This window comes from Acartia tonsa, chromosome 5 (genome assembly GCF_053477335.1).
Source record: "Acartia tonsa isolate MP-2025a chromosome 5, ASM5347733v1, whole genome shotgun sequence".
NCBI lineage: Eukaryota > Metazoa > Arthropoda > Copepoda > Calanoida > Acartiidae > Acartia > Acartia tonsa.
Window position 1 is genome coordinate 39,921,271 of NC_137264.1, and position 144,179 is coordinate 40,065,449.

Genomic DNA, 144,179 nt, shown 5'->3' on the forward strand with positions numbered 1-144,179 from the left:
AACACAGAGTGTTTAAACGTTTCAACCATTATTTAGATTCTACAGAAGGGGTAAATTTGTGTATTATTATTAGGGATATAAATCAATTTATCAGCCATTGTTTTATCACTTAGATCCCTGGGTTGAAGCTATTAAGGTAATTTATTTCAAAATATTGATAAAAATGGCGACCGATGAAATTTTTTAGCAAAGCTGCCAATTCGCCAATCCATGCAAAAAAATGTAATCAAACAAAACAACAACAAAATTTATTAGATTTATTATTCTATTTATCATAATAATTTATGTTTTATCATATTAGTTAACAAAGTTTAATTACAAAATTAAACTTGTATACATACATTGGTTCTTTCATATTAAATCATTTAACTTTAACAATCATTTCCCTTTTGAAATTAAAGATCACATGAAAAAGACACATTTTCCTCCTCTTATTTTGGCTGACCACACAAGCTATCTTATTCACGCGTTAAAAAAGAAGGCTTACCAAAAAAATCTAAAAACATAAAGTTATTGCAACAAAGTATGTTTAATAATAGTAGGATACTGTGTCTTTTTTACGCGATTTAAATAGATAAATTAGTTTAGCATTTTGGAAAACATAAATAATCCACTCTGTTTTATGTTTCCTGAAACTGCAAATAAACTTTTTTTAGTATAAAATATAAAAATTTATTATTTTTTTTGTAATTCTAAAATTTTATTACTAGCTAGGTAGAGTTTTTTTCCTCCTAGGTTGTGTGATTTTTTTTTACTTTCTAAGGTTTCGTGATTTTTTAGACATTTTCTAGCATCAAAAAAAATTACAGAGATATTTTAAAAAGTCTTGCACTTATAAATTCTATCAAATTTAGAAAGATTGTAGCTTTTTTCAGAAAGTATTTAGAAAATAAAAAGCAAAGATTTTGAAATTTTTATCTTAAAAGCTATTTTATCTTTGTAAGCACATTGATATTATTATTATTGTATCAAAGCTGATTGATTATGAAAGCAGTATTTAAATTTGCTATAAAATTCATATATTTTAAATTTATACATTTATTAATTTATATGAAAACAACAATATTTACGTACATTTACATTTATTGATGATATAAAAATAAAACTGGATTATTTTTGAGGCGGACTTTTAAATAAATGAAATAAAAAAAAAACAATCAGGGATCTGAAGGGATAAGATAATGGACGCTAGATTTATGGACACCCCCTGATGAAATAAACAAATTTACCCTTTTTGTAAATTATTGGTGGAAAAGTTTAAACACTGCACCAACTCATTAATAACTCAATATTAATTAAGTTACATATATACCAAACTTTGGGTACCTATCTAATTTACAGTCCAAGTGTCCCATCCCTTCCTGACAACAACATAGTTGAGATCAATTTATCAGGCGCTTTGCCAAAATTTTTGTGCTTTTTTCTTCCATTTTAATTTTATTTTACAGTGTTATATATACTTAGTATACAATTCTAATAAAAAAATTTATTTTAATTTTAGCTATAAGCTCTGTAAAAAAAAAGAAATTCAAGTATTTGAATTTTATAAGTAGCGCAGCAATATGGAGGTAAAAGTATGAACAAATACTTGCAAATATGACTCGCAAATATTTATTTTTATTTATATATTCGGGTATTGGGAAATAAAGTCAATAAATCACTAAAAATGACATTACTTTGACTAAATTTTAAAGAATACAGATAGTACATGATGCCATAGTTATAAAGTTGCTTTACTACTGAAAATAAATATAAAAAAATAACCCATGGTTGAATTTTAAATAAAGGGATTAACAAGTTTTTTTTAAAATCATATTATTTTTCTTTTTAAATTTTTTTGACTATTAGAATTTTAAGCCATGGTTATCGGACGAAATTTACATTAATACAATATTGGTCGAATTAACTGTATGAAAAAGGTTTATTTCAAGTGTTAACTTATGATGTTTTCAGCTGAGTTTTTCCCTTCTCGTCGACAATACAGGAGTGAACTGTTGTGCCGGACTCTGTGGAATCTTGTCGAATACTTTCCCTGGTTTCTAAAAAAAAAATGTATTTTTGGTGTGCATTAGTTTAGTGTTCTTTTTTGTTAATACGTTTGTAACAACTTTTGGTTCAGTTAGTTTATTGTCCAAAAGGTTCAACCACTAATTGTAATCTACAGAAGGGTTAATTTTTTTGTATCATCTTTGGGGATATTCAATTTACATCAATTTATCAGCCATTGTTTTATCCCTTTAGATCCCTAATTAATAGTTTTGAGTACTGGTGGTACATGGTTCGATTTCAACCGTAGATTGATTCATTGATGAACCTCGTAAAAGTGTCGAACTATGACGTAAGAAAAAAATAACAATTAACCAATGAGAAGCCAGTATTCACTGTAATTGACCAATGGTAAAATATATAGCGGTCTCTCATTGGTTAATTGTTAATTTTTTCTGACGTCATAGTCAGACACTTTTACTGGGTTCTTCATTGATAAAATTGCATTACACCTTACTGTCATTTTTAAATTAAAAGTACAATTGATAGCTATATAAACAAATACCTGCTGATTTTCTAATATTTTTGAGAGAGCGTGCAACCGCCAGGGGTATTGTGACCTCCTCGATGGGCGAGCACTCCAACTCGACATCTGAGATAGGCTTTGGCAGGCAGGCCGCCTCATTCAGGACTCCTGTACTGCCGGCGGTTCCAGTTATGGAGTGCAGCGGTGTCGTCCGCTGTTCACCTGCAACAAAACAATGAGTAATCAGAAATAAGGTATAACCAACAAGCAAAATAAATCTAAAATAATATTTGGGGGGGGGAGGATAAAAAGGTCGTCAATTCTACTAAGTATTGCTCACCCCCAACGACAGCTGAAACACACATAATAGTTTTGATATTTTATCCGAATAAATTTCGTCATTGGTATAAGCTGAGTAATTTTAAAAAAATCGGTTTCATTTTAACGAAACAACAAATCTTCACTAATTCCACCAAACCCAAGGGGGACGAAGTGGACATGTGGACTGTAAATACCACTGGTACTCAAAGTTTTATAACCAAGTCATATTTGGGTTCTCCTATTCCCCCCTTCCCTTTGGAGTTTGCGTATCACTGCAAGAGATTTATCCGGCGGAACCAAAATAAATCTTAACACATCAAAAATCGAAACTTTCGTGGATTTTATGTAAAAATAACGTAATCAGTTTTAATTACCAAATTTTATGGGTCTTTTTTTACAGATTTGGCTGAATAGATTTTGATTTAAAGAGCTAAAAAAGAACAAAGATATGAATGTTTTTCTTGAAATTTAAAAAGAAATCTATTTTATATTTCTTTAGAATAGTTTTAAAAATGTTATTGATTTATCTTCTATTATAAAATCCACATACCCAGTCCATTAAGTACATTGCTTTTAAAACTTCGCTGGTTTCCCTTAAAGTGCTTATTAGAGCACAACCTCCCCCCCCCCCCCCTCCACACACACACACACACACACACACACACACATTTCTTCCATATAATGAAAATAATAAAAACTGCGAGGCGATGGGTAATTATTTTTGTTGTTAATTGGTAAGGCTAAGTTAGGTTAGGTTGAATTAGGTACATTCTTACAGGGTTTGGAAACCGTAGATATTTTATTTGTCTGCAAGGTTAAGGTTTGGTACAAAATAAAACAAAATTACCCCCTACACCCATAACTACAAATTATTTCAAAAGCAGGGGGCGGGTTTTTTTGAAGGAAAGCTCTAAATTTTATTTAAATTTAAAACCAAATAACAAAAAATGTAATTTGTTACCTAGCTCAGAATTATTGAGGATCTTGAATCTCTGGGCCCGAATCTTGTTTCGTATTATAATTCCTGAATTAAAAATACATATTTCTCTCTAATTATTGATGTTTCTGCTAAATAATGCTTATGAGACCAGGGAGCTAAAGGGATAAGACAAAGGCCGATAAATTGTTTTACATCACCAAGTATGCTAAACAAAATATTACCCCTTCTGTATTTTATAATTAGTGGTTGAAGCGTGTTGACACTCAACTTAATGAGTAAACTAATCAAAATTCAATAGAAGTCCCCAAAGTTGTTAGTTAACCAATGACTAAGAAAACGTTATGACAAAACTTAGGAGACTAGTGTAATAAACAGCCTAATGTCCCCTTCCTCCCTGACATGTATAACTTTTATTCTAAAAATGGCCACCAATTATTTGAAGATTTTTAAAAAAGACAAATCCTCTTATATAAATATATTTTTGTCCTTTGAAAGTATTTGAAACGTATAATTGTTACAAAGAAATAAAGATTTTACATATATTTTAAAATCAATATAAAAAGAAATAAACATTTATAAATAACAGAGAGAAATTTTTTATAATGATTAAAGTGAAAAAATTGCAGTGCCTCGCGAAAAAAAGAACCCCCCCTTTGTTAAAAAATTGAAAATAATAGGGGCTGACCTAAAGGAGAAAACTATCCCTCTTTATCTACCAAGATATTTTTTTGAAAAGGGTGAGGGTGTTTTGGGCTCGACTAGGCACATTGGGGAAACAGAAAAAGAATATTGAAATAAAACAAAAACATGGCTATCCTTGAAGTCTTAGGGCTTACCCAATGATTACCCAACAATAAAACCCTATTATTTAAAATAATGAGATCTTTTCTTCATGAAGTCCTCGAGTCACTAGCCACTGAACCAAAAATGTTTTCCATTTAAAGAAGTTTCACTTGAATTCAAGGATGGTTTTATGCTATTTTTCTTATCCTTTTAAATTACAGAGCCCCTAGATACTAGAACCACAGTTGCTAGTAAGCATTTAGAGTAGCAGCGCTTATTGTAAAACTACACATAATTACCTATTAAGATAAACAGCAGAGACCCTGTGAGAAGCGAGGTTAGTAGTAGGGTCAGCTTTAGAGGTCCTAGTCCGTCCTCTTTCTTTGTCCCCTGGATCATGTGGCGCAGCTCCTCGAAAGCCTCATCTCCAGGAGACCTAAATACAACAAGAATAAAAGCATTCATAATCCAGCAGGCTAATTAGAAATTTTTTATGCACTTTGCTTAGAAAAATGAATACAAATCACGAAACCTCTTTATCTCACCGAGGTTCCGTGATTTTTTTCTATTTTATTTGAAAACTACATATATTGAAAATCAGACAGAATAGTTTGATTTGATAAGGTGTCTTTGATTGGATAACACAAACTCAATTTGATCTGATGTATATTCATTATAAATGCATGTGGATCTTATGGTACCGAAGGATTTGGCCATGATGCTAGAATAAATAGTAAATATATTATTTCTAAATCAATATGAATGAAAGAAACTTAACAAAAATATTATTTGTGAAAAAAAATCCTTATGGACACCAAACACTTTAGTTAGGTCAATGTAATAAAGATAACATTTTTTTAAAAAGCTTATCAAATAATAAAGGATAAAAATATGCAAATGAATACAGATGCCAATCTAAGTCTCACTGTCTCCTAAAGAACTGGCTCAATTTTGAGTTTTTAACATTCATACCTCGTTGTAGGATCCATCTTGCTGTGAGCAATGCCAAATCCAGCTTCTTCCTCCTGTTCTTCTTCTCCTGTAGCGTCTGATTCATATTCCTCATATTCATATCCTTCAGGATCATCATATCCATAGTCACCATCTTCTATAGATAGATAGATAGATTTAGATATATAGATGCATAGCCAAATAGTTAAATAGATAGCAATTTACGTTAGTTTGACATTACCATGTATCAAAAAGATTTAGTGACAAAGATAGATAGTCAGATAGGTAGATAGATAGATAGCCTTGCAGGAAAATGGATAGCGTCTTAGAGGCATAGATAGATAGATAGTAATATAGTTAGTCAGAAAATAGCAAATTTTGTTAGTTTGACTTTACCATGGCGTTTGATTGTGTATAAAAGAGTCGTTGAGACATAGATAGATAAGTAGACAGGTAGATGGATAGAGTCTTAGAGGCATATATAGATAATATATAGCTATTTGTGTTTATTTGACTTTAACAGTCGTCTGATTGTAAATCAATAAAAAAATCTAGATGTAGGAGATGTGTCAAAAGGGTGTGAAAATTGAAAAGAAAGTGTCAAACCTTCCCAATTTATATTTTAGGGGGAGGTGTTGACATCCCCATGCTCCCTTCTCCTACACGCCCCTGGATAGATAGATACCTTTAGATGTCTGATCATGGATAACAAGTCCTCTAGCTGAGGGGGCTTCCATTTCTTCCACCCCATCTCTAGATTTGCAGTCATATCCTAAAATATAACCTGTTTCATCGTAGCTCTCTATAGTGCCCAAGCAAAGTGGGGATAGATGTGACTACTTTTGGCCTACCTATTATATTAGCATCAGGAAATACCCTATAACCCATCTCTTTTCTAGGTGGTTTATTTTCCCCTTCCCTTTCTCTTTCCCTCTTCTATAATGTCAGTTCCCTCAGCTAATTTGAATTAGCAATTTTTTTAAGCGAAGATTAAAAAGGTCGGTCCTTCCATAACGGATAAATCTGATTTATAATTGTTCTATCGATTTATTCCTGTAACAGTTGGGTACTATTCAGAAAAAGAAACCCCTCTATAATCACTACTAAAAAGTCCGTATGTCTATTTTAAACATGAAACTTCGGAAAACTAAAAACCAATAACATTGAACATTTTTTTTCAGAATTTATAAAAATCATATTGACGTTAAATTTGAAAAATGTTGTACCTGTTTTTTTGTTATATCTTGGGTTTTCTTTTCTGTCTTTATGATATTCATTCACCGGCCCCCAATTCTTTTCCTCTCTCTCATAATCCGTGGATCTTCCATTGCCTCCCGCCCAATTTCTATCATTGCTGTTTACCCTGTTCATATTCTTATCATAGGCTGTGTTCGTTACCACATTCTGTTTCTTGTTTCTATCCATGAGCGGGCCTTCGGTGGTTACGGGGGGTGAGGGCAGGGCAGGACTGTCGTTAGAGAAAGCGTTGTTACTTCCTGGGGTTAATACTTAAATTAGATTATACTCGTTGTTAAAAAGCATGATTCATAAAAAGGTTTTTTTAGTGTTTACATTAAGAAATAAGAGATGTAAATCCTAAAAAAAATACTTTTTATGGGTAATGCTGTATTTTTGTTACATTTTAGTAGTGCTTCTACTACATCAATAATACTAGTAGCTGCACCCCTAGCATAAATCAGTAAATAAATCTTTAAGTATTATGCCTGGGAAATAATATTGGGCTTGTGCAGATTGGTTAACATTATTGTAGCTGGATGGTGGTGGGGGGTAGTAGGGCTGCCCAGGAGAGGAGCTACTCGTATTTCTAATCAACATTTCCCTAAAAAAAAATGATTTAGTTGATTTTTAATAATTTCAAGTAACAATAGTTGGAATGCCATAAAATTGTATTATCAACTACGAGTAACGTTTAGCAAATGGTATTTTTAAAATGCAAAGCTTTTCTATAATTAGGGCCGCTCCGTCCAGTTAATCCTAAAAATGTAAGTATGTTCTTAATCAGTATCCTGTATTTAAGAAGTTTTGCACCAAGTTTATGTACACTTTTGTTTAGACTTATGCAATACTATTATGCTTATTCAGTTCTTACACTAGAAGTGTTAATGTTCGTTTGTCCCACCTTTTCAGGGCTTCACTTTTATGGATGTTGTAATTCTTGTTTATAGTAATACTTTTAGGCTTGTTAGTAATTTCAAAAGAACAAAATGTTTTTTTTTACAAATATTCTTTAAGAAGCTATTCATTTTATTTTCTTTAATGTCATTTAATGTATAAAAATGTCTTAAACCCAATGCAATTTTTTTTCTTTTATCTTCCTATTTTGTTTACTGTTTGTGCAGTTGAATGAACGGAGAAAAATTAGAATTTGCATAATGTTGATAGTATTTATGTTAAAATGTGCAAACATTAACAATTCAATAGGATAAGATAATTTAATTTTGGCTGGGCTGGCTATCTTACATGTTAAATAGGGATTGGTCACCTGGACATAAAAAATATTTTACTTTCTTTTATCCAATTTCTGTAAAACTTGGTTTTATGTCATTGTCTTTTTATACTTTGAAAAATTATATGAAACTTTGTTTTGGTCTATGGCCGGTTTAAGGCTATAAGTCACATATATAAGTATGATAAGTCAAATGACTACTCAAAAACAGACTAAAACCTGCCTAGGACTAATACCTCGCATGTATAATACATGCATATATATTCAGCTATTTTAGTATAAAGGATAAAATTTTATTTAAAAAAAATAATACTTTTAAAGATACAAAGTCCTATTATCCATGGAGTTTATACTTTTCTGGTTGTGCTTTGCCACAAATATTTTCCATAAAATTCAATTTCCAATGGGGTAAGAAACCACAAGGCCAACAAATATCCCAAAATTTCCCAGCTAATTTTGAATTGTGACATAATTTTGAACCATATGATTCAGTCCTATTATCCATGATTCTTTTGATCTGAATATCCCTTGAAAAGTTTTGACACTTCTAGTTGGTACCAACCAATAAAGATTTTATAAAGATTTTATAATAATTCCCAAAAGTTTTTAAGCCAACAAATGAGTGATCATGATTACAAAACTTTTGATTTCAATAAAATTTTAAGTTTAACGTCTGATATTACGTTTTTTTAGTGGTTTCTTGGAACTTTTAATACTACGTGGCGTAGTTTGGGGACAATTGAAGAGCAGGTACGCTACAAAACTTTTGTGCCCAATTGAAAGATATTTGTATGCACTGCAACGGGCACACAACACAGCCTTTGTTTTCTTCCCGGCATCACAATTGGCAAAACAGGACATTTTAAAAAGCGAAGCGTTTCTATAATTATGGTCGATCTGTTACAATGTTAGAATTGTCCTATAGATTTCAAACTTTGCATGATGATTCCTATACTATTTGGTTACGATTTCGAAAGCGTAGCAACTCTATAATCGTTACATGAATGTTTATACGTTCATTTTAAACATGTTGATTTTTTACATTTTTGACAACAATCTTTAATGCAAAGCATCTCTATGATCAAGTCCAAAAAATGTAAGTTTTCCCTTTAACAGTATCCACCTTTTAAGCAGTTTTAAAACAAATTTCTTACAGATTTGTTTAGATCTTATAAACTTGAATTTTGCTTATTCAGTTCTTATACTCTGCAAGTGTTAATGTTCGTTTGTCCTACCATTTCAGAGCTTCGCTTTTATGGATGTTGTCATTATTTTATGACATACGGTGGGATAAAACTAGAGATATTAAAAATTGAACCAAATTCAGGTAATTGATAGTAACAGTATGGAAAATTGATAGTAAGAGTATGGAAAATGTCTTTGCTTATAAAAGGATGCAACCTAGTAAGAATGAGAGAGGGAAACATGGACTGTAAATTAGGGTTGGGCCGGATACTTTTTTGGCCGGATACCTGATACCGGATATTTGGCTGATTTATAATGCCGGATATTCGGTTCCGGCCGGATATCTGGCCAATGTTCGATATCCGGCAATTTACCGGATATCCGGCCAGAAAACCGGATATCTGGCGTCGAAAATCAGCCGGATATCATGTAACCGGATAGTTTTAATATCCAAAATCCGGCCGGATATCAAAAATGGCCATATATCCGGCCGGATAACCAATAAGACCGGATATCCGCCCCAACCCTACTGTACATTACACTAGTCCCAAAAAATTTACAATAACGTTTTCTTATTCGTTGGCTTAACAAATGTGGTGACTTTTAGTGAATTTTGATTTATTTAGTGGAGTGTTCATACGTTTCAACCACTAATTTTAATCTACAATTTACGATGACGGGTAATTGTTTTTTTTTTGTGTGTCTTATTAAGAATGTATATAAATTTATCTGCCATTGTTTTATCCCTTTAGATCCTTGCAACCAAGTTCCATGCAAAGTTAGGACTCTCCGATTAAGATCGTGAAATTAAAGGGTTGGGTAGTAACTTGGTTACTTGGTAACTTGGTTACTTGGTAACTTGGTTACGTTATCATTTTTCTATCTTTCTCCTGGAGGGAGAGGACATTGTATTGTAAATTATCTAGTACCAAAAGGTTACATTAAGTTTTACTTCTTTAAACCATGATATATTGATCAAAACTTTGATCTAGTGATGAGGTTATGTTGTTTTTTTTATCATCATTGGGGATGTACATCAATATCTCGCCAATTTTCTTACCCCTTAAAATCTTTCCTAAAACATTGTAATCTATTCATGCATCTATTAGGGCTTTTGCATTTCTGCCTATTCAAAACAAAAATCAATCATATTTTATGAGATTTTAAATGGGAAATAAGAAAAATATCTGCGCTATTTCTGCATACAAACGGAATATGCTATAATATATAATCTCCAAAACAAGGATAGTTGAGTTTGTAGGTAGCAAAGCAAAAACAAGCTTAACCATTTTTTAGATGAAAAATCCCAGTTAAGTACTCCAGATAAAATTTAAAGGATAATGAAATCAAATAGATCGTATACGTAAACAAATATAAAGATTGAATAATAATATAAACGACTTTATTTAAATTCTAAATAATAAACCTGATTTATTAAGTTTATGCGCTACTTAAAATCTAATGCATGTACAAGATTTATGAAAAAAAATGTAAACTTTTCCAACTTTTATGATCATTATAAAACAAGGAAAGTTTGGGTATTGTCCCTTTCCTGGCTTCGTCGTATTTTCACATTAGCTTTTCCCCTATGTCTAGCCCCTTCGGGGGGCTTACCCTGCGGGGCAATTGCATAACCTAACTTAACCTAACCTTAAATAACCTATCAAAAATTACTGTAAAATTACGACGAATCGCCCCTTAAGAGGCGTTGCCACGAAAGGGACAATATCCGGAAATTTTATCCCTAAGAAGTTAAGAAGAAAAAAAAGTGTTATAAATAATAAGATAAATCGTGAGATTCTATGTTACTCACAGGAAAGGCCATTATACTTTACTTAATACTAGTAACCAAAGATTTAGAATAATACTTTAATTATTAAGCATAAAATTTACAGTCCATAAAATCATGATTAGTTTGCTTAAACTAAAAGTATTCAAATTCAAATGATTTTTTATACTAAAGTGGCAATTTAGTTTTTCCTTAGAGTAGACAATTTTAAAATCAAAGAATTATAAGAGAAACTTATAATTTTTTTAAAAATCTGTATCTTATTTGGTGTATTTTACATAAGATATAGCTATAAAATCAAACAAATTGAGTATTTGGAAATAATGAAATTAATTTCAATAAATTTCTTCAATTTCAAATATTTGCTGAAATTCTAAAAATATCTTAATGAATGATGAATCATTTAGCAGTGAAAGGAAAAGGCAAAAATTGAAATAGATCAAATTTTATTTGGTTCAGAAAATCTAAAAATATTTTATTTTTAGATCTAAATTTAAGTTCTTGAGGGGGCAAAGTGTTTCTACAATGTAATTAAATACAAAATATAAATTATATAAATTATACCTCGTAAAAATGATTTAAATTGATAAAAGATATATTTGTATATTAATTCAAAGACAAAGTTTTGAAAGGGGGTTTTTATTCTTGGAGGTGTGTAAAAATAAAAGCCCCAACCAAATTTTGATTTTTAGGTGGGCGTTGACACCACTTTACACCGCCTTTCACACGCCTAGCTTATTTTAGACTACCGGTTTTTTAAATGATTTAAATGAAAAGAATCTAGTAATTTTTCATAACACATAAAATTTTGGTAACAAATAAGAAACACTTTTATAAGTCGAGAAATTTTCCAAGACAAATTACTTTTTCTCACAAATTCGCGGATTTTTTTTCCTAAGTTGAAACAAATTGGGGAAGTTTGGTTAACCTCTTTATAACTATCTATCTATGTCCTTGTTCTTATCTGTCTACCTATTGAGGGGTACCGTGAATTTATTGAAACTTTTAAAAATTCTGATTATTGCAAAAATCAGTATTCTGTAGAAAATTAAGATGGGATAAGACAATGGATGATAAATTTAACACAATCTCAGAAAAAAGTGGAGTCTAGTATTCTAAACCAAGATTTAATAAAGTACCAAAAGTCTTTGAGCGAGTGAATTAGAGAACAACTTTTAATTTTTAAGTTTGGAGAATGGAAAAAATGAAATTTTTTGTTCCTAGATCGATCATGTAGCAGGAGTATCATCGCTTTAGTAAGTCAACCAATCAATGAATTTACCTTATTAAATCTACAACAGGTCTGTTATATGACTGAACACTGTTTTTCCTTTCTTTTGAATAAAAACTTGGCTTCCCAAAGTCTGCAGGAGAACCTAAAAATAAATTCACTATTTCAATTGATGAATACTTTTGAATCACGAAACTTTTTTCATAAAAAAAAATTTAATAGTTATTTATCGCAACGTATTATAGACAGCTTTCTGCAGATTTTAAAATTTAAACCCTCTGGGATAACATACAGATTTTGTTTTTATGATTTTTATTTTATAAATCATAGGTCTGTAAAACGTTGCTATACATAATGTTTTCTGTATGGCTGAACAAAGGTTCAAATCCATCGGATATTAATCGGTTTCGTAGTCATATTTTATTATCAACACAATGTCAGAGGATTCTGTGGCCGATAAAGAATAACAAAATAATGAAATTTTAGTAACTATACTACAAAGATTTAAAATGAAAATACAAAAAAATGTAAAGTTTTTGCATCAGGAAAAAAATTATGTTGATAGCAACTATTGAATATTTTTTCTCAATGATATATTTTTATATTTTGCAGCCTAGCTCCAGCCCATAAAAATCCTGTATTTTTTAAACAATTCATCCAAATGTTTGTATTTTGTGTCAATAGTTGTAAAAGATGTAAATTGGTAAATTAAATGTACAGGAAAAAATTAGAAAATAATAGAATGTGTTTATTTTATGGTTCATTTCGAATTTGACAAGTAAAATCAACTTTCTAACGGTTAAAAAAACATAGCCACAGTTTAAACCTTGATTTAGATATTACTATTGAATTTTAATTTTCATAAATGAATTGATTAAAATCATTTGAAATGGTAACCCATACTCATATATTCGAGAGGTGTTCTTAAATAAATAGGATCCTATTTATATTAGGGCGACCAATATTGACTAAAAAAGTCTTTAATACAATTAGCTTTAGCCATGTTAGAATATTTCTATCGATTTTTAACTTTAAATGATAATTAACTTTCATAGTGACACAAGATACAATTAAGATAACTTGGCAACTCTATAACCATTACTAGAAAATAATGTATAGCATCGAATTACAGACAATTTTCCACGAATATTGAAATAATTATCATATAATTAGCATATTTTGTTAGCCCGGGCCTTCGGACAGAACATCTTTATCTTATAATTTTCCATTTTAAAATCCGCAAAAAGCTGTCTACAATACGATGAAATAAATAACTAATAATCTATTGCTTAAGAACCGAACTCTGATCTCCTTGTCTCAAATTCAGCTGAATGTTTGAATTGTAAAGTTTTGTAAGCCGAGCCCCCTGCATTTACAATTTCAAACAATCCACAAACTTTTGCTATGGGTACCCTGTTAACAATCACTATTTATACTATTTAACCTATCCTAACTATGCTGTTGTAATTGGAAATTATATTTTAGAAACAAAAATATTTTTATTACTTTATGGGGTTGGGTAATACGCACATTACCCCCTTTATCCATAGCTTGGACTCCAGCCAAAAAACCAACTAATTATAATCTATTTGATTCTTTTTATAAGATCCTGCAATAACCAAACTGTCATGCTTCTGACATATCTCTTTACCTATGTGTTTAGGGTAAAGACTCGAAACTGTCAAATAATTGTGTGTCTCCTGTACAAAGAATATTTCCGTACAAAATAAAAGTTTCTAGTTTTTGAAAGCAAAGCATCTCTAAAATTAAGTCCTTAAAATGTAAGTATGTCAGTGTCCTTAAGCAGTATCCTCTATTTAAGCAGTTTTTAAACAATTTTGTTGAGATTTTATACATTTAGTTCTGACACTCTACAAGTGCTATCATTTATTCTACCGTTTCAGAGCTTCACTTTTTGGGATGTAGTCATCCTGGTTAAGTAAAACTTTCATGGAATAGAAACATTATTGCTAACAGGGTTGTTAGGTGTGGATATATGTATGTAGCTCCAAGTTTCCACGTTTACTTACACCATTTACAGGAATAGCACAATGACTGATAAATTGATGTACATCCCCAATTTACATTGTTATGAGCAACCAAATTGTAATTCACAGTCCAATGTCTCAACCCTACTTTGAGAAATTAGGTATCAGATAAATGTTTGGCTTTGCTGTTTAATTTAATTCTAAATTAAACAAACTGTTTACGACTCTTATTAGAAAACAGGGAATCTTCACCAGAAATTTCAGCCATTTATCTTCAATAGCAGCAGAGAAAATCACATTTCCTCCATTTGACTGACTGACGAACAGACAAAGTGAATAATAGAGTAGCTTTGTTATTAAAAATGAATATGTACCTTGTGCGTATTTTTCAGCAGCATTAACAGCTCCAACTCTGGCTAACCTTCGGCTGGCACTCTCTGTACCTGTCTCAACCTAGAATAGTCAATAGATAGTTAGATAATTAGATAGGCTGGCACTCTCTGTACCTGTCTCAACCTAGAATAGATAGTTAGATAATTAGATAGGCTGGCACTCTCTTTACCTGTCTCAACCTAGAATAGATAGTTAGATAATTAGATAGGCTGGCACTCTCTGTACCTGTCTCAACCTAGAATAGATAGTTAGATAATTAGATAGGCTGGCACTCTCTATACCTGTCTCAACCTAGAATAGATAGTTAGATAATTAGATAGGCTGGCACTCTCTGTACCTGTCTCAACCTAGAATAGATAGTTAGATAATTAGATAGGCTGGCACTCTCTGTACCTGTATCAACCTAGAATAGATAGTTAGATAATTAGATATAGAGTTTGTTTGACTTTAACATGGCGTTTGATTTTTTATTTATTTATTTATATAAATTATATTAAAACAGGATAGATATCCTTATAATAAAGTAACAGGGTCAGTCTCAATAATATCTCTTAACCCTAGACCGATAAGATTCTCCTATACAGTAAGGCTTAAAGTAGCTCTAAGGAAGATTTATGACTGATTTGGAGGAGAGTACTTATGTTCTTCAAAGAGAAATCGCCCCTAGAAAATAAACCTCCCTTTAAAGATTTTTCCCTTTTCTTTTTGAAACTATAATTAAAACTAAAGGGTTGACTTTCTCCACCCACTCCCCTTCTCACAATTGTCACTATATCTATAATACAAATTAGAAACAAATTGGGCTCTTATCTTCCGGGAATATGCCTACTGGTCTTGTGATGGTTTTAAGCTATTTTCTTAGCGAATCGGACACCCCTATACCCCCCCCCCAAAAAAAAAAATAATTATTTTTCTTTTTAATCTTAAAACACAAAAAATTGGGTTGTCGGAATCAACACCTCCCCACAAGTGCCCCTAGAGACCTCTAGTATTTAATAATTAGGTAGATAGACCTACGTCACATCCATATATAAATGTTATTGAAAGTTTAAAGTTAACACGATTTTACTCTCAGGCCAAATTAATTATTCACAAAGTATAACAAGGATAACTAAACCCATAACTAAATATTTTAGATAAAAAGGAACAGAAAAGTATTAAACAAAAAGGGAATAGTCCCTTTCGTGGCAACGCCCCTTAAGGGGCGGTTCGTCGTATTTTTAAAATGGCTTTTTTTATAGGTTGTTTTAGGTCAGGTTATATTGGGTTAGGGGATTGCCCCACGGTGTTAGAGCCCTCCGCAGGGGCTATAAATAGGAGAAAAGCTACTGTGAAAAATACGAAGAATCGCCCATTAAGGTGCGTTGCCACGAAGGGGACTATACCCAACAAATAATATAGATTTTGTCAGGGAATGAGGGGACACTGGACTGTAAATTGTATTATTATCTTAAGTTTTATAATATTTTCTCTTTTTTGTTTACATAAAAACTTTGGGGACTTTAATACGTTGGTACAAAATAGAATTGCATACACTTTTCTAATACTATTTTTTTTAATGTAGAAGGGGTTATTGTGTTTATTAAAATTGGGAATGTAAAACAATTTTTGTAATGATTATGATAAAAGAGAAATTTCAGTTTGATTGTAATTTGGTTTTCGAATTTTAAAAAATTCGTCATGAAACATAAAAGTTATTGAATCAGACGAATGTACGTATAGAAAAATACTCAAGTTAAAGAAGGACTGCGCTACTAAAAATATATTTTCAATGAATACCAAAACTTTTACACATAATCCCAAATTAAGGTAATTTTTCAAAAGTAAGGCTTTTCTATAGTCAGCTTAAGTTTGTTGTTCATTAGAATAAAAATTATCACACATTACTTTTAAGCTTTTTCATGTTCTAAAGCGTAGCAACTCCATACCAAAAAATCAAATATATGATACATCTATTATCAAAAAAAAAACTTAGGTTAAGCGGATTTGATCTTTTTTGTGAATGCATCAAATCTAATTTTTGTATTTTAAACTATGAATGGTAGAAAAACTTTTTTACAAGTACAATTTTTCAACAAAAGGCGACAAAAAAATATTAGCAATACAAGTTTTTTTTATCTATTTTTGTGAAGTTTAATGTTTTTGTAAAGGAAAAAGAAAGAAAAATTCTGAAGAAAAAAAGGTAAAATTATAAATGAAGCAGCTTTTAGTCCCTAATAAAAAACGACGCCATACAATACAAATGACCAATGATGGGCCAGTATACATTTTACAACTGGTCAATTACAATTCAAACTGGCCTATCATTGGTTATTTTTATTGTAGGACGTCATTTTTAATTAGGCAACTTAAGCCGCTTTTATAAATGTGTTAAAGGTACAAGACATCCAAATCTGTGAGTCCAAATAAACTTGTAATTTACAGACAAAGGTTACTTATACGTGTAGCTTCGCAACGAAAAAGTTTCATTTTTCCTTATTTCTGACCATTTAAGAATTCAGATCAGGACAATAAATTGGAATTACTGCAATAGAACAGAACAGTATAGATAGGTAGATAAATGGATATAAAAATTATAGATGTACAATCAAATAATAGGACCAGATGTAGTAACAATCAGAGTACGTTACTGATTTAAAATTTTGTTCAAAAAGGCAGTTTTTATTCATTTCATCCATATAATAAGTCAGATGTAAACAGTTCACTCGTATTATGGAACTTAAAACGTGACTAAGTTTAATCAAAATGTTCGTCTGCTAGTTTGATGGATTTTTGTATCGCATTGATCATCATATGTAATAATCCTAATGGAAGATAAAAAACTTGGCAATAGATAAATAAACAGAATTATATAGAAGTAATTGTATACAGGGATCTAAAAGGATAAGACTGGTGCCAATAAATTGATGTACATTCTCAATGATGATACACAAAATTACCCTTTCTATAGATAACAATTAGTGGTTGAAAAGTTTTAATACTCATATTAATAAACCAACCAATTAAAAGTCCTCAAAGTTCTTAAGCCAATAAATAAGAAAACCTTATTATAAAACTTTGGGGACTAGTGTAATAAACAGATTATTGTAGATCATCAGAAAAGTAGATAGAATGATAAAAAAACTATGTTAAATGAATAAAAATAATAAAGTGCATTTGTTAAAACGGCAAAGAAACCATTTAGAAATTGCAATGAATAATGTTTAGATACAAATCAAATGCTGAAAGTGTGAATCTAAAACTGCATTTCTTTATTTGTAAAAGCGAAGCTTTTCTATAAGTAGGGACGGTCCGTCCGTCCGTCTGTAACGGATAGATTTTTTCGTTAATTTAGACATTGTAATTGTCCTATCGATCTTAAACTTTGCATGTTGATTCCTTTAGTAAAAACAAATTTTATGTGATATAATTATCCGATTGATCTGATTTTTGTATTACTGATTCCCAGGACAACAAAGTTAATGTTTTAAGCGAAGCATCTCTATAATCAAGTACTAAACATGTAAGTATGCCAACAAATTTAATTACAATTTTGTTTCGACAGTTATACATTTGTATTCTGATTATTCAGTTCTGTCACTCTATAAGTGTTAATGCTCGTTTGTCCTATCGTTACACAGCTTCGCTTTTATGGATGTTTTCATCTTTGTTTAGTTGATTCTACATTTATTAAGTTTATAAATGAATTCAAATGTGACAAACCCGTTTATTAGAATTAAAAATCGAAACTTAAACATTTAATTTATTGAAAGACAGACATTCAGACGAAAGGGCTAACAGAAATATCCAAATTATAATTTATTAAGCAATATATATAAGTAGTATTGTGAAAACAACTGAAGGCAATGAATCAATAAAAATATTATCTTCCCCTTTTGCCAAATGGATAAAATCGACATTTGAATATAGGCAATAAAATATCATGCATTTTTACGTCAAGCATATAGCACATCTGTAAGTCAATCTTACACATTTGTAGATATTTTCCATTTTCTCTTTATAAAATTTAAATTAAAAAGTTGATCCTATTATATAGTTATACATAGTAAAAACTTTACTAATTTTAAGCATAAAAACTCTAATGTTAATTAATCTAAAATCCCAAAAGCAGAGAATTATTGTAAAACATACTTTTATGAAGCTCTTTATAGTATACTAGTGGCTACGCCCCTAGAGGCCTTTAGGGGCACTTGGGATGGGGAGAGGTCATTGAATTCTACAACAATATTTTTATTTTAGATTTAAAAAGAATTAATTTCATTAAGTTCATTCTATTTTTTCTTGTGTTGGGGGTCATTTTTAAGTGGCGATTTCTCTTTGGAGGGTGGTGGTACTCTCCCCCAAAATATTTATAAACCTTACCAGGTTCTATGAGAAGCTACCATGTAAAGGAGAACCATATCGGTTCAGTGGTTAGTGAGATCCCTTGGTACACAACACACAGACACATGTAGAAAGTATATCTTGTTACTTTATTAAAAGGATATGAAAAAAGAGGATAAATTTAAAAACTTTTGGTCAAAAAATCCCGAATGACGTTAATATTCTAAACTGTAAAAATTTAAAGATGATGAAATGATAGTTTTAAGGTTATTACTTATTAACTTTTTGAAAATTTAAAACTTTAATCTTTTCAAATCTAACTAAATATAGTAGTGTCATATTTAAGTGTTTTTATTTACAATATCATATTTAATATTATTACCAGGAGGGAAGGGGAAATGGGCTGTTTATTACACTAGTCCCCAAAGTTTTTAAATAACGTTTTCTTATTAGTTGGCCTAGGAAATTTAGGGGCTTTGATTTATTTTTGATTGGTTGTTTCAATAAGTTAAGTGTCCAAACGTTGCAACCACTAATATTAATCTGCAGAAGGCGTAATTGTATGTTCAATATTGGGGATGAACATCAATGTATCAGCCATTGTCTTAGATTCCTGGATTATTACATAGTTGGTAACGCATTATTTAGACTGGTATTTAAAGTTTATTTATAGCACTGGTTTAAGCAAAAGTTATATTTAGAAGATATTATAAGCTGCTTGTAAGTTAAATTTCAAAAAACTGTCCAATTATTTTCCTTTTTTAAACTAATCTTTATTTATTTGTAACTTTTTCAATATTTGATTGTACTTGAAATATTGTTAGGATCGTGAATATCTTACAAAAATTATAAGCAGAATTTTTTTTAATTCATGATTTGGACACATTACAATCTTACCCGATTTTGTATTACTTTTGCGGAACATGATTCCCGTTACGTCATATTTTTCTTTCCCGAAAAAGGGAAGGGGGGAAGAAAAAAAGAGATGGGAGAAAAGGGGGTTTTCCCCATCTCTTTTGAAGAGATTTTCTTCCCACCTTCCCTTTTTCGGGAAAGAAAAATATGACGTAATTGGAATCATGTTCCGCAAAAGTAATACAAAATCGGGAAAGATTGTAATGTGTCCATGATTTGTAACTGCATTTCTAATCATATTAATCCTATCATATCCTATTATATAAAGTATAAGCATTTTTGTCCATAGCCTAAGATTTCAATAACAACTAAGCCGAATGAGTTCTTTCTCATAGGTCCCGAGGTGGTTTTAAGCTATTTTATTTTTAGATTTAAATTTTAGAATGGTTTTATGCTATTTTTCTTTACTTCTCCACCTTTTCCAATACATTACATGGCTCCTTGATACTAGGGGCGCAGCCACTAGTTTGATAAATGCATCAACAAAAAAGTAGAATAATGAAGATACTCTACAACAAGTTTAGTCTGTTGGAACGTACCTGATGAAGTTTTGTAACACCCCAGACATTGTTGAACTGAACAGGTTGGGCTGTGTATCCCCCATATACCAGGCGACCACCATTTCCATTATCAACCTCCTAAAAATACATACTTTATAAATCCTACTAGGGGTTGTGCCTCTAGCATATAGGAGCCATGTATTTAAAAGTTAAAAGTTAAACGGAAGTTAGAAATAGCCTAAAACCATTTCCCTCCCTGTCCCTCCTACCGCTGGTAAAAACCCTGAGCACGCCTTTGTTTGTAACCTTGTACAATAATATAATATTTGAGCTTTTATTTGTTTTCTTATTTGAATTAACCCTTTACAGTCGGGCCCCTTGCCGCACCTTAATCGGTCGGGGGGAGGGCGTTCAAGGCCCCCCCCCCCCTTATTATCTCAGTTCCTATTAGAGCTAGAGGGCTAATTTTTTTTTACAAGTCTAAGTCAATTTTCGCTTCCTTCACCCTTTTATTTAACAACCTTTGTTTTTAGGTCTTTTTTTACTTTAAAATTCCAACTCTCAGTTATGTGTCATACCCATACTTAAAAAGTCACGCAGTTTGGGCTCTTTATCTTTCACACACAGAAAATGAGATAGAAAAAAAACCCCGACCGTTAAGGGTTAAATATATTAGTTTTTGATTTTATTTCAATAAAATTTTAACATTTATCAGTCAGTAAGAGCCAGGATAGAATTACGGTTCTTTTACAGATAACGTACTATCATATTTTTAAATGTATTCTTTATTGGATATCAAGCATTTTTTAGCAAAGTACCTTGTTAGTAATTCTACCTCTCCCCCCCCCCCCTTATTTTTAAATTGTTAATAATTGTGGGAAAATATTACCCTCAACCCATTATTTTTAATTCTTTTGAAATATGAACAGCGCCTCTTTTTTGGATCACTTTAATATACCATTTTAATGCACAATACTAAAATCTAAAAATGATTGATCTTTTTTGTCAATAAATGATTCTGAACCTGAGCTTTTAGAAAAACACTAGGATTTGGGAAAACATAATTCGTTCAAGGTTCTAACTATATGATTTAATAACTAGTTAAAAATAACGTTATTACTATTTTAAATGTAAATATTTTTTTCTCCGATTTGATTTTTGTCAAATACTGCAAATATTCAAATTAGCAGATCAAATAGCAAAATATGAATATTTAAGTTTTAAATGGTTCTACAGAATTTCGTCATTAAATTTCAAACAAGAACGTTAACCTATCTAGAAGCGAAACATAATTTGAATGAAAATATAGCCGGTATTGTGTGCTTTTTCGCATTTGATTTAGCTGGGCTTTTAGAGTAAAACACTAGAGGGAGAAGGGGTTAAATAAATATATCTCCCCATCGCAGTGTTCTTGTGCCGACTATCAATTGGGTCAATGAAAATCAACCAAATGGTGTCGGTTACATTAACAAGTAGCAGAAATAAATTTAGTTGTAGGCGAAAAAGGTCATTGAAAAGGAAAGAGAGGTAGTTATCTGAATATACATCTATACTATAAATCTCCTGCTGGGATATTATAAATGAACACGATAAATATATAAATAATTAAAGTTTGAACCAAAGTTATGGTTCTAATAAGCAACCTCAAATCATTTTGGGTTGGTATTATCCCCAAAAAGAATTATCAACTCTCCTACATAAATGTTACCTCAAGGGAGTATGCTTAAGAAGAAATATCGGTGGTTTTTATCCCCTCCCCCCCCCCCCCCCTTTAATTCAAAATAATTGTACCTGTTCATTTCCATTGTTTGCATTATGGTAGGACGGATACCCTGACTCCTCATAATTCTCGGGTATATCCTTGCAAATACTATCCCTAAAAAATAACAAGGATGATTATACAGGATAATGTTTATGGACATGCTTACATATTTAGGACTTGATTATAGAGTTGCTACGCTTATAACATTATACTTTGTTGTCCCAGGAATCAATATACCAAAATTCAGATCAATCGGATGATTGGATTACATAAAAATTTGTTGTTAAAAAGTAAAAAAATCAACATGTTTAAAATGGACGTACGGAAATTTTGGTAATGATTATAGAGTTGCTACGCTTTCTAAATCGTACCTAACTACTAAAGGAATCACCATGCAAAATTTGAAATCGATAGGACAATTCTAACATGCCTAAATTAACGAAAAAAGCTATCCGTTACGGACGGACGGACGGACGGACCGACCCTAATTATAGAAAAGCTTCACTTTTAAAAAGGAGAGACAATCGAATTAACGAGCATTATCACTTAAATTGTATTTAGAAGCTTAAACAAAAATCGATCCTAAAATTGTTTTTATACTGATTGCTTTAAAAATTGCTTGCATTTTAAGAAATGTTTTTTAAGAAGCCTCGCTAATTAAAGTAAATCTTTGCCTAATCTTCCTAGGAATCATTATTCGTTACGGGATCAACTGTATAAAGTAAAAGTTAAAAAACTATCCATCTATTTTTATTACATTTTGGACTTTATTTTATTATTGATTTAATGATGTTACTGATATTGGATTAGAAATCAAAAATATTTATTTAGCTACTGTCTGTCAGTCAACAGACCTATAGTATAGATGTATATACATACAACTACCTCCCTTCCTTTTTCAAAGACCTCTTTCGTCTGTTTCTAAATTATTTTCTGCTACTTGACTATGTTAATATAAGCGACACAATTGGTTGATTTTCAATGACCCAATTGAAAGGTTGCACAGGGTGGTTGCGATGGGAAGATACAGTTATTTAATTCTTTCTCCCTCTAGTGTTTTACTCTAATTGTCAGTCACTAAAAGATAATTAGAACTAGATTGTTTTCCTTTAGCTTGTTGTTTTACATATACCTACGAAATTTATTTCAAATCCTGATTTCTTTATCTTGAACTTTAGCATAAAATGTTTGGTTTAAAATTTTAGGAAACATTTTATAAATTAGAAACAATTTCAAAGTGTACAAACTGCAGAGACATAGAATATTTTAGTATTGAAATATTGATGGCTCATTTTTATCAAGAATGATCTAAAAGGGGTTCTGAGTATAATAGCAATTTTTATCAAATATAATCCTATGTTAATTTCCAAATTTCCTAAAACCAAAAAAGTTACCTAACGACTATACTATGTGATCGAAAATGTTATTCGTATTTTTTTGTGTTTATCCTTGAGAATATGTGGTATCCGCCTTGGTTAAATGGCAGATACCCGAGTTCCAATGACTACGGCAGTGCGAACAGACGTGGACACATATATTATAGAGAAGCTACGCTTCTCTAGCAATCACTAAATAATAAACAGAGTCTATTCAGATGTTACTTTATTCAGGGTCTAAGGTTTACTAAAGATGTACAACATAATATAAATACATATGGATTAGGAATAGAGATAGTTAAAGGTAAATCATACAAGTAAAACATAGATAGTTGCAATGGTTAGGTAGATGGCTATCCCTGTCCGGGGGAGGCAGGATAGCCCATGGAACAGCACAATAGGTAGATAAGAATAGAGGGGTTGAGTGGTAGGTCTGGGTACTAAAAGGGAAGGTTTGATGATTACTGTGACAACAACAGTCTGTGTGGGTGGTGAATCTATTGGGTGAAGGAAGGCTTAGAACCTTTATCCTCAGGGCTGAGGTGGTGCTGATAACTTGGTGGTTGAAGGGGAAGGTTCCGGTGCTTAAGAAGGGAGAGGGAGGGGTCACACCCCTCCCTCCACTTGCAGGACAACTGAGCGATGAAATCAATACCGTTATCTTACATATTTGCAGGTGGCTTTACAATTGTAGAATAACAGGATTAGCTGGGTGCGTAGCATCACTATAATGTCTGGGTTTCCGCATGGCCCAGAGTTGCCGAATACCACAAATACATGGTTCTCTTTCTTGTTATTTTGTTCCATGGAATGTATCAAATTTGTCCGCATTAGTCAAAGAGCAATGAACCTATTCACTGGGTAATATCAAGAAAGATAGCAAGATATGTAGAAAAATTGGTGCCAAAATTGATATCTAGATAGATAGATATGTATTATGATAGATAGATTAATAGACATAAAGATAGAGAGAAAGATATCAAGATAGAAAAAATATTTATCAAGATAGAAAGACCTCAAGATAGATAGATAGACATTAAGATAGATAGAGAGACATCTAGATATATATACAATATACGTACATATATAGATAGATAAACAGACATCAAGATAGATAGATATCAGCATAGATATCTTTAAGTTAAATATAGAAGCTGAGGCAGAAAATCAAGTTTGGTAGATGTGGTTGAAAGCTTGAAAATTTATTTGTTAGCTTTGATATTTCTGTACAGTTTTGGAATCTCTTTGTTTAGTTTGGTAATTTTAAAATATTATAATATGTATTACGAACAAAAGATAAATTTTAAATAACTTGCAATATATGCGAAGCTTGTAGAACATATTTGTTTGTTGTATGAAGTTTAAAATTTTGACAACTTTTGAACCCAATGAGTTCTCTTTTTTGGGAAGCTTGTAATAGGTCCAGTGATGGTTTAAGGCTATATTTATGAATGTACTGCCCCTAGAGGCGTTTTATCTAGGAAGGTTGGAGGTAACCTTCCAAAAAATAATTATAACATTTGCTAATCCCATAAAGAGCTTCATTGTAAAAAGATCCATTTCGGTTAGGCGGTTAGTGAGACAGAAAAAAATTACTACATTTTATAATAGAATATATTATTTAAAACATAGATTAGTACTAATTTAATTTTATTTTATTTTTTTTGTATTAAAAGTAAGCTTAGTTTTTACCTGAAGTATTGACAAGGACGAGAGGTTTTCTTTCCCTGGGATTCACAGCGGGTACATGGTAAACATTCCTAAATAAATTCAAGTTGTAACAAGGATAACAACATTCATAAGTATCGAGGAAGAAATATCATCCGGGGATCTAGAGGGATAAGACAATGGCTGATTATCCCCTTTGTAGATTAAAATCATTATGACTTTGCTGTATATTGTCAACTTTATAAAATTCTATTATATATTTATTATATATATTTTATCATATATTATATATTTATAATATTACCTACTAAAAATCAGGTATCTAAAGGGTAAAAACAATGGCCGATAATAGATGTACATCCCCCAAAACACAAAATCACCCTTTCTGTAGATTAAAATTAGTAGTTGAAACGTTTTAACACTCAACTTAATAAACCAACCAATCAAAATTCACTGAAGTGCCTAAAGTTGTTAACCAATAAGAAAACTTTATTATATAACTTTAGGGACTATTGTAATAAACAGCCCATTAACCCCCTCTCTCTCTCTCTCTTTGAAAATAATAATTGATCATGAATCATAAATAGTTATTCAAGAAAATCACGAAACCTTACACGTTTTTTATACATATGTATATGTTTTAATGTTCATCTTTTAGCAGCATTAATGACTGCTAAAAGAAATATTTTAAATAAAAGAGCAGATAGCTATTCAACTTTTAGATTTAGGGAGAAATAAAATTAGTATGTAATTTAAGTTTAATTTTAATTCTAATTGTATTTTTCATTTAAAAAAAAACAAAACAATGGTTTAAATCTAAAATAAAAGTTAATAAAGATTATTGAAATGAAATTATCTAAATTACAAAATTTCTAATAAACAAAAGAAAAAATAGAGCGTCATAAAAAACATTCTGAAATAAACATCTGATAAAGAAAAATTAAATTACAAAACAGTTCCGTGGTAAACAACATTCATCTTAAAAACAAGGATTCCTATGAAAATAGGAAGCGCAAACATAACACATAACATAATGATAATTGTTAAAAATATTAACAATAGTTCTGAAGACTAAATTTCTAGTTTTTGGGGAAAATTAGAGTTTTTTTTCGTTTTCTGTTGATTAAAATTATTAGTGGATAAGTTTGGCACATGTTAGTTTATTTCCACCAATCAAGATGAATAAGAGTGTCCAAAGTTTTTAAGCCAACGAATGAGAGACCATGTTTATAAAACTTTGGGTACCTGTAGAACTAACACTCCAATGTTCCCTCCCTCGCTGATTAGATTTACAAGAACTTTCATTGTTTAATTCAAAATTAAGAATTAACATTGTTTTTATCTTACATACATATAAAGCAAGTAATAGAGTAGCTTCGCTTCTAATGAAAAATAGGATTTCTGAAGTAATAAAAGATTTTATTTTTTGAGAAATGATGATGGTTAACATTCATCTTGGATTTAAATATAAAGTAAGAAATTTCATTAAAAAAATAAAATTAATCCTATACCTACTATACGTACGTTGTTTGTAATGGTTTATCCAATAAAATTTCGTAAACGGCTGTACGTTCGTTTAACTTTAACATTTGTCAGTATTCTATTGAGACTATGTGTATGTACATTTATTACCACCCAAAAAGGGAAAATTTAGTCTTAATTTTTTTTATAAATCAACTACAATCCAGAGGGGTATTTTATAAAACTTTTTTTGGCTTACTGGCTAACTAAGATCAGTGAGACTCGCAAAATTATCCCCACCTAACTTTTAGCGAATTCACCTCAGTACTGTTTTAGATTGTTATTACTGCTCTACTAATCGACCAAATTGTTGAGATTTTTTGCCCGTTCCTTTCTCTGCAGTTTTTGAGTGCAAAAATGAATGTTCATTGGTCTAAATTAAGATGAAGAATGAAGAGAGGGCGCTGTTCAAAGACAAGGATATGTTTAATCATAAAAAATAGTGTAGGACAAAAACTCCAGGGCGTTGAAGAGATAAGACAATGACCGATGAATTTATGTACTTCCAAATGATGATACACAAAATTACCCTTTTTGTAGATTGCAATTAGGGATTGAAACATTTGGACACCAATCAAAATTAACCAACCAATCAAAATTCAATGGAAGTTTTTAAAAAATGATAAAACGTTGTTTTAAAACTTTGGGACTAAAAAAACAGACAAATGCCCCCTCCCTCCCTGAAAAAAAACTAAGTAAAAGGTGAACCTATCTACTTTCACTAATCAGGGAAGCTTGTTATAGGTCCTCTGCAGGTTTTTTTTATCTAGTTTCAGAAATAATAAGCTCTCCAAAAAATATTTTTCTAATTGTTTTTATGACTACCTCTCCCTTTCTATACTCAGCTTGCAAGTATTGTAATAAATCTTTTTGTATAACAAGTTTTTATTTATTAAAGAAGTAGTTGTTATAATGATAAGTGTTTTCTTTTTATTTTGTATCCAACTTTTCCTTAAATAATTATATAATTTTTAGAATTATCTCTGTTGGTTTTAGGCTATTTTTGGTCTTTGTTACACAAAATCTTAGTTGATTTGGCATAGAAAGAAGAGACTTTGCCTAAAAATTATAGGAATAAAAAAACTAAAATCCATTTTAATTACTTATAATTCTTGATTCGTTGGTTCAAAATAGCAGTTTCCAATCTTTTCAACCAATAATTTGTACATAATGTACATCAATTTATTGTCCATTGTCTTATCCCTTGAGATTCATGCAGTATATAGAATGTATATGGAAAGCGCTGTAAAGTGTCATGTGAGCCGTAATAAAAAAAATACGTCTAAAAAGGAGGGATAAAAGGACAAGTGGGAAAGGAAACCCATAGAAAAGAGATGGATTTGAACGTATTTTTATGACGTCACACGTGACACTTTCCAGCGCTTCCATGTGGAAATTTAATGAAGAGAAATAATTATGTATTTACCTGATTAGTTGTATTCCAATAGTAGAAATAATTATGTATTTACCTGATTAGTTGTATTCCAATAGTAGAAATAATTATGTATTTACCTGATTAGTTGTATTCCAATAGTAGAAATAATTATGTATTTACCTGATTAGTTGTATTCCAATAGTAGAAATAATTATGTATTTACCTGATTAGTTGTATTCCAATAGTAGAAATAATTATGTATTTACCTGATTAGTTGTATTCCAATAGTAGAAATAATTATGTATTTACCTGATTAGTTGTATTCCAATAGTAGAAATAATTATGTATTTACCTGATTAGTTGTATTCCAATAGTAGAAATAATTATGTATTTACCTGATTAGTTGTATTCCAATAGTAGAAATAATTATGTATTTACCTGATTAGTTGTATTCCAATAGTAGAAATAATTATGTATTTACCTGATTAGTTGTATTCCAATAGTAGAAAACCTTGTGGCGCTTTCTCCATTTCCTTTGTCTGCGTTGAATATCATCAGCACTTTTGTTCATCCAAAATCTAAAAAAATATATTATGGTCAAGATTCGAACTAGTCACAATGGCATTTAAAATGTTTGAATATTTCGTGAAGAATTGTTCTAAAAATATAGGGAAAATTACATAACTATGAGCAGTAACAGCAAGATAACAAAGTTTTGGTTTGATACAAAAGTAGTTTTACCTAAGCAACAGCTTTGAAAGAGCAAAAGTGGTAGGTTAATCCAAGGTCAGATATTGTACATATTTCTCCGTTATTGTAGATATGTTTATAAAGGTCTTTTTTTTACAAAAAATGTAAAAAAAACAATGAGGTTCTTAAAACCCAAAAAATTATTTGACTTTAAATGCAGCATTTAAGTGTTTATTTGCCTTTGTACTTTTCAAAATTGCGTACATTCTGAATCTTCTGTGTGTCTAACATTGGTCATCTTTATACTAATATCATGTAACTAACATGAAATGTAGATCATATATTAGCTGCAGTACTAAAAATTATATTTTTAGCATCCTAACTTCATATATATACCTTGTCTGAGCAAGTTTTAAAAATAGTTTGACATTTAACTTTCAACTTTTTCATGTCACTCACTCACATTCCTTTAAACTCATTTATTATTCTATTTGCAAATTTCATAATAGATATTCATTTCTTAAGATAAGAATTCGATTATAAAAAAGAAAATTTTAAAACTACTAGTTGCTTCACTCTTAGCCAGAGGGGTGCCCCTATTAGTGAGTGGATTCAGGGATCTAAAGGGATAAGACAATGGTCGATAAATTGATGTACATCCAAAATGATGATAATCGGCTTACCCGTTCTGTAGCGTAAAATTAGTGGCTAGAACGTCAACTTAACAAACCAACCTATCAAAACAAACTTAAGTCCCCATGGTTGAAAGCCAACGAATATGAAAACATTTCATAAAACTTTAGAGACTAGTGTAACAAACAGCCCATTGCCCATCCCTTATCTTTTTTTGGTTGTAATTTTTTTGAGAATGGATAATTTTTTGGGCCCTACAACCCAATAGCAAAAAACCTTCCCTGGACTAACGGAAAACTTCGATAAAAAATGGAAAACAATCTTTAATCTTAAAATTTCTTTAATTGTTTTAAAAGGCTTGCTACCATTGGACGTAATTATCTGGAATGGAAAAAAAATAACAATTTATTTAAATAGATTATCCTCAACATTTAATCTAAAGTGGCTGAGGCCATTAAATATACTACATACAATGTATCAGGGTGGTTTAGGACAATGTCACATAAAATAATCTACATCCCTTTATATCTCCCTAATTATAAAATAGATATGTATTATTTTACACTAACTTTGAATTTCATTTTACTAGTACCTAATGTTTTATGACCAACCACGCTATTTTATTCGCTAGCTCGAAAATTGTTTGTTTGTTTCAAACCAACAGTTTTTCAACTAATAATCTTAATCCACAGAAGAGGTAATGTTGTTTATTATCATTGGATGTATATCAATTTATCATCCATTGTCTTATCCCTTGAGATGCCTGTAGTATATACTTACAAAACTTTCCTAATTGATAGTATTACAATAAATTACTTAATTCTGAGATGACAATTTTGTTGAGAACTCCAGTTACCCAAGGAATGCAATTATTTATAATTGTATTTACACACCAGACTAGTTATTTATCACATCGTATTACAGACAGCTTTCCGTGGATATCAAAATGAAAAATTGTATGATTAAAACTAGTTTTGTCAGATTGCCCAGGCTAACAAGATTGGTATTATTTTTATTATTCTTATTTTAATATTCTGGAGAAATTGTATGTAATATGATGCTATACATGATTTTTAAGTATGGCTGAGAACCGGTTCTAATCCTGCGGATTACAATCGGTTTCGAAAAAAGAGGAGAATATTTATTTTGATAGAATAAGTGAGCATGTATAATATTTCATTTATCTTGTTTTTAGTAGCGAAGCTACTTTATAATTTACTTTGTCAGTCCGTAACGCTATGAGAGAATGTAACTTTTTCAGCTGCTTTTCAAGATTGAGTTGTTTTGTAAAGATTTCCGAAATCTATATGAGCATCCACTATGTAATTTACTTTGTCCGTCGGTCTTTCAGTCATGAAAAAAAGTATAGATTTTTTAAAATTTTATTTTCTCCAATACGTTTATTTTATTATTTATTTTACAAAATCATTAAATGGTCTTTAAAACTCTATTCCCATCAATGATTTTTTGTGATTCGCTAGTTAACGATGTTGTCATACTTGTTTTCTTCTACAGACAACTATCATTAACAGTGCAGGTAGAACCTTTATGTCAACCTTACTTTTAATAGATTTGTAAATAACACAGAAATCTTGGTCATGTATATGGTTAGAGAATTGAATAGTGGTTATAATAGACATACCCTTTTACCCTATCACTGATACTCTAGAATTCGAAATGTCCGTCTGTATGTCTGTCTGAAAAAAAAATTTTCTACACCAATGAGCATATTTTTGTAATTTGCTTGGTCTGTTGGTCTGTCGGTCACGTTAAAGAAAACTTATATATATTTGTTAATAAAGGTTTTATGACTTTTCTTTCTTTTCCCATCTCTATTTGTTTTATAAACACTGAAGATCAGCACTAAAAAACTTGTCCATTTATACATTTATGATTTTTTTTGTGGTTCGCCACTTATGATGCCCCCTTTCTTGTTATATAGTATTGTAAGCAGTTGTATATATTATCATATTAATGATAATTAGGTCAATTTTGTCAGGTTTGATATGATTCATAAGGGAATGCCAATAATTTCCAATACCAAATATATTTCCATCAGTGGTGTGTAGATTATTTTTCCGGGGGGGGGGGGGGCTTATATCAAAATCGAGAGGGGCTTGAGCTTTAAAGGGGTGTATATTTTTAAAGTTAGGGGAGTTGATAAACCCCCTAGGTGCTCACCCACTATCTGAAAAGTCAAGAAAAGTGTACTACTTTGTATTATTAACTACTGGCTACGCCCCTACTGGCACTGGGGAGGGGGTTTGATTTTGACAACCCATTTTTTGTATTTTGGATTTAAAAAGAAAAAGTAAAAAATAAATTGGGGGTGTCCTATCCCCCAAGAAAATAGCTTAAACCCATCACAGGACCAGAGGGTATATTACCAAAAGAGTATAATCCAATCGGTTCAGTGGTTACTGATATCTTTAGCTTCAGAGAGACAGACAGACAGTCATCGTTCTACTTTGTATTATAGATAATAAATATTTGTGAACCTGCAATCAGAATTCATAGGAACAGGTCCTGTCGTAGAAGCAGCATGGAGAAGTCCAAGCAACACAATTACTAAATAAATACATTATGATGACAGTTAATCAACACATCGTATTATAGACAACGTTCCACGGTTATTAATTTAAATAATTACAAAACTGTTATTATTAACCTTTTTTCTATTATTCGTAGAAAATTGTCCATAATACGATAAGATACGTGATTTTTTAGTTAGTGAAGAAAGTCGCTCAAAAAAATTCTGATGTCATAAAAATGTGGGATGAGTAGAGGAGGAGTGGGAAAGAAAACTCCTAAAAAGGATATGGATAAACCCTCATTTTTATGACGTCACATGCTGATTTTTTGAGCGACTTTTTTCACACGCGATTTTTTTAGTATAGCTCATAACCGGTTATAATGCAGCGGATATCAATCGGTTTCAAAGTCATACTGGGAAAGTAAATATTTTACAACTTTTAAAACATTCTACTAGATTTTGTATCTTTTATAAAGCTATTTGTTTTGGCAGAACAACTCTACACAGAAAAAGATGGGTAAGTGGAGAAAAAGAGGTTTGCAGGTTCCATTACACACACGGATCTTAAGGGATAAGATAATGGATGATAAATTAACGTAATCCCAGCTAAAATGCCCATTTTGTTATTTTTTAAACGTTGGACACTGCTCGTTAGATTGAAACAACCAATAAAGATATGATAAAAGTACCCAAAGTAGGAGCCAATGAAAAAGAAAACATTCTTATTAAACATTGGGCATCCAATTTATTTACAGTTCAATGTCCCCTCCCTCCCTGAAAAGACAAGATCAATGATTCTACATTCAACTCCCCACTCATTAACACAAACATTTTCCATTGTCAGAGTGTACGGTGGGGCAATTAAACAAAAAATTGGATTTATCACTTACAAAGGGATCTAAAGGTAATAAGACAATAGTCGATGTACATCCACAATGATGATACACAAAATTACCCCTTTGTTGGATTAGAATAATTGGTGGAAATATTTGAACACTCATCTTAATGATCCAACCAATCAAAATTCACTAGAGCCCCCAAATTTGTTAAGCCAACGAATAAGAAAACGTTATTATAAACTTTGGGGACTAGTGTAATAAACAGTCAATTGTTCCCACTCTCTATTTAAGCCTTTTTTTAGCGATTAATATAGGGAAATTAGAATTAAGATCAAATGAAATTTTTCTGAATCTTTTGAAAAACAACATTAAACATTTATCAATTTTCTAATTATAAATTTATCTGTAAATTAGTCCCTAGCCAACGACGACCCGTTAAAAAATGTTTTAGTCATTTAGTCTTGTATTTGCCCCATAGTGTAGTGTACTGATAATTGCAGGGAGGGAGGGAACATTGAGCTGTATATTGTACTAGTCCCCAAAGTTTTATAACAAAATTTCGTATTTGTTTGCTTAACAACTTTGGGGACTTTTATTGATTTTTATTTGTTGGTTTATTAGGTTTGGTGTTTAAACGTTTTAACCACTGAATCTAATCAACAGAAAGGGACAAATTAGTATCATCATAGGAGATGTGCATCAATTTATCAGGGATATTGTCTTATCCCTTTATATCCCTGGATAGTTGAATGTGGGTAACTTTGTATGTGGAAAAGCGTGCTTTTCTTTCCATTTTTGCACAGATTGTGTGTTTGAGTAAAAAATTTGCACATAAGTTTTATCCTCTTTATCTTAATAAGAGCTTAAAAGGCCATTAGGTCAGAATTAAGAAATTGTCAACGCATACTAAACATTCATATCTTAACATTTTTAGTTCAAGATAGTTTAGAAACATATAAGCTATAATTAATCGGTGTGGGTAACTGATTAGATGTTTGGAAGCCAAGATAGATGTATAGATTCTAACTAAAGAGTAGCTTTTAAAAACCTTTAAATACCATCGAACATACTTGTCATTGTTTTTGTTTTTAGTTGTTGTTAAAAATTTGAAGCGTCATACAATACAAATCACCAAAAATAAGCCAATACACAGACTAAATTACTTATGGAAGGCCAATATACATTTCAATTGACCAATAGCAGGCCAGTATGGCCTCATTTCTATAGGCACTATAAAAATCTTTTGAAAATTTACCTTGGTGCAAAACAGTAGGCGCTGAATAGGCAACAAATCTGTCAACCTCCATAATGACTTCTCAGATTTGATATCCTTCTATGTTGGGTATCTCAATTGTTTTTCTACTTTGGGTAGTAGTTGTAACAGCAACCTCGACCTAAATGTTTATATATGTGTGATGATGGCTAGTAATAAAATGCCGTTTCTTGAAGCCGTACGCAGCCACACGCAATGTTGGATTGTGACGCAAATTTGAGATCTCAGTTTCCGCGATTTGAAAAAAATCATATTTATATCATAGCCAGGGTCTGCTATTCATTTCCAATGCCGCAATATTTAATATTTTGTTAAGTAAAGTTGGAGTAAAACTTGTTTTTGACGTAACTGAAAGGGAGTGGGTAAGAAGGGGAGAAAAAAGAGAGGGGGGTTGTGTGGAAATTTCCTTTAGAATTGTTTTTCAGTATCACTTTCCCTTTTCCATGATCATAGCAAATTAGATAATCTTGCAGGCATCGCTTTTTCCTTATAGAGAAAATAAGTAAATCAAATCTCGAAAGCTTATATCTGAAATTTGAGTCACCCCTCCAATATTGCGTATGACTGCGTATGACTTTGGGAAATGGCATTTTATTACTATATATCATGTGTGATATACATTACAATTACATACAGTACTAAACAGATTTATATATAGATATATTACATATACAGTCATAATCAGACAAAAGCTATGTTGGGGAGGCTGCCATTTCTACAACTAGCAAAAGTATAATTTCTGTATTTTTCACAAAAATTTTGTCAACTTCAATTGTTGGTGTTTAAATAGCAATATTTTTTTTCTCACTGGTAAAAATATTTGCAACTGGCATAAACACAGTTTCATTGCAGGGTTCTAAAGGGATAAGACAATGGCCGATAAATTGATGTACATCTCCAGTGATAATACACAAAATTACACCTTCTTTTGATTAAAATTAGTGGTTGAAACGTTTGAACATTCAACTTAATGATACAACCAATCAAAATTCACTAAAGTCCCCAAAGTTGTTAAGCAAATAAATTAAAAAAAAAAAATTGCCAAAACACAATGACTGTATTTTGCTGGTTGTAAAAGTGTCATGTACCCGTTATATGTCTTACAGTTACAACAATTAGAAACACAACAATAACAAATATATTATACATCCATACATCAGCGAGAGAGAGTGGACAATGGGCTGTTTATTACACTAGACCCCAAGGTTTTATAATAACGTTGTCTCATTCGTTGGCTTAACAACTTTGGGGACTTTAGTAAATTTTGATTGGTGGTTTAATTAAGTTGAGTGTTCAAACGTTTCAACCACTAATTTTAATCTATAGAAAGGGGTACTTTTGTGTATCATCATTTAGGATGTACATCAATTTATCGGCCATTGTCTTTTCACTTAAAATCCCTGCACATAAAGAATGTATAAAAGATAAATTAAAATAAGTCAGCAAAAATAGTTTATGTTTCATTTAAACACATTAGTAATTACTATACATAATTTTGATAAAATATTGCATAATTAGTTCATTCATAATAACTTTAAGAATTTTTTTTAGAGGATAAAGTTTAGTAAACAAATAACTTCAAATACAGTTCCATCAAATATTAATATAAGATGTATTTTTTAAAGTATTTTTGTTCTAAAAATAAAGTACTAATAGAAAAGAATAATTAGCAGAAAAGATTTATTGATTTGTAAAATATTATTTTATTTTGTTTGTTTGTATGTCTGTCTGTCTGTTTGTCTGTGTGTAGCAAGACTAAGATGTCAAGTTGGTGTGAGCCTGCCAATTTCTTTCACACATACAAACTAAAACACAAAGTACGCATGGATTTATTTTAAACAACAAATAAGAAAGTACATCTCAACACTAGCAAATCCTTATGGTAAAGTAACAGGATGTCTTTTATTTGTCTGTTTGTACCGATGGATCTTGCTAACCACTGAACAGCATTACAGTTTAGCTTCTCATTGGTCCTCTGAAGGTTAATAACTATTTTTTTTTTGGGGGTGGGTTACTACCACCCTCCCCATAGAAATCGCCCCTAGATAAGAATTAACCCTCCCTACAAAAAAAAATAGAAAGATATAAAAGCAGAGTTTCCCTTTATCCTTATCAGTGAGGAGAGTAAGACCATCATTTATTTTCGCAGCCATCTCAACTCAATCAATCAATCAAAAAACAAACATTAAATTTATCTTCAAAACAATCATTTTATTTCTATTGTTTAAGGGTTAAATATTATCAAGCTTATGTATGGGGAAAGCGTTGTTTTATGTAGGATAAATTTATAAATTAATTCATACTCCCTTTTTGAATTTAGTATTTAATATATCTTTTTTGGTAATTTTTTTTTCTCAATAAATTGGTTTAGAAATTCTATACTATTAATAATGGCAAGTTAGCCTGTCTTTATATCAGTCAGTGGGGGTCGACTCACCCCCACTCCTTTAAGTGCCCTTAGAGGCCTATGGATGAAATATAAGGAAGCATCCAAAATTATAATCCAAAGATTAGTACGTCCAATTATGAACAATAGTTGGGTCATATGAAGGAATAGTTATTTCTCGCATCGTATTATAAACGGCTTTCCGCGGATATAGAATGTACAATTGTAAGATTAAAACCAGTTTTTTTAGCCCGTGCCTTAATTTTATGATTGTAGATTTTTATATTCGTAGAAAGCTGGATATAATTCGGTGCTAGACATAGTTTTTTCGTATGGATGAGAACCGGTTCCTATCCACCGGATTCGAATGAATACGAGAAACTAATTTACGGGTTTCGTCATATTTTTAAAGTAGCTTTTCTCCTATCTCTAGCCTCAGCAGGGGCTCTAAACTTGCCTAACTTAACCTAACCTAATCTAAAGTACCTTTTCAAAAGCTACTGTGAAAATACGACAAAACCTGCAACTTCTTTTACTTTACATGACCCCAAAAGTTTGTTTTACACCTCATGTTGACATGAATGAGTTAATCATAATTATAAAGGCTATTTTTATTTGTTTTGTAATCCTTTAAATACAAGTAACTGGTTTGTAGGTATTAATTAATTGTCAGTGGACTGTACTGTACGACTAAACAGTATTTTCTTAATTAATCAGTACAGTACACTTTTAATGTAAGATTATATTGGCTTATTTTAATTGGATATTAGTTTTTTTCCGTAATATTAGTAAATAATGAATGTCCTACTTACAGAATACATTTATCGTATTGTTATTTTTTCCGTTGTCCGCGGAAGGATAAATAAAAATTCCTACTTGATTGGTACGGAGGGACAATTCTCTATGATACGATACGATGTAATTTTTATATCAGAATCTCAGAACTTCTTTTGAACCATTGAAATTATTAATTGGAGATTATTTTTGCATCAATAAGAATCAAAACATAACCAAAGTTCTTTTATTTTCTGTTTTTAATTCTTTTGATTTTTTTTTTTTTTTTATAATTTATTGTTTTTATTTAGCTAATGAACCTTATACAAATATTTGGATTTTATTAAAATGTAAAATATATCTTTTTTAAATTTGCAAATATTTTCTTTTTTAATTTTTAGAAGAATTACAAATATATTTAAAAGTGCTCTACCAAAAATTAAAGTTTATGTTTTTAATATCAGGACGTTGAGCTCAAACAAAAAAATAGCTTAAAACCATAGCAGGACTTACAGCTATAAATCATGAAGAGTAGAGCCCAATCGGTTAAGTGGTTATCAAGCTTCAGACGGAAAAACTTACAGACAAAGGGACTGACTTTGCATTATAAATAACAAGATAAATATTATACATATAATGTATATCAAATAAATATTCTATTAGCTTGTTAATGATAAATCTATACAACCATGAGAAAAGATTTTCTCTTCTTCACTTAACATGCCAATATTTATCTATGTTTCTATTATATATATGTCTATTTCTCTTTTATCTATTCACGTATCCATTGATATATATCCATTATTCTTAATATCAAACATCAATCTATCCATCAATATTTTTATCTAGATCAATTTTTCCATTCATTTGATTATCTTTCTATCTATCTATCAATCAATCTATTAATCTATCCATTCATCTATCCATACATCTATCCAATCATCTATAAATTTATATATTAATTCATATATCAATTCATCTATCAATTTATCTACTCATTCATCTATCCATTTATACATCGATTTTTCTATCCATTCATCTATCCTTTCATCTATTTATTCATCTATCCATTTATCTATCTATTCATCTATCCATTCATCTATCCACTCATATACCCATTCATCTATGCATTCATCTATCCATTCATCTACCCATGCATTAAGCCATTCATCTATCCATTCATCTATATATTCATCTATTCATTCATCTATCCATTCATCTATTTATTCAGCTATCAATTCATCTATCCATTCATCTAACCATTCATCTGTCCATTCATATATCCATTCATCTATCCATTCATCTATCTATTCATCTATCCATTCATCTATCTATTCACCTAACCATTCTTCTAACTATTCATCTATCCATTCATCAATATCTTCATCTATTCATTCATCTATCCGTTCATCTTTTCATTCAGCTTTCAATTCATCTATCCATTCATCAAACCATTCATCTGTCCATTCATATATCCATTCATCTATCCATTCATCTATCTATTCATCTATCCATTCATCTATCTATTCATCTATCCATTCATCTATCTATTCAACTAACCATTCATCTAACCATTTATCTATCCATTCATCTATATCTTCATCTATCAATTCATCTATCCATTCATCTATCCTTTCATCTATCCATTTATCTATCTATTCATCTATCCAATCATTTATCTATATATCTATCCATTCATCTATCTATTTATCTATCCATTCTAAATCTATTTATCTATCCATTCATCTGTACGTTTATCTTTATATTCATCTATACATTCATATATCCATTCATTTATCAATTTATCTATCCATTCATATATCTATTTATTTATCCATTCTCTATCTACTTATAATTTAGTCTAAGTAGATAGAACGATAGAAATGATAACTAAATAGATATCTAGATGATGTATAAGATTTACTGATGTTCAGTGAAGCTGCCAATTGTTAACAATATATCATTACTCATATTCATAAGATGTTACGAAAAAACTAAAAAAAATCTTATTTTAACTACCTAGTTGGATAATAGATGTGAACTTTCTCAGTGTATTTAGTAATATCTCATAAATGGTGTAAATTTGGTCTACAATTTTCTGGGTCCCTTTGTGTTAATTCTGATCAGGTAGGTTTTAGGCTATTAATTGAAAAAGATTTTTAGTTGACAAATATAATAATGACAGAATTTTTTTCTAGTCTATATTAATCTTAAGAAAATAATAAGATTATTTCGCTAAAAATTTTATTGTTGTAATGTTAGATAACTACACAGTAATATGTTGCTTAACACAATAGCTAATGATATATTTGTTAACAAAATTACTTTATAACCCAATTTTTCATAATATTTTATAAATAAAGGGTTTAATAATCAAGTTGAAAAGATAATAATTTCATTAAACGATAATTTTATTGATGCTATTTATGATACTAGCAGATACGCCCCCCCCCCCAACCTGGAGGCCTCTAGGGGCACTTAAAGAGGGAGAGTTAAATTCAATAACCCAATCAACTATATTATGTTTAAAAAGAAAGGAAAATATTTTTGTGGGGGTAATTTTTTCTAGTTGCGATTTCTTATCATCCCCAGAAAATAGTTATTAAACCTTCCCAGAACCTATGTGAAGCTACCCTGTAAAGGAGAACCATATCGATTGAATTAGCAAGATCCTCCGGTACAGACAAACAGACATACAAAAATTTTGTGACTTTATTATAAGGATAAACTACAGATTATATGTTGAGTGTTAGAAGTATAGGCAGTCTATAACTTCATATGCCCGTCTGTAAATATTTGAGTATATTTCCTATCTTGATTTTAATAAATATTAATATCTTATAATATGAGTCGCTATTTATTGATGTTGTTATTTCCCAATTAAATGCTACAGTTAAGTCAAAGTGATTTAAATTCGGTTTTTAAAGAGATTCGGATTTGATATCTTTCAGCATTTTATAATTATAGGAACATTGAACAAGGAACCCCTTTTTTTTAAAAAAACTAAACAATAGATTTATTAACCTAGATGGTAAGTCAGACACAATAATATCTAATAAGAAACTGAATAATAGATTTATTAACCTAGATGGTAAGTCAGACACAATAATATCTAATAAGAAACTGAACAATAGATTTATTAACCTAGATGGTAAGTCAGACACAATAATATCTAATAAGAAACTGAACAATAGATTTATTAACCTAGATGGTAAGTCAGACACAATAATATCTAATAAGAAACTGAACAATAGATTTATTAACCTAGATGGTAAGTCATCCATGAAACAGAAAAAGGAATTTCAAACAGAAAAAGAATTCTCATATTTAGTCACAAATGACTACGAAATTAAATTATTTGTAGTTGATTTATTATATGGATAAAATGAAAAAAAAATAACTGCCTTTGCTATGACTTAAGACTTATCCTAAGAAATTAAATATTTATAGTTCCACCCCCCCCCCCTCACCCCGCCACTGAACATATCTTTCCTTTCTCCTTTTAGAAACTAAACATTAGAAATATTCAGTGCCCCTAAAGATAGGTGAGTAGCCAATAGTGCTTATTGTATAGAAATACAAAATTTCATTGAGATATTGCTACAAAAAATATCAACAATGAATGGAAGGCAAAAGTTGAATTATAAAAGTAATCTGTATAAACTTAGTATAGAAGGGGGGGGGGGGGAGAGTTGAGAGGAGGCATTTACTTCATTTTATTATCAAAGTTTGTGTGTTTGAGGCAATGTTTCAGGGTTTATAGGTATTGTTTGGCAATTTGTTGGGGCTAGTTTTAAACATTACTGCACTTTAAACAGGATTTTTGGATGTTAATCATGTTTACGTCATTAGTGCATTTGTAACAAGTATAGAATAGAGAGCCTATTAAATTGTTCTATCTTTTTAAAACTTTTTCAATATAATAATTGAACTCCTAAAACAATCACATGACCTACGGGAAGCTTAACTAGAATGGAGAACTAGGGTTAGTGGTTAGCAAAATCATAAAGGATAAAAAAACCTTACTTCTTTACATTTTCGCAAATGACGTAAGCATATATTTTTTTTGTTTGTTTCGCATTAAATAAAATTTTAAGTTTTAAAAAGCAAAAAGTAATAAAATACTATATATTTATACAGTTAATTATTAAGTAAACATTTCGCAGGTATTGTCAATAGGTTAAAAAATTTAAAAAAAACGATGTCAATAAAAATTTTAAGCAAAGTATTGTTTGAAACAGCCTTTAAACTAAAAAGAATGTTGCTGCTTTAATAATAAGTACTCGAAAAACTCGAAAAACTCGAAAAGAATGAATATTTCCACACAAATATTACTGAAAAGGTTGAGATCCTCAATAATTGTATTCCATAGAAAAATAACTTTAGTTATGAAATATATCCTAAAAGATAGTGCTTGCAAAAGAAAAATAAATTAGAATTTTAAAAATATAAGATGGTTGGGATTTTTCTTTTTTGAATTAGAAGACTTTTGAAAATAGAAATGGTCTTAACCTTTAGCAGTATTTAAGTCATAATAATATTATCATTTTTGGTAGGGTAGCCAGAAAGTAATAGGCTACCTGTCCCTTTTTCTATATTTATCAAATCAATGAATACCATTCATTGTGGCAATAAAATAAAATCATTACAAGAGAATGAAAACAAGTATTTTTCTTTTACAAGTTAAGAAGAAGTTTATTTGAAGTGGGGTAAATTTATTACCCCCTCCTGAGTTCTTCACTTGTTAAAAGCGAATATTTTCATTACGTCCGTTTGTCTGTCCGTACGGTTAAATACTTTTAAACATGTTAGAATTTTCCATTGATTTAAACTATCGATTGCGTGATGATTCCTATAACATTTAGGTAAGATTTATGATGCTGATTTTTAACTTTTTGACAACAGCATTTTGTATGATATATATATATTAAGCTATAAAAATTGGAAAGAATTTTAATGAATATAATAGATTTGAAATCTGCATAAAATTTGAAGGAATTTTTATAAAATTCGTTATTTGTATAATTCTTTATCTATAAGCGCAAATACAAATTAAGTTAAATAATTTTGACATCTGTGATTTGTGGATTGAAAACTATCTGCGCTCTGATTGGAGAAGCTTAAGTGTCGTACATCATTCAACCAATTAGAGCGCAGGTAGTTTCTAATCCACCTATCCTATTGGTAAAGATTTATTAACTTAAATTGGATTTGCGCTTTTAAATAATTAATTATATAAAAAACGAATTTTATAAAAAATCCTTAAAATTTTATGCAGATTTCAAATCTATTATATTCATTAAAATTCTTTCCAATTTTTATAGCTTAATATATATCATGTTTATTGTTTATCTGATTTTTGGAATGACAATTTCTAGGGCAATAAGGTACAATATTATAAATGATGCATTGCATAAACAATTCTTATAAATAAAAGCATGTCCTTTTACTGTATCCTTTATTTATGCAATTTTGCAAAAATTTAATGTACAACTTTGTTTAGACTTACAAATTAATGTTTTGCTTGTTAAGTTCTGGCACTCTACAGGAGTTATTGTTCGTTTGTAGTTCCTTCTGATTTTAGAGCTTTGATTTTAGTGATGCTGTCATCCTTGTTTATATAGGTTTATGTTTTACATGTATTTACTCTCTTTAATTTCAGAAATTAAGGGTATATAACTTATAGAGGCATACAATTATATTAAATCAATAGATTTATTATTGAGTCTGTTGCTTAAGATATTAATAAATACTGAACCGATAGGGTTTTTCATTTTAGAGACAGATTCAGATAGTTCCTTGGATGGTTTTAGGCTACTTTTTGTTTAGTTTCTGTCTTTGTATGGTTTTAGGATATTTTTCTGCCCATCCTTCCCCTTTGAATATGGAGCCCCTAAATGCAACATGCGCAAATACTATTAAATACTAAAATTCAATGACTTAAGGGACTTAAATTGTTAAATTTGTTTGATTCTTCATCGAATTAGCTGTAGTAAGCTTTATTTTTTAAGAATTAATAGTCATTTTCGTATCCCTTAAAACTTGAATAAGATAGATTTTATACACATATATAATGTACTTAATTCTTTCTTTTTCCTTATTCTAATTTCTTATTCATTTTTTCTCTAATTTTAACTTATATGTTATATATAGAAAAGTCTTATACATTTTTAATGAAATCTCATTTAAATTGGACATTTTTATAAAAACGACAATTCATGATTTTATGAATAAAGTTTTAGCCGTACTATTTTTAAATATTTTGAATAAATTTTAAAAATAAATTATATAGAAGCAAAATATAAAAATAAGTAAATTAGATTTTAATTTAATGTTTTTTTTAAAGGAGGAAGTAAATTCATGAAAAAAACAAGTGAAATAATTTACAGAAATACTTTACTTTCATAATAAGATATATAACAACTAGCGGAAGCGCCCCGAGCATCTAGGGGCTCTATATTCAAAGAGCAGAATATAGCCTAAAACCATACCCAGACTTATTTTTAAAAAAATAAATAGCCTAAAACCATCTCAGAGTCTATAAGAGGCTTCACTGTAAAGTAGAACCATATCAGTTCAGCGGTTAGAAAGATCCTTCGCTACAGACAAATAAAGCTTATTACTTTATTTTATAGGAGTAGCGGTTTCGCCCCTAGCCTCTAGGGGCTTTGCCCCAAGAGGTTTAATCAAACCAATTTTTCATATTTAAGATTTAAAAGAAAAATAAAAAAAATTTGGTGGGGGAAATTTTTTTTTGGGGGGAGGGGGTAGTCGACCCCACTATTTTAATTTTAGTTTGAAAAAGAAAAAAAAAATTTTTGGGGGGTGGTATTTTCCATTTTTTGGTGGGGTTGGGGGTGTCCCACCCCCCAAGAAAATAGTTATAAACCTTCCCAGGACCTATGAGAAGCCACCCTGTAAAGGAGAACCCGATCGGTTCAGCGGTTAGCGAGATCCTTCACTACAGACAAACAAACAGACAGACATCGTTCTACTTTGGATTATAGATTAACAAGTGAAAAGTTAATTTGTTCTTTTTTTGTTTTCTTTAAAGAACGTATTCTAACTTTTGTGATTTGGGTTTAACCCATTCGTAACGAGCTCCCGAAGTTTAAAGTTTTGATTAAACGGGGTTCAATAAAATAGATTTTTTTGATATTTACTCAACAGAATTCAAAAAGTAAGGTGTCAAATTATAGATCTTTCTATTTTTGTTAATAATGGCAATTTTCTTCTTTTTTTGTTGCGTTTTAACACCCATTGACTGCGTGGGGCTATCATTTTATTCATATTCTACCTCTAACAAGGATGACAACATCCATAAAAGCGAAGCACTGAAACGGTAGGACAAACGGACATTAACGCTTGTATAGTGTCTGATCTGAATAATCAGAATATAAAAGTATAAGAGTCAAAGCAAAATTGTAAGTAAATTTGTTGAAAAACTGCTTGATATAGGATAATGTTTAAGGACATACTTACATTTTTAGGACTTGATTATAGAGTTGCTTCGCTTATAATATTGTTCTTTGTTGTCTCAGGAATTAATATACCAAAAATCAGATCAAACGGATAAATAGTTCACATAAAAATTTGTTGTTTAAAAAGTAGAAAATCAACATGTTTAAAATGGACGTACGGACATTCTGGTAATGATTATAGAGTTGCTACGCTTTCTAAATCGTACCTAACTACTACAGGAATCATCATGCAAAGTTTGAAATCGATAGGACAATTCTAACATGACTAAATTAACGAATAAAAGCTATCAATCTCGGACGGACGTACGGACTTACGGACGGATCGACCCTAATTATAGAAAAGCTTCGCTTTTAAAAATAGTCAAAGGATATAACAACAAACAAACGTACAAAACATATTTAGTAATAATATACCTTTGCTTCTAGTACATATATTTGACGTAGGTTTTCAAAATAAAACCCATAGAAATTAAGTAAATGTAAATTAAAGGATTAAAATACATAAATACTTTTACCAAAATGCGATTTTAATTGAATAGAAGCAAAATTCATGATTTCCACTGACGTGCTGATTCTAAATATATTTATGAAAGTTTTAGGCCTATTTAAACCGAAACTTTTCTATAATTAGGGATGGTTCGTACGTAATGAATAGCTTGTGTAATTGGAATTTTCATATCAATTTCAAATTTTGCATGATGATTCCTGTAACAGATAGATACTGTTTGAAAAGCGTAGCAACTTAATAATCTTTACCATAAAGAAAGAAATATTATCAAAATTAAAAGCAACCGTTTCTCAGTAGTAGCTATATTTGCGTTTGTCTGTCGAGTACGATCACTTAAACGGCTTGACTAGAATTAGGTCTATTCCCCTTGACTACGCTACGATATTTGTATTTCAGTGTCTCTAAACCGGTTTTAATCCAGGTGAAATGACTGGAATAGTAACAATATTGAGAGTTTAAAAACAGTCAGTTTAGATTGTTTTCAATGAAACTATATTATATAATCAATTCTTATAAAGTATTAAGTTTTGTATTAGTCCGTTAAGACCTTGCTATACACTGAACCGATTAAGTTCTTCATTTTAGGGAAGCTCACAATTGTTCCATGCAATTTTATTTTATACGCATGTTTAAATCTTTTGGATGGTTTTGGGTTATTTTACTGTCCTATTACTAGTATAGAGGCGCAACCACTAGTGTTAATAAATATATTATTATTATTAATAAATATAAACATTAAGAGATATAAGTTTTCCGGAATTGTAATGTAGGGAGTAGATTTGAAATCTGCATCAAATTTTAAGGATTTTTTATAAAATTCGTTTTTTGTATAATTCTTTATCTAAAAGCGGAAATACAAATTAAGTTAATTAATTTTGGCATCCGTGATTGGTGGATTTAAAAAATATGCGCTCTGATTGGATGTCGTACATCATTCAACCAATTAGAGTGCAGGTAGTTTAAAATCCACCTATCCTATTGGTCAAAATTAATTAACTTAAAATGTATTTCCGCTTTTAGATAAAGAATTTTACAAAAAACGAATTTTATAAAAAATCCTTAAAATTTGATGCAGATTTCAAATCTACTCCCTACATTAAAATTCCGGAAAACTTATATCTCTTACTAAACATACAGGATGCAAATAATTAATCTAAACTTTATTAAATAATTAATATATCTAATTTGATAACCCTTCATGATTTGTTATAACAAGATCTTAATGTCTGTGTGTGTGTGTGTGTGTGTGTGTGTAGCGAGGGATCTCGCTTGTTGCTAATTGGTATCTCCACCATCCATTTTTCTCTAACTCTAGTGCCTTTAGGGGCCTCTAGGGAAGTAGCCTCTCATTAGTAATGCAGTAAAAATAAAGACTTTATGGAGAGATAATGAAGATGGATACCTTGGAGATCGAATGTGTAGGTACTGTAGAGAAGAATTTATAGATATTTTATTTTTAGTAAGTTCGAACAGTAGAAAGTTTATTCATATCCTACATGTTGAGTAGAATCACTACCTTATCAAAATTAACCTTTTCAGCAAATAATTGGCAGATTATTTGAATAACTCAAGGATCTAATTATTTTACATTTATAGACTTGTTAGAAATCTCTTCTCTATAATAGCATCGACCTTTTGTGGATCAAAAAATTAGTTGAACTAGCACTTGCGAAGTAAGGAGGGGGACATCTTTGCTTTAATTAACAACAAAATGGAAGATTTTTTGATTGATTTGTTAGTAATTTTACTTTATTGACTAAAATGATGAATATTTATTTTTATGTTAAAAATAATTGTTTTTGTTTTTTTCTTTAAAACATTGTACGTATTTTATAATGATATATTTCGTTTTAAAAATTTGTGTAATTCATAGTTTAATTAATAATAAAGTAGAATTTATATTTTTTTCGTTGGCTGAACAATTTTTCGAACTTTCATTGAATTCTGATTGGTTTGTTCATTTAGTTAAGTGTCAAAACGTTTCAACCACTAATTGTAACCTATATAAGGTCATTTTGTGTATCATCATTGAGAATTGTCATCAAATTATCGGCCATTGTTTTATCCCTTTAGTTCCCTCTGATAAACAGTTTTTAGATGTATAGATATATGTAGATAGATAGTAGGAATAATATATTGAGCATATTTTGTTATTTACTTTTGAGATCCACCAAGCCATGAATTATAAACATCACCTTCAGTCAAGTGTTTATACAAAACAGTCTAGAATAGTTATTTATCGCATAAACAGCTTTCCGCGGATATAAATTATTAAATATGTACAAATAGAAGATTAAATCCTATTTTTGTAGCCCCGAGATGCCAAAGCATGGGCTAAAAAAACTGGTTTTAATCTTATGATTGTACATTTTCATATTCTTAGAAAACTGGATGAAATACGATGCTATACATATTTTTTTATTATGGCTGAGAACCGGTTAATCTGTTTCGAATCAATACTGGAAAGACTTATTATGGCGTTTATTAAAAAAGGTTTTAAACAAAGCATACACATAATTGTATTAAAGATTAAATCTAAAATTTGTAAAAGCAACACATATCTTTCAGTGGCGTGCGAACCGAAGGGGGCATTTGGGGCAATCGCCCCCCCCCCTAGCGACCAAAACGCCCCCCCTGCCCCCCCCCCTAGCAACCGCCCCCCTGCCCCCCCCCTAAATGTTAAAAAATGCCCCATTTTGCCCCCCCCTGGTCAACAAAAATGCCCCTTTTTGCCCCCTACCCTACAAAAAGCAAAACTATCCCAGTTTCCAAAAAAAAAGATCAAGAAATACTCCAAAAAAAAATTTTGGCGCTTCGCGCCAAACAGACAGTTACTATTCATTTAACCTTACCAAATTTTTTAATTAGTGTAGAAATTAGGTTATAATCTTTTTTCACTGAACATAACAAACCAGGTTATAGGAAGTATTTTATTTTGTATAATATAAACTTTTTACCAAAGAAATTTTGTACATCCCCAATGATGATACACAAAATTACCTTATATAGATTACAATTAGTGGATGAAATGTATGGAAACTCGACTTAATTAACCAACCAATCAAAATTCCATTAAAGTCCCCAAAGTTGTTGAGCCAACGAATAAGAAAATTTTATATGAAATATTGGGGACTAGTGTAATAAATAGCCCAAAAACCCCTCCCTCCCTGCATATTTGAAGAAAAAAATTTGCGCTTCGCTCCCTTCCAAATGGTTTCTGCTATGAAATATTGGGGACTAGTGTAATAAATAGCCCAAAAACCCCTTCCTCCCTGCATATTTGAAGAAAAAAGTTTGCCATTCGCGCCCTTCCAAATGGTTTCTGCCATGAAATATTGGGGACTAGTGTAATAAATAGCCCAAAAACCCATCCCCCCTGCATATTTGAAGAAAAAAATTTGCGCTTCGCGCCCTTCCAAATGGTTTCTGCTATGAAATATTGGAGACTAGTGTAATAAATAGCCCAAAAACCCCTCCCTCCCTGCATATTTGAAGAAAAAAATTTGCGCTTCGCGCCCTTCCAAATAGTTTCTGCTTTTTATCACAATGAAAGTAATTTTTTTATTTTTTACACAGTTCATTATATCTTTGGTTTTTATGGTACAATAGATTTTTTTGTGGATTATAATATCAAAAAAAATTTAATTTCTCGCTGTTTCAAGCATCCAGTATGTAATTTACTTTGACTGTCATCACACAACATACAGAAAAAAAGGATTTGTCACTTTTTCTACCTAAAATATATATTTATTTCAACAGATGCTCTTTAAATCTACTTGTCTGTATTCTTATTAATGATTTTTTGTGCTTTGCTACTTAAAGATGTTGTCATCCTTGTTGTCAAACAATAAAGAAATATTTAATATCATTTTCTCATATTAGGTTAATTTTTGGTAAATTATTTCGAAAATGAGTGTTTTTATCTCCCCCCCCCCCCCAATTTTTTTTAATGGGGTTATTCATCCTTCCTGCTGAGATTTTATAACATCCCCTTCCACCCATTAAAAATGTTTTGTGTTGGAGGGGGGGGATGGAAAGGTTAATTTATCTTCTGTACTATTTTTTTGAAGATGCTTTCTAGCTCCCTTCCCTTCGGTCATTGCAGGGTGGGGAGAAGGGATGGGGGAGAAGAGATGGGGGGGAGATGAGGGGGGAAGAGATGGGGGGGGAAGAGGTGGGGGATATAAATGGGAAATAGGGATGGGGGAAGGGATGGGGAAGAAGGGATAAGGACTAGGAGGCCCATAATCAAATAATCCCACCCCTTAAAACGCCCTTATTTAAAATTAGTATATATAATCAAAATGCCCCCCCCTAGACAAAGTGCTTTGCACGCCACTGAATCTTTCATATCTCTGGATTTTGAGATCTTAAAGTTTTAGTTGTATAATGTATAATTACTTTCGTATTATTTGTATTAGCTTTGTCTATGTTGTCTGTCAGGTTTAAAAAGCTACCTACACCCTCATCTGTAATTTCATCTGTCTTTTCCCTACTTGAAGCTATATTCTTAAGATTATTATCTTCAAGGTAAAAATATATTTTCATTCATGTTTTCTCAATATATTTTTAGAATATTTCCAAATTTTGTACAAATAACTCCATAAAAGCGTAATTCCTGCTCCTATAGATATGTATACATAGATCAGTCAAGAGCATAGCTACTCGATAAACTTGTTCTTCCATTTTTGGGGTCCTATGTCCGTTTAAGTATTGTTCTAGGGCCTAATAAATATCACGAATAACTATTTGATAATTTTTGTGTATTTAATATTTTTTCCCGTATTGCTTCGAAACCAGTCAATATCCCGCCCGTGGATTAGAACCAGTTCTCAATCTTACTGAAAAATTATGTCTACCATCGTATTTTATCTAGTTTTCTAGGGAAACCTGTTTATGATACAATACATTTTTTTTCTATTTAAATATTTTGGATATTTTAATGCTTGTTTAAGGATATTTGTACCTTATGCTTTTATGAAAACTGGGTCGGATCAATGATTTACCATTAATCAAAATTTATTTCATACTCAAGCAAAATCCTCTACTCGACAAACGAGCAGCAACCCTTTTCCCATATACGCCATATGATAGGTCTGCAACATAACTAATACTTTTTAATTGCCTATATCTTTTTAATTCTGTTAAAGTTTTTGTTCGAATTTACTAGAGGGTGCATTCAAAGGGATATAAAGGAAAAATACGCCTAACATAGATTAAAATTATAAATTATGTAAAATTTGAAAAGGGGAGTGTATATCTACACCACAACTCATCCCCACACCGTAAAAAAACCTTCTAAGCGGTTTATAATTTTAATCATTAGCGAAGCTACTATAAAACTTTGGTATGTTCGTACATCTGACTTAATGTCGGTAGGTTAATTAAGCTATCCGTCTATTTGTCTAAGTTCTGAAATATTGTTCAGACTAAAACAGGAAAAAGCTTGAAAAATAAGAAAATCTTACTAAGAAAAGATTTAAAGCAAACGCAATTTTTATAAGTTTTAGATTTTTGAATCATTAGATCTATAAATCAAAATTATTTCTAAAATCTTAAAGGTACAGAAAGGTAAGACATCATATCTATTTTATAGTAAAATTTGAAATTAAAACAGTTTTAAATAAAATGCAATTATGACGTATATATAGAATGAATTACTTAAAAGTATTACTTTTCATAGACTTCAGTGCAAAAAACTTTTACAATAAGAATCAAAAGTAAAACTTTACTTGCCAAAAAAAGTTCCCAAAATACTTGTAGGAAAACGAGTATGAAATTTTAAACTTTTAAATTTTCTTAATTGATTCTAGTAAAGAAAATCCTTTTTATCTTGTGGTAGGTTCAACCGCAGTTGCCCGCTAAATATGTAGCCGCATCTAACAGTAAGTCAACAATGTGTACTATTATCTGATAATTTAAAGCATTAGCCGCCAAAAATGGTGGCGGCTGAAGCCATTAGCTGTTAAAGCTGCAGCTGCAAAAAAAACAACGATCAACAGTCATACCAATCATCCGCCGCCGCCGCGATTGTGCGGCTGCTGATCCTCTATTTTTTTTATCCTTTAAAACATTTTAGATAATTGAAATTGTAAAAATAGAAATTAGGTCGTACAAAAATTCTGTTTCAAGTTATCATAAATTAATGATGTATCTTTATTAAATTTGGTAGTAGGTGGAAAATTTTGATCAAATCTAAGATAAGTACAAGTGATTTTTTATACAATATTAGATTTAAAATTGTGATTTGCGTTTAATTATAATTCATTAAAACACAAAAATCTAAATTTAGAGAATTACCTAAATTCACCATTTTTGCAGCAACAAAAAACTCACTATTAATGAATCTACACGTTCTTTATGAAATTTTATCTTTATACCCTAGTAACAGGATGTCTGTGTGTTTGTCTGTGTGTTTGTTTGTCTGTGTGTTTGTACCGAAGGATCTCGCTAACCGCTGAACCGATCGGGTTCTCCTTAACAGGGTAGCTTCTCATAGGTCCTGGGAAGGTTTATAACTATTTTCTTGGGGGGTGGGACACCCCCAACCCCCCCAAAAAATGAAAAATCCCCCCCAAAAAAATTTTTTTCTTCATTTTTTTAATTAAAACTAAAAATGAGGGGGGGAACCCCCCACAAAAAAAAAAAAAAAATTTCGCCCCCCTCCAAAATTTTTTAACTTTTTCTTTTAAAATATAAAATAAGAAATTTAATTATTAAATTCGACTCTCTCCTCCTCAAGTGCCCCTAGAGGCCTCTAGAGGCGTAGTCGCTAATACAATATAAAGTATATCGGGTCTATATGTATATGCAATTATAATAAAAGGGATTTGACCAAAAATTATTGTTTCTTAATCTCCAAGAAAAAAAACCTTATTGAGTCATCCTGATATAAATCAAAAATATTGTGATTTTAACATTAAATCATAAAACCCTTAGAAAATAAATTTATTTTCAATTGTCTTATCCTGAGAGAAATATGATTGGCAGACAATTCTATTCCTAGGACGTAATCAGCCAATATTCAATGGAGAAATAAATATTCAGCTTAGACCAATCATGGATTCGAATCTCTTCCAAAAACGCGTCATAATTTAAGACTTTAAACAGGTGTATACTTGTAAAATATCAGATAAACTCGTAAAATTGATGGGAAAAATTCGCAAAATTAGCTAGCCTCATTATAATGTACAGTTAGGATTGAAGCGCTGGAAAGTGTCATGTGTGACGTCATATAATACGTCTAAAAAGGAGGGATGAGAGGAGAGGTGGGAAAGGAAACCCCTAATTAGTGATGGATAATAGACGTATATTTATTACGTCACACATGACGCTTTCCAGCGCTTCTTATTGTGTACATTGAAATTATGGCGAAAATCGTAAAGGACCATGGAAATCTCCTTCAAAAAAAAAAAAAAAATGGGGGGGATTTTTTGGTTTTTGGGGGGGGTTGGGGGTGTTCCACCCCCCAAGAAAATAGCTTAAAACCACCACAGGACCAATAGGTAGATACCCTGAAGAGTAGAATCCGATCGGTTCAGTGGTTACCGAGATCTTAAGGGACAGACAGACAGACGGACAGACAGACATCGTTCTACTTTGTATTATAGACTAGCGGCTACGCCCCTAGAGGCCGTAAGGGGCACTTGTAATGATGGCCTTGGGGCTTTTTTTCAGTTTCAAAAATAAAAAACGTGATTTTTTTTTTTTGGGGGGGGGGGGACTACATTGCTTCCTAGGACTTATGAGAAGCTTCACTCTTCATGAAAACTGCATTGGTGTAGTAGATCCTTCACTACATAAAAAGCTTACTACTTTATATATTAGGATAACGTGACGGTAATACCTACTGTTATAATAACAAGCCAGGGATCTAAAGGGATAAGACAATGATCAATAAACAGATGTACCTCCCCAATAATAATGCACAAAATTAACCCTTCTTTAAATTACTAGTGGTTGATACGTTCGGAAACTCAAGTCATTGAATCAACCAATCAAAATCAAATAAAAGTCCCCAAAGTTGCTAAGCCAACAGATAGGAAAACGCTAGTATAAAATTTAAGGGACTAGTGTAATAACTAGCCTAACGCCCTTCCCTCCATGATAACCAGCACTAGAAAGTTTATAGCATATTAGCTTTTAAATGTCAATAGATCAACATTTCTATTTGGTTTTTAACAGTTATTATTTATTTATTTATTTACAAGGAAGGATGATTAAGATGTAGGTACTTTTGAAAGTCCCTTAAAATGCCTAAAATATTTTAGTGCTAGTTTTATTAGTTAAAAATAAAATCTTTGAAAATCAAATGCTTTGCTAAATTCAAACTGCATATTTATTAGTTTGATATCTATGAATACACAAAAATAATAATATTTCAAAATATTTTAAAAGATGTTAGATATAAATTTGTTTAGCAATTGAATTTTTTAGGAATCTCCAGGAAGGGCGAAGAAATGACGGAACTCTTCAAAAATTACAAGCTTAGAAAAACATACTTTGAAATCTTCTAATTGTAAAGTTATTATGCAAAAATGAATGGCCGTTAGTCAGTCATAACAAACAGTCATACTTTTAAATTCAGAGTTATGTTATCAAGATAATTGCAACTAGGTACCTATACAGTGTTTTTAAAATTCATTTATTTGAAATTAATTGTCATTATACAAAAATATCATTCATTAAAATGTAAAGGACACTCAACGTTTTTGTTGAAAATACAATTGCTAAAATTTATAAATTAGTTGTTAGAAATAGCCCTAATGTCAAAGCAGTTGGTTAAACATACTTATTTTTTACTTTTATTTTACCATTTGCAGGTTTAAGGCTTTATTGTGTGTACTAGCGGATACGCCACTAGAGGCCTCTAATGGCACTTAAAATGATTTCTTTTAAAAATATCTAATTTTCCTTGGGAGGGTTGTGGTAACCTCTCTCAAAGTAGTTGTATACCTTCCCAGTAGAAGCGGTTAGCGAAACCCTATCCTAAGAGATCCTCGTACTTATAAGGGCTAGCGGTTACGCCCCTAGAAACCTCTAGGGGTACTTAAGTTGGGAGGTAAAATTCAAGGATCCTTTTTTTCAATTTGAGTTTTAAAAAAATTTTAATTGTCGGGGGAATTTTTATTGGGAGGGTGGAAATACATTCCCCCGAAACCTTCCTTGGACCAATAGAAAGCTTCACTGTAATGGAAAATCATATTGGTTTACCGGTTAGCGAGATCCTTCGCTACAGACAAAAAAAGCTTACTGCTTTATATAATAGGATTAAACCGAGAGAGAATATAACCAATTGATGTAAAACAAATGATTAAAAAAATCAAAATGAAAATGTAATAGTTTCCATTTAATGAATATTAATCAGAAACAATAACAATTAGGATGAAAGAGAAATTCAGAAATTTAGAATATGTAAATGCCAGGGCTCGGCAGCTGCTAAATTTCTAAAAGATTGCATGAAAAACGAAAACAGAACCATCATTCGCCAGCCGCTTAAAGCATGTTGCATTTAAAAAGAAAATAAATATTTGTATGCCAAAAAGTATTTTGAGTTGTATCTCTTTAAAATCTCGTAAACAGTACCAATTGTAACTTAAATTCAGAATTAGTACAATGAAGGTTTTAGACTATTTAGCAATAGGTTCTTGCTATCCCCCCCCCCTCTCCTCAAGGACATGGCCACAAGAAAAAAAATATCAGCAAAAGCCGTCATTAAACTTATAGACGACCGCCGCGCCCTGGCATTTGTATTCTGTTCTGTAGTTATGTTTTATTTTATTCTAACAGTTGTTCGTCTGTATGCCGGAATCTATAAGCATATGTTATAAATTGAAACCAATATTTGTAGAACCATTTTTGTCGCTCATTAACTATGAGGTCATACACTGTCAGATCAGATTCATTAGAAGGTACTGAAAAAAATTTATTATTTTATTTTAATACTAAGGTCTTCGGGCTAGCCTCTTGGGGGGATAGGGCTCAGTAAAATAGCCTAAAACTATCCAAAGATTTATTTCTTAATATTGCCTTTACCATCCTTGAAATCTATGTGTAGCTTTCCTACAATTGCGAACTCAATCGGTTTTGTGGTTAGCGAGATTTTAACAGACAAACAAAAAAAACTTCTGATTTTAAAGACATAACCAAGAATCAATAATTATTGCTTACATGCAACATAAATAAATTTCCAAGTATTAAATCATAAACTTTCATATTAGTCATTTTAATATCAACATAAAGCAATGAATCATTGAAAGGTTTTTCCAAGTATTTTTGAAAATATTTTAACCACTTATTGTTAATGTTTATTTTCAAGAATTTCCAAAGATATTAGAGTAGCTTTAAAAAAAATATTAAATTGAATTCTTATTTACAATAAGTACTCTTAAAAAACGTGAGACTATCTAAATTCTCAAGAATATATTTTCATTTTCATATTTTAATATGTTTATTTTAGGTCTAACCCAATATATAGGGTTCATTAAAAGAAGTTCTTTAAAAAACAATTTCTAATATCAAATTTCGAATAAAATTGAACAGTTATAGTTAACAAGGAAGACAACATCATTAGAAGCAAAGAACATAAATAAAGAGCTAATAATAATGCATGCATTAACTTTACAAGGGAAAAAATACTTTTGTCTCTATCGACCCAATTGACCCTTATTACAATCATTATAACTTTATGGTATATAGTCAAACCTTATAAAAAAATTTAAGCTTGAAAATCAGGTATCTAAAGGGATACTGTGGTATCCGCCGAGGATAAAGGGCAGACACCGGAGTTCAATTAGATTACGGCAGTGTGACAGACGTGGACACCTTACTATAGAGAAGCTACGCTTCTCAAGCTTTCACTAGATAATGATCAACATCTATTTTCAGTTGTCACTTTATTGAAGGGTTAAGAGATACTGCAGTTATATACAACAAACAATAATTACATGGATAGGAATAAATAATCATAACATAAAAGCATAAATAATACATATACAATGGTCAGTTTGGGCAATAATGATTCCCCCATCCCTGGAAAGGGTGGGGGAGAATTAAGAATACAGTTAACCATAATAAACATGACAGATTCAAATCATTAATTCTAAGCGTAGGGAGGGGGTCACTAGACCCCTTCCCCAGGACTCGGGGGAGGGCCATTGACCCTACACCGAACCCCAGATCAGGGGTGCCATAGACATGGCTCACGGTTGCCGAATACCACAACTCTCCCCTCGGAAGGCTGGGAGGTGGTTTCCCTACCAGACTTCCGGCAGTGGTTGAGGCCTTCGGCCCGCTCCTTAGGACTAAAATATATACAAACGATAATGATTCAATGGAATCCTAGTGGTGAGTATCTTCTTAGGGTTGATGGGCTCCCAATGTGGGATAGAAGGCAGAGGCTGACTTGGGTTGGATACGTTGGTCAGCGCCGGCAGGTATCAGGTTTGCTGGTGGCACAGTTGTTGCTGGAACGGTCAGCAGTGGGGCCTGCGGATTGTTGTTGGCAGCGGCTGGGGCACTGGCTGCCAGGTTGATTGTCTGAGCAGCGGCCTGTCCTCCTGAGGGGCCGCGGGGTCTGCCAGAGGGCGGTCCTGGCCTACCTGGGCGGTCATGCCCGCTGTCAGTTGATTTCATAGACACCATTTCCTCGGCTGCTTCCCTGCCGATGGGAATGGCATCCCAGTCCACTGAAAAGTCCCGGGACTTGGCATGGTTGAGCCTGGCTCTAGCCAACGCCTTCCTATACAAAGCTGGATGGTACAGGAACACTTGTGATATCGCATTCAGGGCTGCCCGGACTCCTCCTTGTGCTGCTGCCAGAGAAATGATGGTTAGGTCCCCCAGCAGTTTGAGGATCAGCAACAGCAAGCACAGGATGGCGGCGCCATCTCCCCACTCGTGGATGGCTTGTCTAAATCCTGCCCAGACATCCAGGGCTGCCTCTCCTTCCTCCGCCAGTCGGTCAATGTTGTAGGACACTATCCCATGGTCTCCTGTGGCCGAACAGCTGCCTTGCTGAACGCAGGAGCCATAGGATAGGCCGGTCAGCATGGCACTCTTGTATGCTGGGAATGCCAGCAGTTGTTGCCAGTCATTCAACTCAGCCTGCGAATACAAACCACCTGAACTGAAGTCATCTAAGGGTTCTGTCAACAACTGCTTAGGCGTATCCAGCGGGGGTGGCCTCTTCTTGGGAGCAGGGGTTAACTCTATCCAGCCTTCCTCCGCGTGCACAGTCAGGGGGTAGGTGGAGGAACAGGGAATCTTGGTGGCGTGCTCACTGTATACCCGTGTCACAGCGTCTACAAAACCTGTGGGCTCCACTGGCACTTTGTCCCAACACTCCTTGTGTTCGCGGACAACATACTTGTGCCTTTGGCAGGTCAGCTGCAGCAGGATGTCTCCCCTCAGTACCGAGAACGTGCTCCCCTGGACACGCACCGGGTGGGCCGGATCTAGTTGCTGGAGCTTCCAGCAGTTGGCCGCTACTTCTTCTGCTGCAGTGCTTCTCATGCGCGTTTCCAGGGTAAATCCAATATAACCTGCATGGATCTGTGCTTGAAGGGGAACGTCAACATCCCTGGCCGACACTCTGGGCAGCGCAGCCGCGGCTGGGTCAGCTGCCACGAACAATGCTGGATGGTTGGTGGCATGGGCCTCGAAGTCGCAGTTCACAATTGAGGTGGGGTTGGTCATGTTGATGAAAAACTGGGCCTGATGGTCAACCAGATATGCATCCCTCACCAGGCTGGGCTGGAGGCTGCGGATCAGCCTCAAGGGGCAATCTCTTCCCAGGTGGTCCCACACGTAGGTTGCTTCCCCAGTGATACAGGACAGCTCAGAATGGGGACACTCGAGGGTCAGGTGGTCAGACTGGGACTCCACCCGTCCATCCTCCACCACATAGGTCTCCTCCTTGACCAGCAGCCGCCGCTCCTGGAGCACTAATTCATTGCGGTAGAGCTGGCCCTCAAAGTGGACGTCCTCCCCCTCGCAACCCACCCCCTCGGGGCTGTTGACGAGGGCGCCCACCATATCAATGGTGAAGAACAGGGGGTGGTTCAGCTGGAACGTCAGTGGCTGGGTCTTGCCTGGCAACGTGTATACTCGGTTCCTGGCCAGGTCTCGGCACGCTTCTGGGTCTATCTTGGTTGGCCTCATGAGGGTGGGGACCGAGGTCACCTTGAGGTGACCCCATACCCCACGCCTGAATGTCCACTGGGACACGGTGAGCTGACAGCTGAACCCAGTGGTTTCCCTCACCTTGACTTGCTGCAGGACGTGGACGTCATGGCCCAGGGGCACCTCCTGGTGTAGGGGCTCCGTGTCACACATCTTTTCTTTATTGTAAGACGTGACATGGGTGGGGTTGGCACAGTCCCACCCCACCAGGACGTAGCTGGTTGTAGGCCACACGGCTGCCAGCAGGAGGCCCCACAGGACCATCCACCAATGGGAGAGGCTTCCAGGTAACCATCTTCCTCGTACACGCGGCTGGGGATCTCCGGCTCTGGTCACGGCTGCTTCTTGGGGCTGGACACGGCTGGGCTGCTCCTGGCTAGATACAAATTTCCATTGAGCGTTATCTGTATGCGGCCGAGGCACCCCGATACCCTCCCCAATGACAGACTGGCAAGCGACTGGCACTTGCCTGGGTGTCGGCTCCCCTAGCCCTAAGTGCTCCCTTCCCTGGTCCAAGGCATGCCCAGTGGCATGGGGCTGAAGTGCATGTGGCACAGGCTCGCCCTTACTCAATGCCCTCCCCTGCCCTAGGAACTCAGGTGCATGTGGCACAGGCAAGTCCTTATTTTCCCAAATTTCAATCTCCCCAGCCTCAGGTGCAGGGGGCACAGGCAAGGCTGGGTGTTTACAATGTTTTGGATACAACACATTTAACAAATTCAACTTATCCTGATGGTGAGCCGCTGGGTTCCCTTGGCTGGTAGAGGGCTCTGGATGGCATGTAGCTGGACTCTCCCTGCAGGCTGGTGGCGCTGGCTGGCATGTAGCTGGGCTCTCCCTGCAGACTGGTGGCGCTGGCTGGCTGGGGGTGACGGGTGTCACCCCTTCCCCTGGGACCGCTGGCTCGTTCCAGGACTCAGGTCTCTCGGTGGCGGCGACGGTTGTCGCCCCAGACATCAGGTTGGAGGCTGGCTCGTTCCAGGATCCAGGTATCTCGGTGGCGGCGACGGTTGTCGCCCCAGGCACAAGGTGGGAGGCGCTGGATAGCACCCCCCCATCATCCCAGGTGGCGACGCCGGGTGGCGTCCCATACATCGATGCAGAGGTGCTGGCTAGCACCTCCTGCCTCTCTCGTTCAGCGGCTGCCAGGGCCTCCCCATACACTGTCTCAGGGACGCTGGGCAGCGCCCCTCCACTCTTGCTGGGTAGGCTCAGTCGGGCAGGTTCCATCATGTTGAGGCTGAAAGGCTGGGGCCTCAGCACCTCTGGCTCGGCTATGTTGTTGGGCTGTACCAGCTCTGGCCCCAGATGGTTAAGACTGAAGCCTAGGCCAACCCGGTTGGGTTCAGCCGCGCCGCCCAGTACGTTGATCCTAGCTGGGACAGTCCCGAACTGCGGCATCCCATCGGCTCGGTCCGCAGCTCTGGGGGCGGCTGCTTGCGGTGGTGGTGCTGGGGGCGCGCTCCCTTCCATATGGGCCACTCTGCTGGGCTTCCCTGGAGGGGCACCCTTGTCGGCGGTGCGCCTGCGGCTGGCTACCTGGGCCCAGTCAGCTCTACAATCGGCCGCCGTGTGACCGTCATAGTGGCAACGCTCACACTTGGCAGAACGGTCACGGCGTGGCTGGGTGCGCCTCTCCTCTAGGCTAACTTCCACAGGCGTTGGACAGTCTCGAGCTCGGTGGCCTCTCCCCTGGCAGCGGTAGCAGCGGCCTGGAACCTTGTCATCTGGAGCGACCTTCCCCATCTGGTGGAGACCCGGAGCCAAGGAGCCAATCTCCATTGGCTCCGACTCGTCATATTGGGGCAACTGGATGCAGGCAGATCCAGTCAGCCCGTCGGTCGAGTCCACTAAGCACACACCTTCCTTCAGCTGCTTAGTAACCATGGTCACGGTGAACATGGCCTTGCGAGTGTACTCAGGTACACTCGCAATTTCATGGTTCATCATGAGGCGTTTTACATTGGCGTTACGAATTCCACGATTTAATTCGTCCACCAACAACTCAAGATCCTCATGGTTGTAGGCGTCCCTATACAAGGCGCACTTTGTTGATATGTACGCCTGTATAGGTTCTGTCGAGTGTTGCTTGTAATCCCTAAACGCTTGTTTAAGCGTTTGGGATTCAAAAGCAGGGCGAAATAGCAATTCACACTCGGTCTTGACCTGTTCGTAGGTCAAGGCTTGGCCTGCCTCGCCAAACAGATGGGACGCCATTTCCGCCGCTTGCCCTACCAATGACAGTAGTAGGGCGTTGCGGCGGTTGAGGGAATCATGAGGTGGCACGCGGTAAGCCGCCCATGACATCTCCAGTCGGCGGATATGTGCCGACCAGGACTGCTTGGGCGGCCCTCTAAACTCCGGCAGATTGCTCAGCATCAGCTTGCGGTACTCGGCTGGGGCCGGCTGAGGGTCATCCTGGAGCCATCCTGGGGCTTGGTCACCTCCTGGGACTTGATGCTGGTCCATTGGGTCAACGGTGAAACGGCGGGCACAAAGTTATACAGTACTACAATGAATGGGTTGTCACTTGAGGCTTCCTAGCCTAACAGCCAACACTGTTTGTATCACTAGGTTGGGAGTTTTAGTTGCAAAGATATAACTTAGCTGTACTTATCAATAGTTAGGTGTTGAGGTAGATAGATGTTGAGGGTCTGAACTGCTGTCAGGAACTGATTGGGTTTTCCCTTATCACACTAGAGCTAGGAGGAAAGAAACTTGCAATTCTTTATTTGCTAAAAATACCCCTGTTAAATGCTATGGAGTAGCTCCGCTCTGGTGTGAAGGTGTGTGTGTGTGTGTGCGTGGAATCTTCTGTCCTTGTAACGCGCGTTCGCGCCGTCAAATCCGCGCACACGGGGAAAACGCGCTCTCACCCCTCAGCTCGCTCTCTCATTGGTCCGCTTCGTCCGTTGGATTTATGATATTTTCCGCACTCTGTTGCGCTACCCGTGAATGGCGCTCTGTGTATCCGATCGCTAGCTCCACACTACAGACGGACTTAGTCTAGTGTGGGTAGGAAGGGGGGAAGCGCGTGAGGGGACGGGGGTAACTCCGTCCGTTCCCACTGTGAGGGAGGGGGGTAACTGTGTGCTGGTGTAATGGGGCCTTTGCTTCTTAATCTTAGGCTTATCTGTTATATCACCCTGATTGTATTTGCCTTCAATGGAGAGGGGCCCCTCCCCTTCCCTTGGAATAAGGGGTGTATTGTTTTTGTGCTGTGGGCTTGAGATTGTTTTGATTATATTACATCTAGCTTTTATTTTTGTCCTTATCACAATTGCATAACAGATTTGTTGACCCACTCTGTTCTATTTTTAGCTGTTATCACAATACACAGTAATCCAAGCCTGTTCTATTCTTAGATTTATCACAACACAACAATTTGTTTGCCAAGCTTTGCTCATAAATCTATTGTTTGGCCATCGCATTAGGGTGGTAATCCCTGCAAATGTGATATAATATCTGTCTTCTAGATGGGTGGCTGCGTTGTAGCTTCTCAGGATACTCGGGGTTGACGTAGTTTTTCTCTGTTCTGGTGCACTACACCCGTATGTTAGCTCGCAGCTTGCAGCTATGTGGCATGTTTCAGCCTATCGGCGGCAGGGAATGTCCCGTCCTGCTAGCGCCACTGGTTCGGATCCTGCTATTTCTTGCAGTAAAGTTGGCCTATTTTCAGCCGTCTACACGTATTTGGCTTGTTTCAGCCGGTCCGCAGGCCTGTTTCAGCCCTTTTGGCGCTCAATTCTCCGTTAGATATCGGCGCTGCTCGCGGTTATTCGTCAGATTTCGCTGTTTCGCTTCCACAACTGCCGGATGCAGAGTTAAACTTTGCTGTCCAGGGTGGGTAATTCAGGTTGCTTGCGTCAGTTTTGCCAGATTCACTGCTGGGAGTACCTTAGCCTCAGATGCGCGTCTGCTCTACACTTGTGGTTCGCCGTAATCTCACACAGCTGTCACCAAAGTTGTGGTATCCGCCGAGGATAAAGGGCAGACACCGGAGTTCAATTAGATTACGGCAGTGTGACAGACGTGGACACCTTACTATAGAGAAGCTACGCTTCTCTAGCTTTCACTAGATAATGATCAACATCTATTTTCAGTTGTCACTTTATTGAAGGGTTAAGAGATACTGCAGTTATATACAACAAACAATAATTACATGGATAGGAATAAATAATCATAACATAAAAGCATAAATAATACATATACAATGGTCAGTTTGGGCAATAATGATTCCCCCATCCCTGGAAAGGGTGGGGGAGAATTAAGAATACAGTTAACCATAATAAACATGACAGATTCAAATCATTAATTCTAAGCGTAGGGAGGGGGTCACTAGACCCCTTCCCCAGGACTCGGGGGAGGGCCATTGACCCTACACCGAACCCCAGATCAGGGGTGCCATAGACATGGCTCACGGTTGCCGAATACCACAATACAACAATGGCCGATAATAGATGTACATCCAATATGATAATACACAAAATCATACCTTTTGTTGATTATAATTGAAACATTTTAACATACAAAACTTTGGGGACTGGTGTAATAAACAACTCATTGTCCCCTCTCTCTCTTTAACTTACAGTCCTCAATTATAGAGACGCTTCGCTCCTCAAATGTCAATACATGATATAGAAAACACACACATACATATTGGTAGCTATTCTTTTCTATTCATATTTTTCATTCAGAATGTTAACAAAATATAAAAGGATATTTTTAAAAATACTGGGTCTAGATTTAAAAAAAAAACAATTTAAGAAAATCTTTAAATTAATAAAAACTTCTTTATACTGAATGCTATTAAAATACCAAATTTTTTTAATTGTTTACATCTAAATGACATATTACATAAGCTGCCATAAAAAAATTACTGTTCCTCTTGGCATCTTTTATTCAAATATATTGAAATTGTAATAATTTTGTGTGTGTTTAATTTCCTTTATTTGAATCTGATTTATAAAATGGCTACCTAACCCCAAATGTACTGGGACCCTGTATTTGTATTGTCAGTCAGGAAATAGAAATCTGGATAAGAAAAGAAATATTGGTCAATTTTTTGCAACTTTTCACAACCATAAGATAGATAGATAGATATTTAGATAGATAGATACATATATAGATAGATGGATAGTGATAGATAGATAGACATATTTCAGAATACACATAACACTTATAAAGAGATATAAAAGTTTATAAAGATATATATACTTATAGAAGAAACAAAAATTCAAAGAAATTTGACAACTCTAATAGATTTTGATAAGAGTAGTTAAAAAAATTGATGTAATAGAAGAAGAAAAAACATAGATACAACATTGAATTAACAAGGATGACAACATCCATAAAAGCGAAGCTCTGAAACGATATGACAGACAAACATTAACTTTTGTTGAGTGTCAGAACTGAATATACAAAATATAAAATTATAAGGTTTGACAAAATTATACGTTAATTTGTTGCAAAACTTCTTAAATACAGAATTCTGTTTAAGGACATACTTACATTTTTAATACTTGATTATAGAGATGCTTTGCTCATAATATTGTACCTTATTGTAAAAGGAATCAAAAAATCAGATCAATCAGATGTTTTTATCACATAAAAAATTGTTATTTAAAAGTAAAAAAATCAACATGTTTAAAATGGACGTACGGACATTCTGGTAATGATTATAGAGTTGCTACGCTTTCTAAATCGTACCTAACTACTACAGGAATCACCATGCAAAGTTTGAAATGCCTAAATTAACGAATAAAAGCCAACTATCTCGGACGGACGTACGGACCGACCCTAATAATAGAAAAGCTTCGCTTTTAAAAAGCATGAAATCATTTGTTATAGTAGGAAATCAAATTAACAATACTTCACTAATATAAAAAATTATCAAAAAAAATAATAATTATTGGAAATAGATTTATAAAACTAATAAGATAGATAAATAGATTGAGTATTAAGATTTAAAAACCCCGGGTGAGTCAGAAAAAAAACTGCATATTCCCGTTTTCTGACTCAATCAAATTTATTTCAGTTGTTCATTAATATCATAAACAATGGCACAAATTAGAGCTTTAAAGGTTTTAAAAGTTTGTGTTAAGACTTTTATTGTTTTATTTTGTCCGTTTTAAATAGATTCGTTAGTGTTAATACATTTTTACTTCATAGATGTTAAGAAACACCTTAAATAAATTTGATTTATTCTTTAACAGAGAACAAGGACTTGATATTTTTTTATTCTATAGCCTGCTAGTTGTCTCAGAAAATGAAAAATTCAATATTGTACTCTCATTCTTTTTTTGAGTTATTAATAGCAAAAATCAAAATATAACAAAATAACAAATCTACCAAAATAATCTTACAATCAACAATGAAGGCCTTTACACACACACACAAATAATTCACACACATTTTTGCACACATACACACACACACACAGAAAATATGAAGTTGGGCTTTACTTCGGCCCACAATATACACTTTACTCCATATATTCGTATATATACTATGCCAGAGTGCAATAAAATCATTCATTTTTTCATCAACCAAAAAAATCACTTTTTGGCACGTTTTTCATCAATTTTACAATGATTTTTTTTATAAATAAAAACTTACCTTTGTAAGTCACAAAATTATTTGGGTTATAATGTATTGTGGATAAAGTCTAGTAAACAAGATCTACTATATTATAGTGGATGTATATATTGGTGGATGTGTGGAGAGGTATGAATGGGTCACAGATCTAAAACTGAATGATGCGGTGGGACTATTCTACCATTCTCTCTCTCTCTCTCACTTTTTATTTTTCTCAGTCTCTCTCTCTTTCTCTCTCTCTTGCTCTCTCTCTCTCTCTCTTTCTCTTACTCTCTATCTCTCTCTTACCCTCTGTCTGTCTCTCTCTCTCTCCCTCTCTCTCTGTTTCCTACTCTATCTCTCTCTATTTGTATTAAGATACCAAATTGTAAGAGAAAGAGTATATTGGAATAGAGAGAAAGAGAGAGAGAGAAAGAGACAGAGAGAGGAATATATGGTACCCACATAATCTAACTAAAAACCTATTATTTGAAGTAGCAAAGTACTGAATATTTTACTTTTTATCATAAATCCTTAGATATTCAATGTTAGCTTTATTCGAAGGGGCTAAAAAAAGAGCCTAAAACCTTTCCAAGACTGAAATCTGTGAAAAAAAGACCATAAAATCATCACAGCACTATGTAAAGCTTACCTAAATTAGATAACCAAATCGGTTCAGTAACTATTGAGATCTTAAGCTTCAATTTAAAAAATGTGTACTACTTTATATAATAGGATATGATAACCCGAAAACTTAAGCTACATTGTAACTCATGATATTATACCTATTTTAATTGAAAAAATATTTTGAGTTTTAAAAGGACACCGAAATGGATATCCTTCTCATTCTCTCTCTCTCTCTCTCTCTCTCTCTCTCTCTCTCTCCCTCTCTCCCTCTCTCTCTCTTTCTCTCTCTCTCTCTCTCTCTCTCTCTCTCTCTCTCTCTCCCTCTCTCTCTCTCTCTCTCTCTTCTATGTTCCTTTCCAACACCAATGGACAATGAATGAAAATCATATGTGTATGTATGTACATATAGTAGATATAGATAGATAGATATACATTCTACATGAACGTTACTTGGGCCACTTTACTTTTCTTATTTAGGCATACACTCACACACACACCATAGATCTATATTCTATATGTCTCTTTTCTATATTTATCTATATTGAATCTGTATACAATGGTAACCCTGTCAAAAATATATCTTCTGCAGGAGTCCCAAAATTTTTTTAACATATCAAAATATATTTACAGGATCTTTGTCTGTCTGTCTGTTCAAAAGTATCTCGCTAACCGCTGAACCGATAAGGTTCTCCTTTACAATGTAGCTTCTTATAGATCCTATCGCAAAAAAACTAGTTCCGCTAGGCAGCGCCACTGTATGACTTTGCTGACTTCCATTACTACAGGGGTGGGATGGGGCGAGTCGACTTCCCCCTTTTTTAAAAAGTTTGTACACTTTGGTTTGGAACGAACCAATCAACGTTTAATAAAAATTACCAAAGATTATGAGCCAGCTAACATAATAATGTGGTTATAAAACTTTAGATACCAAAGTGATTTACAGCCAAGTGTCCCCTTCCTCCCTAAAAATAGCCCCGCAGATTTAACATGTGCTATTGTAACCGAAAACAAGTTAATTTTTTAAGGGATCTGAAGGGATAAGATAATGACCAATCAATTGTTGTACATGCCTTATGATGATACACAAAATTACCCCTTCTATAGCTTACATTTAGCAGTTGAAACGTTTGGACACTCAACTTAATGAACATGCCAATCTAAAGATAACAAGAGTCTCCAAGTTGTTACGCCAACGGATCAGAAAACGTTATTATAAAACTTTGGGGACTAGTGGTATAAACAGCCCAATGCCCCCTCTCCCCCTGAGTAAAAAAAAGTGATTTCCTACACTATAAAACCTTCTTTTTTGACAGGGTAAACCTACACTGCATAAGGAGCTTTAAACAACGTGTATACACACTAAAAAAGTGACTTTATCTGAATACAAAGCTTGAAAAAAAAACAATGATCGACTATTGGTTAATATCTGTCTCAAGTGGATTGGTAATAAATCTATAGTATAGATGTATAACCTGGATCACACTGCTGAAGACCTTCGTATGCTAGCAATTTGCTTTCTGCTTTTTTTGCTGTTCTAATATTCCCGACTCTATAGGTTGATTTTTAAAGACCTAATGGAAGGTCATCACAGGGTTCTCGGGAAGGGGATTATTATTTAATCCTCTCCTCCTCTATTGTTTCACTCTAATGGTATAGTGGTGGCAGTGTTTTTTGATACAGCTTGACATCAGTAAAGCACTTGATGGCCGTTTTATATTCAGAATATAAATGGCTTATTTTTCTTCTCTTTGCAGGGATCAAAAGGGATAGGACAATGGCCGACTAATTGATGTACATCCACAATGTTAATACACAAAATTGCACCTCTTGTAGATTAAATAAATAAACCAATCAAAATTCATTCAAAGTCCCCAAAGTTGTTAAGCCAACGGATAAGAAAATGTTATTATAAAACTTTGGGGACTTGTGTAATAAATAGTCCCCTCTCTCTGATATCTTTGTCTTTTCTCACTTTTTTTCTGAATATATTTCCTATTTATTTTACTTTTTAGCCCAGGAATCAAGGTATAGGTTATGACGATATTAATAAAGCTTTTAAAACAAGGATGATAACATCCACAAAAGCAAATCATTTAAATATTAGGACGAAAAACTATTAAAAACTGTAGAATGTCAGAACTGAATAAGCAGAATATTAATGCACAGGTCTAAACAAAATCGTAGGTAAACTTGTTGCAGACTTCTTAAATACAGGATACTGCTTAAGGATATACTTACATTTTTAGGACTTGATTATGGAGATACTTCGCTTATAACAATGTACAATGTGGTAAGAGGAATCAGTATTCAAAATATCAGAAGAATATCAGAAGAATGATAATTATAACATACTAAATTGTTTGTCAAAAAAGTAAAACATCAGCATAGTTTAATGGACGTACGGACTTTCGTAGCTACTCTTCCTAACTCTCAATTTTCAGTTAAATTCGTTTTTTTTAAATTATTGCTCGTTGTTATTGCTGAGCTACTTAAAAACATAACTATCCTATTTTAATCCTTTTTTATACCGTATTTATTTTCTTCGTTTTTCTTTATTATTCAAGGAGTCATAACATCAATATTTGTTTGCCTAATATTATTTTGTATACTGTAGTATTGTATATATAAATGTATGTATATATGTTGTTTTGTAGTATATATGTTAAGAGTGTCCACAAAAAAATCAAAAAATAAATAGAAAGTTTTTTTTATAATTTTAGAATATTTTTAAAACCTTTTTTCATTCTATAGACGAAGTGTATTGTAACTAAGTTTACCAATTAATCTAAATAGGCATTCCATTGCAAAAAACGCGATATTGGGTTTGTTAAAATATCCATTTATTTGGCATTTTTCAAGAATGTCAAGCGTGGGAAAATTTTTCGAGTGTGGGAACCATTTAATTTGATTTAAATGGTACATATGATTTTCATTTAAATTCATTTTTTGGACCCGTGAGAAAATTTTTTTAGCGTGAGAACCATTTAATTTTCATTGAATTTCATTTTTTGGAAGTGTGGGAAAAAAAATAGAAAAAATATGTTTTAGTGTAAAGAAATGTTCTATCAGTTTCAAACCTTTTTCATTTGATAGATCATACTGACTTTGGAAAAACTGTCAGACCGATTTTTGAAATTCAATCTGTGAAAAAAGATATTCAAGTTTTAATTTTTTGTTTTGAAAATATTATTTTACATGTATTGACGCCATATTGGATTATGATAATTTTTTTTTGTTAGAAGATTTTTTTTTCTAAAATATTTTTAAAAAATTAACTTTTTTCAATAAAAAAATCTTTGAACTTAAATTGACCAATAATTCAAAGATTTTTTCTCTTTGATTTGGAAGATTTTTTATGATTTTTATTTTTAATGTCAAATAAAAACACAACAGTGAAAAAAATGAAAATTAAATGAAAAAACGTTTTATGATTTTATTCAAGAAATTATTTGCTAACATCACCTTTTTGTTGCAACAGAATGTTATTTAAGCAAACAAAATTTAGCATAAATGGATATTTAAATCCCTCGGTATTAAATGATGAGCTAACGCTCGATCATTTAATACCTTGGGATTTAAATATCCATTTATGCTAAATTTTGTTTGCTTAAATAACTCATTTAAATTATCTTTCTTGAATATTCAGGTATGTTTTTTGTTGTAAATTTTTTAAATGACATTGTAAGATGACTTTTCTAGCGGACACCCTATCCAAGTATATGTATGTATGTACTATGCATATTTATCTGTATACCCAAAAATCTAGTATTTTGGGTAGTGTGTGTGTGTGTGTGTGTGTTTGGGTGTATGATCGCCGGTGGATTTCGAGGTTTGCTCATGTAAAACCCCCTCGGGATTCCCCTCATACCACCCAGCCGTCAGTCCACTCCCCCAGCATAAAAAAGGAGAAGGACAATGGTTCTAATCCCGAGAGGGGAAGTTATCTTGATAAGGGGTAAAGCAAGAAAGGGACGTGGGCTATTGACGTCATTGCATTTTTGGTCAAGATTATTATAGAAATGTACAATAATTTTTGCACATCGAAACTAACTTTTAACTTTTTTGCAGGGTTCGGAAGCCGCGCCTCAGCCGCGCCAAAGCCTCAGTTTTAAACCTGCTTGTGAGCAGAAAAAGAAATTTCAGAAAGAAGGATTGTCTGCTAAAGAGCAGTTTTATACATCCAGCTGAATTGTATAGTGATAAAATGAAGATTTCACTGAGGCTTACACGCGGCTTACGCGCGGCTTCCGAACCCTGCTTTTTTGTTATCTTTTTATGATCGGAAATACTCTAGTCTTTACGGAATGACATTAATAATATTTGTAATGATTAATTTTTAGAAAAATTGGATCATGGAAAGAAAACGAAGTATTATAGGGTTGCGTCGTATTTTCATAGTAGCTTTTGATAGGTTATTTTATTTTAGGTTAGGTTAGGTAAATGTTAATGATTGCTCCGCAGTGCTAGGAAATAGGCACCGTAGATATGAGAACCACTTCTTTTTATATAGTAATTTATTTTCAATTTAACGTTATTGATAACAATTACTACTACCAATGGCCAATTAATTCTTTCACCTATAACATCTTACTTCAATGTTTTAAAATGTCATTGTTATGCTACCAATTAACATAATTATTCTTGATAAAATAAATCCATCAATCCATTCCATATTACTTTCTTAAAATTAAGAAAATTCCGAGTGAAATAATCATTTTAAAAATTTGGAAATGAGCATTTTAAAAAAATTTGGAAATAAGCATTTAAAAAATTTGGAAAAAGACTAACAAACAACGTGTCTAGAAAACTTTGGCCAAAGCTAAATTCTCGTGATTTGTCCTGGAAATATCTCTGTGAACGCCTCCCCTTTTATTATCGCAGCCATGTTGCCAGCCCATTTTTCTAGCCTACATGGTACAATTACCCATTTCTTATATGATTTGGCCCCGGCCAGGCGCCCCCGCAAACAACTTATTCTCAAAGCCAATGGTATTTATGCAAAAAAAAGTTAGTATTTATTTTTTTTAAATTACCGCAGTTATATTACATTTAATAAATGTCCGTACGTCCATCGTTCATATACCAACCTAAAACGTGAATACCGATACCATAGAAATGTGATCAAAAATGTAATCAGACGTTTGATAGCAATAGTTTGATTAAATGAGCTATTAAACATTTAGTTTAAGTAACGTCCATCAGACAACCCTACATTAAATCGACCAATTTGTGAAAAGATTTGATGTATAGTCGGATTACAAAAATTGGTTTTTAAAAATCTTCCAAAATTATTTGAGAAATCTTTCAAAATTCTATAATACATTTTTGAAAATTTAAATTTTGTTCTTGTTTACTAAGAACCAAGCTTTTACTCTAAATATATTCTCATTTGTCTGATATATTAGCAGCTGAATCGTGTAAACACCCCTTATTCAGTGTCTATACATTGAGATGGTTGTGCTCTGTGTTTTGCAACCTATTTTGAATTCTTTTCATGCGGATTAAACAAAATGAATAAATAACAGAAATATAACAAGGACAGTTATCCTTTAATACAAAGTAGCAAGCTTCTTTGTCTATAGCGAAGGATCTCGGTGACCGCTGAACAGATATGATTCTTCTTTACATTGAAGCTTCTTACAGGTCCAGGGCAGGTTTTTAACTATTTTTGGACAGGGTATCTTCACCCTTTTAGGACTTCCTCAGTCCACCCCAAAAAAAATCTTTTCTTTTAAATTTAAATTGAAAATGTGGGGGGGGGGGTAAACTTTTCCCCGTCCCACCGCAAACGCCTTTAGTATTATTAAAGATACACTTAACATTTTGGCACTCATTGTAAGTAATTAATTAAAACAATTCTTTAAAATTATTTTTAATACTTGAAATCGGCCAAAATATGTGTTTCCTAAATTCTTACAAATCTAAAAGAAATCTTGAAGTTTTATAAAATACTATTGGCTGCGCCCCTTAAACATCAAGGGTTTATATTTTCTAAGACACATGTGAATCTTTCCTTAAAAGGAGAACTCAATCGGTTCAGTATTTATTGAGATCTTAATCTTTAGACGAAATAACCTTTACTGATTTTTATAATAGGATAAAAAATAATATTTATATAATATATATGCAGGGAGTAAGGAATTGGACAATGGGCAATTAATTCAATTCTAGAGTTCTAACTCAATATCTTCGAAACCAGATATATCTGGAAAATTCCAAAAATTTAGATATATAATCAATCCATATTAGATTTATATAATAGAAATTATTAAACATTGAAAAAAAATTATTTAACATTAGGTTATCCTGTCTTATTTTACTGTGAATATTCTGTAATTTATCATAAAAGGTATGACCTTAGTACTGGCAGTTACTTACAAAATAATACCATAATTGGAATTTGTTTTCATATTTGACAAGGGGTTGATTTTAATGGATAGTTACAGAAGTATCACAGTAGAATTTCTGGTTTATCCCACCCATTCTTAGAAGAAAACTATTTTGTTTAAAGACAAAATAAACTTGTTTTGATTTTTTTCAAATATTCTGCTAGTATTTGAATTGGTTAGTTTAGTAAGAGTTGTCTGCTTTAGGAATAATTGTTTTAGCGGCATTCTTTGCGCTGATACCCAAAGTCTTTGAAATTTGCCAAAATAATAAAAGTTGCATGTGTTCTGGTACCCAAAGTACAAGACTGTTAGAAATATGAATTTTAGATCCATTGTCCCCTCCCTTATTCCCTGTATATATGTAAGAGAAGGAAAACTAATATTAATATTTGAATTTAACGCAGCTTGAACTTGGCAAAGCGTTTGATTATTCAAATTTATGGTAAACTGTACTCTTAGAATACACATTTATTATGTTTATTTTATTTTTATGTCCCATTTCCATAACCATGTTTTGGATTATCAAATCCAATTTTTTTTTTAAATGGTGCATTATTTGCCAAATGTACCACTTTTCTGCACTACCTCTCCGATTTTGTTAATACTCTATATTTTGGTCCGTTGGGTCATTCAAGGATGCTGGATGGCCAAAAAAAAGTTTCAGAGTCCCTGGATATCTAGATATCTAGCTATCTATGAAGGTAGGTAACAAAAATGTAAAAAACACCCATTTTTTCACAATTTTAAAAATTAATTTTTTCATCAATCTTACATCCAATCTATACATTTTATACACCAAAATGATCGTTTATTCATGTAAAAAGCGCACATAATGCTATTTTGGCTAAAACTCTAACTTTACAGGGTGTCCATCAAAAAGTGTATTTTGGATATCTAGCGTAATACCCAAAATACCTGTCCGAAAAAAATCATTTTTTTTGGCTTAAATCCTGTGTTTTATCTGTGTGCATATGTGGTATATAACGGTTCGGACCACCCGGGACTATAAGGTTGTCAAATTTCACTTTGGGACACCCTGTAAATGTGATTTTTGCGTCTGTAGAGCTAAAACTTGGTCCAAATTGGCTATTTTTTTCAAATTACTCTAATATGTGTCTTAGTATGTTTGGCCATAGTGTTTTCTGACCAGATCAATATTTTCAGATTTTTTGGACACCCTGTATTTTCAAAAAAAGAGAAAAAAAATTTTTGTTTTTTTTTAAATTTTTTTTCTATTTTTAAGTTACTTAAAACTGTCATATTGATATAGATTTTGACTAATAACAATAATATTTGCCTATTTTACAAATTTTTACACTTTTGGGACACCCTGTGCATGTTTTTGAAAAATGATTGTTTTTGCCCATTTTTGGGGGGAAGGAGTCGTTTTAGGGCCATAGACTATTTCTTCATTTTTGTAGAACTTTTCAAGACACATCATTAGTTATTTATGCAAAAACCGCAAAAACCGAACCGTTTTGCCGTTATTCACCGCCAAAGGCGGAATTTTTTTACGTTTTTGCCGTTCTGGAGGTTGTAATGGGCATTTGTGGTAAGAAAACGTTAATTTATCAAGATCCCTCTAAAATACTTTTGTTTAGGTAATTTAATTTACTAAATTTAATATTAAGTAAAATTTTTTGTGCAGCTAACCGTTTTTCGTCGAGATGGATTTCAATTGTTAAAGCAAGAAAATGAAGTGAATATAACATAAATAATTGCTATAACATAAGTGATCAAAGAAACATAAATTATGTGCATTTGAAATTCCTTTTGACAAAAATCGGTTGGATATACAAAAAAATTTACTTCACATGAAATTTAGTAAATTAAAATGCCTAAACAAAAGTATTTCACAGTTATCTTGATAAATCAACGTCTTCTAACCACAAATGCCCATTAGAACCTCGGGAACGGCAAAAAACGTAAAAAATTCTGCCTTTAGCGGTGAATAACCGCAAAACGGTTCGGTTTTTGCGGTTTTTGCATAAATAACTAATGATGTGTCTTGAAAAGTTCTACAAAAATGAAGAAATAGTCTATGGCCCTAAAACGACTCCTTCCCCCCAAAAATGGGCAAAAACAATCATTTTTCAAAAACATGCACAGGGTGTCCCAAAAGTGTAAAATTTGTAAAATAGGCAAATATTATTGTTATTAGTCAAAATCTATATGAGAGTTTTAAGTAACTTAAAAATAGAAAAAAAATTAAAAAAAAAACAAAAAAAAAATTTTCTCTTTTTTTGAAAATACAGGGTGTCCAAAAAATCTGAAAATATTGATCTGGTCAGAAAACACTATGGCCAAACATACTAAGACACATATTAGAGTAATTTGAAAAAAATAGCCAATTTGGACCAAGTATTAGCTCTACAGACGCAAAAATCACATTTACAGGGTGTCCCAAAGTGAAATTTGACAACCTTATAGTCCCAGGTGGTCCAAACTGTTATATACCACATATGCACACAGATAAAACACAGGATTTAAGCCAAAAAAAATGATTTTTTTCGGACAGGTATTTTGGGTATTACGCTAGATATCCAAAATACACTTTTTGATGGACACCCTGTAAAATTAGAGTTTTGGCCAAAATAGCATTATGTGCGCTTTTTACATGAATAAACGATCATTTTGGTGTATAAAATGTATAGATTGTATGTAAGATTGATGAAAAAATTAATTTTTAAAATTGTGAAAAAATGGGTGTTTTTTACATTTTTGTTACCTACCTTCATAGATAGCTAGATATCTAGATATCCAGGGACTCTGAAACTTTTTTTTGGCCATCCAGCATCCTTGAATGACCCAACGGACCAAAATATAGAGTATTAACAAAATCGGAGAGGTAGTGCAGAAAAGTGGTACATTTGGCAAATAATGCACCAAATAAATCAATTAAATATGGGACATACTGATTAAAATTAAACCTTTTTGGCTTTAATGTGATTTTTTCTTATAAATAGTCAATATTTATCTAAAGGGATAAAACAAAGGCCGATAAATTGATGTACATTCCCAATGATGAAAATCAAAATTACCCCTTAGTAAATCATTCATTTAAGACGACACGTGACTAGTCTGTAATAAACGTAGACCTTTTCGTTTTTAGCTTGTTTTATAGCTTTAATTAGGAACATCAATGAACGACAAATTAATCTCCCCCAAAATTAAGATAAACTAAATTAACCCTTATGAAAATAGATGCTATATGTATATGTTATATGTTAAATGTATAAGTTTGTTTTAAAATTATCCCTCTAATTTGATAAGCTAACAAATAACAGAACATGTTCAACACCTTGAATTACAATTTTTATTATTAATAATTTAGAAAGTGAAATTTATGTCAGTGATCTACAGGGATAAGACAATGACCGATAAATTTATGTACATCCACAATAATGAAACAATTAAAATTAAAATTAGTTGTTGAAACGTTTGAACTCACAACTTAATGAATCAAAATTCAATAAAGTACCCAAAGTTGTTAAGCCAACGAATAAGAAAACTTTTTTATAAACTTTAAGGACTAATTTAAATAGCCTATTTTCCCTTCTCTCTCTGCATATTATGTACGTACAATGTGATAAATGTTTAAATTTATCTAAAATTCCGGATTATTTTTCCTTATTTTAAATTCCAAACATGAATGATGCTGTGAGTAGTGGTGCAAAAAATATGACGTAACAAAAAAAAATTAGCCAATGAGAGGCCACTATAAATTTTACCATTGGTCAATAACGGCCTCTCATTGGCTAATTTTTTTTGTTACGTCATATTTTTTGCACCAATACTCACAGCATCACATGAATTTATGTAATGTGTATGAATCAGGGGTTTAAAGGGATATGACAATGGCCGGTAAATTGATGAAATTCGCTAATGATGATACATAAAATGACTCCTTTTGTCGATTACAATTAGTGGTTGAAACGTTTGGACAATAAACTAATTGAACTAACCAATCAAAATTAAGTGAAGGTCTCCAATGTTGTTAAGCCAACGAATATGAAAACGTTATTATAAGACTTTGGGGACTAGTGTAATAAACAGCCTAATGTCCCCTCCCTCCCTGAAATGTATACTGTATAGATAATGTGTTTACGTATTTGAAATGTGTATTGCCATGTGCATGCACATATATTTGTTTGGGGGGTGTGCGAAGCGCCCGCAATTTCATCTAACAAGATAGCTTTTAAACTTTATAAAACCGATTTCATGAACTTTCCTTAAACGATTTATTTTAAATGGGGCGTTTGAAATTTTGGAATTTTTGAATTCTTGCCATGAGGGAGAGTGTACTCAATATTATTTATCGGGGGGAGGGGGAGGGGGGGTGGCTCTAACACCCCCTCCTGCATACCTCTATGTATTGCATTGAGGAAAACTTTTCATGTTTTTCAGACTTTTCCAAACTTTTTTTAAAAGTTTAAATTTTATGCCAATTCAATAAATAAAATTGAATAAATTGGCATTCAGAAAAATAAAGTTGGTTGTTTTTTGTTGACTATTTTTTCCATTTCAAAATCTATCTTAACCTATGAAATAACTTTAAGAACTCATCCCTTATCATGATTATAATAATGAATTATTCTAATTAACAATAAGCAAATTATACTGTTTGGGAAATATTACTTCACCTTATAACATAGTTTGAAAGTAAGGGGACAAAGTGTCCAAAAAATGAATGATTTTTTACACACTTTGTCCCCTTACGTTAAAAGCTTTTCTCCTGTTACATTTGAACAAAAAGATAACGGGTGATCTGAAGCAAATAAGGATCTGGGACAAAGTAGCCTCGGACAAAGTAGCCTCCGTACAAAGTAGCTGCAGCAAAGACTTTTATTAACAATGGAGACTACTTTCCTTAGAAGGCTACTTTTCTTAAGTAAATGTCCCGAAGCTACTTTGTCCGGAGGCTACATTGTCCGAGGCTACTTTGTCAGAGGCTACTTTGTCAGAGGCTACTTTGTCCGAGGCTACTTTGTCCAAGATCCGCAAATAAGCCCTTATGCATACTCAATTTATACCTTTGGACACTGATAGTTTGAACCAACCAATCAAGATACAATGTCCCATCTTTTCCTTATGTACAACGGATTGGAAATTAATCTTATTAAAAGCGAAGCTTTTCTATAATTAGGGTCGGTCCGTCCGTTCGTTCGTCCGAGACAGATAGCTTTTATTCGTTAATTTAGGCATGTTAGAATTGTCCTATCGATTTTAAACTTTGCATGGTGATTCCTGTAGTAGTTAGGTACGATTTAGAAAGCGTAGCAACTCTATAATCATTACCAGAATGTCCGTACGTCCATTTTAAACATGTTGATTTTTCTACTTTTTTAACAACAAATTTTTATGTGATCTTACTATCCGTTTGATCAGATTTTTGTATATTGATTCCTGGGACATCAAAGAACAATATTATAAGTAAAACAACTCTATAATCAAGTCCTAAAAATGTAAGTATGTCCATAAACATTACCCTGTATAAAGCATTTTTTTAACAAATTTACTTACAATTTTGCTTCGACTCTTATACTTTTATATTCTGATTATTTAGTTCAAACACAAGTGTTAATGTCCGTTTGTCCTACCGTTTCAGTGCTTCGCTTTTATGGATGTTGTCATCCTTGTTTCATCTGTTAACTTTAAACTTTAGGTAAGCAAGATTAGATTAGGATTGGATTGCACAAAGAAACATTATTAAATTTCACTCCTTTTTGTATAACAAATGGGGATAAAATAATTTATAGTCAATTGATCTATCTCCTCATATTAACAAACAAGAGGTGTATAGGTACAAAGTGATGCATCATGTATCTTGTCTATGCTGAGAAGTAGCCCATATTACATATTCATAAGTTTTATCAAAACAACAATAAGTTTTTTGTCCAGGTTGGCTTTAAACCAGCCCTAAACCAAATCAAGTTCCCCTATCGGCCTAAAGTTTTTAGTATTTTACATGTTACATAACATTCGGTTAGCCAATAGATACACATACATACATTTAACTTCTTTAGCCTATGGAATTGATTTGGTTGTTTAGTAAAATACTTTGTGTTGAATAAGATTGCCAAGTATGCTTACACGCAGCATAATACAATTACAATTATATCTAATACAGTTTGGACCGCTAAACCAACATTTTACTATAAAATCAGTTGGGACAATTATATCTAATACAGTTGGGACCATGATACCAACATTTTATCAATGAGTCAGCTGGGACCATGAAGCCAACATTTTACCATATTCATATATGCATCTTATAGCCATTGGGGTGGGTCAATTTCCCCCTTTTTTTAGATTTTACTGTTATCATAAGTTGCAGAAGTCATATATATGTATAATAAGCCCCATTCAAGTTTCAAAAGTGACTTGGCTCTTGAGGCTGCCAGCGCACAGGGGGTATAAAAAGTGCCAACCCCCTAATAAATCCAAAAATTTTAATTCTTTTAAACACAGGCATGTTGAATATCAAAATTACCGCATTGAAATGCTGATTACAAATCTGAAAACCGTTTTAAAAATATTGCTCCTAGTTCGAATAAGATCTTATTAGGTACCTTAAAACAGCTGATTTAGTCAAAATTGTTAATTTTAGTAGGTTATTTGAAAATCATTTCAGACTGAATCAATATTTTTCAAAACGGGTTTCAGATCTGTAATCAGCATTTCAATGCGGTCATTTTGATATGCAACATGCCTGTGTTTAAAGGAATTTCAATTTTTGGTTTTATAAGGGGGCAGGCACATTTTATACCCCCCGCGCGCCCAATGTTTTTGGATTAAAAAACCTCTTTCAAGTTTCACAGGGTTTTATATTGGCCCAGTATCCCTTGCCAATGTTTACTAATGTGAAATTCCAAAATCGACCCACCCTAATAGCCATGACTGGAAACCAACATTTTATCACGAATTCAGATATTTCCTTTAGTGGAACCATGAAACCAACACAATATCATAGATCTTTTATGTAAAACTGCAGTTTTTTGATAAAAATTCAATATTTTACTAAAAATAATTTAGACCTAAAGTTATTTTTTTACTTTTTCAAAAAAGTAGCAGAAATCAAGAATTTAGAAAAATTATTTTTTAACTTCTAGATTAAAAGTTACTTTTGTGTTTCCTGTTTTGAAAGTTTCTCTTGCATCTATAAGCTCCACTCAATGGAAGTGGTAGGTGGATTTATTCCTACCAACCTGATATATATTTTTTTAATTAAGGGGTTGTAAGTTTTTTTTGGACTTTATCTCATTGAGGTGTTTGACCATCCTCTCCCCGATTATTTATTTTTCATTGATTAAATGTATGAAATTTGACTAGACTTATAGATAAAAATACATCTAGCTTCTTTATTATTCAGAAGAGGTTCTGCATTTACAAAAAAAAACACCATAAAATCTCCTATCACAACGGTTTCACGCCCCCAATTGTAATAAGTAATGTTACACTGCATTGTGTAACATAGAATTTGTGAATAGTTGAATTCTAACATTCCGTTTTGAACGTTTGTGTGTGATTTTCAGGAAAGCTTTTTATTTATTTGAAAAAACTTTAATGTTTGAATACTACTAAAAGTGAATGTCCCTATAGAGCAGCTGTCTACAACTAGGATTGTTCGTAATACCCTACAATATTTTCTTTGTGCATTTTCTTTCTATTTATCATTCTCTTACTCTTTCTTTCTCTCTATTACAAACTCACCCTCTTGCTCACTTTCTTTATTTTCTATCATTTATTTATTCTTTTAATTAACTCTCAATAGAATTCTAGAATCCTCTGAAATAAGTTGAATTAAAGTTTAATTAAATTATTAAGTTTTTATGTTTAATTCATTAGTTTGATAAATTTTATTTTATAATTTTACCTAGTAAGATAAACGTGAATGTTATGTATGGCTATAATTTTTAGTATTTATGAGATTAAACAGTTAGGGAGTTGAATCCATTTTTATAGAAGCAGAAATATAATCGATGATTATGGTTTGGACCCTCAAAAACTGTAATCTACCTTTCCACTTTCCCCTCTCTTGGTGAAGATATCTTCAACGCCGATACGATTTTTGAAATGTAAGATTCTACTTTCCCTTCTCTTGGTGAAGATATCTTCAACGCATATACGATTTTTGAAATGTAAGATTCCACTTTCCCCTCTCTTGGTGAAGATATCTTCAACGCCGATACGAGTTTTGAAATATAAGATTCCACTTTTGTCTCTCTTGTTGAAGATATCTTCACCAAGAGAGGGGAAAGTGGAAGGGTAGATTACAGTTTTAGAGGGTCCAAACCATAATCATAGATTATATTTCTGCTTCTATAAAAATGGATTCAACTCCCTAACTGTTAAATGATATTTAAACTTAATTAAACAAACTAAAACGTACAATGAATGCGTAAAAATAATATTTAGTTTCAACTTTATGTAGGGTTCCACAATTTATTGATAAGATAATTTCAAACAAGGCGAAGGTCACTTTTAGCGAGGGTTAGGAAAATGACTTGCCCATTACAAGAGGCAAACAATTAACCACTAAGGACTCTCAGACAAAGGTTTCAAAATCAGAAGGCCTTAGATTTATGGAGACAAAAGTAGTCGACTTAAAATGCCTACGATTCAAAAATAAAAATTATCATCCTTAATAGTTATTTATCGCATTATATTATAAACAGCTTTCCGCAGTATATAAAATGTACAATTAAAAGTTTAAAACCAGTTTTGTTAACCCCGAGATGCCAAAAGCACGGGCTAACAAGACTGATTTTAATATTATGATTGTTCAATTTTATACGATACCTAAATTTCAGTACGGCTTAGAACCGGTTTTAATCCAGCTGATATCATACTGAAAACACTTTTATCCATCCATTTTTCCATGGTAGAAATTGAGTGGGTGTATTTTTCATCATTTAATTTCTATTTAAGTTTTATTAATTTACACTAATAGTCTTTTGAATTAATATAAATACAAAATAATCGTTTAACAAGGACAATATTAGCTATGGGCAGCGTAGCATACACAAATAAATGCTCTCACAAGAGAACAATGTGAAAAATAAGTTTTCCAGTGATTACCGTAGCAAGCACAGAAACATATCCTCTCAATTTTTTCATTTACATTACATTGAAAGTAAGGGAAGGATAATTTCTTATGCATAACCCATGCTTGGGCCCCTAACCCTGCGGTAGCCTAACCCAGGGGCTACCTTATTTCAATATAACCTAATCAAATCTGACCTAAATGAAAACTACCCTCCCACGCCATTTCTTTTTATCCAATTCATTATAATATAAGGGGGTTGTTTTATATGTTCAACTAGGACTTTGAGGATTACTAATGCGATTAGTAATCAACTATTAATTGGCTAAAGATTAATTTAAATGCCAGATGTATATCTCTGAGTCCTAATGAAAGAACATCTTGTATTAAATGTACTATTTCTTACATGGGGATTAAATTGTTCCATAATTATTTAAGCGACGCTATTCTACACTTTAGGTTGGTTTGTTCGTCAGTCCTTAATAGACAGCTTTGATTGTTCATTTAGGCACTTTAGATTCGTTCTATCAATTCAAAACTTTGCATGATGGATGATTGCTGAAACAATTATGTATAAAATAATTAAAAAGCTAAGCAATTTTATAACTTTTACTATAAAGAGGTCGTATTTTTAATTTAGACATATTAATTTTCCTTGTTGTAATTATTTATTCGGAAGCATTTTTTATACTTTTCTGTTATAACCTGTATTACTAAACAAAATTACAAATATTACAAAAATTACATAATCTGAAGTCCTATGGGGATTTGCTTACGTCATACCCATAGTTGTAAAAATAATATATCTATTATCTAACCATTATCCAGTATCTATAATACAAAGTAGCAAAGTAGCTTGATGATTGTCTGTCCGTCTGTCTGCCCGTCCGTCTCTTAAGATCTCGGTAACCACTGAACCGATCGGATTCTAACTTTTAGGAAATATACCTACTGGTCCTGTGGTGGTTTTTCCTGGGGGGTGGGACACCCTAACCTCCCAAAAAACAAAAATTTATTTGCAAAAATTTGCGATTCTTTCGCATTTTTTCCGCTAGGTAGGTAATAGTAGATGTAATTATACCTCTTGAGGCAAAGCCCCTAGATTCTAGGGGCGAAGCCGCTAGTATTATATAAAGAAAAGGTTTGTTTTGTTTGTCTGGTAAGGTCTCGCAAACCACAGAACTGAATGAAATCTCCGTTTTAGGTTATATTATTTCCAAATCAAAGTCTTGTAATAGTTTTATGCTATTTTACTATCCTCTTCCCTCCTGTAATTGCCATATAACCTTACCTACGGAGACTTTTATTAATTGGTTTTGATTCAATTGACTCAATTTTACTAGTAGTGTTCAATCTATTCTATTCCACCAATAATTTTAATCCACAACAGGGTTGATTTTGTTCATCATAGTTGAGTCAACTTATCGCCAATTGTGTTGTCCCTCAAGATTTTTGTGTAATGAGTAATTAGTTGCGCCTGTCTATAAACCAAGACATTCACTAAAATTACCATAATGTTACATGCCTGGCATAGGAATACATGAATCATTTTTTTAAACGGTCAATAAAAACCCAGTTTAGAACGAGACACAAACCAATGATTTAGCCATGCAAATTATTAATGTTCTAATTGTGAAAGACCAGACTTGTTACGAGAACATTAAGTGTTCTCTCATTAATGCATAATTAATGTAGTTTTTTTTTACATAAACAATGTATTTTGGCTAATTGTAAAATTTCGATTGAGGCATAGAGTTATGGGACATTGAACTGCAAATTATACTGGTACTCAAAATTTTAATAGGCTATAGAAGGGATAATTTTGTTTATCATAATTTGGAATATGCGCCATTCTTTCGTGCTAGTTTAACTCTTCAATTCCTGTGTTTAAGGAGCTTTGTTTTTGATAGATACTGACACATTGATGTAAACAAAGCATTTGACTGTAGTATATATATATTGGTTTTAAAAACGAAGCATTTTTATAAATAGGATTGATCCGTAAGTTCGTCTGTAAAGAATATTTCTTATTGTTGATTTATGCATGTTAGAATTGTCCAACAGATTTCAGATAAGGTCTGTCCGTCTGTCACTACATCCAAGTTACTATAAACTGTAAAATACTTGATTATTTTAGCTGTAATGCAATATAACTGTGTCTATAACAAGGGCTGTCACAATATATAAAACAGATACACATAACAAAATCAGTGCCCGATACAAACAACTTATAACCTAATTATGATTTAGCAAAGTACTTTACTTTGGGGCAGAATATAAAAAAATTTAAAAAAGTACAAAAATCTATCTCCATTTAAATAGTCTGCTTAGTTTCATCTATCATTGAAGAAGTCAAAAATAATCTCAATTGCAATATAAGATTTTTCAGAAAAAAATAATAGGAAATATTAGGATTGAAGGTACTTAACACCTAAGAAATAGCTTTAAAAATCATACAATATGAAGCTAAACCAAAATTAACATCGATTTACAGATCTTTCTGGGCAGCTTAAAACGGAAGAAAATTAGAAGTTGCTTATAGTGCCATAAAAATGTATACTGGCCTATCATTGGTCCATTGTATTGTATGACGTGTTAGGCACTATAAGCTGCTTCGATTATTTGTTGTTTTGAAGAAACTCCACAACTATATGTGTATATAAAGTATAAACTACACAGAGCTTATAAAAATATTTTTTGTGTCAATATGTTTATCTATAATGCAGATCTAAAATTAATTATTCAAGTATTGCTTTGAAATCAAATAATATCTTCTGGATTAAAGCCGGTTAGATCCATACTGAAAAATCGTGTATCGTTTAGTATAACAGACAATTTTCCATGTATAATAAAATAAACATTATAAAAATGAATAGCAGTTTTGTTAGCCCGGACCTTCAGCCTCTCTGAGCTAACAAAAATGAAATTAATCTTATATTTTCATTTTGCTATTCGCGGAAAGTTGTCATACATTAATCTTGATCAAATATAGATAGATACTAAAAAATAATTACAGTCAGAAATTTATTTTAACATTGCCAAATTAAACCTGAAATCTACAAGAGAAGAAATTGAATTGGACTTTAATATCTTCCCAGAAAAAAATGTTAATTTAAAATTTAAACTTTGGCCCAGCAGCCGCCATCTTAAAAAGCGGCGATTTCTTTATTTATTAAATTCTGGCTTAACATTAATTTCAAAACAGCCAAACGTCTGTCAAATAGTGGCTGTTTAAATCTTTTTCTCGTATTCATTCGAATCCGGTGGATAGGAACCGGTTCTCATCCATACGAAAAAACTTTGTCTAGCATCGTATTATTTATAGCTTTCTACGAATATAAAAATGTACAATCAAAAGATTAAAACCAGTTTTTTAGCCGGTACCTTCGGCACCTCGGGGCTAAAAAAACTAGCTTTAATCTTTTAATTGTACATTCTATATCCGCGGAAAGCCGTTTATAATACGATGCGAGAAATAACTATTAAAACATTTACATATGATGCAATGTTATATTTTCTTGGAAAAAATAAAAATTTGCATGTTCAGTAGTATAAAACTTAAATCTTAAAAAGCAAACAAGGATAACATCAACATCATGAAAGAATATACAATAAAAATATTTTTGCAATTGGTGGTTTTAAGCTAGTGTATTATACGAACAATCTTTTTAGGCGGACCAGCGAAGCTCTTTATAACGCCTATAAAAAGGGAAAAATTTTAAAACTCCGACCTAAATGTCCCGAATAATTTAATATTAGAATAATCCATTATTCTAATATGACGTCATTCGGGAAACTTTGGCCAAAAGATTTTGATTTATCACCCTTTTTAAAGGCACTATAAAGAGCCTCCGAACAAGCTTAAGATTTGGAACATTATCAATTTATTAAAATAAGAAATTTGAAATTATAGTCTATAACTAAAAATAAAATTGTAACTATAATTCCAATAATAAAAAATTATAAAAAAAATTGTTAATAAAAGATTGTGGCTCAACACGTTGGAGAGGTGATAGATACGAATCAAGGTCGTGCAAACAATGGGTTGGTTGTCTGTTGGATGTTGCTTAACCTAATATTCTTGAGTGTTAGAGTATTACATCTCATTACACGCGGATAATGCTTTAGATTCTCTAGATGATCACTTTTAAATCAAAGAAGAATCCTGCTCTTATGAGGTAAGGTAATAAAAGAAACTAAGCATTATACAACACAATTTGCATGTTATAAAGATAGAAAATGCAATGTTATATCTTCTTGGAAACAGTAAGCTTGTGTATTATGTATAATCTAAAGAGACAAATCAAGTTGTTGGAGAGGAAATAATTGTTACATAATAGACCAAAATAAAATGTAGACCAATCTTTTAGAAATATTTGGTTTTTAAAAAGATGTAGATTTCTGTGTTGTCTAATAGAGAAAGAGCTTGACTTTAACAATGTATTTAAGTGAATAATAAAATAAACTGTAACTATAAAAAATAACTATGAAAAAAGTTTTCCCTATAAATGTTTTATTTCTTGTATGATCCAGTCAACAATTTTTCTAGATTCTAGATTTCCTAAATTTCCATAGTCTTTAAATTTTATATTAAAGTTTGATTTGATTGTCTGAATAATATATCGAAGCTATAAAACGGAAACCAAAGAAGATTCAAATTTCAGACCACAGACCGAGTTAGTGAACGGCATTGTTTGTTATTTGTTTTTCAATACCTAAAAAATTGGGTAGTTGAAAATTCACACAATATGTAAAATATGAAAGAAAATTTTGCAAGACTCAAAAATTGAGTTATGGACACCATTATATAAATGTTGTGTAACTTTTCTTTAAAATAGTTAAACAGAAAACAATATGTCGAGTTTCAAATAAATTATAAAATTCTCTTAGGCCTAAAACAAAAATATACCTCAAAAATCATTTTAAGACATTTTTCAGTTTTTCTAGGTTAGCTCTGATTTTGGTATGCGGCCAGCTATTTTATTCTCCAGTTTCTTGGCTATTTTATCCTTTTTTAAAAGCGAAGCTTTTTTTATGTTATGACTAGGCTGTGAGTTATAGAGCAAATGTTAAGAGGTCATAATAAAAGAGAAAATATCCCGTTATAAATAAAGAATACAATTTTTTTAGAACAACTTTCAAAGTAATTTATATCCTAGATACCTTTAACGGGCGTGCGGCTGTCCTTGAAACTTTAGTGTTAGGTTCGACAACCCAGGATGACTTAGGTGAGCCAATCTATTCTTTTCCGTCCAAACAACCGAGATTTGAACATATCACCTTCCCGATGAGTCGCTGATGCGCTACATGTTTACGGTCGGGGTTTTTATATACTTTTTGCTCTTTGGTATTGGGAATCTTCAATAGGAACAGAGGAAAGCATTTTTCTTCAAAATGTTTCAAACAGCAGACACACATATAGACGGACGTTTGAATTGTATAGTAGCTTTGCTACCAGAGATGTGCCATCTACTTTTCTATTATAGATGTATATTTGAAACATATTTGATGGATATTTTTATCCTTGTTTCTGTTGCTGTATTTCTCTAGACAAGTTGTAAAGTTTAATCTTTTGTAAATTTGGTCATCTCATACAAAACTCGGATATCATACAATAGAATTGCTTTTCCAGTATGGCTTCGAAACCGATTAATATCCGCTGGATTAGAACCGGTTCTCAGTCATACTAAAATATCAAACATAGCATCATATTACATACAATTTGCCACGAATATTAAAATACAAATCATAAAATTAATACCATTTTTTGTTAGCACGGGACTTCGGCCACTTAGGACTTACAAAATTGGTTTTAATCTTATAATTTTATATTTTAATATCAGCGGAATGTTGTCTATAATACGATCCGATAAATAACTTTACTCACATACTATAGTTACATAGCCTATACAATACAAAACAAATACGATTACGCCCAATAGTAGAGTAAAAAAAATAGAGGGGGAAGGGGCTTAAGGGGCTAAATAACTGTGTGTCCCTACAGTACCGCCGTTGAATTAGATCTTTGAATAGCACAACCTATAGCGTCGTGAATATTAACACAGCCAAGTCGCTACAAAATAGCAGAAAGCAATTTGCTAGCAGAAGAAAAAGGACCCAGGTAGTTGTCTGGATTATATATCATCTATATTTATAAATCTATTAGCCGAATAGAAGGAATATATAAAGAAAAAAAATATATAAAAAAACAAGGATTTCAACATCCATAAATATCAAAGCACAAAAAATCATGAATGTGATTACGAACAAGAAGATTTAGAGAACATTATTTAAATTCAAGAATGCAGATTTATTGAATTTAGATGAAAATCATGAAATCATTCAGACATATTTTTTTATTTACAATGTGTGGAATGACCAAAAGGCGGACAGACACATCAAATTATGTACTGGATGCTTATTGGTATAGTCTATGTAAAACGACAGGGGATATTGATTAATGGGAGAAAATTATTTAGCTAATAAAGTCATGATATTTTAGAAGTAGAGTGTGTATGTATCGAAAAAGATTTTATTGGTCCATGTTTGGTTTTGTGCTATTTTCCGAGATTGTCGATTTACTCACGAAGTACAACCAAATAAACCCCGTAACAATTTGGTTCTAAATACAAACTGCATGGGTTACCCCTCACCCTTCCTTGGGTAAAGCCCCTGGAGGCTATGTGTACAGCCACACGAGCAATTTAAATGCTACGTAACATAAAAGTATTTTATATTATGTAAAAATATGAAACTGATAATCTTGTAAAAATAGTTCTTTTGACTGACAAGAGCCTTATGTGCTTCAGGCATTTAAGTATTCAAAAGGGTGTAATCAAAAAACAGCAAAATAAAATTAAATATTTAGCAGCAAATTATGCAAATTTTTGACAAAGACACAAATATATGTGACAAAAATACATCAAATCTGACAAGTGTGGCAAGCTTGTATCAGTATTGAATCTATGTCGTTTTATTTGTAAAATTTTTGTGATGACAAATTTTCTCAAAAATAGATTTTATACTTAAATTTTGGAATGTTTTTAAAATTTCTAAAAATTTACTGATTTTTAAAAATTCCTGAGCTTTTTTTCTGAAGAGATCTCCAAAAGTACACTTGTTCCGTCTAGAGATTTTTCCAAGTACTTTTGTAAATTGCTTCCCTCGGTTTTTTTTCACCTAGAAGGTTTGTCGGTGTAAAATTTAGCTGAAATTGTAGTTTATGAAGAAAAAAGGTACATTACAGGCTGTTTTTTTTTTATTTACAATAGTTTTGTTTTAATTAAATTAGAAAAATTCTCTTGGATAGAGTTTAGTTCTTTCATTATTGTAGGAATACTTTTAAGAAGAATTTTTGTTGTAGCTTTGCATACAATTGCAATGTATGTTTTAACATTGAATAAAATATTTTCAAACATGGAAGACAAAATCCATAAAACAGTAGTGTTGAGATGTAGCTGGACAAAGTGTTTCAAAAAATCAGCCTTATGACGTCATAAAAATGAGGGATTATCCATCTCTTTTTTAGAGGTTTTCTTTCCCACTTCTCCTTTTATCTCCCTCATTTTTGTGACGTCACATGGCTAATTTTTGGCTACTTTGAGATACCACAAGGTGAATTTGAAAGCCCTCTCAACTCTTCCCTCGCCCTACCTTAGAGAGAAGGGTTAAATATTATACCTAAGGTCATAAATCAGCCATAATGCTATAACATTATCTTATTAATCAAAGTGACAATAACCAATGTTATCGCATTGATATAATTTAATTTTATATGTTATGCAGCTGGGAGGATGGTATTAATTCTCTCTTAATTTATGTTATTTTTAGTTTAATTTAAACCCGTTTTTAGGAATCTTTACTGATGACAATGGCCGATAAATTAATGTACATCCCCCAATTATGACAAACAAAATTATCCTTTCTGTAAATTACAATTAGTGGTTAAAGCGTTTGAACACCCATCTTAATGGCTCTTAGTTAATCCAACGAATAAGAAAACGGTATTCCAAACCTTTGGGGACTAGTGTAATAAACATCCCAATGTCCCATCCCTCACTAATGATTATAAGTTTTAGACTAAGACATCACCTCTTATATAACTATTAATGAATCTAACATTACATCAGCAGGTACATTTTAACGTCTTTATTTGTTAAAAGGTTTGCACAAAGATTTACACTGATTTCCTTCTCGATATGCTTTAATCGCCGGGTCTAGAACAAAATTTTATATGACACGAAAAGCCAGGTGAAAAATGACATGTACATATTTACATCTTTGATGCCAAAAATAAATAAGATTTCATATTGATTGATCTTCCCAACTATTATTGACATGGAGGAAGGGGACATTGGACTTGTACCCAAAGTTTCGCGCATTCGCTGGCTTAATAACTTTGGGAACTTGTATTTACCTTGATTGGGCTCTACAAACTAGCAGTATCTAAACTATTCCACTAACAATTTTATTCTTCAAAAGGGTAATTTTGTTTATTATCATTGAAGATGTAAATTTATTTATATGTATTGTCTTATCCCCTGAATATTGATTATTGTTATCTGCGTATGTTATCAGACACTAAGATGTTATTATTATTAATGTTTATGGCCTACCACTGAGTTATCGATCTGTCTCATCTATGTCCTTGCAGCAGGGATAAGAAAATGGCCGATAAATTGATGTACATCTTCAATGATGATACACAAAATTACCCCTTCTGTAAATTGCAATTAGTAATGTTCGGACATTCAACTTAATGAACCAACCAATCGAAATCCCCAAAGTTGAAAAATAGTTTATGTATGTAAGGGAAACCATCAAGCACTGTGATATTGAAAGGTTGCGTGATTGTGTTAGACCTATTAATCATCTTTGCGAACTTTTTATAATAGTGGCTGCGCTCTAGCATCTAGGAGCTCATTATTCGAAGGAGAAATAAAAGTAGTAAAATAGATAAAAACCAAACTTAGACATGAAAAATAAGTGGCCTAAAACCATCCAGTGACAATAAGAAGCTTCCATAAAATCAGTTCAGTTAGGACTTGATTATTGAGATGCTTCGCTTATAATATTGTACCTTATTGTAATAGGAATCAGTACTCCTAAAATCAGATCAATTGGATGATTATATAACATAAAAAATTGTTGTTAAAAAAGTTTAAAAATCAACATGTTTAAAATGGACTACAGGCATTCTGGTAACGATTATAGAGTTGCTACGCTTTCTAAATCTTACCTTACAACTACAGGAATCATCATACAAAGTTTTGAATCAATGGGATAATTCTAACATGCCTTAATTCACTAAAAGTGCTATCCGGTCCGTTATACCCTAGTTATAGAAAAGTCACGCTTTTAATAAGAAGAATTAATTTATTATTACTTGGATCTTACACCGGAAATTTTTTTTTGATAAATTTAAATTTGTAGCTGGCTAGAATAATAGAATAACCCCTTTACCATATTCCCTCCCATCCTATTGGATTAACAAAGTAGTCAATAAGTGATGTCCATGTTAGCAACCTAAATTTATGACAATGTTTCCTCAGTCACAATAACCACGTATTTTATATATCCATTATAAGAAGAAACTTTTTATATATTCCCCATCAACTTATAAACTTAACCCTTGCTTTGTCAATATTTGAATCTGCCGCCGCAACTGTAAATATTTGCACTTATTTGATAAAACAGCGGCGGCTAGAATAGAACTCTTTAATAAGTTCTATTATGCTATCAGTTGTCAAAAGATATTTACAGCCACTAACCATCCGCAAAAACCGACACAAAACGACTAGTCAAAAATATACACGGCGCTCTTTTCTACGTATGTCTTGATTTCCCTGATCTTTTTTAACAACTACAAAATTTTAGCCGCAAGATTCTTTTTTTTTCAACCTGAAAATGAGCAGCTGCCGAGCCCTGGCGTATATTTATATCCAGATTCCCTTAATTGGGTGAAAGGAAATGAACTTTATTGTAAGAGATAACGAGTATGCATACAAAAAAAGCATAATCTTTGTTTTAGCCAAACCACAAAAAAATTACTTAGTGTAAATTGTATTATTTTTGGGGGACAATTATGAAGATGTACGTCTAAAATTTTCCGTAATTCATGAGTGGAGATAAAAATCGTGAGATAAAATAATTTCTCAATAGTAGCATAAGATAGACGTCTATTTTTTTTTATTTCTATTATCAATAAACATCCGAATTTTAACTTATTTTTTTTGTTCGTCTGTTATACACTTTTGCTAATTTACAAAATTAGATAAAATGAATAAACATAATATATTATAAAGATTCGTCTTGTTGTTTTGACTGAAACTATTCATATGTGTAGTTATATTATTCAATTATCTATAATACAAAGTAGAAGAATGTCTGTCCGCCTGTCTGTCTGAAACTTAAGATCTCGGTAACTGCTGAACCAGTAACTGCTCTACTCTTCAGAGAATATATATACTGGTTCAGTGGTGGTTTTAAGCTATTTAAGCTAGGGGTCAAGCTGCTAGTATAGTACAAAGTAGAACTGTGTTTGTCCACCTCTGGATGAATCTCGGTAACCGCTGAACCGATTGGTCTTCAATCTTTAGAGGATGTAGATTAAAGATAATGGTCCTCCGAGGGTTTTAAGCTATTTTGTTGTTGGGTAGGATATCTACAACCTCCCCCCTAAAATAGATAAATTGTAAATAGATAAAACTATGGTAATTAGGCAACATACAGTGAAACTTTCATTAATTTCTCCTCTTATGGGGGAACCCCTAGAGGCTGGGGGAAAAGTTATTAAATTAACAAGGACAATTATGTTCATAAGTAGAGCAGTAATGACTAAAACAGCAAGAATACGCTAAAAAGGGATTAGAATAATGTGGTCATGGTTGAACTATTATCATTATAACGTTTTTTTTTATATACAATTTGAATACATAAGAAGATAACAAATTAATGTGGGGATATTATAATAACTACGGTCTACGGTCTATGATTTTAATTAACATTTTCACTTGTATGAACAGATTTCATAAGTTACAGCTCAGTCTCACAAGGGGCATTTTAAAGTGAAGGAGTGTTAACTTAACAACCTAACTTTTAGTTTTAAAAAGAAAAGTAATTCTTTTTTTTTTGGGGGGGGGCAGTTACCGGCGACCTAACAAAGTCAAAGAAGCTTCACTGTAAAGGAGAGACAAAAAATATATATAGCTGCGAGATCTTTCAGTACAGACAAACACACAGAAGACATAGTTACTAACATGTAGAGATTGGAAATTTATATGAGCGATATAGCTTCCTATATACTAAAATACTTTTCTCAAAATGTGATTTAAAATATAAGCTTATGACGAAACAGCGCAAAATAACAAGACTTTATTATGCGGTTGTGATGTATCACCGATTGCACAATGAATTGAACAGACTTCTAAATTTGTCAACCATGAACGTAATTCAATATGACTCATCGAGGAAATTATAAAACCTGCACAGTTAATTATCAGGGAGCGATGGGACATTGGGTTGTTTATTACACTAGTCCCCAAAGTTTTATAAATACGTTTTCTTATTCGTTGGCTTAACAACTATGGGGGATCAAGTGAATTTTGATTGGTTGGTTCATTAAGTTAAGTGTTAAAAGTTTCAATCACTAAACTTAAACTACAGAAGTGGTAATTTTGTGTACTATCATTGGGTATGTACATCAATTTATCGGCAATTGTCTTATCCCTTTAGATCACTGCCTTGAAATAGATATTTAGTAATCCTTTAATATAAGTAAGAGAAGTTGCCTCTGAAAGTAAGTACTCACCCCTAACCCCAATCTTTTTTAAAATATTTTTTTTCTTTTTAAACTCTAATGAAAGATACTTAACGTTACTGTTTTACTCTGAGAATAGCTAAGGTCTTACCAAATAAATAATACAAAATGGTTTAACAAATATTAAAAATTATCAACAAACCTTTACAATGTTAATTATTGATTTCAATGGTTTAAGTGTTTTTGTAAGATTTATTAATTTTATTCTTTATTACTATTTTGATTAACTTTATTATTTCACAAAAACATGCATAGATCGTAGGCTTTAATGACAGAGACCTACAAAACGAAGACCAACAATTGCTTACACATAATTTAATTTGTGGAAGGCGGTTAAAGTGCTCAAAAAATTATATGGCTAGGCATTGAGTTAATGTATTAATTTTTGGAGACTAGCCCATTGTCCCCTCTCTTTATCTCAGCGACGACACATTTTTATTAAAGCCATTAAGTCAAAATAAACCATTGAAATTGCATATTGTTAAAGTTGTTTTATCTTCCACTCCCCTACTAAAGGGTTTGTATCCCTTAAATTAATATACCTCTTCTACTCCCTCCTCTATGTAAACGCATATACCTTGTAAAAAAACTTCCTTGTTAAAAAGTAAAAAAAAAAAAGTAAGACAGATAATATTTATTTATAATAATTATAGAATAATAATAGTTCCAAGTATCAAAATATGAAAAATGTATAATAAATAAGATTTTTCTTACAGCTTGGGTCTTTAAAAACCAGCTTGGCAGCAGTAAAAATACAATTATTTCCCACTTCTAAATAAAAATAAGCGAGTTGGATACAACACCCCCCTAAAACCCCATCAATTTTTGTTTAAGTAGGGGGGTCTTAACTTTTGACGCGCTTCTCGCACTTCCTTTAAACGCCAAAGTCTTAGACTCGTTTGTAAATGTCTTAACTATGATAAGATTTTCGCAATCTTAAAGTAAATATTGTCTGGTTTAAAATAAAAGAATAGTTATTTCTCGCATCGTATTATAAACGGCTTTCCGCGGATATTGAATGTACAATTTTATATTTGTAGAAAGCTGGATATAATACGATGCTAGACATAGTTTTTTTCGTATGGATTAGAACCGGTTCCTATCCACCGGATTCGAATGAATACGAGAAATATGATTATATTTCTTCTACTACAAAGCTGGTTTCGCAGTCCCAACTTAGACAGATAGTGAAGACTAACTAAACGTGTCCAAAATGTTCAAAACTTAAATTATGAAAATTAAATAGTTTTTTTTTAAACTTGAAGATGAAATGTTGATAATCAAAAATCAGAAAAAAAATCGGTTGATGGTCAATTGGCACAAAACAGTAATATTTTAAACATATTTTTCTAAACACTTTATGCAATAAGAATAAAAAATTTTGTTTAGAGAACCAAAATGAAAGATATAAAATGTTTTTAATCAAAAATATGTTAAAAATATTATTTTATTAAAAGATATTATTTTGTTTAACTGTTAATGAAATATGAATTTGAGTATATAAGAATGATTTTTTACAGTAAATTAAAATCAATGCAATGGTGCAGTAATTGTCTTGTAATGGACATTTTTAGTAAATTCTTTCAGATTCTTACAGGTCTATCTTTAGTGAAGCAGCCACAATATAAAAAAAAGCATAATTTGTCATCAAATAAATAGAAAAATTGTTTTTTTTTTTGTTAGAAATTAATGATTCTCTATATCTGCTAAAAGTTACTTTAATGCTTTTTTTAAAGTTTGTCATTATGTAGCCCCAAAAATCCAATAAAATTTTTTTCATTCCCAAATCAAATATAGTTAAGCTATGATATTTGGAATGTTTTATTTGTATGTGTTAAAAAACAAGGCTCAGCAGCCGCGCGTCAGCCTCAGTGAAATCGTAATATCATAAATTTAAAATGCAGCTGGATGTCTAAACCTGTATCTAAGCACCTTTTAGATATTTTTTTTTTTTGCACACAAGCGGGTTTTAAATTTTAGGCTTATGCGCGGCTGAGACGCGGCTGCGGAGCCCTGTTTAAAAAAATACATTATTCAATGATCACAAACAATTATCAGATAAAGGAGCGTGCACAGGAATTACCTGCACACACCTGGATATAAAACTATATAAAATATTTGAAATGCAGAAGGTTGTGCGATTTTGATGAAATTGTATAGTATTTAAGTATAGTAATATATTTATAGTGTTTAGGTACTCAGTAAGTTTAAGAACTATGTTCTATTAAATTTAAATTTTTTATATAGGGACAAAAAATTATTATCAAGGCTTTTCAAAGATCATAATTGAAAAGTATTAAATTCAAAATGTTTAAGTTTTTAAATATCCATTAAGTGGTATTTGTAAGGCTTTTGAGAAAAAAGAAAATTATAATTTATTTGTTGGCTATCCCAAAATTCTTTACTAAATACTTTTATTTTCATGACAATTTTAAGATGACACTGGAATTCTACAATTTGGAAGCTATAAGATTTACCCATTTATGCTATGCAGTTTAAAATACCAAATTAATAGAATCAAATCACTGGACTTTACAAAAATTTAAAATTATTCTCTATCTGACAGAGAGAAAAAACAGATTTTACAAGTCAATAAATAGATTTTTAAGCATTCAAAGTCTAAAACTTTTTTTAATTGTCATTTGTGACTTTAAAAATGATACAAAAGACTTAAATAATCATTTTATATAACACATATATATGTACATTGTACAAGCTATTAATTACAAATACTCATTAATACAAGTTAAACTAGAATGAACTGGAATGTAGGATAAAGTAATTATCACTGGTTTTTGTAGGCAAGTTATTTATAAACTAGAGCTGATACTATTTCATTTCTTTATCACTATTGTATTGCTAATTCAACAAGAGAGCTCTTTTTGAACTCATGGTATAGGTCTTTTGGATTTTTACTTATTGTTTATTTACTGGATCTTCACTGTATCAAGATATAAGGATTTTCTTTAGTAAGTTTTTGTAATCTTTTTGACACTTTAGATGACAAATCACAAACTCGTTATCACCTAAAGTTTTGAATGACCAATCACAATTCTTATTTATTGTGCTTCTGACCAATCACAGAAGAGTTGTGTTTGGCGGGGTTTGTTGTTGTTGTGCAGGACTGCATCTTGAAACTAAACAGCTGTCTGTTCCTGCCCGATTGCTATGGTGACAGATTTCTTACTCACACCCGATGCTATTGAGTTATTTTCCTGAGAAAAAAAAGATAAATATAATTTTTGGATCATGTTACTTGTCGATGCAGCGCTGCACTTACAAGTAACATGTTTAACTTTGCTGCACTTACAAGTAACATGTTGAAGGGAGATAAAAAAAGGAGATAGGCAGACAATGTTAGTTATATTTTTTATTGAAAATAAGCTTTTTAGTCATTTCTAAAGAACTTCAAAACTTCAAAGACTCATATCAAAGCAATAAGAGGTTGTCACAGAACCTTCTTACAAAGTTATGTGTAATGTGTAATGTGTAATTATTTAACAATATTTTTGCATATATTCAAAACCAATAAATGTTTAGCTAACAAATTAATCTTAATTGTTTCTATTTATAATTATATTAGTATCTCTATAGGGAATGGAGGGGGTTATTGCTGCATCTAAAAGTAACATGTATGAGTTTGCTGCATCTACAAGTAACATGTGATAAGCGCTGCATCGACAAGTAACATGATCCTAATTTTTTTCTCGTATTCATTTGAATCCGGTGGATAGGAACCGGTTCTCATCCATACGAAAAAACTATGTCTAGCAACTAACTAATATCTAATTACAGAAAAATATTATGATTAATTTATTTTTAATTACTTATTCAGAAGAGCTTGAAAGAAAAACAACATCTTGAACGCAAATCTAAAATTACTATGGTATCTGTTAAACGTAAGAATATATATAATCTTTTTATACAGCAAATTTTGAAAAATATTACCTTATTTTTAGGCTTCTTAAGACTTGATCTTATAGGATTTGTTATACTTGTATCTGAAAATAGTAAATGTTAGTAAAAACAAAATTAAGAATAAAGAAAAAGAAAAAATAGATTATTTATTACTAGGTCAAAGTCACCTAACCTCTTTCACCAGTATATTTTATTTTTTAGGAAAAAAGCTTAGGTATTTGAGATGCTTCAATAAATTAAGAAAGGTAAAGATCCAGGTAGTAAAGATCAGAGGTTGTAAAAATAAAAGGAGGAAGAGTAGATGGACATGTGCAGGGATTTAGGGAATAAGACAATTGACAATATGATAAACAAAATTACCCTTTGTATAAATCAAAATTATTGGTTTGAACGTTTGGTCACTATTATTTTGTACCTACCAAGTTAATAAGCCAACAAATAAAAATGTGTTGAAGCTTTGAGGTCTAGTACAATTTTTAGCCTTGGTTAATTGAAGTATAAAGTTGAAAAAAGTGATTCTGCTAATTACAGTGTGTTTTTTTTATGAGCACTTTTTTGAAAGCAATTTTACCCCACTTATAGTTATCAGAATTAAAATTAAAGTTGAAAATTAAAAACTTAGGTGTCAACATCTAAAAATGGTTTTAGCGCATTTTTCTCATGCTCAAATAATCAACCTTTTGCAAGAATGGCTGCTTAACACTTCAAAGTTGAGATATAGAGCTAAAAATGTATACAGATACTATTAGGGACATGTACTAGAACATATCAAAGTTTGAAGGTCATATCTCAACCAGGGAGGGAGTACTGGCCCCCCAAAGTCGACTACAGAAAATCCATTTTTTTAAGAAAAATGCGCTAAAACCATTTTTATATGTTGACACCTAAGTTTTTAATTTTCAACCTTACTGTACTTTTTCAACAAAAACTGTCATTTTTTTAGTTGTTTCATAATTTCCCTTAAAAAACGAAGAAAATAAGCCATTAATCATTAAATTCTGATAACTATAAGTGGGGTAAAATTGCTTTCAAAAAAGTGCTCATAAAAAAAAACACACTGTATAATACAGTTAGTAAATTATTTAGATAAAGAAAGGGTTGAGAATGAGAAAAAAAGGAAAGAGGAAAAAGCAATTTTAGAAAAAAAAATTATGAACGAAATTTTCATCTGACTCAAACCCAACTACTGCTGAGCAACAAGTTAGTTTGTTGTCAGGGACCTAAATGGCCGATAAATTGATGTACATCCCCAATGAATACACAAAATTATCCATTTTGTTGATTAAAATTAGTAGTTAAAAGGTTTGAAGACTCAACTTTACCCACCAATCAAAATTCACTAAAGTCCCCAAAGTTGTTAAGCCAACGAATAACAAAACTTTATTATAAAACTTTAGGGACTAGTGTAATAAACAGCCCAATGTCCCCTCTTTCTCTCTTTCTGGTTTTTACCAAATTTAAATGGCATTGCAAACAATCGTATTGGCTACCATGTAAAAGAATGAATGAACGGAATTTTTAGGCTTGAGTCAGATCTACTAAAAGTTTTTTTTTCTTATTTATTCAAAGAAATAGAAAAAAGAAATGGACATCATTAGCCCTTCTGTAAATTACAATTAGTGGTTGAAACGTTTGGACACCCAACAAAATGAACCAACTAATCAAAATTAAACAAGTCACCAACGAATAAGAAAACGTTAATATATGACTTTGGGGGCTAGTGTAATAAAGAGCCCAATGTCCACGCCCTCCCTAGTTTGTTGTACACTGTATCAGTGTATATCCTGCACATATTTCATGGTTGTGGAACCATGAAAATTATTGAATAAAACTCAACTGATGCATAGGATAAATGTTTTAGAAACTTATGTTTTAAAAAAATAACACATAATTATTTTACACAGCTAAAAAAATTAAAATGGGTATTACTTTTGATTAAATCAAATTCAAAAATTTTTTTTTGAAAATATTAAATATGCAGCTATTATACTAAAAATGCTAAGTTCCCTTACAACTTTTTATAAAATTGATTCTTAGAAACGCTTTTTCTTCAGTAAAGAGGAAGCATTTTTTGTCTTAGATATCAGGAAATCCTACTAACACACCCACTTACCTATAGACACACTCACACCCTCACACACACAAACACACACACAAAAAAAAACATTCACATCCGACAGAAATTTTAACTTCAACTATTTTGTTTAAAAAAATGCAAGTATCTTTTCGTATATTAATCTAGTATGTCTTTCTGTCTGTCCTTCCTACTTTCTCTCTGTCTGTCTTTCTGTCTGTCTTTCTGTCTGCCTTTCTGTCTGTCTTTCTGTCTGTCTGTCTTTCTGTCTGTCTGTCTGTCTTTCTGTCTGTCTGTCTTTCTGTCTGTCTGTCTTTCTGTCTGTCTGTCTTTCTGTCTGTCTGTCTTTCTGTCTGTCTATATATCTGTCTTTCTGTCTGTCTTTCTGTTTGTCTTTCTGTCTGTCTATCTGTCTGTCTTTCTGTCTGTCTGTCTTTCTATTTGTCTTTCTGTCTGTCTTTTTGTCTGTCTTTCTGTCTGTCTTTCTTTCTGTCTGTCTTTCTGTTTATCTTTCTGTCTGTCTTTCTGTCTGTCTTTCTATTTGTCTTTCTGTCTGTCTTTCTGTCTGTCGTTCCGTCTGGCTTTCTGCCTGTCTTTTTGTCTGTCTTTCTGTCTGTATTTCTGTCTGTCGTTCCGTTTGTCTTTCTGTCTGTCTGTCTATCAGTCAGTCTACATAACATTTATTTTTACTTACTTGAAGAGAAAGATCCAGTGGACCCAAAGCTCATGACGGATGATTGTGTAGAGTTGAGTGAGTCCATGGAGCCGTGACCCGGCCCCGCCAGCGGGTGGTGGCTGACCCCCCGGCCCCCGGGGTTCATAGTAATGCTGGGGCTCATCTGAACCTGCGGGGCTTGTCTCTGCGCCTAAACATAACAGTAAAAAGTTAATTTGGTTTTATGGAAAATAATGAAAATTAATCATGGTAAAATATTCTCAAAAAAGGCAATGGCTTAAAAAAAGGTTTAATCTATTAAACAAATTTTGGGAAAGAGATGATAATTGTGCTTAACTTATCTGCCAGTCGAAAATAATCATTACGAAGATAAAAATACATTTGTAAATCATGTGAAATCACAAAAAGTGATAATTCAGCTTTTACTGGTAGAAAAGTTGATAAAACATTTCAAATTTAAGACAAAAGATCAAAAATAAGAATATTTCTCTATTATTTTTTTAAAAATTTATACAGGCATAAATTTAAAGGGTGAATATTTGACTAAGCATTTTGTTCAATTATTTTTATTTTTTAAATTAGATATTTAGACGTATCTATGTAGGGAAAGGCAAATGGCTTTGAAGGGGTCTATAAGTAAAATATTACCCTTGGTAGCTATTATAAATTTTGCGAGAAAGTAAGAGATGAAAAATAAACTTCCATTATCCCCTCCCTTACTGCATTCTTAGTTTATTAAACACCCTACTTTAGCAACAGAGAAAATGTAAAATTCTTTCTTTAATTCTTTTCCATCGAAAAATAAATATTATTAGTACTTAAGTTAAATTTTGTTTAATAATTCTATATTTTCTCTTTGTGATTAAAACTATCAAGTCATAAAAATTAGACTAATATCAAAATAAACATTTTTACATTGTGGTGTTTTGACTATGAGAGTGATTCAATAAAAATTATTCCAAATGGCATTTTCCCTGAAGATGCCATGTTGAGCATAGAAACCACCCCTTTATTTTTTTTAAATTTAAGTAGGGGGGTGGGTAAGTTTTCGCTAGTTTACTTATTGCTAGATCATATTAGGTTATACCAGGTGCTTGGTAGCCCCGCAAGGTTATGGCGCCATCTTTTTAATTTCAAAAATAAGTGGTGGGGGGGGGGGGGCGGGGATTCAGTGCTCGACAGGCTTCAACCAAAATTAAATTAAAACCCCTAACTACCCTTTGTGAAGTGTGCTATAGATGGGTGGGAAAGGGCAAAGTCATGTGTGTTTTTTCGTGTGTGTATATTGCTTGATGATTATAGGAATTGTTATAATTATGAAAAATATTTAGCAAAATTAAAGTAAAGTATAAGCATTAAAATTCATAACTTGTTCTATAAAAGCTTTATTTAGATACTAAACATTTTTCATAATTATTTCCCTGTCAATGAATGTGTATGAAAAAGTGTTAAACAAGTCTAAAAAGTGGCATGCAATGTTGATAGGGACAGATGGATAAAGAAATACAGTGTTAATATACTCATATATAGAAAATTTTGGTTAGTTGAAAAATGAACAGAAATTTAATAAGACAGAATACATATGTACCTATTGAAAAAACCTATCAAAATAAAAAACACAACATACATTTTTATGTACATGATACCTAGATATATTTATTAGTAATATAAAAATACAATTATGTACAAATACAAAACATGCATTAATAAGAAAATAAAATAAAAACAAGGACAAGAAGTGTGATTAGTTTGTGTTTGGTAAGGGCAGTCAGTTTATAGAAGACAAACAAGAATGTCCATGTCCAAAATGGGGGAACACCACAACAACAATTGAGAGTTGATTGACACTTAAAATACGGAGAGACAGGTGTGTGTGTGTTCTACTTGCCTGTTTAGGCATTTTCGAGGCAGCCACCACTCCATGATCCAGGCAGTTCACCAGCTTTTCCCTGTGCGGGTTCTTGGGCAGGATACTTCCTGCAGTTGTTACAGACGGCTTGGGAGGGACCGGGGACACGGGCAGTGTTCCATAACCACTACTACTACTAGAGGCAGAATTTTGTTTATGCACTTCGGGCAAGAATTGTGTGCTTTTTTTGAGACTAGGTTTTGGGTTGGGATTTATTTTTTGTACATTTATTTGTTTTTGAAGCGAGTCTTGGGGGAGTTTTGTTTCAGTGGCATTTGTTATTAAAGCATTTGAAGAGTTTTCACCGGAAAATATCTTTGGCCATGACATTACAAACTTTTTATTTTCATTTTTGGCAGGGTCAGTAATTACTTCAGTTTCATCGCCAACCTTAGCTTCAATATTAGTTTCAGGTTTGTTTTCAGTTTTAGAAAAGTTAAAGAATTTTTGTTTTGTTTCTTTGTTATTTTTAACTTCAGGTGAAGTGTTAGATTTGTCTGATGGAATATCAGTTAAAGCTTTATTTTTTGTATCTTCAATATTTTCAATGTTAACAATTTCATTGTTAGAGTCATTTATAATTGCTTTTTCCTTTTTTGGTTTTTCATTCATAGGAACTTTTGGCTTTGGCTCTTTTTTAGGTTTTTCCTTTTTAACCTTGGGCTCCTTTTTAGGTTTTTCTAATTTTGCTTTTTTGGGCTTGGGCTCTTTTTCAGCCTCCCCTGGATGAGGCTCCTCTTCGAGATTTTCTTTAACAGCCTTTGCCTCTTTTTTAGGTTTTTCTTTTTTCACCTTGGGCTCTTTTTTAGGTTTTTCTACTTTGGCCTCTTTTTTGAGCTTTGAATCTTTTTTAGATTTTTTAGTTTTAGTTGTAATTGTTAAGCTCTTAGAAGGAGAAACATTCACTGGTTTCTCAAAAGGAATAGCTGCTGTGTTAGCAGCACCTTTTTTGTTAGTATCAAGCTTAAGAAATTTGGGAGGAGCTTGGCTGACAGCTTGATCAAAGGAAATAGTCGCATACTGAATACTTTCTTGACTAGAAGTTATCTTGGATGGAGATAGATTTAATACAGCTTGGGGTTGGTCTAAAGGATTTGATGACTTTTCTACTTCTAAATGTGGACTGGCACTTTTAGGTACATCTAGAGAAGCACTTTTAGGTACTTGTTTTTGCTGGGCAGGAGAGGGCTTTTTGTGCACTTGAGGTAGATCTAAAGATTGAACTTTAGGTATTTTAGGTTGGGGAACACTAGTGGGGCTATGAGCAAGTTCTATCTCACCACTAGGTGGCTCTTCAAAATTTGACTGGCGAAATAGTTTTCTATAAAAAAAAAGTTTCCATTTAAGTTATAAGAAAATGTTTGGTAATGAACTAAATTACAAATAATGTAGATTGATAAAACTTTTTAAAAAAGTATACTGTATACTATCCAACTCCAATTCTATTTGTACAAAAATAAATAAATGGAAACTTTCCTGAAAGAAAGAAATCCAGTAGCCTCATCTTGTAAATCAATCCTTATATCTTCTTCTTTAAAGGTTACAGTATGAGATTTAGGGGATTTTGGCACTTCTTTGTCATTACTGTTACTTTGATATGTGTCATATTTAGAGGTATCTGACAGAATTGAGGGCTTTTTTGATATGGGTTCCAAATTTTCGTTGATAATAAAGTCTGAATTTTCAAGCTTTCGTTTGGAAAAGAAGTGATTTCTACAGACAGATTTATATAAAATTTTGTTAAAAAAAGATCTTTTGAATTCCTTATTACAATATTTGCCGTTTTTAAAACAAGAACTAATGAATTTAGCAGTAAAAAAATATTGCTTGAATTAATCAGCTAAAATGGTGCTTTCAGTAAAACCTATTATTAGACCATTTAAGCTTCTCTTATTCCTTCAATGCTTTTCTAATCTTACTTAATCTAACCTATGATAACAATAAAAATATATATATTTAAATTTTGTTTATGTTTTTTCATATGCAATATGTATAAATTACATGCAGCCCAATAGACCAACTAACCAAATTAAATATAGAGTAACTTATTGGCAAAAAAATTTAATTTAATATCTATCTTTCCTAAATTTTTCATAAAGAGAAGGTTTGTAATCATCCAACTCAGAATCAATATTAATGATTTCACTTGTGACAGTGGCAAAGGTATCTTGAGTAGTTGTTGTTTCAATAGAAGTATTAATGACATTATTCGTTGTATCAAAAGACATATTTATGGCATTTGTTTTCTGATTTGATTTCATCTGGGAATTTGTACTGATAGGTTGTGATACTTTACTTGGAGATAGCGCTGGATTTTTTGATAAATCATTTTGAGGATTTTTATTGATTACAGCTGGCGGATTTATTAACTTTTTCTCTGGGGATTTTTCAAACCCCAGGTTATCATTAAAAGAATGTTGTTGTTGTGAGTTGCTATTTTGCTTGGCTTTGTTTCTATAGTTTCTAGATCTTGTCGAGGCTCTAAGTTGATTTGAAGATCTTTTTTGATGAAACTGGAAATTTTCAATATTTTCCTTATTAAAGCCTTCATTGTCATAAACAACGTTGTCCTGGCTATAATCACTAAAGCTGGAATTCATAGAATGAGACTCATTTAGATTAGGTTTTCTATGATTATTAGAGTCTTGATTTGGACCATTTTTGGCAAACTTGAGCTTTAGAAAAGGAGGTGGGGTGGTGGGTGTGGGTGAGGGAACTTGTTCATTGTAAAAGCCCTCCTAGAAAATTTATATTTTTACAAAAATTTATGCATATTGAGGGAGGGGACAATGGAAAAATAAATCAATCTATTACTCATCAAATTATAATCATTTGCAGAAGAGAATAGACATTATTTCTTTGTACAACCAAATCAATTCTTATTACCTTAAAGTTTTTAGCTTACAAATGGCAGAGCGAGTTTATTTTGGGTGGCAATATTCATATTCCATATTAGTTCATTGTCCCATCCCTATCTGCTAGAACTACACAGTTTATTCTCTATGCCAAAATATATCATTCTGTCTGTTAGTTGAGTAGAAATTAAAGTATTTTATGCATGCTTTTAGAAAAAAAAAACTGATGCATCTAGAAGAGCTTTTTCTATTTTAGATTAATTAACACCTGTCATATTTGTTAATGCTTAATTTATAATTTGAAAGAATTTGTATTATTTCTTAATTTTTGGAAAAACAAAGTGAAAAATAAAAACACATAAACACAATAGGGAAAATTCAAAGTGTTTTTGTAGTTCCTTTATGATTGCATTTATGTACACTGTGCCAATAAAAGTGTAATTTAATGGTGTTCAGACAAGAAAGTTAAAAGAAGAAAAGGAAAAAATGCTTACTATACTATTTTAAATAAAGAAAAGCGATATAAAGTATAATTAGAGGAAAATTAAGCTATTCAGATTATAACTCAAATAGACCGTTTTTAATATTTTTTATTGACTTTCAACCCCCTAAGAATATCCCTACGAACAGAACATGATTTAAATATAGCCGCGTTTTTAAAAAAAATATGTCAAGACATTCATCATTTTATACTATAAAGCAATTTCAAAACATTAGCTATTTCATAAGAACATCTTATTTAATTTCTTTTAATTGACAACATTTGCAATAGCAGTTTTAGGCATGCATTTAATATGAGCAAAGCTACTCTATAGGGTAATATTAAATGTCAAGTCAGTCCATTTGTAATATAATATACTAAAAATGAAAGTATAAATAGCATGCCTTAAACTTAATAGCCTTAATATATGACTCTACACATATGTACTCATTAATTTGGCTAATATATTTTTTTTTTAATTCATAACTCTAGCACTATATATAGGTTTTTTTAAAAGAGGAATAAATAGGTATATATTGTCTATTTAAAGTATATATTTAGTACATAACTAAAAATATTTCCATCTTTAAATTTACTACATAAGGATATAATTGTCCTTGTTTTTTGATAACTCTCATTTAAGCTAAATTGCTATTAATATATACAATCTTGTTTAGTAAAGATGTGATATTAAAGAGAAACATTTTTTGAAAATCATGTTAAAATCTCAGTTAAGGAATGACTATCAATTTTTGGATAAATAAAAAAGTTTGATCATGAAGCTTGTTTATTTTGTCTTGATTTTCAATGCATACATATTAGGGACTTCGCCCCTTTTCGTTAGGGAATTCAAAATTGGTTTTAAAAAAAAGAATATTTTTAGTGGAGTTTCTTTCTTGAGGCAATATCCTTAAGTGGGGCGTTGGTAAAACCCTTGCAATATAGCCTAAAATCTGTTCTAAGTCAAATAAAATCACTAAAATTTTAGAAAGATCATACCAGCCGTTTACGAAATCTTAGCGGACATATTGACACACATCCCGTTACTTTTGAAGAGAATGATTAATTATACTATATCCCCCACTCAAAAATTCATATTTGTTTTTGAAACAAAAACAAAACAAACCAATGTGATTAGCAGAGAGTATATTCCCTGAAAAGCAGAGCATATGGCAGACAAACGGACAGACAGTCTTCTTATTTTTGATTTATATATGACATAAGAGTGGTTAAAAGTAGAGCTTAAATAAAAGAAGTTCTTAGTTGTACAAATACGGATTATGATCATGTTCAAGATAAAACTTATACAAATTCTAAATCATCAATTCTCATATGGATAGAAAGCATAGTAAGGATAGAAGAACATGCAGAAAGCGATGCAAAATAGTGTGCAATTATTTCCGTAAATCACTATTTAGCAAATTTATTAAATGTTTTTTATTGAAGGGATTGGAGTAAAGATGCAGTTTGTGATGGTTCACAACTTTAGGTTCTGATGATTTTAAAATATGATACATATTACGGAAATGATAACACACCATGCAAAATATTTTTATTCAAGATAGCAAGTACAAACGTTGTAACAAAAAAGCTAGATTTTCTTTTTCAAGAACAATGAAAAGTTTAAACAGTACTAAATTTAATTGCATCCAGAGAGAGAGGGGGCAATGGGCTACACTAGTTCCAACGTTTTCTTATTCGTTGACTTAACCATTTTCAGGATTTTAGTGAATTTTGATTGGTTGGTTTATTAAGTTGAGTTTTCAAACGTTTCAACCCCTAATTTTACGCTACAGAAGGGGCAATCTTGTGTATTATCAAATGGGATATACGTTAATTTATCGACTATTGTGTTATCTTTTAAAATTCATGAATTACATCTAAGGCAAAATTTTAACATTGGAGTCAAAGATTACATGGAGGGGGGTTGGGGGTAAAGATGTGAATACTCCCTCCCGAGCCCATCAAAACACAAGTTTTTTGTCCGTCTGTCATTGCTTTGGTGATTTTTTTTTACAAATTTGTCCTTGCTGGACACATTTTTTTTTAATTTAGCTATTTTATCAATTTTACTTTTCGGTGTTTTGAAAAATATACCGCCAAGTCCATTCATTATTTTTTCGGGGCCGAACATGAAACAACAAAATCTTCTAAAAATCCTCTGTTTTGTTTATTTTAAAAATATCTATATAAAATAATTGACAATTTATATATTGTCTATAACGTGACAAAAAAATTCCCTCGAAGTTTCTAAAAACTGAGGAAGAAAATAAAATTTAAACATAATAATTATAAAAGAGGGTAAAATTACAATATCCCAGAAATTTTATGGTTAAGGAAAATTTCCTAATGTCCCCTCCCACCCTGGTTTTAATAATAAAAATAAGAGAAGGGGAAATGCTTTGTCTCAAAAACAGGCTCAACTAAATGAACCAACCAATCTTCAATAAAAGTCTCTAAAGCTGTTAAGCCAAACATTATCATAAAACTTTGGGATCTAAAATAATAAAAAGCCCAATGTCCCCTTCCACCCTGGTTTTAATAATAAAAATAAGTGAAGGGGAAATGCTTTGTCTCAAGAACAGGCTCACTCAACTCAAATCGCCATACATAATATATTTTAAGTACTTTAGACATGGATCGTTATTTTAACGTGTTAGTTGTCTGTTGGGCGTTTTTATCAAGTTGACAATTCATAAACATCGTGTTCACTTACAAATTAGGCCTAGTGGTGATCCTGTCCACTACAGGGGATCCAGGTTAAGGTAAAAATAAGCATTTTTATGATTTTTTCATGCCTTAAACGAGAAATTTATCATTTGAGAATGAGATTACATAATTTGTCCATACAGTTTGTTAGTAGCGAAGCTATACTATAACTAACTTTGTATGTCCGTCCGTCATTAAGAGAAAAGTGTTTGTGTTTTCTCATTGTTGCAAAAGTTGAAATGAGGATTGATCTGCATCTATACTATAAGTTACTTGGTACATAGTTCTGTCAGCAATGCTCTTTTCTGTAAAGTGTTCTTCTTAGCTGCTTTTAAAGATAGATGCCTGGTATAACTATTCAAGATTTCCAAAACAATTAAGAATTTACTCTTAAAATCTTCTGTTTAACTTCTTTGGTCCGTCGGTATGTCTGTAATGCTTAATTGAACATCAATTTTATTCTTTCTTAGTAGCTCTTGAAGATAAATAGCTGGTATTTCTTGTAAATATTTATAATTTACTAAGTATATTTGCGATTACTTTTATTTAATGAAATCTTCCAATTTTTAACATGTACAAAACGGCCTGCTTAATTGCTTCAAGATCCATGTCAGATCTATATAGGAAATAAATGTCTATAAACGAGCTCAAGTTTTCCAAGGAATATATGATTAAAACTCATAGTGCTCCAATAATCCATAATAAACTCTCATTGCCCAGAACGATAAGACCCATTATTTTACTTTATTAAAAATAAATTCATTTTTTTCATTTCATGTTGCTATTTACCTTATATTGATGTATTTAATTTCTAATCATAAAAAAGAAAATTTAAATTTATAATATGATAAATTTAAGAAAACTATGTTTTAAAAGAATTCGATTGTGGCGACATTTTGTGTGTTCAAATATTAAACTAAAATTGTAATCATCATCATTAACCTTTTGGTGATGGTAATGTAAAGAAAAAAATATAATTTAAAAAAATCTTTCAAAAATCATTTAAATTATTAAATATTTACTTTCTTTTAGATAGTAATGCCGGGTGAGGAAAATAGATTTATTGAGAAATAGATATGCATATAGAAAACTAGCCAATAGGGAGATAATTATATCGAGCCAACTCTAGTACTATATATAATGCAACTACTCTATAACTTGATATGACCGCTTGTCTCCTCATTATTTGTCTGAGCTTCTCTACTTATGGACGTTGTCATGATTGTTTTTATATTGTATGGCATAATTTGAATGCATGGGATAAGAAAAAGCTTCGTTTGCATTCTTATTCTTTATGCTAGGGGGCAAGGGAAACCAGCAAATGTAAGCTTTTTGTTTAAATTGAATATTAACACTATTAGTCATTTAACATGTATACTGGCCTGCCATTGGTTATTCAGTCTGTGTATTTGCCTAACATTGGTCATTTGTATAGTATGGCGTCATTTTTTATAAGAACCATAAAGAGCTTCGTTTTAGACAGTTTATGTGTTAAATCTATGTCTAATAAAAAAAAATATTTTGTACTTAGGAGTTAGTCAAGTATTGTCAATAAATCACATAATATGTCATTTTCATAACATAGATATCTTAGTTTTAAGCAATTTAAATGTTTGCAAGTTGTGAGGTGTATTTGGTAACCACTAAATATTTCTATGTAAAAATGTGTTATTTATATTTTGCTCAGGCTACCAGAAATAAGACACTTGACCCTTTAAGACCTCTAAGGGGCTTGGTGTCACTCACCTTAACATACTCCACTCACCTTAACATACTCTGCATCTCATAATTGCAGTGCAAAACGTCCATTCACCCAATAGACAACCAACTTTTTGATTGCACGACATTTGTCGCGAAGTCCTAACTGTAAATAGTAATGAGTAGCACCTGTTTATGGGTCAAGGCATTCCTATAATATTACTATTGATGTAACGCGCCTGATATAGCAGCAATATGTACCATTTTTAACGTCTCTAGTTAAATAACGCTAATGTCTGACCCTTACTTAAATCTGTTGTGAAATAAAAAGAAAAGGAAGAATATCTTTTTGTTAAAGCAAAAGAAGTGCCACTTTCTTATGAATATTTGTTGCAACTAGCTTACTACTACTGGACTTAATATAGTAAAGCTACTCTATAATTAATCATATTATAAAAAGTAGTAAGAATTTTTGTCTGTAACGAAGGATCTCGCTAACCGCTTAACCAATATGGTTATCCTTGAAAATGTAAATTCTCATATAGGGCAAGTTAAGGTTTTTGACTATTATGGGGAAGGGTACCACAACCCTTACAAGAGAACCCGCTCCAATGGACCAATGAAAAGAAACACCTCAACTTATTTTACTTCTTTTTACAACTAAAGTTAAAAATGTTCGGAGGTTAACAACCAGCCTCTAATGTACTCCTAGGGGTTCTAGGGGCGTAGTCACTAGTAATAGTAATATAGTTATACTAATATTAAAAAAGAAATTTTTGTGATATATAAAAAATAGTACATTTGTCTATATTTGAATTTAAACAAGGATGACAACATCCATAAAAGCGAAGCACTGAAACGGTAGGACAAACGGACATTAACACTTGTATAGTGTCAGAACTGAATAATCAGAATATAAATGTATAAGAGTCGATGCAAAATTGTAAGTAAATGTGTTGAAAAACTGCTTGATACAGAATGATGTTTATGGACATACTTACATTTTTAGGACTTAATTAAAGAGTTGCTTCGCTTAAAATATTGTACTTTGTTGTCCCAGGAATCAGAATACAAAAAATCAGATCAATCGGATAATTAGATCATATAAAAATTTGTTGTTAAAAAAGTAAAAAAATCAACATGTTTAAAATGGACGTACGGACATTTTGGTAATGATTATAGAGTTGCTACGCTTTCTAAATCGTATCTAACTACTGCAGCTAGGAATCACCATGCAAAGTTTGAAATCGATAGGACAATTCTAACATGCCTAAATTAACGAAAAAAGCTAACCGTTACGGACGTACGGACGGACGGACGGACGGATGGACGTACGGACGGACCGACCATTATTATAGAAAAGCTTCGCTTTTAATAAATTATTTTACCTTGTAATAATAAAAGTTTGTTACACTCATGTTTATAAAGCCAGTAATAATCACAAGAATAATATTTTTGTTTAACATGTAAAGACAAGCTGTAATCTACTAAAGTATCATGCAAGAAGCATCAACTAACTTTCAAATCTTTCTACATTGCAGGGGTAAAAATTGGGAATCACATAAAAGTTGATTTTCGTACACTTTTTGGGGGTCAGAGGCAAGAGAAAATGAAATGAAAAAATGTGATTTACAATTTAAAAGAAAGTATATGGGGGATTACAAAATTGTTCATAACTTTCAGCTATCTGTACTGTGATTTACAGGGCATACAAAATTGGAAATCACAGAAAAAAACTTTCGTTTTTTGTTCAGCGCTTTAAAGGAGCAAAATGTCAGGGTCGCTAAAAATTCTTCTTATATATAAAAAAGTATTAAAGGCCAAAAAAGTTGTCATTTTTATGTCTAATATAAGGATTTTTTTTATTTATTTTCATTTTCGATGTAAGTTGTCTATAAACACTAGTCGCCGGAAGGGAAAAGCAGTTTTTTGAAACAGGCTCTCTGAGATTATTACAGATTCCGATATAGACATATATAGACTAATGAAAAATGCAAAAAACGAAATCAAAAGCGTTCCTTCTTGGGAGAAAATCCGGGAAAAAGATTTTAGCTATTTTTAACCTAAAATTCACATTGGCAAGCCTGCAAAGAAATATACAGACATTTTAAACATATCATTGCTCAGCACCTAGAAGTTGTATGAAAATGCTACGTATACCATTGGAAAGCTCATAACCTTTAGTTTTCATATTGGTAAATAACGTTTTTGTACTATTATTAGTTTTTAAGCTATACTCTGAAGTACACTCAAGTTTTAAAAATGCCGTTTTTCTTGAATTTTAAGTTTGATACTTGTCTATCCTTCTAGAGGCTAGTGGGGCAAAACAGCTCCAAAACACTAAAATCTGAGGTCTGGGCTTATTTTTAGAAATATCAAGCTAATTTTTTGTAAACTTTTTTTTGCATAATTAAGCTAAGTAGTCACTAAAGATTTCATTTTGCCACTATCCTTCTTGGTACTAGTGGGTTTTATCACCCCCCAAAACACAAATATTATCTATGAGCCTATTTTTAAAGATATCAAGATGATTTTTTAATTTAAAATTTATTCACATAATTGAGATACACAGCCACAAAAGATTTTGCCCTGGCTGTTTGGACTTGTTATATTTATCAAATGATTCTTTTTTTAAAAATTTTCTTATATAATTGGATCTACCTGTAAAACTTTAAAAATTTTATTTTTGGCACTTTCCTTCTAGGGGCTTGTGGGGTAAAAAGCCCCTAAAACACTAAAATCATAATTATTATTTTTTAAAGATATCAAGCTAATTTTTCTAATGTAAACATTTTTCACATAATTGAACTAAGTATAGCTATTCTGGACTTTATTTTGGCACTTTCCTTCTAGAGTATAGTGGGGTAAAACATCCCCCAAATACAAATATTATGAGTTCTGCGCTTATTTTCAAAAGTATCATGTTAAATTTTAATGAATGATTTTTTAGTTCAGTTATTTGAAAAAAAGTTTTCATTAACAAAATCAGCCCAATATTTTTTGAAAAAGCCCAAAACTTAAAAGTTTTAGTAGTTTTGGGGGCAGTTTTACCTTCTAGCCCCTAGAAGGCAAGTGCCAAACTTTACTGGTTTACTGGTAGATTTAATCATACAAGAGATTTTACAAAAATAATAAGGTTGATAACTAAAACAACAAGCCCAAACATCCAGAGCAATATTTTATACTAAATTTCATTGTCTATAATTGTATAATCTCCTTCCCCCCCCCCCCCTGGACCTTATAACTTTACAATTGAAGGTTTTTCACCCCACTTGCCCCTAGAAAAAAAGTGTATTAAATTAAGTGAATTAAACCTTTAGTGGCTATTTATCTCAAATATGTGAATAAATTTTAAATTTAAAAAATCAGCTCAATATCTTTAAAAATAGGCTCATAACTTATAATTTTAGTGTTTTGGGGGCTGTTATACCCTGCTAGCTCCAAGAAGAAAAGTGCCTAATGAAATCTTTAGTGACTACTTAGTTCAATTATGCAAAAAAACGTTAACATTAAATAAATAAGCTCAGACCTTGGAGTTCAGTGTTTTGGAGCTGTTTTACCCCACTAGCCCCTAGAAGGATAGAGCCAAAATTCAATTTTTAATATTTTTACTGGTAGATTTAAATATTTAAGAGATCTTACAAAGAGAATCAGGTTAATAACTATGACAACAAGCCCAAAAACATCCAGGGCAAAATTTTATACTGAATTTCAATGCCTATAAGTGAATAAACTCCCTACCTCCTTGGTTCTTATTACAATGTCAAACTATAATATCAAACACATTTAAAGACTATTTTCAATTAAGCTAAAATTGAATGCACCCAAAATATACAAATATACCTATAAAAAATAATTATAAAACTCCTAGGTGCTAAGCAATATAATTTTTAAAAGGTTTGTGTAACAAGTATCAAACCTAAAATTCAAGAAAAGACTGCATTTTTAAAACTTGAGTATACTTCAGAGGATAGCTCAAAAACTAATAATAGTACAAAAACGTTATATACCAATATGAAAACTAGAGGTTATGAGCTTTCCAATGATATACGTAGCATTTTCATACCACTTCTAGGTGCTAAGCAGTGACATGTTTATAATGTCTGTATTTTTCTTTGCAGGCTTGCCAATGTGAATTTTAGGTTAAAAATAGCTAAAATCTTTTTCCCGGATTTTCTCCCAAGAAGGAACGCTTTTGATTTCGTTTTTTGCATTTTTCATCAGTCTATATATGTCTATATCGGAATCTGTAATAATCTCAGAGAGCCTGTTTCAAAAAACTGCTTTTCCCTTCCGGCGACTAGTGTAAATCCAAATTAAATTGTAGACAGCTTTGCACGGATAATAAAATGAAAACTAAGATTAAAACCAGTTTTGTTAGTACATTGAGAGGCCAAAGGCCCCCCGGGCTAAGAAAAATGGTATTAATTCTATGAATTTTATTTTAACAATCGTGGAAAATTGTCTGCAATAAGGCGCTATACATGATTTTTCAGTATGACTGAGAACGGGTTCTAATCCATCGGATTCGACACCATACCTGGCAACTATATCATCTACTTTTAAATAAGTTTGAGATCAAGCCATGCAAAAGAACATTCTAATATTCTACTTTTCATAAAAATATCTAATTAACTAATATATTCTAAAACACTAGCCATTGTTAATAAAAGCATATTAGACTTAAAACCAATATTTCCCAGATTTATTTAATGCAATAAAAATAGAAAAACCAAAGCAATTAAGCATGCACAAAATATATAAATTAAAAGCCTTTTTATAAAATATTTTCCCTCAAAACATAATTACATAAATTTTACTTTACAAGAAATCTACTCCCAAAAAAGTCCCCAAAGTATGAAACAATAAAATAAAGCATGTTCAAAAAAACAAATTATTATAAAAAAGATTATGTTCTTAATAATTCATTTTATTGAAATAACTTAACAATCCCAAGTCATCATGTTAGAAAATTTCAATATAGTTTAAAATAAACGGCAAAAATATTTAATTTGATGATTTGGGATTTTTTTAAAAATGCATATAGTGTCTAAAAAATAATGACGTCATACAATACAAATAACCAATCACAATGCCAGGCCAATACACTGACTAAATTTCTAATGGTAGGCCAGTATGAGGTCATTTCTTATAGGCACTATAAAAAGTTTCGTGCTTTAGTGAAATTTTTCTGACCTGTGGCTGAGCCATCTGACCGGTAGGCTGTTGGCCCAAAAAATGGCCGTTATACCCATTTGTATTACCGCCGAACCCAACTTGTCTGCCGCCATTAATGTATGGCTCGCCGCCCATACCCATATGCTGTTGTGGGGCGGGGTATTGCGGCAGACTGGCGGGCGTCAGGGTGGCCGGAGTATAGCCCTGGTTGTGCTGGTTGGCCAGGTAGGGGTTGCCGGAGATCTGAGTCACGGCGATTCCGCCGCCGGCACCGTTTGGCTGCTGCTGCTGACCGTTGGGCCTAAAACAAATACAAAATCAGTATTTTAATTTCTTTAAAACAAATGACAATGTAGTATATCAAACCAATATGGAAAATAAGAGATCCTAGCATCCATTGGTCAAACTTTTCAGGTAAAATGGCTTTGAGAGAAGAATTATAGTTATTTTTTTTATATTTCATGCACTGGTTTGTGTACTTATGAATGTTTCCCAAAACAGACAATTTTTTATGAAATATATATAGACAAATAAAATTATAGGGCTCGGCAGTAGCGTATCTGTCAAGCTAGAGCAGTCATGTTGCCATGATTGTATAAACAGCTGATTAAAAGCCATAAAAAAATAGTTTCTCTGCTGCTTACTTGCGTCAGACGCGCAGATGCTGATCCCTACAAAATGCTACAAAAAAAAGCAAAATAACATATAAAAAAAACTACAAAAAGATTTGCTTACACAACTTTATGACTGAAATAGTTAGAGGACAGTTACATAACAAGCCCCCAATATCAAAAGTTTGGATAAAATTATGACCAATGAGTGAAAGCATATCTATAAATAACGCAGCTAATACAGGTCAAAATATAATCTAAAATATGAAGGTTTTTCAACACTAAATTTAACAAAAGCTAATGATGACAACATCCATACGTACAGAAGCACAAAAAATCATGGATGGACAAACAGACAAAGTAAGTTTTAGAGGAGATCATAAAAATATCGTCGTATATTTCAAACAAAATCGCGCCTCCCTATAAATGTTACTGGCAGACATACGGACAGACAAATAGACGGACATTTCTAAATAAAGATTTAGCTTTACTACTAAAAATGATAAGAACAAAATAGGAAAAAGTTTGGACATAAAATTTAGCTTTGCTTTTCCAGGCCGATAGGTAAAACAAAAATGCAGCGGCGAATCTACATTTAAAATTTGTCTGTCTGTCAAACTTAATATAAAGATTCCTGAAACGATATGATTGATCATAAAGAAACAGAATTCCAAAATTCAAATATAGTTTACACACAATTTAAGTATCCTGTTGGTATCAAACTATCAAGAATGATTCCCATGACAATTAGAAATTCAAAGGAACTGTTTTACAAATATTACATTCTTGAAGACCAATAACGGACATATGGTTTCTATGAATATAAATAGAAATACTATCACAGAAGAGTAACACTATATCATAGCCAAAACATTCTAGTGTGATAATAATGTTTTAATCCAATGATGTGTCTACTAGATATTTTAAATATTAACTATTCTAAACCCTAAACGTATCGTATTTCGAGTAAATTTGGAAGGGAATTTAGACATATGAAAATATTGAAATTGGGGAATATTTATATACGTGTGCAAGAATTCTATTTCAAAAATAGGATATTAATTCCCCTCTCCCTTCGTTCAAAAATACATCCCTATTTCTATTTTTCTAAATATTCAAATTTCTTAATATTTATATACGAAGTACTTGGTAAATAAATAGAAGATTTTGAAAAATAATAAATTTTTACGTTTTATATTTCTATTTCGAAATAAATCACGCAATCTTAAATTAAGTATGTTCGTTAAACAATTCCGAAATAAAATTTACTAGATATATTAGACTTTTAGGTTCTTTCTATGAAATTAATGTGATGACATAATTTCCTTACTCCAAAAAGTCTACCTGTTAAGAATACGACATTTTAGACGTCTTACTTTTTTCATTGCTTTTTTTACAGGGTAAAATAAAAATTCTTCCTAATATTAAAAAAGGATAATTTTGCATTACGTAAAAAAAGTATATAACGATAATGAAATATATTAAAGTTAACTTATAATAGTTTGTAATTGTATTTGTAACAATATATTTATAGATTCCCTGTTATTTGATATCATCCGTTTCCGGTGTATGCTGTTATATCAGGGATAAATATATACACAAAAATTCCTCCAACAAATTTTTATTATTTACCGTGGTCAAAACATATTAAAAAATCTTATTTTAAAAAATGTAAATATAACGAAATAAATTATATTGAAGTTTCTAATTACCCATGTACATTTCTACCTCGTGCACCTCGTGCACACACACACAGTTCTTCAGTCCTTATTTGAATTTCAGAGTGTATTGACACGTCATACTACGCGTTAGTTAGATACAAAGAAAAGTGAAAAATAATAAAAAATTTAATATTCAATGTGAAAACTTCAAATGGAATTATATTAATACAATAAAATAAAGTGATAAATATTATTTGCATAGTTATAAAAAAAAGAAGAAAGAAACAAAGTCTTAGTCAAGTGTCAACACAAGAAGATCTAATTCTGTACTGTCGTCCGAAAAAAATTATTGTAGTCTATTGTTTTGAGTGAATGTCATAAGAGTACATACACGTCAAAATAATAGGCTATGTTTTCTATTTCGGAAGGCAGTACACATAATCATTTACTGTATATTAAGGTAAGGATTTTGTAATAATTTGTAAATATAAAGTGATAAGTCTGTTCGTTATAACTTAATTATTCTTATTTTGCCTTTTGGTAATTTCAATTTTAAACGCACAGATTTTATACTGTGAATAATTCGGCAAGCTCCATACTTTGTTTTTAATTATGTTTATTTTTTATTTTTTTATATCGTTCCAAAATTACAAAGTATCGGGTGTGTTTTATCGATAAGTCTTACCTAAAAATATTGAATCCCTGTGTTCGAAAAGAATTTCCGTGCATTTTTTTACGTCGTTCAGAACGGCTCGGCTCCACATTAGTTAAAAGTGAGTTTTTACAGTAATAATATGATTTAACGGTCTATTTCCTTAAATTAAACTTAAAAACCATATGTTACCAAATATACACACATCCGCAGCCGTATTTCTAGATTCGGCTCCGCGTTTTTTTGCGTTGAAACTCGGTTTTAAATGTACGCTCATATTAAACCTGATTATCAAGCTGTTTTTAAACAAATTTACTTACAATTTTGCTTAGACTCTTATATATTCGCATTCTGATAATTCAGTTCTGACATTAATGTCCGTATTTTTTTTACATTTTAACAACAAATTTTTATGTGACCTAATTATCCGATTGGTCTGATTTTTGGTTTACTGATGTTTGAATGTACAATAATATAAGCGAAGCGGCAAGTACGCATTTTTATTTTTTTCCATCACCCTTTAATTGAAATTCAAATTTATTTTTGGATATTTAGTATTTACTTTCATTTGATGTCCAACTTATTTACTCTAGAACCTCGAGCAAGAGACCATCCACGCATAAAGACACAAGACAAGTATGATTTGAGTAATGTTTTTGGCTTCGCTACTTATTGATTATTCATCCTTGTTAAATTAAATAACAATACTGCAAAAAAAAAATATATCAATAAACAGTTTTTTGGGTTTTATTACAACATTTATTTTATAATGGTAATGATACAGATATTTAAAAAACACAAAATTATTTCATTAAATTATTTGTTTTACTTTACTTCTACTTTATTTCTTTCCAACATAATTAATATGATAAACATATTTACAAAAATTATTTCACTTTTCCAGTTCCTTGGTTGCTGTCTTCTTGGTAACTTTTACCTGCCTATCCCAAAATGCTTGGGACTTCTTGGGGACTAGCTTGTTCATCTACAAGAACATGATGGCGTGGATGGTTTCTTTCTCTAGGTTATACCGCCTCGATGAGTAAACTAATTTGAGGTGTGAGAAAATTCTCTCACACCTCGCATTAGAAACAGGTAAGTTGTTGAAGTTGGTCATCAAACTGACAAGTCCAGGTGGATAACATATCTTCTCTGCAACATGTTCATACCTGGCAGTAAGCATCCTGTGGGTTGCGGTCATTGCTCCTTGTTTGTACAGTTTCTGGCGTTCTTCAACATCGAAATCCTTGGACTTAGATTTTTTGACTTTCGCAATTTCCTCCTTTATCTTAGCGACTTCACGTTGGTAACCGTATGTCAAGGCATGCAACTTGGATTCTTCTATGTTATTCCAATCCTTCAGCCCAGCTTTCAGGTGTTTCTTCATGACGTCCAGGGGATCCTTCTGTTTGTCACGTTGTTCTTTCTTTTTCTTCTTGGCTGCTGCTTGAGCCTGAATTTGTTTGAACTCTTGTTGTTTGTTCCAAAACATCTTTTGGATGGGTGTCATCATGCCTGTAATACATAAATATAATTAATAAAAATGATAATTGAATTATTTAACTAATGTTATTATTATTATCTATTTTAATTAATATTGTATATCTTTACCTGTGGGAGGTGCAGTTTCTGGAGATTCGTACTCGTCAGCTTCGGAATCCTCATTGTCGGCATCCGCATTAGCTCTACGCAGGTCGGCCTCTTCATCTGCCTTTTCTTCAGGACTTAGGTTGGCTCTCAGTGAGATTCGGTGTAGCCGTTCACCCAACAACCTACAATTTTTGGGTGCTTGTTGTAAAATTGTTTTTGCTTCATCCTGTGTCACCGTAAAGCTTTGTGTGCCACTCGCAATCATTTCCAAATGACTGCGTGACAGGGGGTGTAGGTAGAGACAGACTTGCCATCCTGCATTAGTACGGACAATCTTGTTAACTCTCAGGTGAAGGAACTTGAATACACGTCTAGCGAATAAGTTGCCAGGCATACTTGTCCGTAGGGTAAAGAACACCGTATCCAGCATGGTGAACATCTGGACGATTGTGGCCTCATGGGCTTGTGCAGGAATTGTCAGCATGGTATCCACACACTCCAACACTTCCAGGACTTCTCTGAGGGCAAGAACCTGGTCAGGTGTTGGCCACAGATTGTCAAACTTCTTGTTGACTAAAATAAAAATTAAAAATTAAAAATTAATTCTATTGATATATACAGTTCTAATTTTTAATTAAGGGAACGAGAGAAGAAATAATTTATTTAGTTTAAATTTTAATAAACTTCTATTTGTTACCTTTCTCTTTTGTTTAATTAAGGGACAGAGAGAAATTTAAATTGGTAATTTTGTTAGTTTTAAATTGTTGTTTAAATTATAATTAACTTTTTTGGGTTTACCTTTCTGATCCTGCACGGATTTTTTCACCTTCTGAAGTAGTTGTTTGTTGTCAAACAACTCTAAGAACCGCTTTATCATGTTCATTCTGGAGCTCCATCTCGTCTCCACGTATCTGGTAAGCATACGTTGTCCACTCTCTACCAAAATGCGACGCAGCTTCTTGTTATTCATAATTTTACTGACCAGCTTTGCCAGGTTAATTATGGTTCTGTTGTACCCCTTCCCTTTCTAAAAAAATATAATATTTGTTAATTTTCACGTTTTTGTATAATTTATTATTTAACTTTTTAAGTTACTGTATAAGTTATTTAGTTGGTTCTATTAATCATTTAATTAATTTACTTACAACTTTGGCAGCCTGCTTCAACGCCAACTCCACTTGGTGGTTGAGGCAAACACCTCCCACTATAAGTCCACATTTCTGCTCATCACATTTCATTGTTTTTTGGATGTTCTCTTCTATTAGTTTCCCGAAATTTGTGATTGCTGAAAAGAAATAATTTAATAAATTAATATAATTTAGTTAAATGCATTTCGTGAAACTACCCCTGTAAATCATTAAATGTAATTCATTGAATTTTTTGGGAATGAATTTAATTTAACTTTACTTACCCTCTCTTTGTTGTGGATCTTTGATGGCGATGGACCTGTAGAAAATCGCACTTGATATGCCGCCATCGCCGCCATCGCCTTGTCTTGTTCCTGCCAGGGTTTCTTCATCTCCATCCTGACCCTCACCTTCGGCTTCTACAACACCATCCTCAACCTCATCTAAATCTTCTATAAACATATCCAACGGGATTTCATCTTCACTATCAGCCTCAGGTGTGTCTTCCTTATCACTATCATCATCACTGACTCCCTCATCTTTATCCTCATGGTTCATGAAACTTGTATACTCTGTGGGGGTTTTCCCGTGCTCTTCATTGAGTATCTTGACGGACTAAAGAATGAAAAATAAATTAATGATTTACTTTCTAATGGTATTGTTTTATAATATTAATTCTCGTATTCATTCAAATATTCATCTAAAAAAACTGGTTTTATCTTACAATTGTACATTTTACATCCGCGGAAAGCCATTTAAAATACGATGCGAGAAAAAACTATTAAATAGTTATGATTTTATAATTATAATTTATAATTTTTCATTACCTTTACACAGTTGGCAGCCGAGTCGGATGTGGAGCTGAGAAGTTGATAATGCTCAAGCCCAAACCTTTTCAACAGTTCTTCGAAATATTCGTAGATGCTGCGGCCGGAAGCATCGGGTTTAGGCATCTAAACATAAGTAATTAATCAAATTATCATTTAGGTATTTGTGGTCATTCTAAATTTCTAAGAATTAATTTTAAACTTATACCTGTTCACAGGCGAGCAACAATTCTTTGGGACCGTCTGCATCGGTATAGTTTGCAGTTACTGAAAAATTAGTAATTCTTTTATATTATTCATTCATAATAGTTTACTTTACTTTATTTAATTCAGGTTATGTAGCTGCTGCAGTTGTAATTGCATTAATAAATAATAATAGTTTATTTATTTTATTTAGGTTACCTGCAATGAAGTCGGTGTGGTGAACATTGCCGAAGTCGAAGGAAAGGTGCAAACCTGCGGAAACAAAGATAATATTGATTATTTAAAATAATTAAATATTAACATTTTTTCCGCAGGTGTGCACCTTTCCTTCGATTTTGGCAATGTACACACCCGCGGAAGTGAAGATAATTTAAATTAATTATTTGTTATTTCTTTCAGATTTTGAAATTATTTAGTAATGTTTTAGTTTATAAATTATAATACTTAATAGTTAATAGTTATTAATACCTTTATTTTCTAAAATCTTCTTGAAGGATTCCATGTAATACTTGTGCTGCCCCTGCAGCCAGTTATGAAGCTGTTTGCTGGTGGGTGCATCCTGCTTCTTGCCTTTCTCAAGTAAACCGACCTGCTTGGCGACGATATGGTCAAAGGCATTGGCATCCGTATCCTTAAAGCGAATTTTTTAAAGTTAGTATGTTTTTCAACCTATTTTTAAAAAATACACTATTCTAACTGACATGAAGATATATTTCGATTTTAGCAATCATTTTCAATTAATTTTGTTTAAAAAAATATAGGTATGAGACATTAGATAACAGCAAATATGATCAAAAATATTAAACATACATTTACCTTAAAGCGAAGGAAACTTTCATTATTAACCAGTTTTCCTGTTATGTGGCGCAGCGCTTCTAGGGCAGTGACGTATATTTTGACTTCATGGATAACTTCAGCATCTGCCTGGGCCTGTTGAAACTTCCTCTGAAAGCTGGCCAGGTTCACTCCCTTCCTATACTCTCGGTAAACATCTCTGTGGTCAATGATCCAGTGACGGCTAAACCTCCTAAACAGGTAAGCAATTAATATTATTTTTTTTAGCAAAGCTACTCTATAATTCACCTTGTCTGTCAGTATATATTTTTAATCAATGTTTATGAATACTTAATACCAGTGTTCTGGAGCCGGGAGCAGCAACATTTTTTGTGGAGCCGGATCCGGAGCCGTATTTTTTGTTAAAAACGGCTCCGGCTCCGGACTAGGTAAAAATGATTTTTTAAAGTAATATTATAATTTGGCAACGGTCTATTTCCATATAATAAACTGAAAAACTATTGTTACTTAACAAATAGACACACATCCTTCTACTTTTATATAGCTTTAATCAAATAAAAGCAAAATATTTTATATTATTTATCTTATTTTATCAAATTCAATAATGGAAAAAAATTGATATATTAATTTTAAGGTAGGAGCCGGAGCTGGAGCCGGAGCCGGGAGCCGTATTTCCAAATACGGCTCCCCGGAGCCGGAGCCGCATCAAAATTATACGGCTCCGGCACGTTGCGTTAATACATCATGTTATTTTATGTCAACTTAATATTATTACCTAAGAAGGTTAGTTTCTTGCAGTATAAATCTCTCTAATGGTTTTCCCTCTTTGGGGTATTCTTTCACGTGGTATGTGCCATCCCAGGTATGGAAGTTACAGTATTTGCACCCCCGCCCCCACGGGGTCTTATTCTGACCCTTTCCAGGGTAGTTGGGGATCATGTAAGCATGATCTTCAAGCACTTTAACCAAGTAGACATAAACCTGAAGTAATTTTAATTTTATTAAACATTTTATTTAATAATCTCACACCTGTAACTCTTTTTTTAGTTGTGTTCCTTTCTTGACTTTTAGTTTTGCTTTCAAAAAGTGTCACTTTTGCCCCCCCCCCCCCCTCTACATTTTATTATTATTTTTAGTATTTATGTTTGTACCTTATCACCATTACTATATGTTATCCTCTTCCCATCAAGAATTGCCCCCCCCCCCCCTCTACATTTTATTATTATTTTTAGTATTTATGTTTGTACCTTATCACCATTACTATATGTTATCCTCTTCCCATCAAGGCGGTCATAGAGCGAGTGTGTGTCCCCTTGTACTGTACCCACGCAGTCTAGGTAATCAATAGAACAGTTAATTTAATATATTATAGGTAAAGTAAAACAAACTAGTATTCTAGAAATTTATGTATTTACGGTTGAGATTGTATGGTTATTAATTATAAATATAATATAATGTATTTTATTTAAGTACAGACAAATAGACATCCTGTCAATTAAATTTTTAATGTTACTACCTATGTTATTGATATTAATTATACTAATTTAAGCTTACCTTTGATGAACATATGTTCCGTACTGTCACTGTTCATCTTGGGTTTATTCTTGGATCCTTTTGTACGGCCACCTCTCCCTTTTGGCTTTTCTCCAGCTGGGGATGACTGTGCTGAAGAAGGTGTGTCTCCAGCTGGTGTTGTAGGTGTGGCTGCGGCTTTAGGTTTGGCTGCGGCTTTAGGTGTGGCTGTTGTACTTGTACGGCCACCTCTCCCTTTTGGCTTTTCTCCAGCTGGGGATGACTGTGCTGAAGAAGGTGTGTCTCCAGCTGCGGCTTTAGGTGTGGCTGTTGTACTTGTAGGTGATGGAGACGGCGGCGGCGTTACGTTGAGTGGGCGCATTGGTGATGTATCTGGTGTTGTTTGTGAAGCTGGTTGTGGGCTTGCTGGTTTTGACCTTAAAATAATTAATTAATATTATTTTTCCCTTGCCCTCTGGACAAAATATAAAAATTATTTGGCTACTTGTTTTTTTTACCTCGATTGGGGAGAAGGTTTGGGGGGTGAAGTTGGATTTTCAGGTTCTGGGCTGTCAGGTTTTGACCTTAAAAAAATAGCCTATTATTTTAATTATTAATTAATATTATTTTTCCCTTGCCCTCTGGACAAAATATAAAAATTATTTGGCTACTTGTTTTTTTTACCTCGATTGGGGAGAAGGTTTGGGGGGTGAAGTTGGATTTTCAGGTTCTGGGCTGTCAGGTTTTGACCTTAAAAAAATAGCCTATTATTTTAATTATTAATTAATATTATTTTTCCCTTGCCCTCTGGACAAAATAAAAAAAAATTATTTGGCTACTTGTTTTTTTTACCTCGATTGGGGAGAAGACTCTGTTCTTCTTTTCTTGACCCTTGGAGGTGAACACAACTTTGTTATTATTCGCTTCCGTTGTGGATCAGCTATTTTTGAAGTGACTGGAGTGCAACTGAAATTAAATAAATAAATAAATTTTCAATTTCTCTGGTTCTTTTTAGAACCCACCAAATTTACCAAATTTGGGATTATATTCTAAAAAAAAATGGCCTCTCTTGGTGTGTAGAGCACCGAGAGTTGCTGAACATGGAAGGAATGCGCCCCGGAGGATGGATGGAGGACCCAACCTAACCTGACCAAAAGTAAGTAAGGATATTTTTTTAACATTTACCTACCCTAAGATAAAAAGTTACTGTAAAAATACAAAGGAACCCACTACTTTTCATAATCCCATTTATTATAATTTTATTAGGGGTATGCATTTGAGCTTAATAGTAAATAAAAAGTAAAAATACGACGAAACCCACTAATTTTATAAGGGGTAGTTTCACGAAATGCATTTGAGCTTAATAAATAAAAAGTTACTGTAAAAATCCCATTTCTATACTTTTTTTAGCATGGGTAGATGCACTTCGTGAAACTACCCCTTTTAGTTTTTTTATAACATTATTAAATATAAAATGAAAATATTATTATTACCTAATGTTATCACTGGGGGTTATTTTTTTTGTGGGGGTCCCCAACCCCTCCTTCTCCTCCAACATTACCGACCCTGGAGTGCAACTGAAAATTAAATAAATAAATAACATTTACCTACCCTAAGCAGGGTTTCGGATCCGCATTGATTTTATGCGGATCCGGATCCGGATCCGGATCCTCAAAATTTGGTCAGTGCGGATCCGGATCCGGATCCGGATCCGGATCCGGATCCTACTGGATCCGGATCCGGATCTTTGACAATAAAAATAAAATCACCAAATTTTTCAAAAAAATTTATTCTTCAATTCGAAGTCAAAAATACTTTTAATTTTCAAGTCTGAACCTAAACCTTAAAGATTGGCTCTCATCAAGAGAATGTCTGAGATTTTATATAAATTTAGGTAGATTTTTCCATTTTTTCCGCATTTTTTGGAGTCTAAGGATCCGGATCCGCATTTTTTTTGCGGATCCGGATCCGGATCCTTGGACTCAAAATATGCGGATCCTTGCGGATCCGGATCCGGATCCGGATCCGAAACCCTGACCCTAAGATAAAAAGTTACTACTTTTCATAATCCCATTTATTATAATTTTATTAGGGGTATGCATTTGAGCTTAATAGTAAATAAAAAGTAAAAATACGACGAAACCCACTAATTTTATAAGGGGTAGTTTCACGAAATGCATTTGAGCTTAATAAATAAACTTCGTGAAACTACCCCTTTTAGTTTTTTTATAACATTATTAAATATAAAATGAAAATATTATTATTACCTAATGTTATCACTGGGGGTTATTTTTTTGGGGGGGGACCCCAAACCCTCCTTTTCCTCCAACATATCAAGGTCAACCTCATCCAAAATATCGGGTATGCTTGCATCGGGGATCGTCTTACGTTCACGCAAACTACGAGTACGCGTAACTGAAGAGTCAGGCATAGCTTGGACAACCTCACTGTCATCATCGTCACCTATAACTTTATTAGAGTCAGGCTCAGCCATTCTCTAACGATGTTGTAACTGAACTAAAACTAAAAAAAAAGATTAATATTAATTATGACTTTATGACTTTAAGCCTAAGGTGGTGAGAATGGCCAGGTTACCGCTTACATTGGATGATTGGGGGAAGAAAAGGGTTAACAACTTAACAGTAACTCCACCCATAATTTTATTTTTTGGAATAGTAAGGGATAAAATAAACACACATAAAAGAAAGTGTGGGGGGGGGGGGTATAACTATAATCCGTATCCAATTACTACGAAGTACGAGGGAAATCATGGGATGTGTTGGAAAATATTTATATGACATGTAAGACTAAGAATTCTCCTAATTTCCCCTTGAGGAGGGGGGAGGATTTGATGCTTAATCTGCAGAAGGGGTAATTTAACACTTAATTTACCCTCCGTAAAAGATTAAAGATTAAAAGATTAAAGATTATTTGAAACCTGCCCCACCCCCCTTTTTCAACACTTCTTATTTGAATATAATTATATGTAATCTTTTTTTCTCCACCCATCATAACGTAATGGTTAGGAGGAGGGGGGGGGGGGGGGAACCAACAAGATTTAATTTGGATTTAATACGATGAAATTTTAGTAAATAAATTAGCCGTTAGAGGCTGGATATTTCAAATTGTTTTTCAATTTATACTTAAGTTTCATCATTCATTGGTAAGAAAAGTTAAAAATTATATTTCAAGTTTTAGAAACCTATTTTTAAGAAAAGTTACATTTGAGATGAATAGAATTAAAAAAGTATTCGGTAATGTAGACAAACAAAATTGCTTCATAGTTACATATTGGAAGTTACATAACATTCAAGGATTACCATTTTCATTGTCAGCTTTGATGTCACTTTATGAAGGCTTTTTGGCCAATTATAGAATAGATTGATGATAATGATATGATGAATATCTGTATCATTTCATATCTTTTAAAAACAAAGTTTTATACCAACGTTTTCTTTTTGGTTTGCTCAACAATTTTGGGGAATTTTGGGACTTGGTTGCTTCATTAAGTTGAGTGTAAAAACGTTTCAACTATTAATTGTTATTTACAAAAGGGGTAATTTTGTGCATCATCATTGGGAGTGTACATCAATTTATCGGCCATTATAATATAAGGTTATAATTTATAAAGGTGTCATATATAATTATAAACCTTTCTTAAAAGTTAAAAAAAAAACTCTCTCCCGTCACCCAGCATTAGTGGAAAATTTTTATAAAGGAAAATTTAAATAAATAAAGGGATTATTCATTGTATTTTTTTTTGGGGGGGGGGGGGGTTATATTCAAAATCAAGTTCAACCCTTTCTTTTCATATATTCTATGTATAATAAAGGTGTCATATATATATTATGGAAAATTTTTATAAAGGAAAATTTAAATAAATAAAGGGATTATTCTTTGTATTTTTTTTTGGGGGGGGGGGGTTATATTCAAATTCAAGTTCAAGTTCAACCCTTTCTTTTCATATAGCAACCCTTCTTAAATAGGGGAGGGGGGGGAGACTAGTGTAAAATAAACAGCCCATTGCCCTTCCCTTTATTTTGGGGGGGGGGGGGACTATAAAGGTGTTAACTGTTACTTACATGTAAAACCCTTTTCCCCCACCCATATATGTTTGGATATTGACCTCTAGGCTCTAAATGCGGATGCCACTTATTTTAAAGGGTATGTAAAGATAAAATTTTTTCATGCTATTAGACTATTAGTATTAACAAATTAAAAATCTTAACATTTTCTAAATAATAAATATCGAAGATTGATTTTACGGCATTAGGTTGGTTTATTCGAAGATTGATTTTACGGCATTAGGTTGGTTTATAAAGATAATTTACATTTTACAAATTTGTAATTTAAAGTTAAATTGTAGGTTGGCGACGAACGAGAGATGGGCCAGCCAACTTCAAGTTACTTGGATACTAAGGGGAGAAGAAACGGCGGCGCAACCGCCGAAAACTGCCGAGAAAAGGCAAAATAAATTTCAGCGGCTTATCGGAAGGTAATGAGGAAATTACATTTTTGCATACAACCCCTTTATTTTAATGGCTTTCTCTACCTTTTGACCGCCTTTCTCTTTGTTTTAATGCGTAATTAGTTTTTATATACGCATAAAATAAACTTATAAAGTTAATTATTTTTTAATATTTGATTTTGCAGTGTTTTTATACGTATATTGTGAACGTTTTGATGAAATTGAATTGAAATTGAAATTAATTATATCTGCATTTGCATTATGAAAAATAAAATACTAATTATTAAATTATTATTTCAGTATAAATATCCGAACGAATAATGAAATCTAGAGTACCCAGCAGCACGAAACGAAGGAGCCAGCGAATACTTGAACGACGTCAACGACTTGACCCAGGTATAATATATATTGAATTCTATTTATTTTTAGTTATTTATTTATTATGATGTAGTTACGTACGATTTAGAAAGCGAAGCAACTCTATAATCATTACCAGAATGTCCGTAAATCCATAACCATAACCATAAACAATTATAAACATGACATTATACAAGTGTTAATGTCCGTTTGTCCTACCTTTTCAGAGCTTCGCTTTTATGGATGTTGTCATCCTTGTTTTTATAGTTATAACTTATTCCACCAAGTGTAATATAATGAATAAATAATCCTTATACTAAAGGATCTCGCTAACCGATGAACCGATCGGGTTCTCCTTTTTACCTTTTTAAAAGCGAAGCTTTTCTATAATTATGGTCGGTCCGTCCGATTTAGAAAGCGTAGCAACTCTATAATCATTACCAGAATGTCCGTACGTCCATTTTAAACATGTTGATTTTTCGTCCGAGATAGTTAGCTTTTATTCGTTAATTTAGGCATGTTAGAATTGTCCTATCGATTTCAAACTTTGCATGATGTACTTACGTACGATTTAGAAAGCGAAGCAACTCTATAAGCATTACCAGAATGTCCGTACGTCCCTTTTAAACATGTTGATTTTTCTACTTTTATAACAACAAAATTTTATGTGATCTAATTATCCGTTTGATCTGGTTTTTGGTATATTGATTCCTTGGACAACAAAGAATAATATTATAAGCGAAGCAACTCTATAATTAAGTCCTAGAAATGTAAGTATGACCATAAACATTATCCTGTATGAAGCAGTTTTCCAACAAATTTACTTAAAATTTTGCTTCGACTCTATACATTTATAATTTATTAAGGTGTCGCTGTTCCTCTTCCTGTTCCTGTTGAGGCCCCCCTCCGAGATGATCCGGTTGTGGCTGCTATTGCACCCCAGCCTGATGACCAGCGTCGAGTTCGACGACAACGACGCCGTAATGCTGCAAGACAATTAGGTAGGTATTATATATAATACGTTTGTCCAGTAACCTTACTCTAAAATAATAAATTCACCTTTTGGAATTAATTTAATTAATTAATTGCGTTGAGATATTTTATGGTTTGGAAAAAATAACCATTTATTTTAAATTAATAGTAAATATCATACAGAATTGCTTACATGATTATTATAAAACAAGGATGAAAACATCCATAAAAGAGAAGCTCCAAAAAATGCGTCAAAAAATCTAAGCTGGATCTTTAATTAAAATGTATTTTTTTTGGCTTTTATGGAACTAATTGTAATCTACAGAAGGGAAAATCACTGGGGATGTACATCGATCTATCGACCACCCTCCTGAGAGATTTTAATTTTAATTTTGATTTAATTTATTAAGGTCAACAGGTTATCCAACAGATGGGGAACAACAATCATGTCAATGTTCCCCATCAACCACCACAACCGGACCATCCTCAACAGCCGGACCACCCTCAACAGCAGGACGACCCTCCAGAGCCCCTTCCCGACAACAATCCACCTCCCCCACCCCCGCCACAGCAAGAACGTCAACCTCGGCGTGTTGCACCTATTTTCAATTTGACAATAGGTGCGCACGCCACAGTAAATATCAACAATAATCAATTTCAATTCTATTGATTATTGTTGATATTTACTGTTAATTTATTGTTATTTTGTGTTGTTATCCCCACCCCCCCCCCCCCCCCCCCCGACTAAATGACTGGATTAGGTTAGGCTAGGTTAGGTTATATGGCTAGGGGGCCGAGCGCCCGCGGTTATTTTTATTGGTGGGGGGGGGGGGGATAAAAATTGTAAAAATCTATTTTGTATTTTGTATATACTATTTTTGATATATTTACTTTATTTACTAGAATTCCAATTATCCCCCCCCCCCCCCCCCCCCCGACTAAATGACTGGATTAGGTTAGGCTAGGTTAGGTTATATGGCTAGGGGGCCGAGCGCCCGCGGTTATTTTTATTGGTGGGGGGGGGGGGGATAAAAATTGTAAAAATCTATTTTGTATTTTCAAATTTTGTATATACTATTTTTGATATATTTATACTTTATTTACTAAATTTGCAGATTTTTTAAAGGGGTAGTTTCACGAAATGCATTTAAACTTAATTTAGTGAACCGCATATTTTATCCTGGTTAAATGGTTAAACTACATTTATATGGCATATATTTGAAAAAATTTCAATTTTCTACCACATAGTTTTTAAAATGTCAAGACTTGAAAATCGTCTTTTTAAATTGCATATATCACAAAAAAGACAATTTTAAGGTCTTGATATTTTAAAAACTACGTGGTAGAAAATTGAATTCATTTCAAATATATGCCATATAAATGTAGTTTACCCATTTAACCAGGATAAAATATGCGGTTCACTAAATTAAGTTCAAATGCATTTCGTGAAACTACCCCTTTTCTTTAGTTTTAATATTTTCATTTAATTTTTTTTTCAATTTCATTGTTTCATTTTTTAGTAGCAAATCTACTTTATATTTCTAAATGTAAATATGTCTGTCTGTCTGTCTGTTTTTTTTTCGTTTTTCAATTTCATTGTTTCATTTTCATTTTGTATTTCATTCATTTCATTTCATATTCGTGATAAAAATAAATGTGATAAGAAACTCGAAATAATACACTTTTTTATTCATTCTTATGGTCGGTCCGTCCGATTTAGAAAGCGTAGCAACTCTATAATCATTACCAGAATGTCCGTACGTCCATTTTAAACATGTTGATTTTTCGTCCGAGATAGTTAGCTTTTATTCGTTAACGATGCAAGAAATAGCTATTGATAATTTTAAATACGTGGAACGCTTACCTAACCTACCTAAGTTTTATCAAATAACTATATCAAACGTCTCTCTTCCTTCCTTGGATACAAACGGCTGCGCCCCTAGCATTTAGAGGCTCTATATTCGAACCTACCTACCTACCTACCTAAGTATATCAAATAACTATATCAAACGTCTCTCGAGTCTCTTCCTTGGATACAAACGGCTGCGCCCCTAGCATTTAGAGGCTCTATATTCGAAGGGATATGAAAGGGCAGAAAAATAGCCTAAAACCATCTAAGGACCTATACGAAGCTGTACTGTAAAGGAGAACCATATAGGTTCAGTGGTTAGCGAGATCCTTAGCTACAGACAAACAGAGCTTACTTCTTTATAAGTTTACTAGCGGCCTCTAGTGGCACTTTAAATGTTTTTGTTTGTTAAAGTTAATACTATAGCTATTGATAATTTTAAATTTATGTCTTCAATTCAAAGTTAAAATAAGTACACAAATAAAACCATCTAAGGACCTATACGAAGCTGTACTGTAAAGGAGAACCATATAGGTTCAGTGGTTAGCGAGATCCTTAGCTACAGACAAACAGAGCTTACTTCTTTATAAGTTTACTAGCGGCTACGCCCCTAGAGGCCTCTAGTGGCACTTTAAATGTTTTTGTTTGTTAAAGTTAATACTATAGCTATTGATAATTTTAAATTTATGTCTTCAATTCAAAGTTAAAATAAGTACACAAATAAAACCATCTAAGGACCTATACGAAGCTGTACTGTAAAGGAGAACCATATAGGTTCAGTGGTTAGCGAGATCCTTAGCTACAGACAAACAGAGCTTACTTCTTTATAAGTTTACTAGCGGCTACGCCCCTAGAGGCCTCTAGTGGCACTTTAAATGTTTTTGTTTGTTAAAGTTAATACTATAGCTATTGATAATTTTAAATTTATGTCTTCAATTCAAAGTTAAAATAAGTACACAAATAAAACCATCTAAGGACCTATACGAAGCTGTACTGTAAAGGAGAACCATATAGGTTCAGTGGTTAGCGAGATCCTTAGCTACAGACAAACAGAGCTTACTTCTTCAATTATAATTCAAATTATAGAGCAGCATCGCAATTACAAATTAAATTAAATAAAAATAAGAAAATTATTTTTCATAGTTTTATTATTATAAGCATATATATGTCAAGTTATGTTATTTATGTGGAATCTAACTAAATATTCACAGGAATGCGATCTCAACTCAATCGATAATGATCACTGACTCATCAGAGTCATCACCTTCACCTTCGCTCGCGCCACCTTCGTGTTCCAGAACTTCCAGGATGGCGTCAATATCGTCATCATCGGAAGATGGATTTACATCGCCGGAGATATCGGGATATTCGTCTTCATCTGATGATAGATCTACTGTGCCATCTAAACATATCGCACGGTCATAGACAGCTAACGCCTGGATAACGTCGTCACGGTAACCGTTGCATTTTGCTTCCATTTGCTGCAGAACAAGTTCATTTTGTTCGCGTGTACGCTGAGAAGATGGAAGGGCTTGGTGAAGGAATTGGTATATACCAATTCCTTCACTAAATAGTCTGATCGCCTGCATATTCCGAACACTCTGAAACCCCGACCTGTAAAGCAGGTTAGATATATCTTTAAAAGATCTGTGAAGGACCTGATAATGGGCGTACCATCCAGGCATCAGGTCGGGGTATAAACTTGGTTCTGGATCTGTACAGGTAAGTGTACGGGGGAAGTAAGGAACCAAGTCATCCATCGCTACCGGCTTGCGCCTGCGCCCAACTGTGACTCTCTGTCCTTGTTCCGCCATAATAACGATAGCAAAAATAAAACAAATGTTCAAATGTTGTCACTTCAAAGGTCTGTAAGCAAATGAAATTTCAAGGAATCATTAATTACCCCCTACAAATTTTTCTTTGTTGTTGGTTTCCAAGAAATTATTAAGATTTATAATATTCTAGATATCTTCAATGGGATGTGTGAAATATTTTTAACAAGGATGACAATATCCATTAAAGCAAAACATTAACATAAATGCATTAGTATAATCAAAATTATAAGTAAGTATTCTGTCTATAAGTATAAATTATATAAATACTAACATACTGACGTCTATAACCAACACAAATTATAGAAAAGCTTCGCTAATTCCTAGTATTTTGAATTTTCCATATGTTTTGTTTTGTTTTGTTTCTTGGGGGGGGGGGGGGAACATTAACATAAATGCATAAGTATAATTATAAAGTAAGTATTCTGTCTATAAATTATATAAAATAGTAATACTAACTGACGTTTATAACCAACACAAATTATAGAAAAGCTTCGCTAATTCCTATTTTCCATATGTTTTGAATTGTTAACTTATTTCTTGGGGAGGGGGGGGGGGGGGAGGGGTCAATATTTGTATCGTAAGTTGTAATGTAACGGTCAACCTTCAAATAGGGGAGGGGTGAGACTACACTAGTATAATAAATTATAATCTTACCCACTCCCCAAGTTAAAAATTAATCGTGACCCCCCCCCCCCCCTCTCATATATATAAACATAGTGAAAATGAAATTATAAGAATCCTTGTTACTCTATAATTAAGGTATGTCCATACGTCCCTCCGTCCGAGTCTTTTTACGGAAATACACTATATTGTTATATATAGAAAAAGATTGTTATAAATGTGTTTTTTATCACGTATTTTACAATTTTTTTGTCCATTTTCACCGCTCATTATGAATATGGGCGGAGTGGTAATGCGCGCCCCCCCCCCCCCCCATGTAACCCCCTAAAATTGGGGTTGGTGTTGTATGTAATAAATATTAGGAGGTAATAGGATATCTGTTTAGCTCCCCCCCCCCCCCCAAAAAAAAAGGGGGAAAAACATAAATATTAGGAGGGGATAGGACAGTTGACAATAATAAATAATAATCAAAAATCAAAATGCTGAACTGATAAGAAATAATTAATAAACAATTTTAAGTTTAGGCAAATTTAGGATTATGTAATTGTAAATTCAATTGTTTAAGTTTTAACGTTTTTCTATTAGCTTAATGCTTCAAAAGACAACCATACATTGTTCCAAATGGTCTATTTATTATTCATAATTTTTGGTGTTGTATGTAATAAATATTAGGAGGTAATAGGATATCTGTTTAGCTCCCCCCCCCCCCCAAAAAAAAAAAGGGGGAAAAACATAAATATTAGGAGGGGATAGGACAGTTGACAATAATAAATAATAATCAAAAATCAAAATGCTGAACTGATAAGAAATAATTAATAAACAATTTTAAGTTTAGGCAAATTTAGGATTATGTAATTGTAAATTCAATTGTTTAAGTTTTAACGTTTTTCTATTAGCTTAATGCTTCAAAAGACAACCATACATTGTTCCAAATGGTCTATTTATTATTCATAATTTTAGAGCTTCGCTACTTATGTATGTTTTATAATTATTAGGTAGACATGTAAGAATTCTGCTAATTTCCCCTTTGAGGAGGGGGGGAGGATTTGATGCTTAATCTTTCATGTCACACGGTCCACGGATAAAAAACAAATATATAATATCGTAACCAACCTGGTAATGGTATGGTAATAATTGGGGTGGGGGGGGGGGGGAGAAACAAGATTAAATTTGGATTTAATACGATGAAATTATAGTAAATAAATTAGCCGTTAGAGGGTAAATATTTCAAATTGTTCTTAAATTTATACTTTCATCATTCATTGGTGAGAAAAGTTAAAAATTATATTTCAAGTTTTAGAAACCTATTTTTAAGAAAAGTTACATTTGAGACGAATTGATTTCACAAAGTATTCGGTAATGTAGAAAACAAACAAAATTGCTTCAAAGTTACATATTGAAAGTTGGAATATAGATATCTTCTCTATATGCTTTATAACACTTTATGAAGGCTTTTTGGCCAATTATATTATAGATTGATGATAATATCTGTGATAATATCATTTCATATGTTTTAAGTTTTAAAAACATTCTTTCGCAAGGAAGGGAAATTTAATTTTTTTTAAAAAGGGTCAACTAAATAACATGACACGGATATGAAGCAAAATTGTAAGTGAATTAGTTGGAAGACTCTAATTGCAATAAAACCTACTCTTTTTGAATAAAACAAATATACAAAGTTTTTACTTTTTAATTCGTTCGTTCTTTAAGACAGATAGCTATTTCTTTCATAGTTAAACGGCTCCTCGGGGCTAAAAAAACTGGTTTTAATAATCAAACGATTGTACATTTCTGTTCTGTCTATATATCATAGTTATCATTGAAAACCAAAGAATAAAATAATAGGATGTCTGTTAATCTCCACGGATAAAAAACAAATGAAAAAAATTATATTTGATTTGCAATAAAAACTACTCTTTTTCTGTTCTGTCTACTCTATATATGTCGTCATAGTTATCATTGAAAACCAAAAAATAAAATAATAGGATGTCTGTTAATCTCTCTCTACCAAGGATCTCAAATTGAAATCTGAATCTATTTATAATTTATATTCATTTCTTTTTTTCATGGCTTGGGGGAGGGGGGAGGCGAGGGGTTATTAATTTATTTAAGTAAGAGAAACAACGAAATTTCATGTCCCACGGTCCACGGATAAAAAAATATATTTGATTTCCAATAAAAACTACTCTTTCTATGTAAAACAAATATACAAAGTTTTTACTTTTTAATTCGTTCGTTCTTTAAGACAGATAGCTATTTCTTTCATAGTTAAACGGCTCCTCGGGGCTAAAAAATCTGGTTTTAATAATTAAGTTAAAATTAAAACTATTTTTTGAAGCGAAGCTATTTCTGATTTATTTACATAAAAACTGATTTATTTAAATAAAGCGGAAAGCTGTCTATAATACGATGCGATAAATCTCTATTCTACTCTTTCTATGTAAAACAAATATACAAAGTTTTTACTTTTTAATTCGTTCGTTCTTTAAGACAGATAGCTATTTCTTTCATAGTTAAACGGCTCCTCGGGGCTAAAAAATGAAAATCTGGTTTTAATAATTAAGTTAAAATTAAAACTATAGAAACTATTTTTTGAAGCGAAGCTATTTCTGATTTATTTACATAAAAACTGATTTATTTAAATAAAGCGGAAAGCTGTCTATAATACGATGCGATAAATCTCTATTTTTGAAGCGAAGCTATTTCATAATTAAGTTTTTTTTTAAATCTTTTCTGTTTTTTACCAGAATCATTTTTAAACTTTTAAATTAAATCTAAAAGCTATCCACCAATATAAAAACTTAAAAAGTGTATATAATAAGCAGCCGGTTAGTTTAGGCCGTAAATCCAATAATGCGATATAATTATCCGAAGTTCCTAATCCAAACACAAGTATTAACTGATTTTTTTTTGACATGCAACTCTATAATTAAATTAATCGTTACCAGAATCGTTTTGAAAGTGTTAGTGTCTAATAAAATTAAATCTAAAGACTATCCACCAAAAATGAATATAAAAAGTGTATTATTTTGAGTTTCTATCACATTTATTTTTTACAATATCACGCAAAAGTTATTTTTATAATATTTACAATTTAATTTCAATATAGTTATTAAAGTTTCTATTTACAATACAATTACAAATATGAAATAGTTATATATATAGTTAATTAATAATTACAGTATAGTTTGATGATAATGATGATGATATGATTACAATATATATAGTTACTTAAATTAATTATTAAAATTCTGATAAATATAAACAATATTGTTTTGAATTATTGGCGGCTGTGCTGGGTTAGGCATGGGGACATGCTGGCCATTAATAATAAAATATGTATTGTTATTATTTATGGTTATATTATTCTCCACATTCCCCACGCCTCTAGGTCCCATTGGTCCTCTTGGGCCGGGAGGTCCCATCGGCCCGCCAGGTGGTCCTGGTGGTCCATCCGCTCCAATAGGTCCTTGTTGCCCTTCTGGTCCTGGTGGTCCAACCTGCCCCCTTGCCCCTCTTGGGCCGGGAGGTCCCCTCGGACCTCCAGGGGGTCCTGGTGGTCCAACCTGCCCCCTTGCCCCTCTTGGGCCGGGAGGTCCTCCAGGGGGTCCTGGTGGACCAACTTCTCCCCTAGGTCCCTGTGGACCAACAGGTCCTCTAACTGGAACTGCTGGCGGCGGAACTCTAGGGACTGCTGGAGGTACTTCTGGAGCAGGAACAGGAGCAGGAACCGGAACAGGACCACCATGGACTATGTGGTCCCCCAGGATCAACACTGGATCCGCTATATTAGCGGCCGCGTGCGCTCTAGCGCGACGGTTAGCCGCCGCAAGAGCTTGTCTCCTGGTTACAACAGGCATATTTTCAATTTTTCAAAAATAATATTATTTAAAAAATTCAAACTAATAAATTAAAATTTGATGTTGACTGGTTGACTGGTTGACTGGTTGACTGGTGTTGTTATGTATATGGCTTCGTATATTTGAATGAACTGAGTTGCCTATGACCGGAAAACAGATATTTATACTAAATCTCCGCCCCTTTTCTTCAGGTGATACGATGGATTTGCGAGAGTTACGTCATACGTGGATATTACGATTTAAGATTTGAATTTTTATGATATAAATTATAAATAATTAATAAAATCTAAATTTATTAAGTATAACTATATATCTAATCGTTTTTATATAACTCTAAAATAAAACGATATTACGGATTTACGTTAATATGTTAATACAGTTAATTTTGTAAGTTGTATAACTATATACGGGTTTTTTTTGACTTCAGTTGAAAGAAATGCAAAAAAATATATTTGATAACTTAGTAGAAATTATAATTGTACATCCTATATCCGTAAAATATATATACGGGTTTTACTTGACTTCAGTTGAAAGAAATCGGTTTTTTTATATAACTCTTAGAATAAATGCTTTGCTTCTTTTATTTTTGTGGTCATAGAATATCAATAGCTCAATGTCAATAGTCTATAAAGTTAATTTTGTAAGTAAAACTATATACGGTTTTTTAATTGTATAATTGTATAATATTTGAAATAGAATTCATTTAAATTTATGAGAAAGAAAAATCTGTAAGAAATATAAATGCAGGTGTTAAAACCTTATAAAAAGAGGGGAGAATTTCATTAGATTGGTTTAGCCTGGTAGTAATGGTTAGTTAGAAGGAGGGGTGGGGGAGGGAGATAAACAACAAGATTTAATTTCTCACGGAAATACATTTTGATTTTTGTCTGTCTATCTTTTATGTTGCTTCAGAAAATATATATTTATCGCATCGTATTATAGACATATTATAGACATTTTCGTTTTTATTTATGTAAATAAATCAGAAATAGCTTCGCTTCAAAAGTTAGTTTCTATAGTTTTACTTTTAACATATTATAGACATTTTCGTTTTTATTTATGTAAATAAATCAGAAATAGCTTCGCTTCAAAAAATAGTTTCTATAGTACTTTTACTTTTAACATATTATAGACATTTTCCGTGGATTTTAATTTTTAAAATATATCTTTAGTTTTTTTTCACAAAGCCGTAATTTGTCGATATAAGTCGATTTAATTTTTTTATTAAAAAGAAATAGATATCATTCTAGAAATCTACATACAAAGAAATAAAAACTTGACTTAAGTACTCGTTTTTATGGTAAATAAAAATATCGTCTGTACTTTCCTAGGAGTTTTATGAAGGCTTTTTGATCAATTATACAAACTAAGTACAAAGATATGATGATAGTAACCAAATTTAGATAATCACTTTAATAATTTTAGTTCTTTCTTTTTGTCTGTCTATCTTTTATTAAATACAAATCGTAAAATTCGGAATAACTATATACGGTTTTTTTGGACTTCAGTTGAAAGAAATCGTTTTTACTTTCCGGTCATACGCTTATAATACGATGTGATAATTTGATAAATATCTATTTTTTGAATTAAATTTATCGCCTGGACAGACATACTTACAAAGCTATGTTCATATATATTTAAGATTTTAGATTAGTTTGTTTCCCTTCAGTATTTTATTTTTTTTGGAGCGAAGCTATTTCATAATTAAGTTTTTTAAAATTTTTATAGACATTTTTCCGTGCATTTTAAATTTGTTTCAATTTTCCCATAATTACTAAAATAAAAGAATAATGTCAGTTTGATAATAAAAGTACTCGTTTTTATGGTAAATAAAATTAACATATCTTCGCGCCTTAATCGCTGTACAATATTTATTTTTGGGGGGGGGGCGGGGAGGAAAAATTTATGTCACCTGATTAAGGAAGGGAAACTGGAAGGGTCAACTTAACTGAACTCACATGAGAAATATGAGATCTTCATACAGAACAATAATTTTCTATAATTAGGGTCAGTTTGTCCGTCGACTATTTGTCGACTATTCTGAACTATTTAAGTGTTTGTGTTATTATCCGTTTGTTATACAGTTTCAGAAATCGTTTTAATCTTACAGAACAATAGCTTTTTTATAATTAGGGCTGGTCAATCTCCGTAAGAAAGCGGATAGCTTTTTTCATTTCTGGTAATGTAGGCATTTGCTTCCTCCCTGTATCCGTTTGTCATAAAGTTTCAGTACTAGTTTTTATGGATGTTTTAATCCTTGTTAATATTCCCCAATATACAAGGTATATTGATAAAAGCGTTTTTTTTTTGGGGGGGGGGGGAACATTTATGACCGCATAAAGCTAAGGGTCAACTCATGATACAGGAAATATGAGACCTTAGAGAACAAGGACAAATCGTTACAATTTACAAAACTAACTAACTCCAATCCAAATAAAATAAAAATATTTATTTTCATTTTATTTAAGTCAACATAGTTTATTTATTTATTTAGATTATTTATTTCATTAAAGTAAAAAAAGTTATGATTATTGTTTTGTTAGTATGTTAGGTTAAATAATAAATTAGTACATATTACTTGAGTTAGAATGATTAATACATTATTTAATGGTTATTGGTGGTTTATTTTTTAACTTTTCTTTCACTTTATGATATTAGCAAGTTTGATATATGGTTGAGTTGAAATGTAGAAGACAGTAAGCAGGGTGGAGGGTTGGATAATGTAGGGTGTTGGATCTTTGGAAGGTGGATTATTATAGAGTAGATACGCTGAAAGCCTGAAACAAAAAATCTTAAGTCTTAACAGGTATGTGAGGGAGAGGGGGGGGGGTGGTAATTTATCTATCCTTTACAACCCTCTCACATACTCACACGACAATACAAATACACATAATAAATACTAGGATATGACAATGAAAGAAAAATCGAGATTTTTGGAATAAAGAAAGGGGAGAATAAATTATTTAAAAGTCTTATCTATTATACAAATTTTATATCTAAGTTTTCATATTTATTGAATTGTTTACAAGTAAAACTGATATGGTTCTGATATCGCAAAAACCAATCAACCAATATTATTTTTTTATAATTCATTCTAAAAAAATAAAAAAAACTCATCAATATTTAATTTTTAAAGTTTTCATATTTATTGAATTGTTTAAAAGTAAAACTGATATGGTTCTGAGTTCTGATATCGCAAAAACCAATCAACCAATATTATTTTTTTTATAATTCATTCTATAAAAATAAAAAACTCATCAATATTTAATTTTTAAAAAAAATTGTATAAAAAGTAAAAAAAACACTGAGAAAATATTAGGTGTAGAGGTTTCGTGTTTTTTCTAGACAGCCATATTGGCTATTTTTCCAAATTTTGACGAAACGAAAAAATTTATTGGAAAATATCAGTAAATATTAACTTTCAGGATCGTATAAATTTAGAAAAGATTTTAATATTTAGGTTTCCTGTCCAAATTCAACCCTTTCCCTAATTGTTATAAACGTCTTTGGACAGTTAGAAACTAGGGGGAATATTAAAGAAATATTGACCCGACAGTTTCAAATTTCCATCGTCTAAGATCTATTGAATAGATTTCTAGTAGACATATGTCTGTTTTAATCAGCTTTAGGTCCGTTTATAATATTGATAGTGTGCAATCAAGTGATACTAGTGATCAGGGATATTGTAACTGAAGAAAAGATACTTTGTTCACCGGTATAAAAGAGACCAAAATATTTCAAAAATTAGATAGAAAGTATGGACAATATAATGTTTTATTCGTTTGACAATAAAGAAAATACAAAAGAAATTGTTATTTTTACTAACATAAGATTCCAAGTTTTTCTTCCTATGCAATATTCTTTATCCCCAATGTGATACAAATAATTTAGAAAATCTTTCCAGTATACCTTCAAAACCGTTGTATTATAACCGGTTGTAAGCCATACTGAAAAATTAAGTATAGCAGACAATTTTCTACGAATATTATGATAAAAAACTATAAGACTAAAACCAGTTTTGTTAAACCGGGCCTTCGGCCTTCCAGGGTTAACAAATCTGTTTTTAATCTAATAAATTTTCACTCTAATATCCGCGGAAAGCTGTCTATAATACGATACGATAAATAACTATTAACAAAGACAATTATATCCCAAATAGAACATCAAAATAAAGCTACAAACTAAATTCCAAAAGAACAGTAAACTGTTTTACTGTATTAATTTTGGAATATAAATAAAATTTTGTTGGTATGTTTGGCAATTGTAACATGTGAATATTAGAGGCCAAAACATATCTTATCTTTAATCTTTGTACTTTTAGTTTAGGGATTAAGTTTTTGTCCTTAAATCTCGTAAGTAGCTTTTTGAAAAATAAATCTGATCTTTAAAAAAACTTTTAATCTCATAAACAAATTAAAGATGTCACTCAAGCATACAATGTATTTCATATTTTATTAGATTGTATTTTCATTATTGCATTTCTTCTCTATAAAATAAAAGAAATTTAAAGTAGCGCAGCAACTATTTAATTATTTTGTTGTTGTTATATCCGCCCAACCTTTTAATGTAGGTACAGACGTTAAAGCTTTTGTATTTTTCTTTTGCGGAAGAGGGAAAGCCCTTTTTAAACTTTGTTTTGATGAGTTGAGTGGTTCGACTACCACCAAAACTTTTTGAAAGTTCTGTAATAGTTGCAACAATTTCTTTGAATAAATAAGAAAAAAAACTTTTAGTAGATCTGACTCAAGCCTAAATATTCCGTTCATTCATTCTTTTACATGGTAGCCAATACGATTGTTTGCAATGCCATTTAAATTTGGTAAAAATCAGAAAGAGAGAAAGAGGGGACATTGGGCTGTTTATTACACTAGTCCCCAAAGTTTTATAATAAAGTTTTGTTATTCGTTGGCTTAACAACTTTGGGGATTTTAGTGAATTTTGATTGGTGGGTAAAGTTGAGTCTTCAAACCTTTTACCTACTAATTTTAATCAACAAAATGGATAATTTTGTGTATTCATTGGGGATGTACATCAAAATCGGCCATTGTCTTATCCCTTTAAATCCCTAGGTAAAAAAAATGCCATATCAAAACATCAAAGTTTGGGCAACTATGGTTGAAATTTATCAAAATAACCATCCCATGTGCAAATTCTTTTTCAAACAGACATTAAAACAAATATGACAATTATTGTAAATTTTTTTACTGATTTTTTATACTGCCATATTTAAGTAATAAAAAAAGCATATCAAACAACTTAAAGTATGAAGACAATACGAGTTTAATTTTTAAAATAGGTTGGATGACACTCATTTAAATATACACTATTGAAATAAGATTAAGCATACAATTTTTTTAGCTTGGACAAACTATAATTAAACTACTTAGCACATAAACCAAACTGTCTTTGAACAACCCTAATATCTAACAAATGGAACACGATAGGCATCCAATATTAATAAAAAATAATGAGCATTCCAATAAAATTGTGGTAGGACAACCCTGACCTGACCTTGGTAACAAAGTTTTTCCATCTCTTTTTATCACAATTAGTTTTCCAGGTTTTTTTTCTATGTGCTTCTGGTCATCCCCATTCATTCTTTGCAGGGATTAAGTGATAGGTAAATGGGTAATTATATAACCCCCCCCCCCCACACACACACACACACACGTTCTTATGTGAGGCATTTTCACTTTTGTAAATGCTAATTTACTTGCATTATCTCCTTATTCCAGTATATGGCTTCGAAACCAATTAATATCCGCTTGATTAGAGCTGGTTCTCAGTCATAATGAAAAATCATGTATAGCATTGTGTTACTGACAATTTTTACGAACATTAAAACATAAATCATCGATTTCATACGGGTTTTCATCTTATAACTTTTCATTATAATATCCGCAGAAAGCTGTCTATAATACGATGCAATAAATAACTATCCCCACTCTTAAAATATCAAATTATAAATTTCCACGAATAAAGGGTAAATTTATCAACAAACCCAATTATTAAAAGAGCAACTTTCCCATCCCTAATGCCTGACATTGGGCCAACAGTTTAGATGATTTTGTTGGGAAAAGTTTTATTGTCTTCCTTCACGATAGAATTTTTAAGCACACAAACATAAATATTCTAGTAGAGTTTTCTCTTTTTCTAGAAGATGTTTTTATAATAACTATTTGTTCACTTTTTTTCACCAGTGCGTTCTTTGGTTTTTATAGCCTTGAGAGTATTGCAGGTGTCCCATTTCCATTACAGGATAAGAATGCCCAAGTAATCTTATACATAAAAAAATTAAATTTGCAATAAAAAAGTAAGTAAAAAAAGTTTAAGTACCTATGGAATACTAGCTTACTGAAATCTGAACAATTTCTTAATTCCATTTTCATGCATTTTATTTAATTTCTACATTATTTTTATATAATCATTAATCACGTTCTTAAAATTTAACCAATTTAGATTTTTATTAAAAAATTTTTGAGAAATTATAAATTAAGAACCAGCCGCTAACAAGCCGTTATGAAATCGACGTTTTAAATTTTTGAAAATCAGTTGGATGGATAAGGAATAAGGTATAGCCAATAGTCTAAATTAAAATTTGTTGGGCAGATAAAAAGTTGGTCAGCTGAAAATCACGTATAGGTTTCATGATTTTTTTCGAATTATTTTCGTTGTTGGTATGAGCTGAGAATGGATAAGCAATCAATCAAATTAAAATATAATTTAATAAACAAAAGTTGCAAATTGGCGGTTTAGTCACGGCTTTCTAGCAGCTGCCGAGCCCTGAAAATTTAGAATTTACTTTTTCTACTTACCCAAAATTTGATGCCGAAATCTCATAGAGTGCAGCTCTCCTGGGGAACTGGGTCTTTTTTGCCTTCTTATGCGCCATAAAGGCCATCACCACCAATATCAAGTTCACGATAATAAGCACAATCTAAAAATAAATTAAAATATTAGTGATAAAGTTTTTTTGTGTTTGTTC

The 144,179-nt window shown here is 32.3% G+C and overlaps 5 protein-coding genes across 5 annotated transcripts in view; all 5 read right to left on the minus strand.

The window, feature by feature from the left end:
• Positions 1–243: 243 nt before the first annotated feature.
• On the minus strand, positions 244–65,056 carry LOC145319491 (uncharacterized). Its single transcript, XM_080161644.1, has 17 exons — positions 64,918–65,056; positions 33,951–34,089; positions 31,822–31,891; positions 28,482–28,578; positions 25,129–25,196; positions 22,090–22,174; positions 20,338–20,436; positions 14,542–14,620; positions 12,231–12,324; positions 7,232–7,347; positions 6,734–7,003; positions 6,193–6,279; positions 5,529–5,664; positions 4,856–4,992; positions 3,795–3,857; positions 2,552–2,734; positions 244–2,039 (listed from the first exon to the last, which is right to left on the minus strand). Exons 2-17 carry the CDS (start codon positions 34,000–34,002, stop codon positions 1,939–1,941), a joined length of 1,737 nt encoding a protein of 578 aa, XP_080017770.1. The 5' UTR covers positions 34,003–34,089; positions 64,918–65,056; the 3' UTR covers positions 244–1,938.
• Positions 65,057–93,374: 28,318 nt separating this feature from the next.
• The window catches only part of LOC145319492 (uncharacterized), a 59,865-nt gene continuing 9,060 nt past the window's right edge, over positions 93,375–144,179 (minus strand). Inside the window, exons 7-11 of the mRNA XM_080161645.1 lie at positions 144,010–144,131; positions 114,272–114,554; positions 99,442–99,613; positions 96,704–96,756; positions 93,375–95,970 (exon numbers count right to left, since the gene is read on the minus strand). Of these exons, the coding sequence (XP_080017771.1) occupies positions 95,893–95,970; positions 96,704–96,756; positions 99,442–99,613; positions 114,272–114,554; positions 144,010–144,131 (708 nt within the window). The 3' untranslated portion in view covers positions 93,375–95,892. The remainder of the gene's footprint in view (positions 95,971–96,703; positions 96,757–99,441; positions 99,614–114,271; positions 114,555–144,009; positions 144,132–144,179) is intronic.
• LOC145319865 (uncharacterized) lies at positions 118,163–119,868 on the minus strand. Its single transcript, XM_080162269.1, has 3 exons — positions 119,566–119,868; positions 118,789–119,340; positions 118,163–118,692 (listed from the first exon to the last, which is right to left on the minus strand). Exons 1-3 carry the CDS (start codon positions 119,735–119,737, stop codon positions 118,163–118,165), a joined length of 1,254 nt encoding a protein of 417 aa, XP_080018395.1. The 5' UTR covers positions 119,738–119,868.
• Positions 119,754–120,977, minus strand: LOC145319494 (uncharacterized). The gene is made up of 2 exons (XM_080161647.1): positions 120,179–120,977; positions 119,754–120,052 (listed from the first exon to the last, which is right to left on the minus strand). Exons 1-2 carry the CDS (start codon positions 120,450–120,452, stop codon positions 119,892–119,894), a joined length of 435 nt encoding a protein of 144 aa, XP_080017773.1. The 5' UTR covers positions 120,453–120,977; the 3' UTR covers positions 119,754–119,891.
• On the minus strand, positions 121,282–125,269 carry LOC145319493 (uncharacterized). The gene is made up of 6 exons (XM_080161646.1): positions 123,751–125,269; positions 123,275–123,669; positions 122,968–123,053; positions 122,496–122,701; positions 121,742–121,952; positions 121,282–121,556 (listed from the first exon to the last, which is right to left on the minus strand). The coding sequence occupies exons 2-6, from the start codon at positions 123,612–123,614 to the stop codon at positions 121,377–121,379; spliced, it is 1,023 nt and encodes a 340-aa protein (XP_080017772.1). The 5' UTR covers positions 123,615–123,669; positions 123,751–125,269; the 3' UTR covers positions 121,282–121,376.

Bases quoted from the DNA above. Each gene is read 5' to 3' on its own strand.
- LOC145319493 (XM_080161646.1), bottom strand. From the start codon at position 123,614: ATGCGCCCACTCAACGTAACGCCGCCGCCGTCTCCATCACCTACAAGT. The intron at 122,702-122,967 runs GTACAAACATAA...AAATTACTTCAG, and splicing joins CATATAGTAATGGTGATAAG to GTTTATGTCTACTTGGTTAA. The intron at 121,953-122,495 runs GTAATAATATTA...TTACCTGTTTAG, and splicing joins CAAGAAACTAACCTTCTTAG to GAGGTTTAGCCGTCACTGGA.
- LOC145319491 (XM_080161644.1), bottom strand. From the start codon at position 34,002: ATGGAGGTTGACAGATTTGTTGCCTATTCAGCGCCTACTGTTTTGCAC. The intron at 31,892-33,950 runs GTAAATTTTCAA...GTATTTATTTAG, and splicing joins GCCTACTGTTTTGCACCAAG to TAATTGTGTTGCTTGGACTT. The intron at 7,348-12,230 runs GTAAATTCATTG...ATTTTTTTTTAG, and splicing joins CCTGTTGTAGATTTAATAAG to GGAAATGTTGATTAGAAATA.
- LOC145319494 (XM_080161647.1), bottom strand. From the start codon at position 120,452: ATGAACCATGAGGATAAAGATGAGGGAGTCAGTGATGATGATAGTGAT. The intron at 120,053-120,178 runs GTAAGTAAAGTT...ATTTCTTTTCAG, and splicing joins AGATCCACAACAAAGAGAGG to CAATCACAAATTTCGGGAAA.
- LOC145319865 (XM_080162269.1), bottom strand. From the start codon at position 119,737: ATGAATAACAAGAAGCTGCGTCGCATTTTGGTAGAGAGTGGACAACGT. The intron at 119,341-119,565 runs GTAAACCCAAAA...TTTTTATTTTAG, and splicing joins ATCCGTGCAGGATCAGAAAG to TCAACAAGAAGTTTGACAAT. The intron at 118,693-118,788 runs GTAAAGATATAC...TATGTATTACAG, and splicing joins AGAAACTGCACCTCCCACAG to GCATGATGACACCCATCCAA.